The following is a 144,179-nucleotide window of genomic DNA, read 5'->3' as shown; positions in this document are numbered from 1 at the left end:
AAACCCTTGTGCTTCTGCAATACTATTTATTTTGCTGTGTTAGCCTAAAGACACAACAACTTTAATATTCTATTCTAAGTTAATGACATTGGATCAAATAGTTTTACCTTGAGTATTGCTGTAAAAAAAATGCGACAAAGCTTTTGGTTTTGTACCGGTCAGGACACTTCGCAAGAAAACTAGTGTAAGGGGGAAAGCAATTTATACTGTATGAGAAGAGAATGTTGATTGGTAGGCAAGTGAAATTTGATTGGTGGAGGTTTTACAATGGAGAATGTGCCAGTTAACATTGACGGTCAAACATTATTTGAAATTTAAACCAGGCAGCTTGACCCTGGGGAATCAGTCAGCGAATGGCTTCACTTATTTTGTTCAGCTGAAACAATTGCAATGTGTGTACATATTCCTTCTGTCTGCAAAGAGCAGGGCCTTGTCTGTTAATATATGTAGCTTCCAGTACATGCAAATGTACCATACTGCGAGCCTGATTGACAATCTTAAATTGGTCATCAGAGTAAATTTTAGCACACTGAAGATTAGGTCTAGTTCGAACAAATGTTGCCCATTCGCCGAATTACATCCACTGTTGGAGACTGTGCTTTGAGTAATGCAAGCACGGGCTGGTTGGGTATAGTATGTACCTTGCTCATTGTGAACAGCAGCTGGGATATACTGTTTGACACGATCCGCTCGTCTTTGGGATGTATGGCCTGCATATCTAGCATCACATGGACATTGAAATTCATTTACCAAATAACCCATTTGCGTGACAGGTAAAATGTCTTTTTGGTTTGATAAGACCATAAGACATAGGAGCAGAATTAGGCCATTCGGCCCACCGAGTCTGCTCCGCCATTCAATCATGGCTGATATTTTCTCATCCCCATTCTTCTGCTTTTTCCCCATAACCCCTGATCCCCTTATTAATCAAGAACCTATCTATCTCTGTCTTAAAGACACTCAGTGAATTGGCCTTCACAGCCTTCTGCGGCAAAGAGTTCCACAGATTCACCATCCTCTGGCTGATGACAGCATCCTGTTGTGATGAATCCGGTTAGTGACAAATACCACTTGTGTTGCTACTGCATAGTAGCAGAGTGAAACAGTTAGCTTCACCTGTTGCTCAAATTTTTACCTTAGAATCCATAGAATCCCTACAGTGCAGAGGAGGCCATTTGGCACCTCAAGTCTGCACTTGAACCCGGGTGCCTGGTGGCTGTGAGACAGCAGTACTAACCACTGTGCCACAGAAAGACCTTTAGATATATAGTACACAAATTTCTGAAAATGACAGGACAACTTAAGAAAGCTGATTAAAAAAACACGTGGGGCGAGATTCTCCGACCCCCCCCGCTGGGTCGGTGAATCGCCGGGGGCTGGCGTGAATCCCGCCCCCGCTGGTTGTTGAATTCTCCACCACCGGATATTCGGCGGTGGCGGGAATCGCGCCGCGCCGGTTGGCGGGCCACTCCCCGCGATTCTCCGGCCCGGATGGGCCGAAGTCCCGCCACTAGAATGCCTGTCCCGCCGGCGTAGATTAAACCACCTACCTTACTGGCGGGACAAGGCGGCGCGGGCGGGCTCCCGGGTTCTGGGGGGGGCGCGGGGTGATCTGGCCCTGGGGGATGCCCCCACGGTTGCCTGGCCCGCGATCAGGGCCCACCGATCCGCGGGCGGGCCTGTGCCGTGGGGGCACTCTTTCCCTTCCGCCTTCGCCACGGTCTCCACCATGGCGGAGGCGGAAGAGACTCCCTCCACTGCGCATGCGCGGGAATGCCGTCAGTGCCCGCTGACGCTCCCGCGCATGCGCCGCCCGGAAATGTCATTTCTGCGCCAGCTGGCGGGGCACCAAAGGCCTTTTCCGCCAGCTGGCGGGGCGGAAATTCGTCCGGCGCCGACCTAGCCCCTTAAGGTTGGGGCTCGGCCCCCAAAGATGCGGAGCATTCCGCACCTTTGGGGCGGCGCGATGCCCGACTGATTTGCGCCGTTTTGGGCGGCAGTCAGCGGACATCGCGCCGTTTCCGGAGAATTTCACCCGTGGTATCCATGACTCCAGGAGAGGAATAGAGTTCAAACCAAGTGAGTTATGCCAAACATTTATTAATCACTGGTGAGGCCTACATTGTCGTATTTTGTTCTGGGAATCATGCTTGGGGAAGGATGTCAAGGCCTTGGAGAAGATGCAGAATAAAATGGAGGAGAATGGTACCAGGGATGCAGGATTTAAGTTAAGTGAAGAGACTGGAGAAGATGTGAGCGTTTTCTTGAAAACAGAGAAGGTTGAGAGGAGATTTGATCGAGGTGTTCAAAATCATAAATTATGTTTGATAGAGTAAATGAAGAGAAACTGTTTCTGGTGGTCGGTAACCAGAGAATGCAGATTTATGGTTATTGACAAAAGAACCAGAGGTGATATTAGGGGATATATTTTTGCACAGTGTGAGTTGTGCTGAACTGGGGCGCATTGTCTGAAAGCATGGCGGAAGCTTCCAAATAGGAATTGGGTAAATACTGAAGTGAAAAATTTGCGGGATTCTGGGGAAAGAGCAGGGGAATGGGATTGATTGGAAAGCTCCACCAAAGAGCTGGCACCAATGCAATGGGCCAAATGTCCTCCTGCTGTTCTGTATCATTCTCGGACCTTCCCCCAAAGCCACAAACAATCACATCCTCAGATTTTAATTTTGATGGTTGGATGTATGTATAACTTTGCACTAAATATCACAATTAAAGCATTTTAAACTTAATAAAAACTTTCATGATGCATAAAAATTCAGTTTGTTTAATTATTTTCCTGACAGAGAACATTTTGATACCGAAGAAAAACATATTCTGCCAGTGCACGCTAGAGCAATAGTATTAGTTTATATATACTGTAACCACCTGCAGAGAAGGATTGGGAAACCTCAGAAGTTACATTTTTAAATTAATTCATAGTGTGTGGGCATCGCCGGCTGGGACAGCATTTAATGCTCATCCCTAATTGCCCTTGAGAAGGTGATGGTAGGTCTCCTATTTGAACTGCCGCAGTCATGTGGCGAAGACACTTCACCAGTTAGGTAGCGACTTCCAAGGTTTCCACACAGTGAAGATGAAGAAACTGCGATATATTTCCAGGTCTAGATAATGGGCGCACGCAACCTCGTGTCATCAGGACGAGGCAGGTGAATCACGCGAGAGGCCTCTCACACGATTCGTGGTGCTTGAGAAGTCTCGTGAGATTCCACGAACCATGCAAGACTTCACGATGGCTCATTTAAATATGCACTCGCTGGATTCTTCGGGGGCCAGGGTTCACCAGCTTCACCTGGGAGACCTTGCCAGGGTGCCCTGAAGTAAAAAAAAAGGCATATACATTTTGAACAATGGCAAAAACATAAAGTTCCCTCACAGGATTCAGCTGCAGCATTGCAAATTAAATTCAAGGAGTGACTGGAACATGGGATGAATAATGTACATCGGCTTGCATTGTTCAGTCTTGCTTGTAGACCTGAATATTTTCCTGCCACATTTGTGACATTATTGAACTCTGCCCACAATTTTTGGTGTCCAAACCTAAACTTGCAATGATTTCCAAAACAGTTGTCTCCAGACACTCAGAAGTGTGGGTCTTTAGCTGAATAAAACAAAGAAATTGCTCGACAACTTCAAAATCACTGGTCACATATCTTGGGCGTCATTCTCCGACCCCCCGCCGGGTCGGAGAATGGCCGTTGGCCGCCGTGAATCCCGCCCCCGCCCCCGCCGAAGTCTCCGGTACCGGAGATTGGGCGGGGGCGGGAATCGGGCCGCGCCGGGATCCCCCGCTCAATTCTCCGGCCCGGATGGGCCGAAGTCCCGCCCAGAAATTGCCTGTCCCGCCGGCGTAAATCAAAGCTGGTATTTACCGGCGGGACCAGGCGGCGTGGGCGGGCTCCGGGGTCCTGGGGGGGGCGCGGGGCGATCTGACCCCGGGGGGTGCCCCCACGGTGGCCTGGCCCGCGATCGGGGCCCACCGAACCGCGGGCGGGCCTGTGCCGTGGGGGCACTCTTTCCCTTCCACCTCCGCCACGGCCTCCACCATGGCGGAGGCGGAAGAGACTCTCCCCACTGCGCATGCGCCGGGAAACTGACAGCGACCGCTGACGCTCCCGCGCATGCGCCGGGAAACTGACAGCGGCCGCTGACGCTCCCGCGCATGCGCCGCATTTCCACGCCAGCTGGCGGGGCAACAAACGCCATTTCCGCCAGCTGGCGGGGCGGAAATCCCTCCGGCGTCGGCCTAGCCCCTCAACGTTGGGGCTAGGCCACCAAAGATGCGGAGCATTCCGCACCTTTGGGCCGGCGCGATGCCCGTCTGATTGGCGCCGTCTTTGGCGCCAGTCGGCGGACATTGCGCCGTTGGGGGAGAATTTCGCCCCTGAAAACTAATATTAATTGGTCCACATGATTGACATCTGGCATTGAGCCAACTATTATGGAATAGTATTTGGCATCTTTGACTTCATTGGTGAATTGGTTCCTGAGCTGCTCTGCCATTATAGTGATTAAGTGCTTTGCGCTAAAAGGTTGTTCTTCCCTGAGCCACAATATTGATAAATTTTCAAATGCTCTTTGAGAAGCTCGTCAAATTCACTGAGATATTCAAGGCAGGCTAAAAAATTGAATGGGGATGAGAAAAATATCAGCCATGATTGAATGGCGGAGCAGACCCGATGGGCCGAGTGGCCTAATTCTGTTCCTATGTTTTATGGGCTTATGGTCTTATGCCCTCATTAGCGATGGCCCCAAAGAAGACAGCAGTTTGACTGAGGCAACAACACATCTCAGCACTTTCCTCCAATAAGAACACTCCTTTTGAAACTGAGCCAAATGTGCAGAATCAATTCTTCCAGATAGTTTATATCTTTCGAAGAATGCACACATAGCTTTAATATGAGCTTTGGGAGTTTCATGATTAGCAAGATCTCTTCCAACATTTTTCCAGTTTGCGTACCATCGACAAATGTTTGTTTCCCTTTACTGGGGCCAGGGAATCATTTGCAAACATTACAGTAGACTGTCTCAGAGATTTCTGGAAAAAATAATCAACCAGTTTCTAATTCCCATCATCCCATTTCTCTTCACCCTCAGAAAATGGAACTTATGAAAACTTCGAATCTACTTTTGGCCTCCAACCTCAATCTCTTTTCTCAAATTTTCTGTATTACCTATGTTTGCTGGTTTATTTAGTTTCTAATATTCTATAATACCCAGTGGAGCAGATTTTGGCCATAAGGCGGTGTCTTCAGGGTAGATTTCTTCCCTCGGGCAGGATTCTCCCCTACCCGGCGGTGCGGGGGGTCCCGGCGGGATGGAGTGGCGAGAACCACTCCGGCGTCGAGCCTCCCAAAGGTGTGGATTTCTCCGCACCTTTAGGGGCCAAGCCCTCACCTTTAGGGGCTAGGCCCGCGCTGGAGGTCCCGCCAGCTGGCGTGGAAGGCCTCTGGCGCCACGCCAGTCGGGGCTGAAGGGACTCCGCTGGCCGGCGGAAGTCCATGCATGCGCGGGAGCATCAGCAGCTGCTGACGTCATCCCCGCGCATGCACAGTGGGGGGTCACCTCTTCGTCGGCCATCGCGGAGGCTATGGCCGACGGAGGGGAAAGAGTGCCCCCACGGCACAGGCCCCCCCACGGATCGGTGGGCCCCGATCGTGGGCCAGGCCACCGTGGGGGTATCCCCCGGGACCAGGTTGCCCCGCGCCCACCCCCCCCAGGACCCCGGAGCACGCTCGCGCCGCCTGGTCTCGCCGGTAAGGGAGGTGGTTTAATTCACGCAGGCGGGACCGGCACTACAGCAGCGGGACTTCGGCCCATTGCGGGTTGGAGCATCACAGGGCGGGGCCCACCGATCGGTGCAGCGCGATTCCCGCCCCTGCCGAATCTCCGACCCGGCGGGGAGTCGGAGAATCCCGCCCGACGATTTCAATAGAAGAACCAACAATACCTTGTAGTTCCATTGCCATTTCAGAGTCCGCTTCTGGTTCAACGGTTTCAGGCAATGTGTTATCTCTGGGCCATCAGATAATTCAACCATACTTTTACATGGATGAGGATGAAGGTGTTGTTTGTGCACTATTCAATATTTCAAACTTTTAAAAGTAAAATGACAAAATGTATTTTTGCCCAGCTTCGTCCTCTTGCCTCACCTTCAATTTTCTGTGTTTTTGACTGCCAGATCGATGGTGTCTGTCACTTCGTATTACTGAAGAAACTGGGGCAAAATTCTCTGCAAACAGCGCGATGTCCGCCGACTGGTGCCCAAAACGGCGCAAATCAGACGGGCATCGCGCCGCCACAAAGGTGCGGAATGCTCCGCATCTTGGGGGCCGAGCCCCAACCTTGAGGGGCTAGGTCAGCGCCGGACGAATTTCCGCCCCGCCAGCTGGCGGAAAAGGTCTTTGCTGCCCCGCCAGCTGGCGCGGAAATGACATCTCCGGGCGGCGCATGCGCGGGAGCGTCAGCGGCCACTGACAGCTTCCCACGCATGCGCAGTGGAGGGAGTCTCTTCCGCCTCCGCCATGGTGAAGACCGTGGCGGAGGCGGAAGGGAAAGAGTGCCCTCACGGCACAGGCCCGCCTGCGGATCGGTGGGCCCCGATCGCGGGCCAGGCCACCGTGGGGGCACCCCCCGGGGCCAGATCGCCCCGCGCCCCCCCCAGGACCCCGGAGCCCGCCCGCGCCGCCTTGTCCCACCGGTAAGGTAGGTGGTTTAATTTACGCCGGCGGGACAGGCATTTTAGCAGCGGGACTTTGGCCCATCCGGGCCGGAGAATCGGGCAGGGGGGCCCGCCAACCGGCGCGGCGCGATTCCCGCCCCCGCCGAATCTCCGGTGCCGGAGACTTCGGCATCCGGCGGGGGCGGGATTCACGCCAATTCAGTCGCCGGGAGTAGCAAGTACCCTGCACCAACAACTTTAGAGCTGGGGGTATTGTAGAACATAAAAGGAAAACAGGCTGAGCTCAAGTTTCCCTTGTTTTGGGGAGAAAGGAAACAAGGTAGTGCTAAAAATATGTGGTACTTTGTGCTCACGCAAATCCTTCCATCGTGAAAAATGGTAGGAGAGTTTGGTGCTGTTTGATGAGAATATTATATAATCTTTATTGTCACAATTAGGCTTACATTAACACTGCAATGAAGTTACTGTGGAAAGCCCCCAGTCGCCACATTCTGGCACCTGTTCGGGTACACGGAGGGAGAATTCAGAATGTCCAAATTACCTAACTGCACATCTTTCGGGACTTGGGGGAGGAAACCGGAGCACCCGGAGGAAACCCACACAGACACCGGGAGAACGTGCAGACTCGACACAGACAGTGACCCAAGTGGGAATCGAACCTGGGACCCTGGACCGGTGAAGTAACAGTGCTAACCACTGTGCTACCGTGCTGCCCACGATAAGAGAAATGGATGGACCTTACATGCAGAGAGATTCCACTATGCTGTTCAAGCAAACACGACAGTAGCAGATATAAAAGTCCCAACTTTCCTGAGCATAATGAAAGGTTGGGGGGAGAGAATTAAATCTGCTGAGGAGTCTTGTCTCGCTGGAAAAGCCAGGCACGAAAACCTTAAAATGTAAAAGTGCAAATATTGCTGGGCCACGATTCACCAAAACCTTTAGTCATCGCTGACCCTTTGTCAAAGCTAATTCTGCGTTGTCGTTGTTCAGGCAACATCCTGGTGAATCACCTATACACCCTCTCTATTACAATCACATCTTCCCTATAGTGTGGTGACCAGAACTGAACAAAGTTCTCCAGTCGTGGCTTAATCAAATTCCTGTGTAGCTCCAACATAACCTCCCTGTTCTTATAATCTATGCCACGACTGAGAAAGGCAAGTATCCTGTATGTCTTCTTACCTACCCTATTCACCTCTCCTGCCACCTTCAGCGATGTGTGGATAAGCACCCCAAGATCTCTCTTCCTCTGAGCTTCCGAGTGTTCTGCCAGTCAGTGAGTACTCCCTTGTCATGTTACTCCTTCCAAAGTGCATCAACTCACATTTTTCAGTGTTAAATTCCATCTACCACTGCTCTGCCCATCTGTCAAATCCATCTATATCCTCCTGTAACCTAAAACCTTCATCTTCACTGTCAACCACCCAGCCAATCTTCGTGTCACTTGGAAACTTATTTATCCTTCCCCCCCCCCCCCCACACACATTTTCTTCTTTATCTTTCATATGTATTGCAAACAATAAGGGACTCCGCACTGATCCCTGTGGTATGCCACTGGACACCAGCCTCCAGTCACACAAACAGGCTTCTCCCACCACCATCTGTGTCCTATCACTACGCCAATTTTGGATCCACCTTCCAACGTTACCCTGGATCCCATGTGCTTTTACCTTCTTTATCAGTCTCCCATGTGGGACCTTGTCAAAGGCTTTGTTGAAATTCATATAAAGCACATCAATCTACCCTCATCTACAAACCTTGTCACATCCTCATGTCAATCAAATTTGTGAGGCATAGCCTCCCTCCGACAAAGCCGTGCTGACTCTCCCTGATCAAATGTTGCCTCTCCAAATGGAGATTGATTCAGTACGTCAGAATTTTCCCCAATAGTTTCCCTACCAGTAATGTGAGACTCACTGGTCTACCACTGTTTGTCAGTCTTACACCCTCTCCAAATTCTTTACAGATATTGAATTGTATGGATGGTATTTTGGACCCCGCAGAACTGGTCTGAATGGTGCTGCTGGTAGGCTGCGCAGCCAGATGCCGGAGACGTCAGCAGCAGCAGCATCTGCAGAAGTGGCGGCCCATGTTCCAGATCCTGCCCCACACCGTGAGGATGTGGCCAGCAATAAGGGCAGGGTAAGACCCAGAGGGGGAGGACCACGACGGCCCAAGGTGTACAGGTATCGATGGCCGTTCGAGCAGATGACAGACAGCATGTGTCGCGGCATGCTCTGCAGACTTGGCACCACCTGAGGAGGACCCCCGCTTTCTGTGGCCATCAAGGTCACCGCTGTCATAATATACATCTATGTATACAATGGAGTGCAGACAGGCAGTGATTGACACACAGGATGACCAGTAAGCACACTGAACAGAGCAGCCAATCACCAGACAGGACACAACCACTATAAAGCCAGAGGGCACCAGTTTTCCCGCTCTCTCGGGAACCAGCCTCTGAGACAGTCAGAGTTAGTGAGCTGGCCAGTGCAAACACCATGTGGTAGCTAGTAAGTCTGGTTAGGCTAGTATCAGGTCTCCAGTCAAGTCAGCATAGTGTCAACCCACAGTTGGACATGTATAATAGTTTAGATGTTAAATAAAATCGTATTGCATCTCATCAAGTGTTGGAGGTCTGTCTCTCACTACACTGCATCAAGTGCAGTCCACATCGACCCAGCCTACCCAACACATCATGGTACCAGTGAGTGATGCTGAAAATTGACGGACCTACCATGAGTGAATCAGTGTTGACCAACAAACAGACGGACCTACCTTGAGTGAATCAACGTTGACCAGCAAACAGCCATCCGGTGACATGGAAAACGTCCGCCCTCCTCCGCAGCTCCGCATCGCCGGCAACCTCGGTGCAAATTGGAAGATCTTCAAACAAAAGTTCCAACTCTATCTAGAAGCCACCGACCTCGAGGCCGCATCGGACGCCAGGAAGATCGCACTATTCCTCTCCACAGCCGGGGACCACGCCATCCACATCGACAACTCCCTTACATTTGCTGAAGGCGAAGACAAGACAAAATTTAAAACAGTCCTACTGAAGTTCGACAACCACTGCGACATTGAGGTGAATGAGAGCTTTGAATGGTACGTTTCCCAGCAGAGGCTTCAGGGAAAGGATGAACCTTTTCAATCCTTTATGACCCATCTCTGCATCCTGGCGCAGTCATGTAACTATGTCAAGATCCGGGATCAGATCGTTTTCGGGGTCCACTCCGATTCCCTTCGCCAATAGCTCCTGAAAGTCAAGCAGCTCACTTTCACCATCGCCATTGAAACGCCCGTTCTCCACGAACATGCTAACAATCGGTGCTCCCACATCAGGGTGGCAGAAATGGCAAAGCTAACCTCCCACGAGGCGGAACGGGTGCAGGCCATCGCACAAATGCAGGGCCTAAGTATCGATGAGAGTGGCCATTCCGTGCGCTTTTCCCGGGCCCCTGCGCATGCGCGCCACGACCGAGGGGGCGGCGAGACCGCCGACCAGACTGCGCAAGTGCGTACGTCGTTCGACCACACTGCGCAAGTGCGTACGTCGTTCGACCCCATTCCCCGCCCCGGCACGGACCCCCCCATCCTCCTCCCCGGCACGGACCCCAACCTCCTCCCCGACACGGACCCCAACCTCCTCCCCGGCACGGACCCCCCCCCCTCCCCGGCACGGACCCCCACATCCCCCTCCCCGGCACGGACCCCAACCTCCTCCCCGGCACGGTCCCCCCCCCATCCCCGTCCCCGGCACGGGCCCCCTCCCATCCCCCTCCCCGGCACGGACCCTAACCTCCTCCCCGGCACGGACCCCAACCTCCTCCCCGGCACGGACCGCCCCATCCTCCTCCCCGGCACGGACCCCCCATCCTCCTCCCCGGCACGGAGCCCAACCTCCTCCCGGCACGGACCTCCCCCCCATCCCCCTCCCCGGCACGGACCCCCCATCCCCCTCCCTGGCACGGACCCCCCCCCCATCCCCCTCCCTGGCACGGACCCCCCCCCCCAACCTCCTCCCCGGCACGGACCGCCCCATCCTCCTCCCCGGCACGGACCCCCCCATCCTCCTCCCCGGCACGGACCCCCCCATCCTCCTCCCCGGCACGGACCCCAACCTCCTCCCCGGCACGGACCTCCCCCCCCCCATCCCCCTCCCCGGCACGGACACCCCCCCCATCCCCCTCCCCGGCACGGACCCCCCCATCCCCCTCCCCGGCACGGACCCCCCATCCCCCTCCCGACACGGACCTCCCCATCCCCCTCCCCATCCCCCTCCCCGGCACGGACCCCCCATCCCCCTCCCCGGCACGGACACCCCCCCATCCCCCTCCCCGGCACGGACCCCCCATCCCCCTCCCGACACGGACCTCCCCATCCCCCTCCTCGGCACGGACCCCCCCCATCCTCCTCCCCGACACGGACCCCCATCCCCCTCCCTGGCACGGATCCCCCTCCCTGGCACGGACCCCCCCCCATCCCCCTCCCCGGCACGGACCCCAGCCTCCTCCCCGGCACGGACACCCCATCCTCCTCCCCGGCACGGACCCCCCCCATCCCCCTCCCCGGCACAGGTTCACGCCGATGAAAAGGAGGTTTGATTTACGTCGACGTGAACGGGTCATCACGTCGACGGGACTTCGGCCCATCCGGAAGGGAGAATATAGGCAGGCCCAAAATCCGCTGCCTTGTGCAGACCCGTGCCATTCTCCGACGTCAGCGGCGCCATTAACACCCCGCCGACTTTTCTCCCTCCGGAGACTTCGGCAACCGGCGGGGGCGGGATTCACGGCGGCCAACGGCCATTCTCCGGGTCGGAGAATGACACCCCAGATCTCCAAATCCGATGTCGACACCATCCGCGTCAGACCAAGCATTCTTCCACCGGCCTGCCAGCTCCTTGACTACAATGGCAATGCCATAGCTGCCAGTGGCTCATGCCAACTCGGAGTTTCCAATAAGTCATTTAAAGCGACAGTGCAATTTGAGATCGTGGGACCTGACAGAGCATCCCAGCTCGATGCTCGGGCCTGCAAACTCCTGAACTTGGTTCAGCGAGTCCTCACCATGTCATCCTCACAGGCGACGGCCTCACCTGATGAGAACTTCCAAGCTGAAATTGGTGACATCATCACGCTGTACCACAACATGTTCGATGGAATGGGCACACTCCCATACTGATAAAAGATCCTACTCTAATCAAACGCCACCCCTGTGATCCACGCACCACGCCGGGTGCCGGCACCCCTCAAGGACCGCCTCAAGCAGCAGTTACAGGACCTCCAGGACCAGGGCATCATATCAAAGGTCAGAGAACCCACGGACTGGGTCAGCTCCATGGTCTGCGTCAAGAAGCCGTCAGGGGAGCTTCGAATCTGCATTGACCCCAAGGATTTAAACCGCAACATCATGAGGGAACATTACCCGATACCAAAACGAGAGGAGGTGACCAGCGAGATGGCTCATGCCAAACTCTTTACGAAGCTGGACGCCTCCAAGGGGTTCTGGCAAATACAGCTGGATGCATCCAGTCGCAAGCTGTGCACGTTCAACACCCCGTTCGGTCGCTACTGCTACAACTGGATGCCCTTTGGCATCATCTCTGCATCAGAGGTATTTCACCGCATCATGGAACAGATGATGGAGAGTTTCGAGGGGGTGCGCGTGTATGTTGACGATGTCATAATCTGGTCCACAACACCTCAAGAACACATCGATCGCCTCAAGCAGGTATTCCACAGAATCCATGAGCATGGCCTCCGACTCAACAAAGCCAAGTGCTCATTCGGTCAACCAGAAATCAAATTTATTGGTGACCACATCTCGCAGCAGGGCGTGCGGCCAGATGCTGACAAGGTCTCGGCGATCAACGCCATGAAGACCCCAGAGGACAAGAAGGTGGTCCTCCGCTTTCTAGGGATGGTCAACTTCCTCGGGAAGTTCATTCCCAACATGGCGGCACACACCACAGCCCTCCGCCACCTCGTCAAAAAGTCGACGGAATTCCAGTGGCTGCCCGCTCAGGAGAACGAATGGCGTGAGCTGAGGGCAAAACTCACCACAGCCCCGGTTCTGGCATTCGTCGACCCTACCAAAGAGACCAAAATATCCACTGACGCGATCCAGGATGGTATTGGGGTGGTGCTCCTCCAACGGGATGACTCCTCCTCATGGGCCCCAGTTGCATATGCCTCCAGAGCCATGACGCCGACTGAGCAACGGTACGCTCAGATCGAGAAGGAATGCCTGGGCCTCCTAACGGGAATCGACAAATTTCACGACTATGTGTATGGCCTCCCAAAATTCACGGTTGAGACGGATCACAGGCCACGAGTCCACATAATCCAGAAGGATTTGAATGACATGACGCCTCAGTTACAACGAATCCTTCTCAAGCTACGCCGTTATGACTTTGAACTTGTCTACACGCCAGGCAAAGAACTAATTGTTGCAGATGCCCTTTCCAGGTCTATCGCCACACCGTGTGAACAAACTGACTTTGTCGGACAAATAGATGCGCAGGTGCAATTGTGTGCCTCCAACCTTCCGGCCACTGATGAGAGGGTCATCCAAATTCGTGAGGAAACGGCCAAGGATCCTCTGCTACAGCGTGTGATGCAGCACCTCATGAATGGCTGGCAGAAGGGACAGTGTCGCCAGTTTTACAACGTCAAGGATGACCTGACGGTGGGGGATTCCATCCTCATGAAGATCGATCGGATTGTGATTCCGCAGAGCATGCGAGCTATGGTGCTCGGCCAACTCCATGAGGGTCACCTGGGGGTCGAGAAATGTCGACGCAGAGCTCTAGAGGCAGTCTATTGGCCGGGCATCAGCCAGGACACTGCCAACACGGTCCTCAACTGCCCCACATGTCAGAAATTTCAGCCAGCTCAACCCAAAGAAACTCTGCAGCAACATGAGAGAGTGACCTCCCCATGGTCCAAAGTCGGCGTCGACCTTTTCCACGCCAAGGGCGTGACTATGTTCTCCAATTACCCTGAAGTGGTGAAACTGTCCGACCTCACGTCGAAGGCGGTGATTAAAGCATGCAAAGAAACGTTTGCCAGGCATGGGATACCGCTCACGGTGATGAGTGACAACAGTCCCTGTTTTTACAGCCAGGAATGGTCTGATTTTGCCCGCCTATACAACTTTCGTCACGTAACCTCCAGCCCCCACTACACGCAGCCAAACGGGAAGGCTGAAAAAGGGGTCTATATCATCAAGAGATTACTATGCAAGGCTGCAGACTCAGGCTCCGACTTCAACTTGGCGCTGCTGGCATACAGAGTATCCCCGCTGTCCACTGGGTTGTCTCCCGCGCAGATGCTCATGAATCGCACTCTGTGAACCACGGTTCCAGCCATCCATGTTCCAGACCGTGACCACCTCACGGTCATACAAAAGATGCAGCAGTCTTGGGCCCAACAGAAATCAGCATATGACGCTCATGCCACGGATCTCCCCGAGCTGGTCCCAACTGATTGTGTTCGTGTGCAGTTGCCTGACGGCGGCTGGTCCGCTACAGCTGTGGTGGTCAAGCAAGTGGCCACGAGATCGTTCCTTGTCCACATGGCTGATGGCTCCTTCCTACGATGCAACAGACGGGCGCTGCGCAGAGTTCCACACCCGCCACCTAACCATGATGTCCCGCCTCACACAATGCATCCTCCGGACGTGCCCTACCATGAGGCCACCGATCTACCAGCAATGCTGCCGACCTCTGCGACCACCGCATGGGCGGCGGTCCCGCCTATCCAAGAGCAGGTGGCCTCTGATCCACCCTTGAGGCGGTCAACCAGAATTCGTCACCCGCCGCAGAGACTAAACATATAGACTGAACTTTTGCACAACTGTGTTACCTTGTCGTTTTGACCTCTGTAAATATAGTTGTTTCCATTTCATCTGCCCTATATCTGCACTAGCGACACCTTCCTGTGTACATAAGGTAATTTTAGCACATTCTGTATATAGTCATGCACATATACACATCCACACGCACTTGCACCTTGATATTTATTATCTCAACATACACAATACAGAACAAAAAAAAAGAGGGGGAGATGTCATAATATGCATCTATGTATACAATGGCGTGCAGACAGGCAGTGATTCACACACAGGATGACCAATAAGCACACAGAACAGAGCAGCTAATCACCAGACAGGACACGACCACTATAAAGCCAGAGGGCATCAGTTTTCCCGCTCTCTCGGGACCCAGCCTCTGGGACAGTCAGAGTTAGTGAGCTGGCCAGTGCAAACACCATGTGGTAGCTAGTAAGTCTGGTTAGGCTAGTATCAGGTCTCCAGTCAAGTCAGCATAGTGTCAACCCACAGTTGAACATGTATAATAGTTTAGATGTTAACTAAAATCATGTTGCATCTTATCAAGTGTTGGAGGTCTGTCTCTCGCTACACTGCATCAAGTGCAGTCCACATCGACCCAGCCTACCCAACACATCAACCGCAGTAATGAACGTATATGCCTCAGGATCTTTCCAGGGTTCGAGCGGGTACTTGTGTGCGATCTAGCAGGCCACAACCCACAGATACATCCGACATGTCACAGGATGTTGGGTTGGATTCTCCGACCTCCCGCTGGGTCGTAGAATCCTCGGGGAATGGCGTGAATCCCGCCCCGCTGCTCCGGCGCCGTCCGCCATATTCCCTGGCCGGCGGAAAATCCTGCCGATGGGAATAGTGCCACATGCCTTGCAGAATCGCGAGAATCAGCGTGACACGATGGCCCTGGGGTCACTTCAGATCTCCAGCCCAGATGGGCCGAAGTCCCGCCGACGTGACCATAGGTCACGCCGGCGTAAATTAAACATGTCATGCTGGCTGAGGCCGGCGAGGGAGGAGGCAGGGGTCGGCGTGGAACGGCCGCCGGAGTGGAGACGGCACGGCTGTAGCTGGGGGGGGAGGGGTTGGGGGGGCGTGGGTGCCGGTGATCGGGTCGGTGCCAGGGTTGGGGAGGGGGGGGCGGTTGGGGTGGGGAGGGGATGGGGAGTGCTGGGGATCGGAGTGGCGGGGATGTGGCGTGCCGTGGTTTGGGGGTGCCTGGGATGGGGGTGCCGGGGATGGGGGGTGATGGGAAGTGCCGGAGATGGGAAGTGCCGGGGATGGGAGTGCCGGGGATGGGAGTGCCGGGGATGGGAGTGCCGGGGATGGGAGTGCCGGGGATGGGAGTGCCAGGGATGGGGGGGGATTGCCTGGCCTGGTGCCAGCTGGCAACAATGGCGACCATGCAGCCCATGGCACCTGGCTGCAGAGGGGTGTATGGGCAATGATGACATGTCTTCTACCCCCAGCCCCCCCACGCCCTGCAGAACATTATGTCTGTTACAAGCTGCCATTGTTGTGGTAGGTTTGCATTCTTAACGCTTTGAAAGACAAATAGGGAGGTGGAGCTGTTGTCTAGCTGGGCAAGATTAGCTGCTCAGGATGATCGTGCAGTATTTGTGACAAATGTGGGCATCACCCAGCGATGTTGGCTGCCGTGGCGGGAGCCGCCCTTCTTCATGTTGCCCTATGGGAGTTGGAGCAGGAGCGTGCCAGGGAGGCGGCGGAGGCTGCTGCAGAGGAGCGTGCCGCAGAGGGACAGGTGGCAGCCGCCCAGGCTGGAGAGCCGCCCACCCGACAGGATGAGGAGGAGGAGGAGGTGGTGCCACGGCGACAGAGGTGCCCAATGAGGCTCCGTGTGTACCGGTGCCGCTCGTTGTACCAGGATTTCACGGACCGTGCATGCAGGTGGAGACTCAGGACGAGCCGAGAGACCGTCGCCCATATCTGCCACCTGATGGTACACCTGGCACTGCATGGGACTGGGGGAGGACACCTTCTCCCCGTGGCCATCAAGGTTATGGTGGCCCTGAACTTCTACGTGACGGGGTCGTTCCAGTCGCCGAGTCGGGACCTGTCCTGCATCTCCCAGGCATCGGTGCACAGGTGCATCCGTGCAGTGACTGACGCCCGGTACGACATCGCGGAGCGCTATATTCAGTTCCCTGCGGACCGCGCCCACCAGGGTGCCCCAGCAGCGGGATTCGCAGCCATGGCCAGGATTCCCATGGTGCAGGGGGCGATTGATGGGATGCACGTCGCCATGCGGCCACTAGCGGATAACAGGGCGGTGTTCACGAACAGGAAGGGGCCTACTCCATGAACGTGCAGGTGGTCTGTGACCACCAGATGAGGATCATGCACGTCTGCGCCCGATACCCGGGCAGTGTGCATGACTCGTTCATATTGGCACAAGCGTTCAGCCCGCGATGTTGGAGGGAACCCCCCCCCCGGCCGCGCGGCTGGTTGCTGAGTGACAAGGGTTACCCGTTGCGGTCATGGCTGATGACGCCTATACAGAGGCCACAGATTGATGCGGAGAACCGCTACAACAATGCCCATGCAGCGACCAGGGGTGTGGTTGAGAGGTGCTTTGGGCTGCTGAAGATGCACTTCAGGTGTCTGGACCGCTCTGGAGGGTCCCTCCACTACTCGTCGGAGAGGGTCGGCACATCATTGTGGTCTGCTGCGTCCTGCACAACATAGCCCAGCAGAGGGGCGATGTACTGGAGGCAGAGGAGGGGGGGAGGGAGGAGCAACACGACAAAGGGCAGGCCTCCCCAGATGAGGAGGATGGGGGCAATGTACAGGACAGATGGGCTGGACATGGAGGGGAGGCTGTCCATTATTACCGGTTGGGCCCGCGGGCACGGGACGGGTTGAGAGCCGCACGGTTCACAGACTAGGGGGGGTGGAAATCGCCGAGTATGGGCACGACAGCACAGAACGGCACCAGCCCACCAGCCTCACCCTGCCCACCACCAACCACCCTCACCCCAACCACCCTCACCCACCCACCACCAACTACCCTCACCCCACCCACCACCAACCACCCTCACCCCGCCCACCACCAACCACCCTCACCTCGCCCACCACCAACCACCCTCACCCCGCCCACCACCAACCACCCTCACCCCACCCACCACCAACCACCCACACCCCACCAACCACCCTCACCCCACCCACCACCAACCACCCTCACCCCGCCCACCACCAACTACCCTCACCCCGCCCACCACCAACCACCCTCACCCCACCCACCACCAACCACCCTCACCCCACCCACCACCAACCACCCTCACCCCACCCACCACCAACCACCCTCACCCCGCCCACCACCAACCACCCTCACCCTGCCCACCACCAACCACCCTCACCCACCCACCACCAACCACCCTCACCCCACCCACCACCAACCACCCTCACCCCACCCACCACCAACCACCCTCACCCCAACCACCCTCACCCCACCCACCACCAACCACCCTCACCCCGCCCACCACCAACCACCCTCGCCCCGCCCACCACCAACCACCCTCACCCCACCAACCACCAACCACCCTCACCCCGCCCACCACCAACCACCCTCACCCCACCCACCACCAACCACCCTCACCCCACCCACCACCAACCACCCTCACCCCACCCACCACCAACCACCCTCACCCCACCCACCACCAACCACCCTCACCCCACCCACCACCAACCACCCTCACTCCACCCACCGCCAACCACCCTCACCCCACCCACCACCCTCATCCCACCAACCACCCTCACCCTGCCCACCACCAACCACCCTCATCCCACCCACCACCAACCACCCTCACCCACCACCAACCACCCTCACCCCACCCACCACCAACCACCCTCACCCCAGCCACCACCAACTACCCTCACCCTACTCACCACCAACCACCCTCACCCCGCCCACCACCCTCACCCCACCCACCACCAACCACCCTCACCCCACCCACCACCATCACCCCACCAACCACACTCACCCCACCCACCACCAACCACCCTCACCCCACCCACCACCAACCACCCTCACCCCACCCACCACCGCATCACCCGCATGCACACCACCCCTCCATTGCTCATCCACCTGCGGCACAACGGGCCGGGCTCACACGGTCGCTGGTGGAAGCGTGTCTATTGCAGGCCATGGAGGATGATGACAACCCACTCTGCGATGAGCTCTGGGCTCTACATCGTTGGACAATGTCTGACCCATGGCCACAGTACCACCCTCCACCCGGACCATCCCTACATGCGTCCGTGACACTGCAGCGCACGGTCCCATCGTCTGCCCGGGGGGAGGTGGCGAGGTTGACCCGGGGAGGGGGGGGGGGCACACTCACTTGAGCTCGACGCCCTATCACCCCTCACACATACACTGGCGATCACCTCACATCCCACCCCTGCACGCATCGGACAGAGCACAGAGGCAGCTTCTGTAGGTGTGAAAGTGATTTTAATAACAAACAGTTCATACACGTGCCCTAGCCCCAGAACTAATCTGTGCCCTGCACCCGTGCCAACTTACTCAGTGTCTAATTGTTTGGCCTTACGGGCCCTATGACTACGTCTAGGTGGTTCCCCAGACGGTGCAGCAGAACTGGAGATGGACTCCTGTGATTCCTGCCTTGTGACTAAGGACCCCTTTGGCAGCCGTTTCCTGGGGCGGCCCGGCCTAGATGGGCCAGGCTGCGGCTCGGGCGACTGGGGTGGCGAGTTGCCAGCCTGTTCTGCCCGTTGCCCACCAGATGCACCTGGGATAGAAGGGGGGGAGTCCGAGGTGCTGCGGTGTTCCGGGACCTCCCCTGCAGGGGAACCTGGAATGGGCCTCAGCACCTCCTCCTCCCTCTTGGTGCCTGATGGCCCCCGGGCCTCTCCATGGGTCGGGGGTGCGAACGGATCCAGCACCCAAGGCACCCCCGGCACCTGGCGCTGCCAGTCCTGGAGGCCGGCCCTGGTACCGACCAGGGTCTGCAGGTTTGCAGCCATGGAGCTCAGGGAATTGGCCATCCCTGTCTGTGTCTGGGCGATGCCGGCCAGCACCTGGGCAATGGCACCGATGCCCTCAGCGATGGCCTGCTGAGACTGCGCCATGGTGTTGAGTGCCTCTGCGATCTGCAGCTGACTCTGGCTCATGGCTGCCTGTGAGAGGGCAGCCATGTCCTTGGCCACGGACGACGCCTGCACGGAAAGCCCCAGGCCTCGCATACTGCGACCCATGTCTGACACCGTCGCACCCATTGCCTCCACCATGGACGCCACCCGTGCGGTGTCGGTCTGGGTGGCACGCATGTCCAGCACCACTCTCTGCTCCTGGACGCGGGTGGACTCCTCCACCTGCAGCTGCTGCAAGCCGGCCGTCACCCCTGTCCCTGGGTCCGTGACTGCATCGGGTCTATGGGTGGGTCTGGTAACTCCAGGAACCCGGGACCCGTCTGGGCGGCAGATGGTTGCTGGGGCCGGGCTGCCCTCCGACCGTCCGGCCCCTCGGCTGCTCCTACCTCCACCTGCTGTACCGGTACGGCTGTGTTGTGCGCACCAGTTAGTGTACCAGAAGCCTCATCGCTAAAGTGCCCAACCGAGGTGAGTGTCTCTGCGATGGTGGAGGGTGTAGGAGATAGCAGAGGCGTAATGTCGAGGTCCTCATTGGACCCGAAGTCCGGGGTCCCCTGGGGTGGTGTTTCCTGTCCGTCCGTCCCCTGTGTATCAGTGTCTTGGGTGGGTGTGTCCTGTGTGTGGGTGTCCTGGGTGGGTGTGTCCTGTGTGTCAGTGTCCTGGGCCGACTGGGACGGGGGCCTGTTGGTGTAGCTGCCCTCCCCATCACTGGGTGTGGCCCTAAGGCGTTGCCGCACTGGCACTAGTTGGGGGCGGTGTACGCCTGACGGCCTGGGTCTATCCCTGTCTTGTGCGCACCCTGGCACTGGGTGGGGGTGTCATACGCCTGGCGGCCCGGGTCTATCCGTAGATCACGGGCGCCCTGGCACGTCCTGATGGCGAGCCGGCATCCTCAGGGTGGGTCGGCGTTTCGTCCTGCAATACACAATACAGCATGCATGGTTCGACACACAAGGGGGGATGGGGGAATGGGGTGATGGTTGGAAGGTGATGGGGGAAGGGGGGTGGGGGATTCGGGGCAGGCAGTGGGGTGTCTCACTTGGTGCTGGATCCCCGACCTCTGCATCTGCAAACTCCCATTTCTCGGGTCCACCTGCAAGGTGCAGGGCCCTCTCTTCATGTACGGTGAGGGAGCGCAAGTCAGGTGGACCCCCTCCGGTCCTCCCACGCTCCCGATTGTTATGGGTGAGCTTTTCATGTGTGTGTGTGTGAGGGGGGCGGGGGGGTGACAGAGGGAAACAGTGTTAGGCAGACATATACTTGCAGACCATCGATTGTGTGTATGTTGGCATCGGTTCACAGCCCATCCTGCCAATGCAGCCATGTCAGTCTCAGCTAGGGCTGTGCCGCCCATTCTGGGAGGGGAGGGGGGAGAACTCACCCTGGCTGCCCTGACTAGGTCATTGACCTTCTTGTGGCACCGGCTGCCTGTCCTGGCTGTTACGGCCATGGCGCTGATTTCCCTCTGCCACCTCCCTCCACAGGCGCCGACTGAGGTTAGGTGCGACCCTGCGGCCGTGCCCGGGGTACAGGGCCTCCCTCCTCTGCTCCACTGCGTCATGGAGCGCCTCGATGTCCCCCTCTTGGGACCTCAGCGCTGTGCGGCGGGCGGCCATTTTGCCGAGTCTCTGGCGGTGGTGTCTTTTGTGCTGCGACGCCGCACAGCATCAATGATGGCGCACATGTCTGTGACGGGTGACGTCGTTGCAATTGACGTCACGCCGCTGCTAGCCCCTTCCGGGTCGGAGGTTTCCGGATCTTCCGGTTGGCCCGATGCTGGAGTGGTTCGCGCCGTTCTTAGCGCCGGCGTTGGGACATTCTGCCGATTGCGGGAGAATCCCGCCGGTTAGCTTTTGGCTGCTGTTGAGTAAAGAGTCAAGAGTTCTGCTCCTTTCCCAAACACCTTTATTTTCCTTGAACACACTTTATACAAAACTCTATCACCACACACCACAAGTGCCACCTGCAATCCCTTTACATATCAGTGTCAATTATTGGATACTTAACATCAATTTGACATGTGTTTGGAATGTCTCTAAACCCATTCGTAACAGTCTCCTCTTCTTGGAGAAAAAAAATAATTTGATAAATATTGGTTTCCCCCGAAAAAACAAAATTACAAGAAACTCAAAACACACTCAATTTCCCTCCTGCTCCCTTTTTATTAAAATTCATATTAGGAAGGAAAAGAAAGTCACAGAAACAGGCGTCCTTCATTAATAATATTCAAACGTTTCTGCGAATTAGCCTCTCTCTTCGTAAAACAATTGGATACTTGACAGCTACTGTCGACTCATTTAATTTTTGCTATCTCCCCTTTGCCCAACATCTGCTTCAAACTGGTGATGTCTGTCCTTAACCTTTTCTCATTCACACTATTTGTAGAGTGCACATTTTCCCACAGGGATTAATTGTCAATGTGACACTCAATGGGTATGTTACCCAAACCCCCTAATCCCAAAATGTCTGTCAATATCTACGATATATAAAAGGCCATATCCACCGCCTCTACAAGGCTTAACGTCTCAGCGGCCAAAGTGCTTTTGACCACTCTCCTTATTTTTGTTGTCCCCCAAAAGGAAAATTACAAAACCTCCTGCGCTTGAAACTCCATCACATAAATTTGTATAGGACACATCACTCTAAATTATGAGTTTCAAGTGCCTAAGGTCACCTAAACCTGGAACCTCAAAACACATTCCTGCATTGTTAGCTTGATCAAAGCTTTAATTGCTCTCATTATGTCTTCTGCTTTAGGATCATTTCTAAGTTTTCTTCAACTTCCTTTGCCACAAGCCTGGTCTTTGCCTTATAAGTTCCATCCAGAAGATCCTTTTCCGTGCAAATCCATGTGGGCTAGAGCTCTTCGTCCCCTATCTGGTACTTCCGTGTCTACCCCAAATTCACTCCAACTATGCAGTTCTTGCTGTTTGGCATCTTTGATAACTTTCTCATCTAATTTATTGGAGGCCATCAAAATCTCACGCGCATGTGGGCTTCTACTCCTAGTAGCATTCGTAGTCTTACCCATGTTCCGAGACCTTGACAAACTACATCCCCTATCCCGCCTGGTATCTCGTTCTATAGTGCTACTGCTTGATCTTTCCCTCCTGCTGTGGGATGTCCTTTCAATAGTTCCCGACCTTTTCCTGTGAACCTGTTCACTATCCGATTTACTATCTGAACTGGCACTGTGTTTCTGTGCCCTCCATTTTTGAATTTTGTGTTCCCAATCCATTGTCTTGACACCCTCCCCTGTATGTGTACATTCAACCAGTGTTTATACTTTCCAGTGGCCTTCCCTGCTCTACTAAAAACAGTTGCATCCTTCCATTGACTAGACCCTTCAGGCAAAGTGTGTCACTTTTCTACCAGCTTTCGGGAAAATGGCCTGTTCTAATTTATCGGAAGTATTGTGTTCCTCTACAGAAACTCTGTCTATATCAGTTAACTGGTCCTCATAGTTCTGTAATACGTGCGCACCAGATGACCCTGGTTCCTCATCATGTTCATCTGCTCTGCCTAAATTTAAAAGTTTATAATCTGTACCCATTATCCCTAATAGTCTGATTGCCATGTTGCAAAACAATTGTTGTGCCATCTATGCCCATGATCTTCCCTGGGCATTTCCATTCATTACAATTGTCCCTCTTATAGTATACCATGTGTCCTTGCTGAAAAATGGTATTTGTTGACATTTCATTATGCCTTAAAGCTCGGCAAATTCTTTCAGAGACTTCTGCTTCCAAAGAAGCTTTTCTACTGCTATGTAATGCATTTAAATGCTCAGCAAAGGCAGAGCTAATTGTAGTCCCTTCCCAAGCTGAAGGCTGGTCATCTAAAATGGGTGGAATTTTAGGATTTCTACCGAACACTAATTGATAGGGACTACAGCCCCCAACCATCTGCAACAAATTCTTTCCATGTACCGCCCATGAATAAGGCTGAATTTAACTTGCAATTTGGTCGGTCTGCCAAAATTTTCCAGAACATGTCATCTATTGCCGCATGGTTTCTTTCACACCCACCATTACCAAATGGGCTCTCCACAGCTGTATTCATAACTGTGATATTCACGTTTTCACACACATCCCTAAACTCATCTGTTCTTTGCAAACACTACGACTTTTGGTTATCTTGGGGAACAATGCACGGAACATTACAACAGGATGGCGAGATCGTACGGTTAGATACAGGTTATGAGAGTATGGAAGGACATTGGGACCTGGAAATTATGAGGACATTATGTTACAAATTTTCCTCTGTCGTCTGTAAGGAATTTTGCCGGTAGGCCCATTCCTGCCCCTATCTATTTTTCCATGATATGATCCAGGATTACTCTCTTTTGTTTACTACGTACAATCGTTGATTAACTAAATCTGGTCGTTAAATCGACAAAATGTGAAATAAATATATTGTTAACTTTATCCCAAATCTTAAGGTCCATGGCCACAATGTCATTAAAATCCCTGGCCAAAGGTAGGGTTAACTATTGGTCGTGCTGGTGTCCTTCTGTACTTCCTACAAACCTCACAGCGATCACTAACCTGTTCGATGACCTTAGTATAGTCTTCTTCCCTTATCCCTGCATCCTTGAATAGATTTTTCAGCCTCCGAGGAGACAGATGTGCAAATTGCCTGTGCAGTTTCAATACAACAAGCTTTTTATCAGCTAAAGTCCCAATTCCAGCTGCCAATAACACATCCTTAACTGCACCTGAAATATTATTTGTCAGTAATGGAATACAATAATGTCCCGACTGTGTAAATTGTAAGTCCACCATCTTTCAAAAACTGTTACCTTATCCTGTTCCATATCCAGGTTCATGTGTGCTTTCTTCATCAGCGGTCTGCTCAGATACAAAGATATCTCACTTGATACAACATCTGTACTAATGAAATGATTCACTCCGGCAATATTGCAAGGGATCACCACTCTTTTCAGCGACTTCAGGGTATTATCGTCCCCAAACTGTGGAAATTGCTTAACCTTGTTATGATTTTCAGCATTCAAAGTAAAATGGTAACATTTTAACCAGTCAATTCCACACACAGTAGATGTGCAACCACTGTCCAATACAGCACAATTGAAGGTCTCTGCAAATAACACTCTCATTACCGGAGTAAAACTGCTCATTAATAGGACAATGCCTTCTTTCTGGTCATTATCTTTTTCCTCTTCCGACTCTCCCATGACATGTGTAGCTTCAAACACTCTTATAACGTGTTGGTTAGTGGTAAGCATAATGATATTGAGAGTCACACCGAAAACATCGATTTGTCAGACCTCAGACATTTCTGGGGCTCATTTTCCTATTACCATTCTCCATGTTCCTCCTCCTGTTATAGGTTTTAAATGGGTTTCTGTCCTCATAATTTCCAGGTCCCAATGTCCTTCCATACTCTCATAACCTGTATCTAACCGTACGATCTCGCCATCCTGTTGTAATGTTCCGTGCATTGTTCTCCAAAATAGCCAAAAGTCATAGTGTTTACAAAGAACATTAAGCTATGTATTTAAAACAAAGCTAGTTTATTTTACACTACTTTAGATGGTTCGCACACTCTACTGAGTAATAGCTAACAAAATAATAGCATTGAATCGATGTTACAGCAATTTATTATTTCTCTAATACAACCAACATTCTAACTCAACCTCACGCTATCCTTCTCCATCAGCTTCTCCCAGAATGCTTAGAGACGCAGCCTTTTCTAGAACTCCTTAGTAATGCCATCTAGTATTGATATCCATGAACATCATCTTGTTAACACTTTACTCTCATTAGATTTTACATATCATTACACCTGACACTATATCTTCCACAGTCTGCTTTATTGCTGACTGACCCATTTGTGTCATAAGAGCCATCGGAATTGAATGTTTCCCCAGTAACTTTTTTTAAGACCTCTATCATCTGATCGAATAAGGTATCATTATCTGCAAACTTAACTCCTGCCAAAACCAGGAGCCGATACATATATTGGTCCAGTAACTTAAATGCCAACATGGACTGTGGAAATTCCAAACGGTGTTTGTGCAGTCTTTTGTATAGTCTGGTAAATTCCATTATGTAGTCTTCAATAGAGATATCCTCTGTTTTCCGAAATCTATCAAATTTTGACCAGGCTTCATACACACTTAATAAGTCATCCTTTTGATAAATCTTACCCATAAAACGCAAGAGTCTCCAGACCTTCTGAGTCTAACTGTTCCAATTCAGAAAACACTTTGCTTCGGATTTTACTCTCGTAAGGTAGAGAACGAGCCAATGCCATACCTTGTTTCCTCTTTCCCAAGGCCTTAGTCTACATAACAACTGCACTTCTCCATTGGTCGTACGGTCCCCTTTCAGAAAATAATGGCAGATAGTCATATCCTGACATCTTTATTCTAGGTTCAGCTATATTTCTTTTTCTCACTCACTCCTTGGTTGATGCAGAATTTTTCTTTTCTTCTGGAAAAGTTGTACCTTCCAACCCTTTACTTTTGCAGAGCAACTATCCTCTGCTACCACAGCCTCTGGCTGCTGTTGAGTAAAGAGTCAAGAGTTCTGCTCCCTTCGCAAGCACCTTTATTTTCCTTCAACACTACAAAACTCAATCACCACACACCACAAGTGCCCCCTGCAAACTCTTTACATGTCAGTGTCAATTATTGGATACTTATTTCTTTTATAAATTTAGAATAGCCAATTATTTTTTCTCCAATTAAGGGGCAATTTAGCATGGCCAATCCAACTAACCTGTACATTTTTGGGTTGTGGGGGTGAAACCCACGCAGACATGGGGAGAATGTGCAAACTCCACACGGACAGTGAGCCAGGACCGGGATTCGAACCCGGGTCCTCAGCACCGCAGTCCCAGTGCTAACCACTGCGCCACATGCCACCCTTATTGGATACTTAACATCAATTTGACATGTAATTGGAATGTCTCTTAACCCATTCCTAACTACGGATGCTCTGTTTGCCCGGGCAAAAAACTATGTCAACTTTGACATGGATCAGAAATATGCCTGGCCAGCAGGATTCTCCGCCATCGCCGGGATGCCCCAGATCCAGGAGCTGATAGACTGCTCCCAAGTCGCCTTGCACACACCAGGCTAGCTCGGAGTGCCCTATGTTAACAGGAAGGGGTTCCTGTTCTCTGAATATCCAGCTAGTGTGCGACTACCACATGTAGATCATGCACATGTGTGCATGCTTCCCAGGGAGTGTGCATGACAGCTACATCCTGGGGCAGTCAGACATCCACAGCCTCTTTGAGGACCTCCCTAGGATGGCCGTTTGGCTCTTGTGGGATAAGGGTTACCCGCTGAGGACCTGGCTAATGATGCAAGTACAGAGGCTGGAGACCGATGCGGAGACCCGATACCCAAGGCCCATGTGGCCACCTGGCTGCCATTGAACGGTGCATCGGACTGCTCAAAATGCGATTCTGATGGCACAACCGCTCCGGTGGAGGTTGCCTCCTTTGTGGTGGTCTCCTCCACAAAAGCAGTGGGGAGACGTGCTGGAGGTGGGGGATGAGGAACATGTGGCCACCTCCAAGCTGCAGGAGAAGGAGGACAAGGACGAGGATGATGAAGAGGCGCCAGGCAGCAGGGGCTGGAGGACGATCCCGGGGAGGAACAGGAGAACCAGCCTGAGTCTGCAGGACAGGTTGTAGCGGCGAGGGTCTGGCATGCCCTGAGGCCCTCGTACTCGCCCGCTTCACACTTCAGATAGGACGTGGCATGGTCCTTCATCACTACCGCCCCCCCCCCCACTCTCCCAGTGGTGCTGCCCCACTCTCCCCACCACCTCTCCATGCCCTCTCAGTGATCCGCGACATGCTTAGCCTTCCTTGCTCTATCTCTATGTCTAGGTGTGTCCCCAGGATGAGCATCAGAGTTGGAGGCAGACAGATGATTACCATGTCCCATGGCTTTCAATGCCCCTGGCGGGATTCCCCTGGGGCCAGAAGGCCCCGTTGCATTTGTCGGCAGCAAAAGCACAGCCATGCCACCCTGTTGTGTGTGCTGACTATGGGATGCGGCGTCGTCAGGGGGTGGAACTCGGGGCAGCTTGTGGCCACCATCCCCACTCCATGAGACGGGTCAGGGTTGGCACCCAGTGCATCCTCCTCCCGGTCGGTGCCCATAGGGCCCTGGGGTTCAGCTTGGGATGAAGGGGTCGTTGGTTTGAGCCCAGACTGCCCCAGCATCATCTGGCTCTGCCAGCCCTGGCAGCTCCCCGAGTCTGCACCATGGTGTCGAAACCCTCGGCGATGCTCCTCAGCAATTGCAACATGCTCTGCAGTGCCTCGGCAATGTCCACCTGTGACTAGGACAAGGTCTGCAGTGCCTGATCCATTTCCATCTGAGACTGGGACATATCCCGCAGCACCTCATCCAGGTCAGCTTGGTGCTGGTTCACGTCCCCCAGTGAGTCGGACAATCTGCCGAGACCCTCAGCCATGGCCATCACCAACTGCACCACGCCTTGGACACCTTCACCAATGCTGCTGATGTTGATCTGGCTCTCCACTGCCGTTGTTATCTGTATGTGTGGTTCACCGTGGTTTGGCGGTGGGGGGGGGGGGGGGAGGTTGGTGAATGAAGGGTCGGGGGTGTGCTGCTCGCATGGCGGGGGGGGGGGGGGGGGGGGGGGAGGGGGGGAGGAGGTTGGGGGCAACGCACCTGCCCTGCCTGTTGTAGTTTGTTGACCTTATTGTGGCTCTGGAGGCTAGTCCGCCTGGTCATGCACCTGAGCTGTCGGCCGCTGCCACTTCATCTCTCCTGTCCTCGACCGCATCTAGCAGCCTCGGGAGGTCCGAGTCTCCAAACCTTGGGGCCGGGAGTCTCCATGTCACGGCTGCGAGCTGAATGCGGTCGGCTGTGTAAGTGCTTTTTAAGTGCTGCTCAGCCTTGTTAGCCGGAGGCTGGTGATCGTGGTCCTGGCGAATTGGCTGGCGAGACTTCATTTGCGCGTGAAGCCCGTGGAGCCTCGTTAAGTGGAACAATTGTATTGTGTTGCTGGCCTCGCCAGGCTGAGCACCGCGGCAGTTCCCGCTCGGTATCACATTTCTGCTACCAGCCTTTCCAGAGAATCATGCCCTTAGTCCCTTCTTTGGTCCATGGGGCGTTTCTCAATGGACTAACCCACACTTAAAATTATTTTCATCACTGGGGAGCTGAACTCTGTCCAGACTAGCTCCTCAGAGATCAGGACACCGATCTCTAAATGGACTTGAGGGTCACCCCCCCCCCCCCCCAAACGTGGGGGGGGGGGGGGGCAGCACGGATAGCACAGTGGTTTGCACAATTGCTTCATAGCTCCAAGTTCCCAGGTTCGATTCCGGCCTGGGTCACTGTCTGTGTGGAGTCTGCACATCCTCCCTGTGTGTGCGTGGGTTTCCTCCGGGTGCTCCGGTTTCCTCCCACAGTCTAAAGATGTGCAGGTTAGGTGGATTGGCCATGATAAATTGCCCTTAGTGTCCAAAATTGCCCTTAGTGTTGGGTGGGGTTACTGGGTTGTGGGATGGGGTGGGGGTGGGGTGCTCTTTCCAAGAGCAGGTGTGGACTCGATGGGCCGACTGGCCTCCTTCTGCACTGTGGATTCTATGGGAACTACCCATACCCCCCACAGGTGATGATAACCCGCCATGGGGTTGCTGAGGCCTTCCCGCACCTTCTTTCAGGTCCCACCATTCCTGGACCCCCAATCTTACTCTTTACAGTCCCTTTACAGCTGCCCTGCACCCTCCCACCCTTCATAACCCCACTTCCACCCTCCGTTTCATGGCCATGAACCTTGGCAGTACCACCCTGGCAGTCGGGCACCCTGACATTACCACTTTGGCACCCTGGAGGTGCTCCTGCCAGCTTTGCAGTGCCACCTGGGTATTTTGACAGTGCCAGGTTGGCAATGCCAAGGTCCCACAATCCAAAGATGTGCGGTTCGGTGGATTGACCATGCCAAATTGCCCCTAGATGGGGTTTAGGGGGTAGGGTGGGGGTTTGGGCCGAGAGGGTTGGTGAAGACTTGATGGGCTGAATGGCCTCCTTCTGCACTGTGGGGATTTTCAGAGCCTGATAGATACTGAGGATGAACACACCTAAGCTGGTTTTAAATCTACTTAGGCATACGAGGCTTGGTGCTGCCTATTGTGGGCGGGATCCTGATCGCAAATTCTCGTGAGGTCTGAGTAGGGCTTGCGAGGCAGACTGTGTCGGGAAGCCAGCAGGAGGCCTCTCCCCGCATCTACTGGCTGTATCACACTCCCTTTCGGATGCAATGCGGCCCGTAGATCGGGCCCTCTATTATTAATTTTACACATGTTCTAACCCCCACAAGGGGGGAGAAACCCTTATTAATCTAACCCTGTGGGACTCGTGGAAGTAAGAGCACCTGGGTAGAGGGCGGAGGCCAACCACCTGGGCTCGTTAGGTGTAGAATAAAAGCAGGCCCAACTCAAGTTCTGGACCTATCCTCCCAGCGAGGTCTGCACTGTAAATGAGATGCTATGTTGAGCATGAATGCGTAAATAAATACATCTTCGTTCATGAGAGCTTCCTTATGAGTAATTATAAACTCTCAGTGAATTGTCCAAATATCTGCTTCTCTATTACCTGCTGACTATTTGGTGGTCTATAATACACTCCGAGCAGTGTGTGACTGCTCCATACCCACAAAGACTCATTAGAAGACCCTTCACGATATCGTCCCTCCTTACTGCAATAACAGACTCCTTAATTAATAATGCAACACCACCTCTTCTTTGACGCCCACCCCTGTCCTGCCTGACACTCTGTGTCCCCTCCCTCTGCTGAACTAGTTTAAATCCCTCCCAACAGCACTGGCAAACCCACCCGCAAGGTTGGTCCCATTGTGATTCAGGTGCAGAACGTCCCTCTTGTAAATGTCCCACCTTCTCCAGAAATGAACCCAGCAATTTAAACCTCTCCCTCCTGCACCAAACCTTGAGCCACACATTCATCTGCCCTATTCTTCTATTTTTGTACACTTGACAGCAGGAGTAATCCAGAGATTACAACCTTTGGGGCCTTGCCCTTTAGTCTACAGCCCAGCTCCCTAAATTCTTGATACAAAGCCTCATCCCTCATTCTACCCATATCCTTGGTACCAATGTGTACCGCGACCTCTGTCTTATCAGTCACCCCTTCAGGATGCCCTGCAGCCTCTCAGTGACATGCCTGCCCCTGGCACCAGGGAGACAGCACACCATCCTAGAGTCACGTCTGCTGCCGCAGAAACGCCTATCTGTTCCTCTATGGGCATCATGATAGCACAGTGGTTAACACTGTTGCTTCACAACTCCAGGGTCCCAGGTTCGATTCCCAGCTTGGGTCACTGCCTGTGTGGAGTCTGCACGTTCTCCCAGTGTCTGCGTGGGTTTCCTCCGGGTGCTCCAGTTTCTCCTACAAGTCCCGAAAAACGTGCTGTTAGGTAATTTGGACATTCTGAATTCTCCCTCTGTGTACCCGAACAGGCGCCGGAATGTGGCGACTAGGGGCTTTTCACAGTAACTTCATTGTAGTGTTAATGTAAGTCTACTTGTGACAATAAAGATTATTATAACAAACAAATCTTCTAACGAACAAATCTCCTAATGTGATCGCTCGTTATAAATCCTGGAAGTCTCTCCCTAACCTACACTGCGTGGGCTGCAGCAGTTCAAGGAAGTTCACCACCACCTTTTCAAGGGCAATAAGGACTGTGGAATACATATTGGCCTAGCCAGCAATACCCACATCGTGTGAATTTATTTTTTATAAAACTAGGGAATCAAAGGGTATCGTGGGTTGGCAGGATCGTGAAGGTATGGCCACAATCACATCAGCCAGGATCTTACTGAGTGATGGAGCAGACTTAGGGAGCTGAATGGCCTACCTTTGCTGCTAATTTGTAAGTTTGTATGCTCCTTGGGGATTTCATCTGAAAGCACTGTAATAATTTTCACATGTATGTTGATAACATCCAGCTCTACATCACCACCACCTCTCTTGACTCATCTATGTTTTAAAATTGCTGGTCTGACATCCATGAGCGCAAGTTCCCTCCAATTAAACATTCGGAAGGCTGAAGCTGTTGTTTCTGGTCCCCATGCCAAGCTCTGTTCCCTAGCTACCAATTCCATCCTTCCCCCCAGCAACAATCTGAGCTTAAGCCAGTCTGTCCACAACCCTGGTGTCACATTGACCCTGAGATGAGCTTCCATATTTATTTTCATAACCATAACTATATATCATAACTGCTACTCAAGATGGTGCTGCAGTGTGGCGACTCTCAGCGAGCTCTCTCACACAGATCCTCTTCTTACATCTCCTGTAACCGTACTAATCTCTTAAAACTTAATTGTAACATTAACACTATCACTAACCTTTACCTTGTATTGCCCTATTACATATTTTCTTTTCATGTACTAATTGATCTGTTTGAGCTGCTCGCAGAAAAATACATTTCACTGTACCTCGGTACACATGAGAATAAACAAATCCAATCCAATTTTCATGCCACAGGGAGACCACCTATTGTTACCTCCACAACATCACCCAAACTTTGTCCCTGTCTCAGCTTAACCTGTGCTGAACACTTGTTACTTTTACACTCGACTATTCCAACTGGTTGGTCTCCCACATTCTGTCTACTTGAGATCATCCAAAACTCTGCGACCCGTATCTTAAGACACATGGGACTGGATTCTCCATTTCAGCGGCTAAGTACCGGCTGAAACGGAGAATTCCCGGACGTTTTACGATGCCAAAATCGCCGCCGGGCCCTCATTGATGCCGGGACCGGTGAGGGGCTAGCAACGGTGCCAGGTAAAACTCCCGGCTCCCGCACCAGAAACGGCTGGAGAATGGCCGGGTCTGTGGCCGCGCATGTGCACGGCGCCGGCCATGCGCGGACCCGACCTGTCAAATACCGCCCCACAGCCCACCCCCTGACCATCCCGCACCAGTCCCCCCAGCCCTCGCGGAAGGCCCCGTGGCCAGCGGCACATCTCTTTACTGACTATGGCAAATCAGGACCCAGTCCGTGGCCGTCACGCCGGGTTCCCGATCGTTCAGACCACATGTCAACCGCGCGGTCGGGAACTCGGCCCATCGGAGCGGAGCTTTGGGGGAGGGCCTCCAATGACACGCCAATGCCATTCCATCGGCGTGTGCCGCGGGACGCGATGACGCCATTTTGGATTTGGGCACCGGAAGGGATTCTCCGCACGATCACCGATTACAATGTCGGTGTCAGGCAACGGAGAATCCCACCCACGGTCTAGTTCTCCATCACCACTGTGCTCTCTGAGCTGCTGGCTATTTGTCAAGCAACATCTTGATTTTAAAATTCTCATCCTTGTTTTCAATTCCTACCATGGCCCACCCGTCCCTATCTCTGCAACCTCCTCCAGCCACCGAGCCCTCCGAGAGACATGCGCTCCTCTAATTCTGGCATCTTATGCATCCTCCAATTTTAATTGTGCCACTATTTGGTGGCTCTGCCTTCAGTTTCCTAGGTCCAGAGCTGTGGTGTGGATACCCTGCCCTACACCTCTACACTCACGTTGCTTTCCTCCATTCAGACACTCCTTAAAGCTTACCTCTGTCACCAAACATTTGGTCATCTCATCTACTGGGCCAAATTCTTTCCTTGGTGCTGAGGCACATTTCAGTGAGCGAATGGTCACGTTTCATTTCTTTCGGGAAAAAATTAGATTTCTCCCACATTCACCACCCTATGCCATGTGTCTCCAATCTTTTGGAAGGTCGGGAATGCCTTGAGTGCAAAATGCACACCTGTCTACCCTGAGGTAAAATGGGGAACAAAAATCGGATTTCCGACTGCTTACCATTTTCATGCGGGGTTTTGGAAGAGTATTATAACAATAATCTTTATTGTCACAAGTAGGTTTACACTGCAATGAAGTTCCTGTCTCAAGCCCCTAGTCACTACATTCCGGCGCCTGTTCGGGTTCACAGAGGAAGAATTCAGAATGTCCAAATTACCTAACAGCACGTCTTTTGGGACTAATGGGAGGAAACCGGAGCACCTGGAGGAAACGCACGCAGACGCAGGGAGAACGTGCAGACTCCGCACAGACAGTGACCCAGCCGGGAATCGAACCTGGGACCCTGGCGCTGTGAAGCCACAGTGCTAACCACTATGCTACCGTACTGCCCCTAAAAGCACTAAAAAGCATCAAAAGCACAGCTCAGTGATGGTCCATGAAGAAAATGCTGAAGAGTCTGGAGCATTCCGTAAGGTAAGTGTGAAGTGTTTCCATATCTTCAGACATCATTAGACACCGCATTGTGATACTGTAGCACAATCAATCACTCACGAGGCGAGAAGAGATAAAGTCAATCGATGGCTTTATTACGCAGACTTGTTCCCCAGCAGCTCGGTTACAGAATGCGGCTGCTGGGAGAACCCGTGTTCTTATACTCCGCCTTACTGGGTGGAGCCAGCAGGCGGCAGATCCAATCCGGATCCAGAGCCTGTCAACCAATAGCCTCTCGGCATCACTGGGTACCGTACTACCCCTAATACATACCACCTAATACATACCACATTCACCCCTTTTTAGAAAAGAACCCGAAGGGGTGGTGGGTTGCATGGTGGTAGGGGTTTACAAGGTCGGTCCTGGGATTCCATTAACACAGTGGCATGCAACGATATCAACTGTTAACTATTTACAATGCCGCTTTTACTGGGCCACTGAATTATTTGCAGATCTTGCTTTTTCACGCAGATTCGATGAGTCGAGTGGGTGCCCTGGTCATCCTTTCCGATCAGCTCAGCCCCGGTGGTGGTGCAGGCGCTGGCTCGGGCACTGTCGTCTCTGGGAGCGTTGCGATGTTTGTTCCTGTTTCACTACTCCCGGGCGGGCACGGGAGGAGGACCGATCCACCCGGGAAGGGGGCAGCTGTGGGGTGCGCCGGCGGGAGGGAGGGGGTGATTAGTGTTGGGGGGGGGGTGTGGGGAGCTCCGGCGGGCGCCAGGTCCCGCAGGGAGACCGTGTCCTGTCGGCCGTCGGGGTACGTCACGTAGGCGTATTGAGGTTTTGCATGGGTAAGATGAAACCTCTCGACCAACTGGTCCGATTTGTGCGCCCGCACATGCTTTTGGAGCAAGCTGCCAGCCAGGTTGGAAGTGATGTTCCAGAGGAGGACATCCTGGGGAAGACAAGGAGGCGCTCGTGAGGCGTTTGCTTAGTTGTGGTACACAGCAGCGACCGGATGGAGTGGAGGGCATCCGGGAGGACTTCCTGCCAGCGGGAGACTGGAAGATTCCCGGACCGTAGGGCCAGTAGGACGGTCTTCCAGCCTGTTCCGTTCTCCCTCTCTACCTGACCTTTCCCCCGAGGGTTGTAACTGGTCGTCCTGCTCGAGGCGATGCCCTTGCTGAGCAGGAATTGACGCAGTTTGTCGCTCATGAAGGAGGACCCCCTATCACTATGGACGTAGGCGGGGAAACCGAACAGTGTAAAGATGGTGCAGAGGGCTTTAATAACTGTGGCCGCGGTCATGTCGGGGCAGGGGATGGCGTAAGGGAAACGGGAGTATTCATCCACCACGTTTAGGAAGTATGTGTTGTGATTGGTGGAGGGCAGTGGGCCTCTGAAGTCCAGACTGAGGCTTTCAAAGGGACGGGAAGCCTTTATCAGGTGCGCTTTATCTGGCCTGAAAAAGTGCGGCTTGCACTCTGCGCAGATTTGGCAGTTCCTGGTGGCTGTTCGGACCTCCTCGATGGAGTAGGGGACTAGACGGACTTCACAAAGTGGTAGAACCGAGTGACCCCCGGGTGGCAGAGGTCCTCGTGGAGGGCTTGGAGACGGTCCACTTGTGCGTTGGCACATGTGCCGCAGGATAGGGCATCGGACGGCTCGCTAAGCTTTCCGGGACGATACAAGATCTCATAATTATATGTGGAGTGTTCGATCCACCACCGCAAGATCTTGTCGTTCTTGATCTTGCCCCGCTGTGCATTATCGAACATAAAGACTACCGACCGTTGGTCAGTGAGGAGAGTGAATCTCCTACCGGCCAGGTAATGCCTCCAAAGCCGCACAGCTTCTACTATGGACTCAGCTTCCTTTTCCACTGAGGGGTGGCGGATCTCTGAAGCGTGGAGGGTCCGGGAGAAAAAGGCCACGGGCCTGCCCGCTTGGTTGAGGGTGGCCGCCAGAGCTACGTCGGATGCGTCGCTCTCGACGTGGAAGGGGAGGGACTCATCGATTGCGTGCATCGTGGCCTTTGCGATATCCGCTTTGATGTGGCTGAAGGCCTGGCGGGCCTCTGTCTACAGGGGGAAGGTAGTGGACTGAATTAGCGGGCGGGCCTTGTCCGCGTAGTTGGGGTCCCACTGGGCGTAATAAGAGAAAAAGCCCAGGCAGCGTTTCAGGGCTTTGTAACCGTGAAGGAGGGGTAACTCCATAAGGGGGCGCATGCGTTCAGGGTCAGGGCCTATCACTCCATTACGCACTACGTAGCCAAGGATGGCTAGACGGTCGGTGCTAAACACACATTTTCCCCTGTTGTAGGTGAGGTTCAGGGCGTTAGCGGTCTGGAGGAAATTGCGGAGGTTGGCGTTATGGTCGTGGCCGCAGATGGTGACGTTGTCGAGATACGGGAACGTGGCCCGCAAACCATGCTGGTCAACCATTCGGTCCATCTCCCGTTGGAAGACCGAGACTCCGTTAGTGACGCCGAATGGAACCCTTAAAAAGTGGTAGAGCCGCCCGTCTGCTTCAAAAGCAGTGTACTTGCGGTCGCTCGGGTGGATGGGGAGCTGGTGATATGCGGACTTAAGGTCCACGGTGGAAAAGACCTTGTACTGTGCAATCCGATTGACCATGTCGGATATGCGGGGGAGAGGGTACGCATCTAACTGTGTGTACCTATTGATGGTTTCACTATAGTCTACAACCATCCTCTGCTTCTCCCCGGTCTTTATGACGACCACCTGAGCTCTCCAGGGGCTATTGCTGGCCTGGATTATGCCTTCCTTCAGCAGCCGCTGGACTTCTGACCGGATAAATGTTCAGTCCTGGGCGCTGTACCGTCTGCTCCTAGTGGCGACGGGTTTGCAATCCGGGGTGAGGTTCGCTAACAAGGAAGGCGGTTCAACCTTGAGGGTCGAGAGGCTGCAGATAGTAAGTGGGGGTATAGGGCCGCCGAATTGGAACGCCAAACTCTGACGGTTACATTGAAAATCTAACCCTAGGAGAGTGGGAGCGCAGAGGTGGGGAAGGACATACAGTCGGTAATTCTTAAACTTTCTTCCCTGCACTGTTAGGTTCGCGATGCAGAACCCTTTGATTTCTACGGAATGGGATCCCGCTGCCAGAAAAATCTTTTGGGTACTCGGGTGAATTGAAAGAAAACAGCGGCTTACCATATCCGGATGGATAAAACTTTCCGTGCTCCCAGAGTCGATCAGGCATGGCGTTTCATACCCGTTAACCAGCACCGTTGTCATTGCCGTTTGGAGCGTCCGGGGCCGCAACTGGTCCAGGGTCACCAAAGCCAATTGCGGTTGCTGCATCGGGGTGTTTTCTTCAGACCCCATGGGGCCATCCATGCTGGGGTCCTCGGCTGTCAGCCAAGATGGCGGCGTCCAAGGATCGCACGCGGTCGGGGGCGGACAAAATGGCTGCGCCCATGGGTCGCACGTGGCCGGGGGGTCACAAGATGGCGGCGTCCATCTCCCCCGCATGGAGTCCGGGACCTAAAATGGCGACGCCCGTTGACCGCACATGGATTGTTGGGGGGGTTGAGTCTGTGGTCCCAGTTCTCCCCCGGAGATTGCGGCGACCCCTCAGGACTGGCACACTGCTGAATACTGCCCCTTTTTACCGCAACTTTTACAGATAGCCGAGCGGGCCGGGCAGCGCTGCCGGGGGTGTTTTGACTGCCCGCAAAAATAGCAGCGGGGCCCCCCGGGTGGTCTGGTGCAGCGGGGGGATGGGGGGTGCCGGGGAGTCGGTCGCGGCGGGAGTCCACGGAGCCCAAGGGGCTGCCGTGCGGTCGGGGGCGTAAGCGCGGGCGTTCTGTGAGGCCACATCGAGGGAGGCTGCAAGGGCCTGTGCTCCATGAGCCCCAGTGAGTCTCTTTCCAGCAGTCACTGGTGAATTTGGGATGAGGTCATACCTGCTACAAAAGCATCCCTGATTAGGAGTTCCGTATGTTCGTTAGCCGTCACCGGTGGGCAGTTGCAGCTTCTTCCCAATATTAGCAGCGCGCTGTAGAACTCGTCCAGCGATTCTCTGGGGATTTGCCATCTCATCGCGAGTTGGTGGCGTGCGTAGGCCTGGTTTACGGGCCCAATGTAGATCCCTCTCAGCATGGTGAGCGCCGTCGGGAAATCCTCCGCATCTTCGATGAGCGTGTAGATCTCCGGACTCACCCTGGAATGCAGGAACTGCATTTTCTGGTCTTCTGTAGGTCTGCCGGGGGCCGTTCGGAGATATCCCTCAAAACACGCTAGCCAGTGTTTAAAAGTGGCCGCTGAGTTTGCTGCGTGGGAGCTGATTCGCAGACACTCCGGGCGATCCGGAGCTCCATAGTCTTTTAAAGTGTGCGTAATAAATTGTAGCACAATCAATCACTCACGAGGCGAGAAAAGATAAAGTCAATCGATAGCTTTATTACGCAGACTTGTTCCCCAGCAGCTCGGTTACAGAGTGCGGCTGCTGGGAGAACCCGGGTTCTTATACTCCGCCTTACTGGGTGGAGCCAGCAGGCGGCAGATCCAATCCGGATCCAGAGTCTGTCAACCAATAGCCTCTCGGCATCACTGGGTACCGTACTACCCCTAATACATACCACCACAGATACAAATGTATTTTGAATGCTGCAGTTCATCATTGGATTCTGTTCTTTAAAGGTAACTTGACTCTTACATTGACTAGCTTTGTGTATTTGTTCGCATGTATTGCAGTGCTTTCCCAATGGAGCATGCAGTGAAAAATGTCCCATCAGCCTGTCATGTCATCTTTTCTACAGTGCAATTTGTTTTCTGGTAGTGAAGATGGCATTTGGTGTGGTTTACCTGTCTCTGCCTGATTTTAAAAATCCACTTGAAAATAATCTGACCACCCTCACATTTGACAGGCACTCTGCTGCTTTATAACTGAAGTGAACTCCTTCTGTTTTTTCCTTCCGAGAGAGAAGCCTATTGCTGTACACCTTTGGTGACTAAGGTCAAGTGCTAATGGGTACATTTTAATAAACATTTTATTGAGGTTTTTTTGGGGGCATTGTAACAGTAACAATATAAACAATGTACAAAAAAATATAAACATTGTGCAAATACCACCTCCCTCCCCCACATACCACCTCTCTCCCCCACAGGTCCCACCATTAATTAACCCCTTAATCTACACTAACCTAAACCCCTCCCCCCCCCCCCCACCCTCCCGCTGACGATTAGTTATCTGCGAGGAACTTGACGAATGGTTGCCACCTCCGAGCGAACCCTAACAGTGACCCTCTCAAGGCGAACTTAATTTTCTCCAGGCAGAGAAAGCCAGCTATGTCTGATAGCCAGGTCTCCGACTTTGGGGTTCTTGCGTCCCTCCATGCTAGTAATATCTGCCTCCGGGCTACCAGGGAAGCAAAGGCCAGAATGTCTGCCTCTTTCTCCTCCTGGATTCCCGGATCCTGCGACATCCCGAAAATCGCCACCTCTGGACTCAATGCCACCCTTGTATTTAATACCTTGGACATGATGTCCGCAAACCCCTGCTAAATCCCCTCAGTTTTGGACATGCCCAGAACATGTGGACATGGTTCGCTGGTCCTCCCGCACATTTTTCGCACCTATCCTCCACCCCAAAGAATCTGCTCATCCGGGCCACTGTCATGTGAGCCCGGTGAATGCCCTTGAATTGAATCAGGTTGGGTCTGGCACAAGTTGCGGTCGCGTTGACTCTACTCAACTTGTCCGCCGAAAGGCCCTCCTCTATCTCTCCCCCCCAGCTCCTCCTCCCACTTTCGCTTCAGCTCCTCTGTCTGCATCTCCTCTAATCCCATAAGCTCCTTATGAATGTCAGAAATGCTCTCCTCTCCTGTCCTTCCTCTGGAAACTACCCTGTCCTGAATCCCCCTTAGCGGCAGGAGTGGGAAGGTTGACACCCGTCTACGCAGAAAGTCCCGCACCTGCAGATATCGAAATTTGTTTCCCCCGCCAATGCAAACTTCTCCTCCAGCTCCCTCATACTTGGAAAGCTCCCTTCAATAAACAAGTCCCCCATCCTCTCAATCCCTGCTCTCCGCCAAATTCGGAACCCTCATCCATCCTCCCCGGGGCAAACTAGTGATTATCGCAAATTGGGGACTAGACCGATGCTCCCCCTGCTCCCACATGTCTCCTCCATTGCCCCCAGACTCTCAAGGCCGCCATCACCATGGGGCTGGTTGAGTACCGTGCCGGCGGGAACGGCAGAGGCGCGGTTACCAATGCTCCCAAACTTGTGCACATGCAAAAATCCCCGTGCCAACCCCTCCCCCACCAGCTACTTCCTAATCATGGCTATGTTAGCCATCCAGTAATAATTGCTAATGTTCGGCAGCGCCAGTCCTCCCTCTCCCCAACTCCGCTCCAGCATTCCCCTCCTCACTTGCCCCCCCATACGAAGCCCGCTATAACTTTATTGACCAGCTTAAAAAAGGACCACGGAATGAAGATGGGGAGACATTGAAATACAAACAGGAATCTTGGGAGGACCGTCATTTTCACCGTTTGGACTCTACCAGCCAGACAACGGAAGTGCATCCCATCTCCGGAAATCATCTTTCATCTGATCCATCAACCGGGCCAAGTTCAATTTATGTAGCCGGTCCCAATCCCGCGCCACTTGGATACCTAGGTACCTGAAACTGCCCCCTACCACCCTGAACGGCAATTCCCCCAGTTGCCTCTCCTGACCCCTCGCCTGGACCACAAACATCTCGCTCTGCCCCATATTAAGCTTATACCCCAAAAAACGGCCAAATTCCCTTAAAATTCCCATGAATTCTTCCATCCCCTCAGTTGGATCTGAAACATACAGTAGCAGGTCATCCGCATACAGCGAGACTCTGTGCTCCAACCCCCCCCCACACACCCCCACCACCCCCCCCCCAGGACCAGCCCTTTCCTGCCCCTTGAAGCCTTCAGAGCAATTGCCAGCGGCTCTATAGCCAGCGCAAACAGCAGTGGGGAGAGGGGGCATCCCTATCTCATCCCCCAATGCAGTCTAAAATAGTCCGAAGTCGTCCTGTTCGTCCATATACTTGCCACAGGAGCCTGGTACAACAACCTGACCCAGTCAATAAAGCCCCTCCCAAATCCGAACCGCCCGAGAGCCTCCCATAAATAATCCCACCCAACCCGGTCAAAAGCTTTTTCCGCATCCATCGCAACCACAACCTCCACCTCCCTACTTTCTGGGGGGCATCATGATCACATTTAACAGCCTTTCTACATTGGCCACCAGCTGCCTGCCCTTAACGGCAGGCAGCCTGATCCTCCACAATGACATTCAGTACACAAATCCTCGATCCTGGAGGATAATATTTTGGCCAGCTGTTTGGCGTCTACGTTCAACAGGGAAATCGCCTGTAAGACCCACATAGCTCTGGGTTCTTGTCCCATTTCAGGATAAGCGAAATCGAGGCCTGTGACATAGTCTGGGGCAGAACTCCCCCCTTTCCTTTGCCTCATTAAACACCTTCATCAGCACCGGTCCCAATATCCCGGAGAACTTTTTATAGAACTCCGCTGGGTACCCGTCCGGTCCCGGGGCCTTACCCGACTGCATGGCCTTAAAGCCCTCCACTATCTCTTCCAACCCGATCGGGGCTCCCACCCCTTCTACCAGCTCCCCGTCCACCTTCGGGAAAGTCAGCCCCTCCAGGAAGTGCCTCATCCCCTCCGGCCCCGCTGGGGGTTCCGACCTGTACAACCTGCTGTCAAAATCCCGAAACGCCTTACTCACCCCTGCCGAGTTCCCAACTAAGTTCCCATCCCCGTCAATAACTGTCAGCCAAGATGGCGGCGTCCATGGATCGCACGCGGTCGGAGGGAAACAAAATGGCCGTGCCCATGGGTCGCACGTGGCCGGGGGGGGGTCACAAGATGGCGGCGCCCATCCCCCCCGCATGGAGCCCGGGACCCAAAATGGCTGCCTCCCTCTTTCTGAGCTGCTGTGCAAGCAGCTTGCTGGCTTTCTCACCATGCTCGTATATCGCCCCCTCGCCTTTCTGAGCTGTTCCCCTGCCCTCCCTGTGGCTCACAAGCCGAACTCCGCCTGTAGCCTCTGCCGTTCCCTTAAAACCCCTATCTCTGGAGTCTCCGCGTACCTCCTGTCGACTTGTAAAATCTCTTTCACCAGTCGGTCCGTCTCTGCCCAATCCGTCCTGTCCCTGTGAGCCCGGATCGAGATCAGCTCTCCTCTCACCACTGCCTTCAGCGCTTCCCAGCCCACCACTGCTGAGACCTCCCCCGTATCATTTACCTGCAGGTAATTTTGTATGCATTTCCTCAGCCTCTCACACACCGCTTCGTCCGCCAAGAGCCCGACATCTAACCTCCATTGCGGGCGCTGATGTGCTAATGGGTTTTAACACAATAAGTATTGCATTTATCTGAAAATGTATGACAGGTTCAAAACATTCTAATAACAGATTGTTTCTTTGATGTGGTTTCTGATTTGTTCAGACAAGCTAAATGGATTACAGGTATTAAAAGTTTTTTTTATCACATGGCTGACTGTTTTTTCTCAGTATCAATGATATGTATGTTTTATTAGACGATGAAAGGAATGTGAAGTGTTTGATATTGCAAGGAATCTGAGGATTGTGATTGTCGAGGGAGCCTAGGACCTCTTTCTGTTGGCTGAGAAGCGGTGGGGGAAACCCGAGTCACATTTGGAAACCAATGTAATAATAATAATCATCATAATAATAAATCATCATCATCATCGCTTCTGTCACAAGTAGGCTTCAATTAAGTTACTAGTTGCCACATTCCGGCACCTGTTCGGGGAGGCCAGTACGGGAATTGAACCTGCGCTGCTGCCTTGTTCTGCATTACAACCAGCTGTTTAGCCCATTGTGCTAAACCAGCCCCATGTAGAAAATAGATTTCATCCCCTCCATGTTGGACGTTGTGACGTTTATCATCAGAAATGGACAGCAAATGGGTAGGCGTTGTTTCCTTTCCTGGAAATGGATTTCTGACTGTAAACTAAGTGATCCCTTCTTTATTTTAATCTTTACTATAGATAGCTTTGTGTCAGTGTTCTGCAGGCATGGCCTGCTGCTGTAAAAGAGATGGTGAAAGAGCCACTGCCTTCTGGAAAAGGGGAAATAAAATTGGAGCAGGAAAAGGAAAATAAAACTTAATAAATTGTCAATTTTTCTTTTATAAGGCACCAAATGGGTGATTGTCCGTGTATGGAGTTTGCACATTCCCCTCGTGTCTGCCTGTGTTTCCTGCGAGTGCTCCGGTTTCCTCCCACAGTCCAAAAAAGTGCAAGCAAGGTGAATTGGCCATTTTAAATTGCCCCTTAGTGTCCAAAAAATGTTAGGTGGGGTTATGGGGCGGGGGGGTGGGTGGGGTGCTGTTTTGGGAGTCGGTGTAGACTCGATGGGCTGAATGGCCTCCTTCTGCACTGTAAGGATTCTGTGATTCTATGGAAAACAGAAGCACAGATATGGTTTTTGAGGTGTGGGATTATTACTCTACAGATATTAATCTACAGGTTTAGACTGTTTTTTCTTCCCTTGTTAATGAGAGATGTGTCTTATTTAAGACGGGGGAGAAAATAAATACAAACAGCAGACCACGAATTTTGCTGCAAGATCAAAAACTAAAGGCTGGCCTTCCAGCTTGGTGCTTCCAAATCAAGAACAATTTGCCTCTTTGTCTAAGGACATTACTTTAGACCCTGGTGTAAATAGTGTTTATTTTCTTTGTGGGTGGGATTGTAGACATTTTTTCAAGTAAGATCACACTTAGGGCATCAAAAGAACATTTTTAGGTGGCCCATCAACATAAGACACAGGCGTCCCGGCGCAGTGAGCCAGGAACAGCCAATTGCCTTCAGGGGTTTTGGCCGGCAAGCAGAACCGGAGTCCGTCCAGGAGCGGCAGTGGGGAGAAGCGAGACACACCACCGCTGCGAGATGAAGGAAAATTGGAGTACGAGTTAACCATGTCAAAACCTGGTAGAGGCTGTGGTGTGTGTGTGTGAGAGAGAGAGAGCAATCTTGGCTGATTGCCTGGCAACAGGTTGCCAACCCTTCCAGTTTGGCTGGAGAACAGCATAAGGCGCGAGAGGACTAAAGAGCTGTCAAATTATTATGTTTCAAATTACATTTTTTTTTTGAACTCTGCAAATAAAAAGAAAGTGAGAGCTGTTTCTAACATGGAAATAATGAGTGATTGCAAACAGCTGACCTTTATTTCCTGTGCTTACCAGCAGTCAAAACTTTTTTTTTCTTTTTTATTGCATAGTTTATAAGAGTATATTTTTAAGATCCCACTGGCAGTTGGCAGATCTAAGTTATTAAAATAAGAGTTAAATGTAAGTGAAAACAGTTAATTAGCAGTTACTAAAATAGAAAGATCCAGATTTGTGCATGCATAGAAAATGTTCATTGATGTTCAAAGAAACTATCCTTTGTTATTTTGAGAGGAGATTGTTTTCAATAAAATCATCAGAACTTTTATTGTCAAATATACAATATGTGATAGTGTTGATACCTGTTAGTTTGAGGGATTTTTAAAAAATGTTGAAACAATTAAAAATAACACACTGATTTCAGCCAGGCCTGTGCTCAGAACACTACCATTAGCCCAAGCATTTCCTCGATTATGGAGTCTTCCTGGATTCCTGCCCCTGGTCACGATCATGCTGACAGTAAGAGTAAGACTAGGCTTGACTGAGAGATCCTCCACAATCAAATAACTGGCCTGTGGTCACTGGCAAGGCTCACACAAGAATGATGGTTATTAACTTGAGGTTTCAGGGGTCCAGCATTCAATCTACGCCTTCAGGAGAAGAAGGCAAGGGGAGGAAATACGGAGGGGATTTAAAAAAATAAAAAATAATCGTCAAGTTGTCTCATGGACTAAATACCCAGAAAAGGAGGGTAAAGAATACCTCACACTCACCTACAGTGAGGTAAGTGGACCTTATTGTTCCAGGATCATCTAAATTTCAGTAAACTCTGCCTACCATGAACACCTTAAATTGGGGGCTGACCCAGGGCATCACAGTGGCTCAGTGGGTTAGCCCTGCAGCCTCACGGCGCCGAGGTCCCAGGTTCGATCCTGGCTCTGGGTCACTGTCTGTGTGGAGTTTGCACATTCTCCCCATGTTTGCATGGGTTTCGCCCCCACAACCCAAAGATGTGCAGGGTAGGTGGATTGGCCATGCTAAATTGCCCCTTAATTGGAAAAAATGAACTGGGTACTCTTAAATTTAAAAAAAAAAATTGGGGGCTGACCCATCGGAGGGTTCCTCCTCCTCAGAAGTTAAACCCTTTTTCTCTTCTTACCTTCAAACAGTTCCACAATTTTAATCACTTCCCATCATTCTAACTTCTGCTTGGTGTCTATTCATCTATCCCCACTGCCATTTGTTGTAAATGGCATACTAATATGGAAACTTCAGAACAACCTGTTGGGGATCATTTTCAAAGTTGTTAACTGGGCGTTAATCTCGTGGAGGAAATCACTCACTTTTTACAAAATCCACCATCCACCCAATTTTCATTCAATTCATTTCGATGAGACAAAGCTCAGGTAGATTCGGTGAGGGGGTGATGACCGAGGCAACAAAATTGAAAATTAAACCCCTTTTAGTGACTGAAGGGCATTACACAATTATAGAATGCCCCTAATGTGGAAAAACATCCCAACGTGCCTCACAGAAATGTAGCAGCAAACAACAAGTGCTGATCCAAAGGAAGTATCTTAAACTTGGCAAAAGAGGTGAGCTGCATGGTTGGTCTTAAAGGAGGAAAGGGAAGTGAGGAGGCCAATATGTTTAGAGGGGAAATGGCAGCGCATGGAGTTATAGGCAGCTGATAGAACTGCAGCAAATAGTGGGACAAAGGAAGAAGAGTATGCAAAAGAAACCAGAGATCGAGAAATGATGGGTTTGGTGCAGAGTAAGGCTGAAGGAGGTTACAGGAAGTGAGAAGTATATGACCTTGGAGAAATTTAAACATGAGGTTGATAATTTTCAGTTCAAATTATCGGGGAGCCAGAAGCCGATGCTCTTGCATGCATTTGGATATGGCAGCAGAGTTTTGAACAAGTAACATTGATTAAAATAGAAGGTTAGCAATAAAATATTTTATTCATTTACGGGATGTGGGTGTCACTGGTAAGGCCAGCATTTACTGCCCATCCCTAGTTGCCATTCAGAAGTTGGTGGTGAGTTGTCTTCTTGAACTGATGCAGTCCTTAAGGTGCAGGTACACCCACAGTGCTGTTAGGGAGGGCATTCCAGCATTTTGCCCCAGCGACAGTGAAGGAGCGGCGATGGAAAAATGTTTCCAAGTCAGGATGGTGAGTGACTTGGAGGGGAACCTCCAACTGGTGAGGTTCCCAGGTATCTGCTGCTCTTGTCCTTCTAGATGGTAGTGGCCGTGGTTTGGAAGGTGTTGTCTAAGGGACCTTGGTGAGTTACTGCAGTGTATCTTCTAGATGGTACACACGGCTGCCACTGTTCAGCGGTGGTGGAGGGTTTGAATGTTTGTGGAAGGAGGAGCAATCAAGCAGGCTGCTTTGTCCTGGATGGTGTTGAGCTTCTTGTGTGTTGTTGGAGCTGCAATCATCCAGGCAAGTGGAGAGTATTCCATTACACTCCTGACTTCTGCCTTGTAGATGGCGGACAGGCTTTGGGGGGGTCAGGAAGTGAATTACTTGCCCTAGGATTCCTGGCCTTTGACATGCGCTGGTAGCCACAGTATTAATATGGCTAGTCCAGTTCAGTTTCTGATCAATGGTAACTCCCAAGATGTTGATTGTGGGCGATTCAGCGAAAGGAATGCCATTGAATGTCAAGGGACGATGGTTAGATTCTCTCTTGCAGGAGATGTTCATTGCCTGGCATTTGTGTGGTGTGAATGTAACTTGCCACTTGTCAGCCCAAGCCTGGATATATTGTCCAGGTCTTACTGCATTTGGACATGGACTGCTTCATTATCTGAGGAGTCGTGAATTGTGCTGAACATTGTGCAGTCATCCGCTATCCGCAAACATCCCCACTTCTGACCTTATGCTGGAGGGAAGGTCATTGATGGAGCATCTGAAGATGGTTGTGCCTAGGACACTGCCCTGAGGAACCCCTGCAGTGATGTCCTGGAGCTGAGATTATTGACCTACAACCACCACAACCATCTTCCTTTGAGCCAGGTATGACTCTAACCAATATTGAAGTTGGTGGGTCTGAAGTGACAAAGTTGTGTGTGAAGATCTCACATTTGTAGGACTCATAAAAACCATTTAGTTTTAAATCATCACAACCCTTAAAATTTCTTTAATATTGTTGTCTCTCTCTTTCCTTCCTCCCCCCACCCCTCTCCACCCCAACCACTTTCAAGCTCCCTGTAGTGGCATAATATGGGCTTGGAGCTCAGTTAAATATTCAATTAGGGCCAATCACAAGTTCCAATAAGATCAACCCTGCTCCAAGTTGCCAAGTGTGATGTTCCACTCCAGAGAGTTTTTTTGGTGATTGTGGGATTTTTTCTCCCTCTTAGAACAGATGACAATGCTCAGCATCGTATATTCAAGTCAAAGTAAGTCTGCTATTTTTAGCGAGAATAGGTACAAGTGGAAAGCATGGAAACATCAATTTAATCATCTCTAACTTTTCATTCGGAAAAGAAAATATACCCTTCAAATATAATTTTTCAGCTGAAGAGTTTCATTATTTGCTTTGGAATTTTTTCTTACAAATTCAACTTTCTTCTTTATGACTTGGTTAAGACTTGACAATTCTGCGGACGGGCTAATGCTTCGGCGAGGTACTTTGATTGACAACTGTGGTTTGTAGCATTGATTTGGTACTGAGAAAACATATTTGTATTTGGTAATTTGCTTTACCAAAATAAACAGCTTGCAATTTGTAATGCATGGAAATCTTTTGAGGTTAGTAACAATGCCATTGTGGGTCTTTGACAGTGGGTGTTACAGTGACTTTGTGGGTGTTACAGTCATTTCCAAATGTAAGTGTCTCACGCTGGACCACTGAAGTTAGTGATTTGTCAAATTCTAACCTTCCTGATTTTTTTTTTTTAAAACTTCTTGCCAGCATTATGTTAAATGCTGTGTATTGGATTTCAGTGTTTAGCTCCTAAGCGATAGAGAAAACATTGTTACGTTACCCCGGGCAATTGCACAGTCAATTCCAGCCCCACATGCCCCAGAGTCACAACACAAGAGAATTAATCAATAATTCTTTAGTCTTTGGCTCTTGGCTGCCCAATAACTACAATCACCAGGTTTGTAATTTGAAACACAATTACTGTTCATTCATATCAAGAACTATCATGAAATATGCAGTAAACACAACTGGATAACAACAAGCGAACCCAACTACCCACTTTTATTGTCCCACCCTCTGCTGACACACACAAGGCAGACAAACACAGAGGGGGAGGGGGGGGGGAAGGGGTAAAAATAATAAGGATGACGGTCAAAAAAGAGTCTTTGCTTCAAATAGTGGTTCTTTAGCACACTTTCCTCATAGCGTGCTTGTAAATCAGTCTTTCTTACAGCCACAGACTTATTGGAGAGAGAGTTAGCTGGTTCTTTCTGGAGAGAATTAGCAACAGCTTCCTGGACTTTGTCTGCATAGCCTTTAATAGATAGAGTCATCCTCTCTGCCAGTTCTGAAAAATAAATGGAGACGAGAGTGAGTGGTTCTTCTCTCTAAGCTGTTAGAAGTCAAACTGAAACCAAGAGAACCTTGTGACTCTGAAAACTTTCCAGTGGTATCAGATCCAATCACCACCTGTTACCGGCACAGCCTTTTCGGCCAATTCATTGCCTATCAGCCAAATCAATCAAAGCAAGTCTCTGCCAATATCTGTCTTTGGGGTTGGACAGTTCACACTTCCGGTGTGAACCAGCACAGACTAACACAGTGATCTCTCCTGCTGCTGAAATTCTCTTCTTGAATTAAAGGCACAGGCCACTGCATTCTTCTGCTTGAATTAAAGATTCAGGCTGCTTTAAAGACAAATGTCCATGAATCTTCCATGGTCAAAAATTGAATAGATAGGAAATAAACAGGAAGGACCCTTACATGGTGTTAAGTGGAGACTGTGGTGCTCACCTCCTTCCTCCCTCTTGGGAGGTCATGGAACCTGGTTCTCATTTTTAAAGAACAATAGTAAGTCACGCCAGCGTGACGTCATGCCTGCTGGTTTAATGAGGGCTGAAGATGTGACGTTAAGCCCAATAAGTAAATGATAATGTACTCAAATTCATGCTAATCAGGTTCATGCCTATTCTGGGACTGAACCTAATCGTGCCAGCAAGGAGGGTGCAATCTCGCTGGTGTAAATCTAATTTTTGGTTTCTCGCGATTTCTAGCATCCACACAGGATTTGCGCCCATGGCTTGTGGACCCGCTAAATCACAGCAACAGACTAAACTGACTTGGCTCACTGCCAAAATGGTTATAATTTGCATTACTGCACATTCTACGTACCAACCGAATTAGATGGTACAGCGGGCGGGACTCTCTGTCCCTCTAGCCGGCCAATGGGATTTCCCATTGTGGGCAGCCCCATGCAGTCAGGAAATCCCCGGGCTTGCGTGCGCTGACGACGCAACAGAGAATCTAGACAGCAGAGTATCCAGCCCAGCATGTCTGCAAAAACAATGGGCTGGATTCTCCGATAATGGGGCTAAGTGGTGACGCCGTTGTGAAAACCGTGGCGTTTCACAACGCCGTCATCGGGCTCCCAGGTGCGGCTATTCAACGGCCCACAAGGAGCCAGCACGGGTGCAACATGAAGCACCCGAGGGAGCAACCGTCTGACACTGTTGCTGTTTGTGTTTGTCCCCCCCCCCGCCCCCGAGGAGAGGTCCGCGCATAACCACCGGGAGCTGGAGAAAACCGGAGGGGGACCACTAGACCTGCATCCCCTCCCCGTGCCTGAGCAGAGGGCACTGGACATTGTTGGCGGACCGGAGAAGCGGGAGGTTGCCGATGCGGAGGTCGGAGGCGCACCACCAAGTGAGAACCCCTTGCCTGTATGCGGCCCCACATGACACACGTGTGCCCACCCCCAATCCCTCACCCCACCCCACCCCCTCACCACATTGCGCTTCACCCAGTCTGCCTGTCTAACCATACATGCTGCCTTGCAAGACGAGCCAGCGATGGCCCCGGCCCATCTGGCACCCCCCGCCCCCAGACAGTGCCAAGGCCGGTGCCCCCCAGGGACCCAAGCACTGACGGGGAGGGCAGCCGTAACAACAGCCCTCCGCCCGAGACGAGCCAGGACACCGCGACCCAGGAGACGGAAACACAGGGGACAGACACACAACGACACAGGGGACCTTTGGGATCTTTAGTGAGGAGGCTCCTGGGACACATACTGGCACGCACCACACAGCCGCTCCGGCTCAGCAGGTGGAGGTGGGAGCAGCCGAGGGGCCGGACTATCGGAGTGCAGACTGGCCCCAGCAAACAGCTGCCGCCCAGACGGGTCACGGTTTCCTGGAATACCCACTCCCACTCATTGATCAGCTGCAGTCAGCGACCCAGGGACCAGAGAAGGGGATGAAGGCCAGCTTCCAGCACCTGCAGACACACGTGGAGGAGTCCAACCGCCTGCAGGAGCAGGGAGTTGTGCCGGTATGCATGCCACCCAGGCCGGAACCGCACGGGTGGCATCTGCGGTGGAGGCAATGGGGCCGAAGGTGTCGGATATGGGTCAGGTTACGCCATGCCTGGGGCTATCTGTGCAGGCGGGGGCCGTGGCCCAGGACATGGCTGCCCACTCACAGGCAGCCTTGTGCCAGAGCCAGCTGCAGATTGCAGCGGTGCTCCTCAGTGTGACCCAGTCCCAGCAGGCCATGGCTTAAAGAGCACTGGCGCCATTGCCCAGGTGATGGCCGGCATCGCACAGGCCCAGACAGGGGTGGCCCCCTCCCTGTGATCCATGGCCGCTAACGTTCAGACCCTGGTCGATACCAGAGCGGGCCTCCAGGACTGGCGGCGCCAGGTGTCGGGGGGACCTCGGGGGATGTCTCCGCTCGCACCCCCGTCCCATGGAGAAGTTGGGGGGGCCATCAGAGCTGATTCTCCGGCCGATCGAGTTTCGCGATTTTGGAGTGGAGCTGCCGAGAATCCAGCCCAATGTCCTCAGAGGAGGTGAATGAACCATCTTTCCTATTCCATTTGCACAATGTCCAGATACTGGGTGGCGACAATCCATCAAATCTAATCACTTGAACAATGGAACATTGGCTAAGGGGAGGAATTCCCAGAAATGACCTAATCAAGATACAATTGGAATACACAATCATGCTAAAATTACTGGTCAGTTGGAGATTATGGTCACGTGACATGCTTTCTCAGCAGAATTTAGGCCAACCAGTTGAGAAGCTGAGATCGTTCTTCCACGGGCTCTTGCTCGCTCTCTCTAGCATCCAAATTGCAAGCTTTTGGCTCTGTCTGTTCTTGTTTGACTTTCTCTCTCCATATGCAACAAACAGACATTTTAAAGAAGTAGAGAACTCTTTTCTCCTCCTCCCTTCCCCCCTCCCCCACTCCCCCGGCCTGGTTGTAACAGCTGCTTTCAGCATTGTGGGAATCTGTAGCCCTATTAGGTAGGGTATCAGGAGGAATCCCATCACTTTTAACTGTCATGATGCTGAAAGACAATGAAGGTTCCTACAGATTGGAGAGTAAAGGGAAGTAGAGAGAAAATAGAAAACTATAGACCAGTGAGCCCAACGTTGGTAGTAGGGACGTTGTTAGAGTTTTTCGAAAGGGAAATCATTATTTAGAAATCTACTAGAAGTCTTTGAAGAGATAACTAGTAGAGTTCACCTGGGAGAACGGTGGCTGACAAGGTCTCACGTATCAGATTACGGCTTGTGTCATTAGATGGATAGAAAACTGGTTAGCAGGCAGGAAGCAAAAAGTTGGAATAAATGAGTTTTTTCCAATTGGCAGGCAATGACTAGTGGTGTACCTCAGGGATCTGTGCTAGGACCCCAACTGTTCACATTATATATTATTGATTTGGACAAGGCAACTAAATGTATTAGCAGATGATATAAAGTTGGGTGGGTGGGTGAGCTGTGAGGAGGATGCAGAGATAGTTCAGCGGGATTTGGAGAGGCTGTGAATGAACTTATGCATGGCGGATGCAGTGTAATGTGGATAAATGTCAGATTATCCACTTTGGTAACAAAAATAGGGAGGCAGATTATTATTTGAATGAGCATAAATTAAGAGAGGTGGATACTCAGCGAGACCTTGGTGTCCTCGGGCATCAGTCACTAAAAGTAAGCTGCAGGTACAGCAGACAGTAAAGAAGGCAAATGGTATGTTGGCCTTCATGAGAGGATTTGAGTACAAGAATAGGGATGCTTTACTGCAATTGTATAGGGTATTGGTGAGGCCACACCTGGAGTACTGTGTGCAGTTTTGCTCTCCTTATCTGAGCAAGGATGTTCTTGCTATGGAGAGAGTGCAGCGAAAATTTACCAGACTGATTCCTGGGATGGCAGGACTGTCATATGAGTAGAGACTAAGTCGATTAGGATTATATTTATTGGAGTTTAGAAGAGTGAGGGGGGATCTCATAGATACTTATAAAATTCTAACAGGATTAGACAAAGTAGATTCAGAAAGAATGTTCCCAATAGTAGGGAGTCCAGAACTCAGGGTCATAGTTTGAGAATAAGGGATAAACCTTCTAGGACTGAGGTGAGGAGGAATTTCTTCACCCAAAGAATGGTGAATCTGTGGAATTAACTACCACCAAAAGTAGTTGAGACCAAAATATTGTGTTAGGAGTTAGATATAGCTCTTGGGCTAAAGGGATCAAGGGATATGGGGGATGGGGGGAAAGAGAAGGCTGGATCAGGGTATTGGAACTTGATGATTACCCATGATGATAATGAATGGTGGAACGGCTCGAAGGGCCAAAATGACCCTTTCTACACAAGTCACCAAACTACAAGCTGTGATTTCCTTTTAACTTTTATGGTCTGAAATTTGACCAACCTATTCTTCTCCACTATCTAAACTGTATGTGTGTATACACACATGCAAATGTTAGTGCATATTTTATTATTTTACGTAGGTCAGTTTAAGTAAAAGGAAGCTAACCTCTTCCCAAGTCAAGAAAACCTGTCCGATTTGTTCCTTCATGATCATAGCGCACAAGTAGTGTTATGGGCCAGGGCTTAGAAACACCAAAGTGTATCATGAAGCCCATCTGATTGGCAACCTTTATGTTGAATTTGGCTAGGGTGAGCACATGAGCTTCAATTCAGGTGTGATTTATCAGTCTTTCTTAATGAGTTCCCCCTAAACAAAATCCAATAAACTAAAAAAAAAATTTTCAAAGGCGTGGCCCACCACTCTTTATTCTCACTTAAATGCGACTGGCTTTCCCCGAGATTCGGATCCCTTCTCACCAGCAGATTTATCTCCTTCCAGAAAGCAAACTATATTTTTTAAGTTACCAAAGCAGGTAGCTATAATCAATCAATGTGTTTTTTTTACTGGAGCAACTCTTTAAAATGAAAACATAGAAAGACAGGGAAAAAAAAACACTTCTTTCTCCTTCTGAGTCCACAGCAGTCAAACTGAAAATAAAACTAAAAAAGACTCACAGCCACAGCCCAGTTCCACCCACAAAATGACATCACTGAAGCCTGTGATAAGACAAAACCCTTTCTTAAAGGGACACTCACATGACAGTAGTTACTGAACTGGCAAATATATATTTTTCAAACAAACACGTGTTGTAGTCAAACAAGGCTTTTGGCAGGTGAGATCCTGTAGCCCTATCAGAGAGAGTGTATGAGGAGGAATCCCTGGGGCAGGCTGGGAATGCCATTTAACATGCTCCCGGTGTTGGCTGTGGAATAGGAGAGCATGTGGAAGACTGGTTTCACCCTCCTGTCCTCGTATCTTTTATCCTCTCTCCAGTCAGGAATGATAGCCCCAAAGTCTAAGCAGTATATTTGATCATAGTAAGATGTCTTACAGCACCAGATTAAAGTCCAACAGGTTTGTTTTGAATCACTGCTTTCGGAGCACTGCTCCTTTCTCAGGTGAATCACCCGAGGAAGGAGCAGTGCTCTGAAAGCGAGTGATTCGAAACAAACCTGTTGGACTTTAACCTGTTTTAAGACTTCTTACTGTGCCCACCCCAGTCCAATGCCGGCATCTCCACATCATGTTTGATCATAGAGAAGGGTTGGATCATAGTGCATCCTGATTTTGCTGCACTCCCGTGATCTCTATTTATGCAAGTAGATAGTGATCAGAATTGGAAAGTCTGGCTGAATTTTTCCCCTCCTTCACCAAAAAGCAGTGCAGGATGCTACCTATCCCAAAACAATGAACCACTGGGCTGTAGATAACTCAATTCTTCAAAGAGGAAATGTCAAATGTTTTCATGAAAGTTTTTTATAACACTAATTGTCTATTAGGGACAGAACACAGTCTTGCTGGCAATGTATGACTGGACTTATTTCTCTTCTGAGAAAGTCCTCATAATAAAGAGTGAAACTGTTAGAGACACGAGTATGAGAGCACAAGCGCACTTGTGGTGAAACAGGCGATAAGTAGCCAACTCGCATTTTAAGATTTATGTCATTTTCAATGTTACCTTCCTTAAGGTCAAATTCCATTTATATTACCATGTGTATTAAGAGTTCAGGATAAAATTCATTCTAAAGTTAACCCTTCGTATAACCCTTCGTATACGTCTTTCTTCCTTGTTGTGCAAACAATGACTGTTCCCTTCCTGGCAAAATGAAATTTAGCGATAGAGGTGGTACAACCAATGATCAGAAAGGCCTTGGAACATAGGCTGTGACACAAAAGGAAGAAAGCACTGCTTCAGTTGTATTGAGCCTTGGTCAGACCCCCATTTGGAGTACTAGATCAGTTCAAGGCACGACTCTTCTGAAGGACATGCAAGGGGTGTAGTTCAGAATGATACAAGTGTGACAAATGCAGTATTTTAGATAAATTGACAAATGTTTACAATCCAATATAAGGGTTACGAGTGTGCTTGACTGCAGTAGTCAGGTTTTTAAAAAGAATCTTGTTCTGCAATAGCAGAAAGCTTTTAGGAGCCAGAGGTGAAATTGACCATTGTGGAAGCCTGGGCTAATGCATTATTGTTTGACTCGGGGAAAGCAAGCGCCATTGGGATGTATGTTTTTCTTTTCTAGTTTTCTGTGCAATTACTCCTGGAGCGAAGTATTCTTTCTGCACACTCCTTTAAAATTAAATAGTGGGGTTTCAGTCCAGTATCCTAGCCACTGTTGGGGCTGGTTATAATGGAGTCAATAGAGAAGATCCAGCACCAATGGGTGGAATCCTGAAATCAGAGCGAGACCGCACTGCAGGAAAAAAACAGTACTTCTTTTTTCACAAAATAGTAGAAACATGGAACTCTTTTCCCCTCAAAATACTAAATGCTGGGATAATTGGAAATTTCAAGTATGAGATTGATATATTTTTGATTTTTGATTGGTAAGGATATCACTGATATGGGTGAAAGACAGGTAAATGGGATTGGAGTACAGTAATGACCTTCCTGTTTTAATTCATGGGAAGTGGACATCGCTGGCATTTAATGTGCATCCCTGATTGAACTGATTTGATTTGATTTATTGTCATGTACCGAAGTACAGTGAAAAGGATTTTTCTGCGGCTGAGGGAACGTACATAGTAGACAAAAAGAATAATCAACAGAGTTCATTGACAAATGGTACATCGACAGACAGTGTTTGGATACAGTGCGGAACAAGGGGCCAAACAAAGCAAATACATGAGTAAGAGCAGCACAGGGCACCATGAATAGTGTTCTTACAGGGAACAGATCAGTCCGAGTCGTCGTTGAGGAGTCTGGTAGCTGTGAGGAAGAAGCTGTTCCTATGTCTGGATGTGCGGATCTTCAGACCTCTGTACCTTCTGCCAGATGGAAGGGTCTCACTGGGCCATTTCAGATAACCACCTTGATGTGGACCTGGAGTCATATATGGACCAGACCTCCAGGCCAGGATAGCAGATTTCCTTCCTGGAAATCTTTCCTGTTGCAGATTTCCTTTCCTGGACATTATTGAACCAGATGGATTTTTACGATAAATCGACAATTCTAATCACATCTCAATTCAGATTTTTATTGAATTCAAATTTCACCATCTGCCATGATGGGATTTGAACCTTGCTCCCCAAAACATTGCCCTAGGTCTCTTGATTACAAGTTCAGTGACAATAAAACCACTGGATCCCCGTTCCGATTCCTAGAATAATGAATGTCGTGATATCATGGTTGTGTTGTAATTCACCGACTGACCACTTGGAATCTCGTTAGTATACAAGTGAATGTTAGAGTCAGGTGACCTCAGACTGACCAGGGAGCTGGGACAGAGGTTGCTTGCGCATGTTGATATGGTTATTCATCTGTTGTTTTATATATATTTGACCCACAGTTAATGTTAATAAATCATTTATAGTTTTAGCTACAAGTGTTGTAATGTTCTTTTCAGATGGCCTGATTTATATTACATGGTATCAGAAATCGGGTGGTATTAAACACTGAGAAAAAATGGCCTGCCACGAGGTCCACAGAGATTTGAAGACTGCAAGAATGAACTAGATGGAGTTGTTGAAGCCACCAATGAATCTCAGATTTCATGGTAATGTGGACAGCAACTGGCGTGTGTTTAAACAACAATTTAATCTGTTTCTTACTGCAGTAAATTTAGGAGATCGATCAGATTTGCAAAAGGTAGCGATGTTCATTGAAGTGTTGGGTACTCTGACACACAGACAAACCAACACGGTTGCGTATGGTACAACGCAGTTTTATTTCATTGAACGATAAACATAGTAAACTCTGGTATTCAGCACTGGTGAACCTCTGAGTGGCTGGCAATGAGTTCTGTGCCCTGAGCTCTCTCCTGCTCGAGTGCCCAGGAAGTGTCGTGTTCCCTGCTTTGTACTGTGTATGCTCTTGTCAGTGATTGGCTGTCGTGTTGTGTGTGTTGATTGGTCCGTTGATCTGTCCATCATTGTGTGTATGTGCTATGATGTCCACCTGAATATCATGACATCCCCTTTTTTTTTTTAAACAGGATTATGTACCTACGTGGTTATAAATAGAGATGTGTACTGAGTGTAGCTAAATGTGTGTGTGTGTGTGCGCAATATTTACAGCATGTACATGGGGTTTAACTTTGACAAGGGGCGATGTCGTGTGTGACATAACAACGAGGTTGTACCATGAACGGGGAAACATTGAATGATAAAGCAAATTCCTGTAACGATAAGAACATAAAACATATTAACAAAGTGGTTGCATGAGTTCAGTGTATAAACAGTCTCATAAGTCCAGTCTAGTAGGTGGGCGACGAATTCGGGTTGACCGCCTCAAGGGTAGGTCTGGAATCACCAGCTGAGGAACGGGCCTGGCCACGGGCGAAGACGGAAGGTGCATGGTGGCAGGCAGCTCCACAAAGTCGATATCAGGAACAACAGGAGGGCACGGTGTCGGTGTAAGGTCTCGTAGCGAGCGTGGAAGTAGGCGAAGAGCCCGGCGATTGCGCCGACGAACGGATCCATCAGGCATGCGAACCAGGAATGAGCGGGGAACCACGCGTCGGAGAACTTCGGCAGGTGCTGACCAACCATCTTCTGGTAGGTGGATGCGGACGTCGTCTCCAGGGGCCAGGGCGGGAAGACCAGTTGCCAGTGTGTCATATGACCTCTTCTGGCGACCGCGCTGCAGTTGCATCCTGTGCAGTACCGGAGCATGGTCGATCGTGGGCGCCAGGATGGAAGGCACAGTAGTCCTGAGGGAGTGACCCATCAGCAGCTGGGCTGGAGAGAGACCAGTGGCTAGTGGGGCCGAGCGATAGGCCAGCAGGGCGAGGCAGAAATCCGATCCAGCAGCAGCAGACTTAGAGGAGCCGGTTGACAATGTGAACGCCCTTCTCCGCCTTTCCGTTGGACTGGGGGTGCAGAGGGATAGACGTCACGTGTGTGTGAAGCCATACGAGGCAGCAAACGATGACCATTCCTGGCTGGCGAAACAGGGCACATTGTCCGACATGACCGTCATCAGAATGCCGTGGCGAGTGAAGATGTCTTTGCAGGCCCTTATGACAGCGGACGACGTCACATCGTGTAGGCGTATGACCTCTGGGTAGTTGGAGAAGTAGTCAACGACGATGATATAGTCCCTGCTGAGCGCGTGAAAGAGGTCCACACCCACCTTCGCCCATGGGGACGTCACCAGCTCATGGGGCAGAAGCGTTTCAGGAGGTTGCGCCGGCTGAAACCTTTGGCAGGTTGGGCAGTTGAGCACCATATTGGCAATATCGTCACTGATGCCCGGCCAGTATACAGTCTCTCGGGCCCTCCTCCTTTTAAAAATATTTTTTTTATTAAGGTTTTTTAACAACACAATTTTTCCCCAGACAAACAGTAAACCGCCCCCCCCCCCGCGCCCCGCCGTAACAAAATAACGCAAAATCTCCCTGAGCAAGATATATACATGGCAAGATGGTATATTTACATAGCTTTATACACTGGCTCTTGGCCGCACGTACCGTTTCCCCCCACCTTCCATGCTATCTCCCGCTCGTCCATCCCCCACCCCCCACCCACCAGGGTTTCTGCTGCTACTGATCGACCTTCTTCTAACGCTCCGCGAGATATTCTAGGAACGGTTGCCACCACCTGTAAAACCCCTGTGCAGACCCTCTCAAAGCAAACTTAATTCTCTCCAATTTTATGAACCCCGCCATGTCGTTAATCCAGGCCTCCAGGCTAGGGGGCTTCACCTCCTTCCACAATAGCAAGACCCTTCGCCGGGCTACTAGGGACGCAAAGGCCAGAATTCCAGCCTCTTTCACTCCCGGCTCATCCACTCCTCCAAATATTGCTAGTCCCCATCCTTCGTGTAGTTGGTCGAGAACCAGCTTGTGCATGCTATGCGGAATCACAATCCGGTCCAGCTTCAGAAGGACACCATCAATGACGGCCAAGTCGTCTCGGACATTGTAGAACTGCGGGCACTGCCCTTTGAGCCACCCTCCCGTCATGTGGCGCATCACACGTTGTAGAAGGGGGTCGGCCGCAGTCTCTCTGCGAATGCGGGCCAGACTGGAGTCGTCAGCTGGCAGATTTGCCGATGTGAAGGCCATCTGCGCCTCGACCTCACATACGAACCCCTCCGAATCTGGCGGCGTGCTCACTGCTCTCGATAGGGCATCCGCAATGATAAGATCCTTCCCTGGGGTGTAGACCAGTTGGAAGTCATACCTCCTGAGTTTAAGTAGGATGCGCTGGAGGCAAGGGGTCATCTCGTTCAGGTCCTTGTTTATTATGCTGACCAGGGGGCGGTGGTCAGTTTCGACAGTGAACCGGGGAAGACCATATACGTAATCATGGAACTTGTCTAAACCGGTTAGCAAGCCCAGGCACTCCTTTCGATCTGCACGTAGCGCTGCTCTGTGGGGGTCATGGCCTGCGAGGCATAGGCGACCAGAGCCCATGACGCAGTGTCATCCCGCTGTAGGAGTACCGCCCCAATGCCGACTGGCTGGCATCAGTCGAGATTTTAGTGGCATGAGAAGTGTCGATAAACGCCAGTACCGGTGCAGTGGTGAGCTTGAGTTTGAGCTCCTCCCATTCCTGCTGGTGTGTGTGCTGCCATTGGAACTCAGTGGACTTTTTGACGAGGTGGCGCAGAGCTGTCGTGTGGGAGGCAAGGTTGGGAATGAACTTCCCCAGGAAGTTGACCATGCCTAGGAAGCGTAGTACTGCTTTCTTGTCGGCCGGCTGCGGCATGGCTGTGATGGCGCTCACCTTGTCTGCATCCGGACGGACCGCTGACCGGGAAATGTGGTCCCCCAGGAACTTCAGCTCATTTTGGCCGAAAGAACACTTGGCTCGGTTGAGGCGCAGGCAGTTTTCACGTATGCGTGCAAAGACGCGTTGGAGACGATATATGTGCTCCTGTGGCGTGGTGGACCAGATGATGACATCGTCCACGTAGACGCACACCCCTTCGATGCCTTCCATCATCTGCTCCATGATCCTATGAAAGATCTTGGATGCCGAGATGCCAAATGGCATTCGGTTGTAGCAGAACCTGCCGAAAGGGGTGTTGAAAGTGCACAGCTTTTGGGTGGACGGATCTAGTTGGATCTGCCAAAAGCCTTGAGGCATCCAGTTTGGTAAATATTTTCGCCTGGGCCATTTCACTCGTGATCTCTTCCCGTTTGGGTATGGGGTAATGTTCCCTCAGAGTATTGTTATTGAGGTCTTTTGGGTCAATACAGATCCGGAGCTCGCCGGAGGGCTTCTTGACACACACCATGGAGCTGACCCACGGCGTGGGCTCCGTGACCCTGGATAGGATCACTTGGTCCTGGAGATCCTGCAGCTGCTGCTTGAGGCGGTCTTTGAGTGGCGCAGGGACCCTGTGAGGTGCATGAATGGCCGGGGTGGCGTCTGGTTTGAGCTGAATTCAATAGGTGTATGGCAGTGTTCCCATGCCCTCGAATGCCTCCTGGTTGTGGGCGAGGAGCGATTGGAGCTGTGCGTTAAACTCTGCATCTGGGAAGTCAGACGTTCCGCCTGGAGAGAGAGAGAGAGAGTGGACTCGTTGCACGAGGTGGAGAGCCTTGCATGCCTGTGCGCCTAGAAGGGAATCCTTAGATGAGCCGACTATCTCGAATGAGAGTGTGGCCGTGTGTGTGTTGTGCGTCACCTGGAGCTGGCAGGATCCCATAGCCGGGATAACGTTCCCATTGTAGTCGACCATCTTGCACTGGGCCGAATTGGTGGTCTGACCTTCATGGCGTAGAAGGCTGACCATGCTATGTGGTTGGCGGAGGCACCAGTGTCCAGGCGGAAAGTCATCGGCGATCGGTTGACTGTCAGGGTGGCACACCATTCATCACCCGGATTGATAGTGTTAACTCGGTTCCCATCAATGACCGCAACACGGAAGGCGTCTCGGTCATCTGTGTCACCGGTCTGGATGTCGTCTGGGCAAGATTCGTAATGGGGAGGCTGAATGGTCCGCACGTCCCTGCGAGGTTGTCGGAATTGTGGAAGATTGACAGGTTGAGCTGCTCGACAGTAAGCAGCGTAGTGGCCCACCTTGCCACAGCGTAGGCATTGTCGGGTTCTTGCGGGACATTGCCGCTTTAAATGTGCAGCTCCACAGTTGCCACACGTCGTGACGTCATGATGTTCGTTGCGCCACTGCGCATGCGCAGTTTGGTCTTGCGTCGGGCACGCCTGCGCATCACGTCCCTCAGTGTTGCCGTAGGGTTTGGCGCGCACAAACGCGGGAGGCCCCGAAAAGCGCGCGAAATGGCCGACGTCGTCCGGGCCGCGGGGAACTCGATCGCCTGGACCCGTACGGCCTCGTGGGGCACCTGGCTCGCCGATCAGGCCGCCGCACCGATTCGGTCGCCTGAAATTGTGCATAGCGGCTAGTTGCGTTATCGTGCAGGACACAGGCTTCGATTGCGGAGGCTAAGGTGAGGCCTATTATTTTTAAAAGCTAGGGTGCCTGAGGCGACCCCAAAAACGATCTGGTCCCGAATCATGGAGTCTGAAGTGGTGTCGTAACTGCAGGACTGCGCGAGGATGCGGAGATGGGTATGGACTGACTGAAAGAGCTCATCCTTACCTTGCAGGCGCTGCTGGAAGACATATCTCTCGAAGCTTTCGTTGACCTCGACGTTGAAGTGTTGGTCGAGCTTGAGAAGGACCGTCTCGTATTTTGATTTGTCCTCGCCTTTCGTGAACACCGGGGAGTTGTAGATATCGATGGCGTGCTGCCCTGCGGTGGTGAGGAGGATGGTGATCTTTCTGGTGTCCGAGGTGCTCCCTCTTTCGTTGGCTTCCAGAAAGAGCTGGAAGCGCTGCTTGAATAGCTTCCAATTTACGCCGAGGTTCCCAGCGACTTGCAGCGCCATGTTGACGGTGACCATGGCACAGGATGGCAGATTTGTGGGTAGGTATTAATTCACTTCTGGTACCATGAAGTGTTGGGTACTCTGACACACAGACGAACCAACACGGTTGCGAATGGTACAACGCAGTTTTATTTCATTGAACTATAAACATAGTAAACTCTGGTATTCAGCACATGGTGAACCTCTGAGTGGCTGGCAATGAGGTCTGTGCCCTGAGCTCTCTCCTGCTCGAGTGCCCAGGAAGTGTCGTGTTCCCTGCTTTTTACTGTGTATGCTCTTGTCCGTGATTGGCTGTCGTGTTGTAACAGCGGCAGGGCCCAAAGCATATGCTGTGTTTAGTATATTTAAATTTGCAAACGATAAAAAATTAACAAAGTAATTTGAAGATTTGATGACCATTGCACCCCCAGAAAGAATTACATTTATGAACGATAGGTGTTCAGATCACGTTCACAGAAGGCACAAGAGCCATAAATTATTTCATCACTGATTTAAAGTTCAAAGTTAAAACCTGTAATTTTTCTGCGTTGGAATCATCCATGATTCGGGACCAATTGTTTGGTGTGAATCAAAATAAGCTGAGGGAACGGGAGCTGTCCTTGGAACAAGCAGTTAAGATTTGTCAGGCTCACAAGCTAGCAGCCCGGCATTCTAAAATGTTTCTCAGTAATGGCGGCGTCTTCTTGGAGGAAAGCACTCCAGTTGCTGCCCTTTTTCCGAAAAGGTGGGAAACGGTCAACAAAAGGTGGGAAAGTACCTGCAGCTCCTCGCACACCAACAAACAGGTTAAAGATCAGGATGAAGTATTTGTGTGTAAAAGATGTGGGGCGGGACTCCCCGTCGGGTCGGAGAATCGCCGGGGGGGGGGGGGGGGGGGGGGGGGGGGGGGGTGAATCCAGCCGCTCCGACGCCGGCTGCCGAATTCCCCAGCGCCTGTTTTCAGGCAGGGATCACGCCGCGCCGGTCGGGGGCCGTTGGCAGCGGCCCGTCCAGCAATTCTCTGGGCCCCGATGGGCCGAGCGGCCACTTGTTTTCGGGCAATCCATCCCGGTAGGACCTGGCTTGTTGGCAGTCTGGCGGGGTCCTCGGGGAATCCGGCCGCGGGGGGGGGCCACGGTGGCCAGGCCCGTAATCGGGGCCCACCGTGGGGGCACTCTTTCTCTCTGCGCCGGCCTCTGTAAGGCTCCGCCATGGCCTGTGCGGTGAAGAAACCGCCTGCGCATGCACAGGAAACATGCGCTGGCAGTCCTGCGCATGCGCCAACTCGCGCCAGCCAACGGCAGCCCTTCGGCGCGAGTTGGCGCGGCACCAACTCCTCCAGCGCTGGCCTGGCCCCCGAAAGTGCGGAAGATTCCGCATCATCCGGGCGGACCCCCCCCCCCAGAGTCATTCGTGCCGTTCTTGGCTCCGGTATGGGCCGCCCTGCCAATTACAGGAGAATCCCGCCCATGGTCAAAGGCACAAATTAAGGCAGTGTCCAGCGTTTGGCACGTTTTGTTCTAGATGCAAAGGAAAACAAGACTTTGCTCAGAATTGTTACTATAAGCTCAACCCTAGATCCGTCAGCACAGTGGAAGATGCATGGGCGGGATTCTCTCAGCCCGGGGCCGGGCCGGAGAATCCCCGCGACCGGCGAGAATCGCACCACCCGGCGCCGGGCCGATTCTCCGCAGAGCAGAGAATCGGTGCCACTGGCGCAGTCAGCGCCGCGCCAGTCAGGGACCTCTCTATGTGCCCCCCCCACCGATTTTCGGCCCAGGATGGGCCGAGCAGCCTTCGCAATAAACCCGATCTTGGCGTGGAAGGGTCCGGGCGTGGCCTGTGGGGGGGGGGGTGGATCGACCCGGGGGGGGGGGGTGGTGAAGGGGGTGGGGGGCCTTCGATGTAGCCTGGCCTGCGATCAGGGCCCACCAATCAGCGGGCCGGCCTCTCTGGCTGGGGACTTCGTTTCCTCCGCGCCGGCCCCTGTAGTCCTGTGCCATGTTATGTCGGGGCCGGCGCGGAGAAGGGAGTGCACCTTGGCGCCGGTGCCACTGCGCATGTGCCTGTTGGTGCCAGTGCCACTGCGCATGCGCGGACCCCACGGTGCTCAGTTCACGCCAGGATCAGCAGCTGGAGAGGCGTGGGCCGCTCCAGCGCCGTGCTGGCCCCCTGTAGGGGCCAGAATTGCTGATCCTGAGGCCTTGTTGACGTCATCGAGAAACGCGATGGCGTTTCTGACAGCGTCAACACTTAGCCTCAAGATCAGAGAATCCCGTCCACAATCTCCAGTGATGAAACATCATTGTTTGTTGGAGTAATAAGAGAGAAGAAGAATTTTTTGGAGGCATCATAAAATTCTCTAGCACTTAAATGCAAACTGATGCTCCATTTAAAATAAACGCGATTGATGAGGATTGACTAGCTGCTACCAGTCATCCAATTGAAGTTAGACACTGGTGCAAAAGCCAATTTAATCAGCATGACTGATCTAAAAATTCAGCCGATTAGGCAAAATCACAAAATATCTCTGAGAGATTATAATGGTTCAAGCATTAAATGTCATGGTGCTTATGACCCGAGAGTGGTGTTGAAGAACACAATTTATTCCATCCCATTCTGTATTGTATCCAAGGGCTTGGATTAATTATTAGGTGATCAGTCCTGTGAAGAATTAGGTCCAGTGCAGTTGGTATATAGCATCCACAAAGGATTGGATCAACACTCCCAACGATTCTGAGAACATTCTCAGCAATTTCAGCAATGTGTTCACAGGTATAGGTGCAGTACCATTCACCTACAAGATACAACTGAAAGAGGATGCAAAACCGGTGATACTGGCAACAGGAAGAGTACTTGCACCTTTTCCGGATCACTTCAAAAAGGGGCTATATAGACTGACAAAATTAAATGTAATCAGAAAGATAGAAGAACCTACTAATTGGGTAAATTCCATGGTACGTGTTAAGAAAAAAAGAATGGCGATATCATATCTGTATTGCTCCCAAAAACCTTAATGAGAAAAGAGAACATTACCAAATACCAAAGCATGAGGAAATCACATCTGAGATGGCTGGTGCACAATTCTTTACGAAACTTAATGCATCAAGGTTTCTGGCAGCTAAAGCGAGAGAGGAACAAAGTACAAAGTACTGCACTTTTAATGTGCCATTTATTTGTGTGCTTTGTTAACGTACATGCACCATGGAGCTAGGTTGTGTTGCAAAGATTTGCATTATGAATCCCGCTTCACAATTTAATGTAACAATAGATGTAAATAAGTGACAGCTTGCAAGTGTGTACCCCACTGGAGTAGGACCACACCTGGTAAACAAGAAAAAAGCTGGGAGGTTGTTTGAATGTTTAGATGGAGTGCCTGCAGACATTCTGAGAAAACACTTTGTGATGTGTATACGTGGGCAGCGACTTGGTAAAGAAAACAGTTTTGGGAGCCTTACCCTATCAGCTTCCTTCAGCTGTGAAGCTTCTTTCACCAACCTCTCCTACACAGATTGCTCTTCAGTGCCAAAGATGACAACCTGTTTTTTTTCTCCCCCTTGCCATACTGCCAGGTACACAAGTACTGCTCTGCCATTTATGTCGATAGGGAATGTGCGGGTGGGGGTCAGGGGGGCAATGATCTGCTCTATTCAGGAATCTTTCATTACAGTTCCCTTCCCTGAAATTGAGGGGAGAATTCTCAAACTGAAATAGAAGCTGCAGCACTTTTATCAGTTGTGGAACTTGTGCGAACATTCCTGTAAGCCGGTCTGCCAAGTGGGAAAGAGCATGTAACCAATAGTTACAAATCCCAAATATCCATATATAAAGTACAACCAGCAGAATCAGACACATCGCACCATGTACCCCTTCTACTGAATGCAAACTGGAGTTTACAGCCAGTAAAAGTATCTATATTATTAGCCACAACTTGCATGAAATACATTTATTTACTTGAACATTACACAGAGGAGAGAAAAATCCTAACCTATTCACAGCTTTGGGAAGTGGTTCGTTCCATGATGAAGATTTGCTGTAAACTGAAGTCCCGATAAGCATCTTGTACAGCTCAGTCCAGAGCACGCATGATGAGCAGAATGACAAAGTTGGAAGTAGACACAGCACATTTTCAAAATGGAGATGTGCATTATGGGCTAGATTTTACAAAAATGTAAGCAGTCTCACCACTAGGACCAAATGTGGGTTCAGCAGGAACAGACTGCAGGCCGCTGGGGCCAATTTTGTTGGCAGCAGCCAATTAAGGCCAGGACCATTGGACATTATTTGAAATAATTGGCCACCTGCCACCCCATAGCTGGGAAAATGCCGTGGCAACAAGAAGATGGCGGACTTCCCTCCTGATGCATTCTGCTGCCATTTTACCAGCCTTCTCTCCTCCTAAAATTTCAGCCTACATAAATTTGGTGTACCTTTTGTTTTAATTGTCTGAGGAAGTAGGATTCAGGACAGTTTTAGTGCTGGAGGATGTAATCGAGTGGGGGGCGGTTACCATATAGCTGATGCCAGTCCATACATCAAGTCCCAATTCATGGAGATTTTCATGGTCAGTAACCACATCTTCAGTGCTCATCCTGAATCAATATCAGAGCAACACTATTCCAAAGCAGAATGGAAACCTCAGAACCCCCTACTCAGTCCCTTCGAAAATTGATTACATTTCATTATCAAGATTTGGGGCTCTTGAAGCAGCTGAAGATGGTTGTGCCTAGGACACTACCCTGAGGAACTCCTGTAGTGATGTCCTGGAGCTGAGATGATTGACTTCCAACCACCATAACCATGTTCCTTTGTGCCAGGTATGACTCCAACCAGTGGAGAGTTTTCACCCTGATTCCCATTGACTGCAGTTTATCTAGAGCTCTTTGATGCCATACTCGGTCAAATGCTGCCTTGATATCGAGGGCAGTCACTCTCACCTCATCTCTGGCATTCAGCTCTTTTGTCCATGTTTGAACCAAGGCTGTAATGAGGACAGGAGCTGAGTGACCCTGATGAGCAGGTTATTGCTGACTGAGTGTTGCTTGATAGCACTGTTGATGACTCCTTCCATCACTTGGAGAGTAGACTGATAGGGCGGTAATTGGCTGGGTTGGATTTGTCCTGTTTCTTGTGCATAGGACACACCTGGGCAATTTCCACATTGCCGGGTAGATGCCAGTTTTGTAGCTGTACTGAAACAGCTTGGCTAGGGGTGCAGCAAGTTCTGAGCACAAGCCTTCAGTACTATTGCCGGAATATTGTCAGGGCCCATAGCCTTTGCAGCATCCAGTGCCTTCAGCCGTTTCTTGATATCACGCTGAGTGAATTGTGTTGGCTGAAAACTGACATCTGTGATGCTAGGGACCTCCGGAGAAGGCCAAGATGGATCACCCACCCGGCACTTCCGGCTGAAGATTATTGTAAATGCCTCTGCCTTGTCTTTTGCACATATGTGCAGGGTTCCTCCATCACTGAGGATGGGGATATTTGTGAAGCCTCATCCTCCGTGAGTTATTTAATTTCCACTACCATTCATGGCTGGATGTGATAAGACTGTGGAGCTTAGATCTGTTGCGTTTGTTGTGGAATTGCTTCGTTCTGTCTATTATTTGCTGCTAATGCTGTTTGGCACACAAGTTGTCCTGTGTCGTAGCTTCACCAGGTTGACACTTCAGTTTTTGGAATGCCTGATGTATATTGTGCGTCCAATATTTGGGGAAGCCCTGTCCAAAATGAAGTATTTTAAACCAAATATGATTGATCAGGAAATGAAATGAAAATAGTTTATTGTCACAAATCGGCTTCAAATGAAGTTAGCGAGTGGTGGTTTAAATGTGTGCGACAGGATTTGAATTCTAAATCAGTTGGCATAAACATTGAGGGATTGGGTACATGCTGAAATTTCATACACTATCTCTCATAAATGTGTGCATTTCAGGATGTCCACAATGGCTTCCTCTCCACTTCAGAATAATGTGAACAAAATGGTTCAAACTATACTTGCTCATAACAGATGGGGACAGGGTAGGGAAATAACACTGATGTCCATGATAAGTGAATTTGTAGATATCTGGCCATCCATGTGAAAATATCACATTTTTGTTTTGTTAATGACCTTGATGATAACTTTATGGAACAATTAAATATTCTGATTTTTTAAAATATCCATTCTCTGGAAGTGACCATCACTGGCAAGGCTTGGAGAAGGCGGTGGTGGATCTCTGATTTGAAGATTCAAATGAACGGCTTGCTAGGCCAGTTAAGAAGTTTCCATCCTGAAAGAACTTTAATGAACCATTTGGGTTTTTTGACAATCCAATAACTTCCGAGTCACGTTTATGTTTTTAAATTTCCACATTTTTATCTCAAATTAAAGTAAAATTCTCACGCTGCCACAGAGGGATTTAATCTTGTGCTTTCTGAATTAGTAGTCCAGGCATCTGAAGGACATTCTCACTGGGCAAAAAACCAAACTCCAATTAACCGATTGAAAAATAAATAATCAGAATTAAATTTGTGTCGGAAGCTTCATTCCCTTCAGTGGGCGGCTGAATGCTCTGGAGGTGATGTGGGTCTCGCCTACTGGATGAAAATGAACCCGCATTCCCTCCTTTTGGAAGGCTTACTGAACCACAAGGCAATTAGGCAGTGGAAGGGGCAGGTGCAGGTCTTTCCCTGGAGTCACGAGCCTGGGGGCAGAGCTCCTACCTCTTGAGAGATCCCAATCAGAGGCCAGCAGCTCTTTTGCTCAGCAGTGCCACAGGACAGATGGTGGCTGCTGTGGGTAAAACACTCACTGGAGGCCCAGAAGGGTAGAAGATATAAAAAGATGGAGGAGGATTTGCAGCAGGGTAGTGGGGTAGTTGTTAGTGCCCACCCCCAGTCCCATGGGCCCGGTCCAATAATCAGGCACTTTGCGTCCTTCAAGGAGGGACCACGCCTTGTCATCACCAGGAAATGACAAGCAGCACGCAGAAATTTGATTGTCATTCATGTCACATGATGACTGGCCCACCTGCAGCTGGAATAATCCCAGTGGTGTCAGCAAAAATAGGAAGGCATATTATTATTTGAATGGGTGTAAATTGAGGGAGGAGGATACTCAGCGAGACATTGGTGTCCTCGTGAATCAGTCGCTGAAAGTAAGCGTGCAGGTAGAGCATTCAGAAAGGAAGGCAAATGGCATGTTGGCCTTCACAGTGAAAGGATTTGAGTATAGGAATAGAGATGTTTTACTGCAATTTTATAGGGCATTGGTGAGGCCACACCTGGAATATTGTGTGCAGTTTTGGTGTCCTTATCTGAGGAAGGATGTTCTAGCTATGGACGGAGTGAAGTAAACGTTTACCAGATTGATTCTTGGGATGGCCTGACTGTCATATGAAATGAGACTAAATTGGTTTGGATTATATTCATTGGAGTTTAGAAGAGTGAGAGGGGATCTCATGGAAACTTATAAAATTCTAGCAGAAAGTAGCTTCAGAAAGAATGTCCCCCCCCCCCCCCCCCCCCCCCCCCCCCCAAATTGGGGAGTCCAGAACTAGGGGTCATAGTTTGAGCATAAGGGGCAAACCTTTGAGGAGAAATGTTTTAACCCAGAGAGTGGGGAATCTGTGGAATTTGCTACCACAGAAAGTAGTTGAGGTCAAAACATTGAGTAATTTCATGAAGGAATTAGATATAGCCCTTGGTTGGGGCTAACGGGATCAAGGGATATGGGGGGGGGGGGGTGCGGAATACTGGATCAGGGTATTGAACTTGATGATCAGCCAAGATCATAATGAATGGCGGAGCAGGCTCGAAGGGCCGAATGGCCTCCTCCGGCTTCTATTTTCGATGTAAATCCAAGTGCCTGGTGTTAAAGATAACGGCAAAAGTGGCTCTCGGTTTGCCTTCCCCTTTAGAGTTTTAGACACCTTAATACGTAAATACCTCTGGCCTGTAATGAAAATGCAATGGGTTGTTTGACATCCTTCAGTATGATAAATTAAATGTCTGACTAACGTTCACAAATATTAAAAGTTTAACCATCGGTTTAAAGGGATTAATCATATTTTGTACAGTATTTTCACATTATATCATAATATAGATACAAAAAAAACAGAATATATTGTGGAAGCGGAGTTCAGCTGACTATAACATTTTTTCAGCCTGATTGTATTAAAAATGTGAAGTATTATAGTCACTGCCAGCACTAATCCCACTCCAATTCAAATTGCACAAGACAGTACTGAGCTATAATTTGCAGATAATAGACAGTCTCCCACACTACATGTACATTTTATGATTAATATAACATCATCACCTTCACCAAGAGATTACTGGGAGTCAAAGTGGAACTAAACCTTGGCGGAATCTCCTGGAAGCTACAGTTGGGCCTATTTCATACCTTGTTACTGCATCACACTTCTAATATCGTCATTTTACCACACAGAGTTCTCTGGGGTCACTTTTGTTTGAAAAACATTTTTCTATCACAAGGAAAGATGGGCGAAACAAGCACTCCAAACGAAAGTCCTTTTTTTGGCATTTTACAAATTAGGAACAATTCCACGATTTACCTGTGCTGCAAATGGAAAGGGTAACAGGTTGCTAAGCAACCAGAGGCACAGCTGCTGCCACTTAATGCTGTATTTCTTTCTTGCCGTGACTGCTGATTAAGATACAGTCTCTGCTATTGGGTAAGTAATTTATAACATGGTGCGGTGACTTTCTAAACAACGTTTACTTTCCTTAATTTTCTGCAATTCAAATGAAGAGATTTTGGGGAGTTAAGGACAGTAGAAAGCACTCTATTTTGTGCAAAGTACCTCAGGTACAATCTCAGATCAGCACCCTCTGATTCTCCAATCTGACATTATTCATGTGTGGTTTCTTTGATTGATAAATTCGATTTAGACAAATTGGAAGAAAAGGTTTGCATTTATATAGTGCCTTCCCTGACCTCAGGCTGTCCCAAATGCTTCACATTCAACAGGGTACTTTTGAAGAGTAATTACTGTTGCATTAAAGGGAACACAGCAACCAATTTATGGATGTAAGTTTCCATAAACAGTGATGAGAGAAATTACCAAATAATCTGTTTTAATGATATTGGCTGAGGGATTAATGTTGGTCAAGACACCAGGACAAATCTTCTAATCTTGAGTGAAAAGTGGCACGGGATGCTTTTCATCAACCCTTAGATAAGGGAACCAAAACTATACACAATTCAGTCTAACCAAGGTTCTACACAATTGAAGCAAGACATCCTTACTCCTGTACTCACATCCTTTTACGATAATTGTCAACATACCATTTTCCTTCGCAAAGAATAACTCAGATCAGAATAGAGGAAACTTTCATCCTCTCAGTTCAGGCAGTGTCTGGACATAGGTTCCAGTGATGAAAAGATATTTGGGAGATTTCCTGTTCCCAGCAACCAGTTCTGTCCATGGGCAGCTGCATGTTGGAAATTTATGCCATGCAGGTTGGAAAATTATCCCCAGGTGTTTAAACTACCAACTAAGTGTCTTGTAATTAGGTCCTTATTCCTATTTATCAGAGTAAAGGCCACACTAATGATCAGCTGTAAGGTGGCGCTCTGAACAAAAACATGGGGACAGATTGTTCACCCCGTGGATCACCACATTCTATATTCTCAATGGATCAGAATTATGTTTCAGTTCGTTGGTAACATGGAAGATGCGGTGAGGGGCTAGATTGTAACAATTTGACATTATCAGTAAAATTGCAATCTATTTTCACCATAAATGTTCATATTTCCATGGCTAACCTGTTTGATGAAGATAATGCCCCTTTAACGCACTGACAAAAAATGAGCATTTTTGCCATCAGGGGTCAAGGAGGGGTGGCGGGTTTACAACATCCGAAACTCAGTAGAGTTCCATTTTCCCAAAGCTAATTGATGCAAAGTAAATAAGGACACCCCCCTTCTCACATAAGCATTTGGTTCTCATCTCCCCCTTGCCCGATGTATGTTATCCTGAAGGGGATGTAGTCTGGTCACTGCTCATTGTCTTCATTCTCTCCCTCGGGAGAATAAATCAAGTTGAAAAACCTCATATGGAGATATTGGTATAATAGACTGTATGTCGTAATGACTGGAAGTCATTGTTCTTCTGTGAGTGTGGGGATGTGCTTCGAAGAGGGCTGGATCTTTGCCTTGGACTTAAATAATGATAACGCTGGCTCTGTAATATTTTATGGCCTAGCCAATTTTTTAAAACTTCCAAACATTTTTATAAATGCAAGCATCCCACTTTTTATCTCAATAAAAAAAGATTATATTCCCAAGATCCAAAAAGTACGTCATGCTGTCACAAATCTTGGTGAACTATTTTTAAAAAAAAATATATTTTATTAAAGTTTACAAACACAGTTTTTTCCCTTACAAATCAAAGAAATAAAAATACAAATAACATGATAACTGCAATATAACATTGTGTAACTAACATGGTAAACTAACTAAATAACACAAAGTAATACTCCCCCCCCCCGCCCCCTCTCCCCCTCCAAAAACCCAAACAATTTACCCCCCCCCCCCCTCCCCCTGGGTTGCTGCTGCTGGTCATCTATCTTCCTTCTAACGTTCCGCTAGGTAGTCGAGGAACGGTTGCCACCGCCTGGTGAACCCTTGAGCCGATCCTCTCAGCGCAAACTTAATCTGCTCCAGTTTTATGAACCCCGCCATATCGTTTATCCAGGCCTCCAGTCCGGGGCATTTCACTTCCTTCCACATGAGTAAAATCCTACGCCGGGCTACTAGGGACGCAAAGGCCACGACATCGGCCTCTTTCGCCTCCTGCACTCCCGGCTCATCCGCAATTCCAAATAAAGCTAACCCCCAGCCTGGCTTGACCCGGACCTTCACCACCTTCGAGATCACTCCCGTCACTCCCCTCCAATACCCCTCCAGTGCCGGACATAACCAAAACATATGTGTGTGGTTCGCCGGGCTTCCCACACACCTCCCACACTTGGCCTCCATTCCGAAGAACCTGCTCAGGCTAAGCCTGGCACACGAGGAAGAGGAATTTACCCTACTTAGGGCATCAGCCCACAAACCCTCCTCAATCTCCTCCCCGAGCTCTTCTTCCCATTTTCCCTTCAGTTCGCCCACCAGCTCCTCCCCCTCTTCTCTCATCTCCCGGTATATCTCTGCCACTTTGCCCTCCCCGACCCACACCCCAGAAAGCACCCTGTCCTGGATCCCTTGTATCGGGAGCAGCGGAAATTCCCTCACCAGTTGTTTCGTGAACGCTCTCACCTGCATATATTTAAAGAAATTTCCCCGGGGCAGCTTATACTTTTCCTCAAGCGCTCCCAAGCTCGCAAACGTCCAGTCTATAAATAAATCTCCCACTCTCCTGATTCCTACCCGGTGCCAGCTCTGGAATCCTCCATCCAGCCTCCCTGGGGCAAACCTATGGTTGTTCCTGATCGGGGACCACACCGAGGCTCCCAGCACACCCCTCTGTCGCCTCCATTGCCCCCAGATACTTAATGTTGCCGCCACCACTGGGTTTGTGGTAAATTCTTTTGGTGAGAGCGGTAGTGGCGCCGTCACCAGCGCTTTTAAACTCGTCCCTTTACAGGACTTCATCTTCAATCTTTTCCACGCCGCTCCCTCTCCCTCTATCATCCATTTACGAATCATCGCCACATTGGCGGCCCAGTAGTAGTCGCCCAAATTCGGCAACGCCAGTCCCCCTCTGTCTCTACTACGTTGTAGGAATCCCCTCCTTTCCCTCGGGACCTTCCCTGCCCACACGAAGCTCGTGATGCTCCTATCTATTTTTTTAAAAAAGGCCTTAGTGATCAGTATAGGGAGACATTGGAACACAAATAGGAACCTCGGGAGGACCATCATCTTAATTGCCTGCACTCTGCCCGCCAGTGACAGCGGCTGCATGTCCCACCTTTTGAAATCTTCTTCCATTTGTTCCACCAGTCATGTCAGATTAAGTCTGTGTAAGGTTCCCCAGTTCCTGGCTATCTGAATCCCCAGGTATCGGAAGTTTCTTTCCACTCTCCTTAGCGGTAGGCCACCTGTCCCTCTACTCTGGTCCCCAGGGTGTATCACAAAAAGCTCACTCTTTCCCATGTTAAGCCTATATCCCGAGAAATCTCCAAACTCCCTCGATATCTGCATGACCTCTGTCATCCCCCCCACTGGGTCCGTCACATACAGCAGTAAGTCATCCGCGTAGAGTGACACTCGGTGTTCCTCTCCCCCTCTAATCATCCCTCTCCATTTTCTGGAGTCTCTCAGCGCTATGGCCAGTGGTTCAATTGCCAACGCGAACAGTAAAGGGGTTCAACGGGCATCCCTGTCTTCCCCTGTATAGTCGAAAATACTCCGACCTTTGCCGACATGTGACCACACTTGCCGTTGGGGCCCCATAGAGGAGTTTAACCCAGCTGACAAACCCGTACCCGAACCCGAACCTCCTCAGCACCTCCCATAGATACTCCCACTCCACCCTATCAAATGCCTTCTCTGCATCCATTGCCGCCACTATCTCTGCCTCCCCCTCTACTGGGGGCATCATTATCACCCCTAATAGCCGTCGCACGTTGACATTTAGTTGTCTCCCCTTTACGAACCCTGTCTGGTCTTCGTGCACCACCCATGGGACAGAATCCTCTATCCTCGTTGCCAGCACCTTTGCTAGCAACTTGGCGTCCACATTTAGCAGTGAGATAGGCCTATAGGACCCGCACTGCAGCGGATCTTTATCCCGCATCAAGATTAGTGATATCATCGCCTCCGACATTGTCGGGGATAGGGTCCCCGCTTCTCTGGTCTTGTTAAAGGTCCTTACCAGCAGCGGGGCCAACAAGTCCACATATTTTCTGTAAAATTCCACGGGGAACGCATCTGGTCCCGGGGCCTTCCCTGCCTGCATGTTCCCCAGCCCCTTGGTAACCTCGTCCACCCCAATCGGCGCCCCCAGGCCTTCCACCTCCTGCTCCTCCACCCTCGGGAACCTTAATTGGTCCAAAAACTGCCGCATCTCCTCTTTTCCCTCCGGGGGTTGGGACCTATACAGTCTCTCGTAAAAGGTCTTAAACACCTCATTTATCTTCCCTGCTCTCCGCACCGTAGCTCCCTTTTCATCCCTAATTCCCCCTATCTCCCTCGCCGCTGTCCTCTTTCGCAGCTGATGGCCCAACAGGTGACTCGCCTTTTCCCCATATTCATATCTCATCCCCTGTGCCTTCCTCCACTGTGCCTCCGCCCTCCTTGTGGTCAACAGGTCGAACTCCGTCTGGAGTCGTCGCCTCTCCCTGTATAGTCCTTCCTCCGGGGCCTCCGCGTATTCTTTATCTACCCTCAAAATCTCCCCCAGTAGTCTTTCCCTTTCCTTGGCCTCTATTTTCCCCTTGTGGGCCCTGATGGAGATCAGCTCTCCTCTGACCACCGCCTTTAATGCTTCCCATACTACTCCCACTCAGACCTCCCCATCGTCATTGGCCTCCAGGTATCTTTCGATACATCCCCGCACCCTTCCGCAGACTCCCTCATCCGCCAGTAATCCCACATCCAGTCGCCAGAGTGAACGCTGCTCCCTCTCCTCTCCTAGTTCCAGGTCCACCCAGTGTGGGGCATGATCTGAAACAGCTATGGCTGAATACTCAGTTCCTTCCACCCTCGAGATCAGTGACCTTCCCAAAACAAAGAAATCTATCCGGGAATACACCTTGTGAACATGGGAGAAGAAGGAGAACTCTTTGGCCTTCGGCCTAACAAATCGCCATGGATCCACTCCCCCCATTTGGTCCATAAACCCCCTAAGCACCTTGGCCGCTGCCGGCCTTCTTCCGGTCCTAGATCTAGATCTATCTAACCCTCGGTCCAGCACGGTGTTGAAGTCCCCCCCCATTATCAGGTTTCCTACCTCCAGGTCCGGGATACGTCCCAGCATCCGCTTCATAAATCCCGCATCATCCCAATTCGGGGCATATACGTTAACCAACACGACCTCCATTCCCTCCAGTCTGCCACTCACCATCACATATCTGCCTCCGCTGTCTGCTACAATGTTCCCAGCTTCGAATGACACCCGTTTCCCCACCAGTATGGCCACCCCTCTGTTCTTTGCATCCAGCCCTGAGTGGAGACACACCTGTCCCACCCATCCTTTCCTTAACCTAACTTGGTCCGCCACCTTCAGGTGCGTCTCCTGAAGCATAGCCACGTCTGCCCTCAGTCCTTTCAAGTGCGCGAACACTCGGGCCCTTTTAATCGGCCCATTTAGGCCTCTCACGTTCCACGTGATCAGCCGAACTGGGGGGCTACCTGCCCCCTTCCCATGTCGACTAGCCATCACCCTCTCTAGGCCAGTCCCACGTCCCGGTTCCGTGCACCCACCCGTTCCCCAGGCGACGCATTCCAGCCCCGACCACCCTTTCTTTTACCAGTTCCTCTTTGATTTCTGCAGCAGCAACCCAGTTATCCTCTGCCCCCCCCCCCCCCCCCCCAGCTAGATCCCCATCTAGCATGATTGCTCCCCCAATATTGCTTCCGAAAGTCAGCTGACTTCAACTGACCCCGGCTTCTCCCGCTCTCTCCTTGACCCCCCCCCCCCCGTGTGGGGAACTCCCATCTGCCTTGCGCCTATCTTCCCGCCATCATCTTCTGGCGCGGGAACAAGAACAGTAAGCCCCGTGTTCTCTATAGTTGTCCCTCCCCTCGTGGCGCAGCTCCCTCTGCCGCCCCACTCCCATTCCCCATCCCCCGCCTATGTCTCTTCTTCCCCCCCACCGGCGCCCACATTTCTTAGTGTCCCCCCTCCCCAATTTACATCTCTATATACATCGGCATTGTCATTTCCCCTCTAACATCAGTCCCTCAGTTCTGATCCAGTTTCTCATTTTTAATGAAGGTCCATGCTTCTTCCGCCGTTTCGAAGTAGTGATGCCTCTCCTGGTGCGTGACCCACAGTCGCGCCGGCTGCAGCATCCCGAACTTCACCTTCTTCTTGTGTAGCACCTCCTTGGCTCGATTAAAACTCGCCCTTCTTCTCGCCACCTCCGCACTCCAATCCTGGTACACCCGTACCACCGCATTCTCCCATCTACTACTTCGTACCTTTTTGGCTCATCTCAGAACCACCTCTCGGTCATTGAAGCAATGAAATCGCACGATCGTCGCTCTAGGTGGTTCTCCCGCCTTTGGTCTCCTCGCAGGGACCCGATGCGCCCCTTCCACTTCCAAGGGGCCCGAGGGGGCCTCAGCTCCCATTAGCGAGCGTAGCATCGTGCTCACGTAAGCCCCGCCGTCCGCTCCTTCCACTCCCTCGGGGAGACCCAGGATCCGAAGATTCTTTCTCCGTGATCTGTCTTCTAGGGCCTCAATCCTTTCAATGCACTTTTTGTGGAGCGCCTCGTGCGTCTGCGTTTTGACCGCCAGGCCCAGGATCTCGTCTTCGTTGTCCGTCACCTTCTGCTCCACCTCGCGGAGCTCCATCTCCTGGGTCTTTTGTGCCTCCTTAAGCCCCTCAATTGCCTGTAGCATCGGGGCCAGCACCTCCTTCTTAAGCAGCTCCACACACCGTCTCAAAAATTCGTCTTGGTCCGGCCCCCATGTCGCCTGGGCTCTCTCCGCCGCCATCTTGCTCCTTTTTTCTTCTGCCCCTGTCCTCGAGGATTCTACGCGATCTGGCTGCCGCCGCCGATATTTTTCTTTTTCGTTGGGGGGGACTCCCTGTTGTCTCACCCCACACTGGGTTTCGTCCCGAAAAAATTCCCGGTTGGGGCTCTTAAAAGAGCCCAAAGGTCCGTTCGAGCTGGAGCCGCCGAAACGTGCGGCTTAGCTGGTCATCGCCGCAACCGGAAGTCAATCTTGGTGAACTATTAATGACCTAAGTTGTTAAGGACTTTCAAACACCTTTTCTTCTGTTCAGTTTCTTCCCCTGTGACCTGAAGAAATTAGTGCAGGTTTCCTGGGGTCCAGGGAAACAAGTGGAATGTGTGGAGAGCACTCTGGGAACAACACTGCACACTTTTTGAGCAAATCTTTGGGTTACTGGGTGAAAACCTGCTCATATGCCACCATTGGGGGGCACATCTTTCTTTCTATTCTCTGAACAGAAAAGGCTTACATTCAATTTCATCAATACTCTCTAGTTATGGAATCATTCATTTGTGTGCATGTCAGTGCCTGCTATCCAAGGAGCAACCATGATGCTTTAATCCTTGATGGCGACAAAATCAGGGGCGGCGCCGCTTTCGCGATGCTCCATAAGCCGCAAGCCATATCAACGGCCTCAGGCCATTGCCTGAGACCCGCCCCGCGTTGCTCTGTCCCCGACCGGCCATGCTGCCGACGATGTGGGTCTCCCATGGTCTCACCAGTTGGAAACTCAGCGTGGCGGCTGCGGACTCAGTCCAGCACCGCCACAGTCGGCGGAGGGCCGATCCGCGGGCAGAGGGGCCTATTATTCAGGGCTGGGGGCATTGCGGGGGAGGGGGGGGGGCGGACCGGGGCGCGTGAGCCGGCCGAAGGGGGGAACTATTTTTGCGGTCCGGGTCCGCGGGCTGCGTCCACCATGAAGCACGATGCCGCCACGGACCTGGCAATGCTCTGGGCCTGGGAACTGGGAGCTCTACACTGCCTGGCTGCTAGCTTTCCGTTTTCATGCCGGCGTGGGGACTTTGTCTCCCAAATGGAAAATCCAGCCCTAGGTTAATTGTTTTCCTTTTAGAAGTAATTTCTGTGTTGTGGACATTACGTGTGTAGCTGTGGCTTTCTTTTTTAATAATTTTGCAGGAAGACATACCACTGGCAAAACCAGCATTTATTGCTCATCGCTAATTGCCCTGGAGGAGGTGGTGGTGAGCAGCCTTCTTGAATCTCTGCAGCCCACCTGGTGCAGCTATAACAAGAGTTCTGTTTAAAAGGAGCTGCAGGATTTTGACTCAGTAACAGTGATGGAACAGCGATATGGTTCCAAATCAGATTGGTTTGTGGCTTGGATGGGGAGTGGTGGTGCTCCCATGCATCTGCTTCAACTCATCTAGTTGATACGCAGGTTTGGAAGGTACTGTCAAAGGAGCTTTGGGGAGCTGCTGCAGTGTATCTTATAGACTGCTGCTACTTTTGTCGATGGTGGAGGGAGTGAATGTTTAAGGTGTTCGATGTAGTGTTGATCAAGGGAGCTGAAGTGTGGCAATTCCTGCAGCTTGTGGGTGTTACTGATGACAAAGGGGGGGATGTCGTTCCAGCGGTGGGACTGATCCTGACAATATGGAGCTGGAAATGCTGAATCGGAGGACTGTCATCGGGATGGTGTCGGAGTCCTCAGGAGAGATTCCCCAGATCCGCAATTAAGTGTTCCCGCTTGCTGGAAAAGAAGGGTAATTCTCGCTGGCTCTAGGAGCAACCCTGACGTGCCATGTTATGGCACTTGAATTTATTTTTTTAACCTAAATCGGGTTTTCCGTGTCATTCCATGGAACACTCGGACCTGCACTGAAACTGTCAAGGGCAGGACCTAATCTCTCTGATAGGCCCCGCACCTTCGAGATTGGAGCACTTTTTTAAAGGGTGCTCCGATCTCAAACGTTTCCCCGGATTGCTGGCAGAGCACCTCCCCACTCTAATCGCTGGCATGGACCCCTCTCCCAGAATGCCCTTTCAGACCCCCCAGGGTCCTCATTCAGCACACCCTCAGTTCCCCACCCTTCAGTCCCACCTCAGTACCCCATTTCAGCCCCCCCACCCCAATCCCCCTTCCATGCCCCGCCCCTTGGCAGTGCCAACCTGGCACCTTTCAATCCGAGGGATGGGAAGGTAGTATGTAACCTATCAACAAGTGTTTCCAAGGTGCCAAGGGGGTTCTTCATGGGAGGTGAGGGTTAGGGGGGCTTGTGCTGGGCTGCAAGGGCTCAGGACGGGGATCTTTCCTGGAATAGGACTCATAGGGCGGCACGGTGGCACAGTGGTTAGCACAGTTGCTTCACAGAGCCAGGCTCGCAGGTTCGATTCCCGGCTTGGGTCACTGTCTGTGCGGAGTTCTGCACGTTCTCCCAGTGTCTGCGTGGGTTTCCTCCGGGTGCTCCGGTTTCCTTCCACAAGCCCAGAAAGATGTGCTGTTAGGTAATTTGGACATTCTGAATTCTCCCTCTGTGTACCCGAACAGGCGCCGGAATGTGGTGACTGGGGGCTTTTCACCGTAACTTCATTGCAGTGTTAATGTAAGCCTACTTGTGACAATAAAGATTATTATTATTATGATAACACTTTAAACAAGTAACATGCTTTGCAGTCACTTTGGAATGGTAGCAGTTTGAAAAAATGCTTTGAAGTGGCTTGTTTTCGGACCCCACTGTTATTTTGTCTCTCCCAAGCGGGTACTGATGAAAATATTCAGAAGTAAAAACAACAAGCAGGCACTCTTTCTCAATCTGAGAGTAATGTCATTCAGTTTGCATTCCTGTCCTGGGAGCAAATGCGACAGTTTGTCTTTGAGCATTACAGTTGCCCCAAGACCTGTCTCACTGGCATCACCCTGCATGGTGACTTCATTATTGATATCTTAATACTTCAGCACTGGCGCTGTCGGCATCAGTGGTTTGATTTTGGTGAACGCTGCTTCTTGTTCTGTTCCCAACACCACTGCAGATCCTTGGCAGTGAGCTCGGGTTAAGGTTCACGCACCAATGACAAATTAGACAAAGATTTTGCAAAATATTTCACGAATCGAACAAACCATTGCAATATTTTCACATCTGTTGTTCACTGCACCATGGCTACAACTCTCTCCCTGTCAGGATACAGGCCAAGACCTCCTGCTGACAGTATGCAACCTATGTACTTGACTTCATGCATCATCCAATGCAATGGGTGAAATTCTCCGTTTGGGTGACTAAGTGTTGACAATGGGACTGAATTGCATGGGGTTCACGTTCCCATTGGGGGCACTATTTGGAAAGTGAGTCAGGGCATGCTAATGGCCCAGCTCTCTCCCCCATGAACCTAGAACAATTTTCATTCCTGGACTCTAGATCATGGCTGGAGGAAAGGCTGGACACCCTCTTCCCCAGGTGGGCAGGAAGCTACTGTCCGCAGTCGTTAACCAGGCCTGGGTGAAGGTTGCCGAGGTGTTCAGCGCTGTGAGCCTCACCAGGCAGACTGGCATGCAGTGCTGCAAGTAGATGATATTCTCCAGGGAGATAGCCAAACTCTTTAAACATATCTTTGTACACCTCTAGGATCTGCTCAGCGGTCAATGGTTTTAGTGTGCTGTAACACATTGTAAATCTCTATTGGCAGATAAAGGGTTAGCTGTCCAAGCTTTAATCTTCCTCCAGCTGAAATGTATGGTTGTTGCATTCCATCTAGGGTCTGGAACTCCAGGGGCGTCATTCTCCGACCCCCCGCCGGGTCGGAGAATCGCCGGGGGCTGCCGTGAATCCCGCCCCCGCCGGTTGCCGAAGTCTCCGGTGCCGGAGATTGGGCGGGGGCGGGAATCGCGCTGCGCCGGTTGGCGGCCCCCCCCCCGCTCGATTCTCCGGCCCGGATGGGCCGAAGTCCCGCCGATAAATTGCCTGTCCCGCCGGCGTAAATTAAAGTACCTATTTACCGGCGGGACAAGGCGGCGTGGGCGGGCTCTGGGGTCCTGGGGGGGGGGGCATGGGGCGATCTGACCCCAGGGAGTGCCCCCATGGTGGCCTGGCCCGCGATCGGGGCCCACCGATCCATGGGCGGGCCTGTGCCGTGGGTGCACTCTTTCCCTTCCGACTCCGCCATGGTCTCCACCATGGCAGAGGTGGAAGAGACTCCCTCCACTGCGCATGCGCGGGAAACTGTCAGCGGCCGCTGACGCTCCCGCGCATGCGCCGCCCCGATATGTCATTTCCGCGCCAGCTGGCGGGGCAACAAAGGCCGTTTCCGCCAGCTGGCGGGGCGGAAATCCCTCCGGCGTCGGCCTAGCCCCTCAATGTTGGGGCTCCGCCCCCAAAGATGCGGAGCATTCCGCACCTTTGGGGCGGCACGATGCCCGTCTGATTGGCGCTGTTTTGGGCGCCAGTCGGCGGACATCGCGCCGTTTGGGGAGAATTTCGCCCCAGATCTTCATTCTTTCCATTGCATTGGAACTTATTTGTCCTCTCAGTCTGAGTATCGTGACATCATATAACCTCATCCTTAATTTCAAGGGCTTCATTTTGGATTGCTATGTTGAGTCACTTTGCACAGATCTGTGAAGATGCTGATGTTGCATGTCACACCCGTGTCTATCTGACACACCTGTGTCTATCTGACACACCTGTGTCTATCTGACACACCTGTGTCTATCTGACACACCTAGTTCACTTGATACTTTCCTTCCACAGTCATCAATCGAACAGTCACAAACCATTTATCACCTCTTGACTTGACAGAACCAACCTGTTGTATGGCGTACAGTGATTCGTCAGAGTGATAGATCTTCATTGGCCATCTGTATAGGCTCGTTTTGCTTCTCTCTAGCCAAATAATTGTGTGCAAATGAGTCGGCTTCTTGACATCAAAACACTGCTTTCTTCACGCTGGACAATCCTTCTTTTCCTTTGTACAATGTCCTCCACATTGCTGTCACCCTGCCTTTTGTCCGTGATTGTTCTGCTGCTTTGGTCTGGAATGTTTCCCGGCATGGGGATGGGCTATAACTGCTGGCCTAACCAGCGACGCCCACATCTAGTAAATGAATAAAAAAATATATATCTCCTAGTTTATTCTGCCATACATATGACCTTTTAGAACCTCTGCATTTTGGAATGCATCAATTGCTTTCTTGAGAGTAGGTTATTACTCTCAGTAGACTTGCTGTCATTGCCTAGGTCTAAGACATTCTTAGGTCTCAGACAATTCTACCTTCAATAAGATCATCTTTCCGTTGTCTCAATTCACATGATTCTGCAAACTGTGTTACTGCAGTCATTACTGATCAATTGACTCTTTTTCACCTTGAGCCCCAGTGTTCTACACAAACCACTTCAAAGTTTCATTCACTTGGGGAAAAAAAGCATGCCTTCAAAGCTTGCAAAATTTCTGCAATCTGTTTTTTCTGTTCTTCAGGTAGATTTCGGGTGGAATACGCTCTGTAGCATTCTGTTCCCAGCAGTGTTAAAAGTGTTACTACTCATATAGGCTCTGGTTTGTTAATTAAATCTGTTGCAATCTCATAGTTTTGCGACTGCAAGTGAAAGTATTGTCAGTTCTGCCACATATATCCTTTCATTTTGACATGAGCCGGGAGCGCAAAATATACACTCATTTTTGCCTCTCCTGCTGTTTTATTTGCAGCCTTCAGCTTGTGTTAGCTATTCCTTTTCTGTGTTTCATTTTCTGCAGCTTTTAGTTGGTTGGAACATTTCTCTGTTCCTTTTTCACTGACTTTGGCTTCTCTTACAGCTTTTCAATACTCAAACTTAGCTCCACTCCTGACACCATGTTACAAGTTCAAAGTCTACAGTATAATATCTTTATTGAACTGACTGTAAGATGGCTGCCTGCAAGGTGTCCCTCGTGACAGAGATCGCATGACTACAGCAAGCTAGATAGCACATGTCGTAGCGATTGGACTTCAAAACCCAAACAAGACTCGCAGCCTCATGGTAATATTAAAACTGCCAACCTGTCTCCTGAGAGTAGGTTGGTCACCCTCACCCATTCCCGCTGTTCAACCCCTCCCCCAAAGCCATGTCCTACCTCCCTTAAAACCGTAAGTGGATAGCTGGAAGATAGGTTAGGATAGGAATTCAGAGTTTTATCACTTTAGCCCTGTTTTTAAATTCTCCCCCCACCCCAAGCCCCCACCAGCCCCAGTCCAGGTTACCCTGGATGATATAATAGCGTGTTCCTGAGCACGTTTAATAATAAATACAATCAGATGAAACAGCTTGTTAAAATAAAGGTAGAATCTCAGAGAATACTCGGAGCTCTTTGAAGCTATTTTTTTTGTAGGCAGTGAAGTACACTGTCCCGCAGCCAATCCATCCAGAATTTGATCTTAACCATTTTAACAGCTATGGTGATAGTGCCCTTCCCCAGCACTTGTTGCCTTCATTTGAGATGATTAGGCTGATTGTGACACTCAAAATTTAATCTGGTTTGGCATTCATCCTCCTCTAATGCCTGTGCCAAGTGCAAAAACCCACTGGTCAAAACAACAGCAGTGCCAGCATCAAGACAGGAAAAATTTGCCAAAATATGTTTTCAATCCTGTGGCCTCAAGCAGAACCAAATGCAATATTAATCTCTGTCCTCAGGGCTTGCTGCATTGAGTTCACGGAGAGCTGAGAGAGAGGGCGGGCAGGAAGAAATATCAACACTTACTTTTTATCCATTATTGCTCTGCTGCTTATGATAGTGCCTGGGCAGATAAGACTGCAATGTTTGCGTTGGTACAGATTCCTTTTTGAAAACTGTGGATATGAAAGGAATGTGCTGTCTCGGAACCTGTATCTCAAGTTTATCAATGAGGGGCCAGCAGAAAGAAGATGACAGTTAAATTCTGGCTATAAAATTGATGAAATGCCGAAGTGCTAATAGTCTTTGTGACCGGGTGCTGCAGCTTCTCGCCGTGGAAGGGAGGGACTGGTATTCGAGGACTGATAACAGAGCTTTTGTAGTAGGGCAGAGAACAAGCCAAAGATACATTCCAGTCACGGGGGAAAAAACCCGGCAAAGTAACTAAGAAGAGGTAAGAAAAATACAAGTGATAAACGAGCAGAGAAGTGAAATTTAAAAAAAATGAAATATAAGCAGTCAACTGAGTCTCGACTATCTGCTGAAATGCAGATGTTCCCAGATGCTTGTTGGTAATTAATGTGTACGTTCAAGGTGGAAGAGTTGCAGAAACAAATCTGACACTGTTTCAATGTGAGTCATGATGTGGAGATGCCGGCGTTGGACTGGGGTGAGCACACTAAGAAGTCTTGCAACACCAGGTTAAAGTCCAACAGGTTTGTTTGGAGACAGGGCGCGATTCTCCACTCTCGCGCCGAAGTGCCCACGCCGTCGTGAACGCCGTCGAGGTTCACGATGGTGCGAAACGGCCCCGATCCCGACCGATTCAGGGCCCGAAAATGGGCTAGGATCGGGGCCGCGAGAAACTCGGGGGGGGCGTGTCGCGAAGGCCGCGTCGTCACCACGCGACGCCCGAATGATGTGGCGCTGCGTCATAAATGGCGTGATCCGCGCACAGAGGAGAAGAGAGGAGGAGAAGAGAGGAGATGGCTGAGCCCCGAAGAGCCGCACCGAGGTTCCAGGATACGGACCTGGACACCCTGGTGGATGAGGTCGAGCAGAGAAGGGACACCCTCTGCCCAAGACGTGGGCATCGCCAGCTATCCAGCGCGGTGAGGCGCGGTTGACGTGAGGTTGGCACCACAAACAGTGCTGTGGGGCAGACCCCCCGGACGGGGGAGCAGTGTCGCAAGAAGCTGCACAACCTCACCCGGGCTGCCAGGGTAAGTGCCATGAGGGTGACCCCCCCCCCCCCCCACCGGCACGGGGTGGGGGGGGAAGTGGGGGGGGGGGTTGGGAGTGTTGGGGGATTGGGCATCAGGGGTGGTGTTGGGGGGGTGTCGGGGGGGGTTGGGAGTGTTGGGGGGGGGGGGGATTGGGGCATCAGGGGCGGTGGTGGGGGGGGGGGTCAGGGGGGGTTGGGAGTGTTGGGGGGATTGGGGCATCAGGGGCGGTGGTGGGGGGGGCATCAGGGACGGTGGTGCGGGGGGTCAGGTGGGGTTGGGAGTGTTGGGGGGGATTGGGGCATCAGGGGCGGTGGTGGGGGGTTGGGGGGGTCATGGTGCCCAACTATCTACTCGATCCACATGAGCCCCGGGACCCCCCTGGAGCGAACCCATGGCGTGCTGTCTCCTGAACCAGCAACAATGTAGTCTATATCTGCATGCCCTGATGATACCCGCCTAATAGTGATGCTTTATCCAACCCCCCCCCCCCCCCCCAGGACAAGACAGCGCATAACCAGCGTGAGCGCATGAGAACCGGAGGGGGTTCTCCAGTCCTGGACCCCCTAACCGTTCACGAGCAGAGGGCCCTGGGCATCGCTGGGGGATCCGCCACCCGGGAGGTCGCGCCATGCCAGGTCGGAGGCGCAGAAGCAAGTGAGAGAACCCTGCATGTCCTCCCCACCCCCAACCCGTCATCGCCCCCCTCACACTCTGGCCATTGCACCCCCGATCCCATCCCCCCTCACACTCTGGCCACTGCACCCCCGATCCCATCCCCCCCTCACACTCTGGCCACTGGACCCCAGATCCCATCCCCCCTCACACTCTGGCCACTGCCCCCCCGATCCCATCCCCCCCTCACACTCTGGCCACTGCACCCCCGATCCCATCCCCCCTCACACTCTGGCCACTGCACCCTCGATCCCATCTCCCCTCACACTCTGGCCATTGCACCCCCGCTCCCCTCCCCCCTCATACTGTGCGCCCACCACCACCATTCACCTGGGCTACCGTGTCTAACGAACCCCGAATCTTTATGTTCCCCAGGGCCACCCGCCGAACGTCCAGGGACGTCTTGCCCAGGAAACAGCGGAACATCGGCAACCGCAACTGCACCCAGGGACGCACGCCAGAGGTTGGCAGTCGGTCGGACAGGAGGGCAGAACTCTCAGTCTGGGACGCAGCACCGGGACGCTCAGACCACCGAGACAGACATTAGTGAGGGGCACAGGGTGGACAGTAATGCCGAAGCCCACATCACGGCCACACACCCGCTGGATTCACCTGGAGGTCAAGACGACATGGCCTGCATGGAGCTTGCGCCGGGCCATGAGGGGGACTAGTACACACCAGACTTCCTGACGGATGATGACCTCGAGCTTGCGGCACTGCTGTCTCCCACACCATTCACCATCACAGAGACACTCACCTCGGTTGGGCATATAAGTGAGGAGGCTCCCGGGTCACTGTCTGGTGCGCACCACACAGCCGATCCAGTACAGCAGGTGGAGTTTGGAACAGCCGAGGGGCTGGACGGTCAGAGGGCAGCCCAGGCCCAGCAACCAGCTGCCACCCAGACGGTTCCCGGGTTCCTGGATGTAATTGATCCACCCGGACAACCGATGCATGTGGACACCCAGGGACTGAATAACGGGATGAGGGCCATCTTCCAGGACCTGCACACGCAGTTGGAGGAGTCAATCCGTGTCCAGGAGCAGGGAGTGGTGCCGCTCATCGCAGCCACCCAGGCCAACACCACACGGGTGGCGTCCGCGGTGGAGGCAATGGGTGAAAGGGTTTCGGCCATGGGTCAGGTTCTGCAAGGCGTTGGGCTTCACGTGCACGTGTCATCCATGGCCCAGGAGAGGGCTGCCCTCTCACAGGCAGCCATCTCACAGAGCCAACACGACATTGCCGCCACTCTCAGGGCCCTGGCTGAGTCTCACCATGCCATGGCCCGGTCCCAGCAAGCGATGGCACAGTCCCAGCAGTCGGTCGCGGAGAGCATTGACCGCCTGGCGCACGTGATGGATGGCGTCGCGCATTCACAGGTTGCGATCGCACAGTCCTTGGCAGGAATGTGGCACTCCCTGGGCTCCATCTCGGCGAACATTCGGATCGTGGTCGATACCGCTGCAGACCTCCAGGACTGGCAGCACCAGGTGTCGGTGGTGCGACGGGGCATGTCTCCGGGCGCGTCTCCGTCCCACAGTGAGGCCCAGGGGCCACCAGGCTCCCTGAGGGAGGAGGAGGTTCTGGGGCCCGTCCCGGGAGCTCCATCAAGGGACGTCCCGGTACACTTGGCCTCCCCCCGTTCCGTCCCTGGCACTCTGGTGGGGAGCGGGCAGGTCAGGGTGGCACCACGCCATCCAGCACGCCCACCGAGCAGCCTGGCCCATCGATGCCAGGCCGCCCCAGGAAACGTGTGCCGACGGGGAGCCATGTCGAAGGACGTGATTCTCAGCAGTCCGCCTCCACTCCTGCTGTACCATCTGGGAACACACCTAGACGTAGTAAGGCAAAGACGTTAGGCACGTAGGAAGTTGGCACGGGTGCAGGGCACAGTCTAGTTGTAGTGGGTTGGGCACCTATGTTAACCACACAAATAAACTCACTGTTGAATTTGACTTGTAAGACTGTGTGCTGTGTCCGGTGCCAGGGGGCTCGTGAGGGTGCCCGATTGGCGTAGTGGTATACGAGCCGTTCAATGTCTGTTCCGGATGTGCTGACCCTTTCCCCCCTACCTCCCATAATCGGACACCGTTGTCCTCGGTACACCGACACCAGCCACCCCACGGGCATGTGGTGAAATATCCGTCACGAAGGCTGTGACCACCGAGTGCATGGTTCAGCTATAGCCATGAGTCAGACCTCGGCTGGCGAATCTGAGCACACAACTCATCGCAGAGCGGGCTGTCATCATTCAACATGGCACTGATCACACCCGCTTACACAATCATCACTGTTGTGCAATCCCGTAGTGCCGCAGTGGTAAGGTAATGTGGAATTGTTGCCGTGAACGCGGTGCGGGGGTGCGGGGGGGGGGGGGGGGGGTGGGGGGGGGGGGGGGGGCTGGTGTGTGGTGCCCGTGTACAGGAGTGACGGTGCAAGTAGCAGTGTTCAGCGAATCCCACCCCCACAGTGCGTGAACCGTGCGGCCACCAACGCGTCGCATGCCCGCTGTCCCCGGCGGTGCCGTCGCGCAGCCTCCTGGACGTAACGAGCTGCCGGGCAGTGTCTGCGTCCTGCGCCCCTCCCCCCACCCTGATGCGCGCCATCATCCTCATCCTACGCATCCTCCTCTTCCCCATCCCCCTCGTTTGCGTTGGCTCCGGTGCCGTCGGGTCCTCCCTCCGGCTCCTCCAACAGGTCATCTCCCCTCTGCATGGCAATGTTGTGCAGCGCACAGCAGACCGCAACCCTGCGACCGGCCCTGTCGGGTTGGTACTGCAGGGCCCCTCCTGATCGGTCCAGCCATCTGAAGCGCATCTTCAGCAGCCCGAAGTACCGCTCCACCACACCCCTGGTTGCTGCATGGGCCTCGTTGTATAGGCTCTCCGCGTTGGTGTGAGGCCTCCGTATTGGTGTCAGCAGCCATGACCTCAACGGATAGCCCTTGTCGCCCAGCAACCAGCCCCTCAGCCAGGGAGGGGGGCATCCATCAAACATTGCGGGGATGAATGACTGTGCCAGAATGTAGGCGTCATGCACACTGCCGAGGTACTTTGCACACACGTGCATGATCTTCATGTGGGGGTCGCACACCACCTGAATGTTCATGGAGTACGCGCCCTTTCTGTTCATGTACACTTCCCTGTTGTCTGCAGGTAGGCGCATGGGGACGTGCACACCATCGATGACACCCTGGACCATCGGTATCCCGGCTACCTTAGCGAATCCATGTGCCCGTGCTTCCTGCTGTGCTCGGTCCTCGGGCAATTGAATGTACCTGTCCGCGATGGCGTACAGGGCGTCCGTGACGGCCCTGATGCACCTGTGGACCGATGCCTGTGATATCGCGGATAGGTCCCCGCTCGGCGCCTGGAAGGAACCGGTCGCATAAAAGTTTAGGGCCACCGTCACCTTGACAGAGACTGGTATCGCGTGTCCTCCTCCCATTCCACGTGGTGCGAGGTGCGCCACGAGCTGGCATATATGTGCGACCGTCTCCTTGCTGAACCGTAGTCTCCTCCTGCATGTGATGTCCGGTAGGGCGTCGAACGACATTGCTGGATGCCTGTGGCGCCCTGGCACCACCATCAGTGGATCCTCCTCCTCCACCTGCTCCTCCTCCTCCTGCTCCCCCCCAAGCACTTCCTCTGCATTCCTCGCCATCTGGCGGTCAATGTTCCCCTCGGCATCCCCCTGTATATTCGGGTCCTCAGTGCCTGCGGCCTGCGCGGCGACGACGGGCCACTCCGCGGCCATCCCCTCTGCTGCACCGGCGATCGCTGCATCTGCAGCCACTGTGGGCCGTCCGACTCTACACTGCCGGATGGCAAACTCCAGAGCTGCGGCTCCAACCACGGCAGTGAACATTGCTGTCTGGTTGGCATACATGGGGGACAGAAAAACAACAGGTTCCACACCTCGCCAGCCGGGTTGCATGGGAACCCTGTGTGTCCCGGTGGCCTGGTCGCGCTGCAGACACGCAGCCAGCCTAACACCTGGTCACTGTCTACGTCCAACGGTCAGTTCACATAGTACTTCTCACTAGTGTGCCACTCGCCTGTGCCCATCAGCCACACGCAACCAGCGGCCGTGTCCTCGTCACCGTCCTGCCATATCAGGGCGGCTGACATGTGGCATCCACGGATGGACGATACCATCCACACTCTCCCTCACCGCCCCCCCGCCCCCCCCCAACCTGCACACTCTCCCACACACACCCTTTGGCCTCAGCCTTCTCAGGGAAGCCGACCCGGTCTCCGGGCACTGTGCTACAGTCCGCTCACCTCCTCCCTGCTCAGCGTCAGCCAGCACGACTGGCTGACGACTTTAAATAGCAGGTGTGAACGGCGACGGCGTGAACTAGGGTCACGCCGTCAGGACTTCGGCCCATCCGGCCCTGAGAATAGTGGGGGTGGCGGAGAATCGCCATTTTGGGTGTCTCGGGCGATTCTCCGGCATGCGCAGCGCGGAACTCGACGGGGCCGTTCTCGCCGCTTGGGAGAATCGTGGGAGGGCGTCGGACCGGCGTCGCGGGAAAATTTGGCGACCCAGGCGATTCTCCCAACCGGCGTGGGAGCGGAGAATCATGCCCACTAGCTTTCGGAGCGCAGCTCCTTCATCAGGCGTTGGTGTCTACTCACTCATGCTGCCCAGTGTAGGTTGTTGACCACTGAAGGCCATGTCATAATATACATCTATGTATACAATGGAGTGCAGACAGGCAGTGATTGACACACAGGATGATCAGTAAGCACACAGAACAGAGCAGCTAATCACCAGACAGGACACAACCACTATAAAGCCAGAGGGCACCAGTTTTCCCGCTCTCTCGGGACCCAGCCTCTGAGACAGTCAGAGTTAGTGAGCTGGCCAGTGCAAACACCATGTGGTAGCTAATAAGTCTGGTTAGGCTAGTATCAGGTCTCCAGTCAAGTCAGCATAGTGTCAACCCACAGTTGAACATGTATAATAGTTTAGATGTCAAATAAAAACGTGTTGCATCTCATCAAGTGTTGGAGGTCTGTCTCTCACTACAGTGCATCAAGTGCAGTCCACATCGACCCAGCCTACACAACACATCATGGTACCAGTGAGTGATGCTGAAAATTGACGGACCTACCTTGACTGAATCAGCGTTGACCAGCAAACAGACGGACCTACCTTGACTGAATCAGTGTTGACCAGCAAACAGCCATCCGGTGACATGGACAACGTCCGCCCTCCTCCGCGGCTCCGCATTGTGACAACCTCGGTGCAAATTGGAAGATCTTCAAATAAGAGTTCCAACTCTATCTAGAAGCCACCGACCTCGAGGCCGCATCGGACGCCAGGAAGATCGCACTATTCCTCTCCACAGCCGGGGACCACGCCATCCACATCTACAACTCCCTTACATTCGCTATGACTCGACCACTGATTCCATGATCCGGGATCAAATCCTTTTCGGGGTCCACTCCGATTCCCTTCGCCAGCAGCTCCTGAAAGCCAAGCAGCTCACCCTCACCATCGCCATTGAAACGCCCGTTCTCCACGAACATGCGAACAATCGGTACCCCCACATCAGGGCGGCAGAAACGGCAAAGCTAATCTCCCACGAGGCGGAACGGGTGCAGGCCATCGCACAAATTCAGGGCCTAAGTATCGACGAGAGAGGCTATTCCGTGCGCTTTTCCCGGGCCCCTGTGCATGCGCGCCACGACCGAGGGGACGGCGAGACCGATGACCAGACTGCGCAGGTGTGTACGTCGTTCGACCGCACTAGCGATGGCGCACGGAACACGCTGACGTTGGCATCATGACGTGTCCGAATTGTGGCTCCGCCCATTTAAAGCGGTAATGTCTGGCAAAATCATGACGGTGTCTACAGTGTGGCAAGCTTGGCCACTACGCAGCCCTTTGCAGATCTGCTCCACTGCCCAGCATCCAGCGATCCCAGCCGTGGCGCAGAAGCGCCCGTTCAATACAGCAGGCCATGCCAGACTCCGACAGCCCAACAGATCCTGATGCTGCGTGCCTCAAATCTCCATACCGGGTGGGCATCATTTCGAAGCATGCGCTGCCTTCCTCCAAGACAGCGAAGCACCTCCTGAACCTTAGCGTGGATCCCGATGACGAGTGGTGTGCTGTCCTCACAGTCAGCAAGGCTCCCATCTGGTTCAAACTGGACACCGGCGCATTGGCGAACCTCATCTCCAAATTCGATCTCGACACCACCCGCGTCAGACCAAGCATTCTTCCACCGGCCTGCCAGCTCCTTGACTACAATGGCAATGCCTTAGCTGCCAGTGGCTCATGTCAACTCGGAGTTTCCAAAAAGTCATTTAAAGCGACACTGCGATTTGAGATCGTGGGACCTGACAGAGCATCCCTGCTCGGTGCTCGGGCCTGCAAACTCCTGAACTTGGTTCAGCGAGTCCACACCATGTCATTCTCACAGGCAACGGCCTCGGATCGACCGTGGATATCTAAGGAAATAAGGGAGAGTATCAAATTGAAGGAAAAAACATACAAAGTAGCCAAGATCAGTGGGAGACTAGAGGACTGGGAAATCTTTAGGGGGCAACAGAAAGCTACTAAAAAAGCTATAAAGAAGAGTAAGATAGATTATGAGAGTAAACTTGCTCAGAATATAAAAACAGATAGTAAAAGTTTCTACAAATACATAAAACAAAAAAGAGTGGCTAAGGTAAATATTGGTCCTTTAGAGGATGAGAAGGGAGATTTAATAATGGGAGATGAGGAAATGGCTGAGGAACTGAACAGGTTTTTTGGGTCGGTCTTCACAGTGGAAGACACAAACAACATGCCAGTGACTGATGGAAATGAGGCTATGACAGGTGAGGACCTTGAGAGGATTGATATCACCAAGGAGGTAGTGATGGGCAAGCTAATGGGGCTAAAGGTAGACAAGTCTCCTGGCCCTGATGGAATGCATCCCAGAGTGCTAAAAGAGATGGCTAGGGAAATTGCAAATGCACTAGTGATAATTTACCAAAATTCACTAGACTCTGGGGTGGTCCCGGCGGATTGGAAATTAGCAAACGTGACACCACTGTTTAAAAAAGGAGGTAGGCAGAAAGTGGGTAATTATAGGCCAGTGAGCTTAACTTCGGTAGTAGGGAAGATGCTGGAATCTACCATCAAGGAAGAAATAGCGAGGCATCTGGATGGAAATTGTCCCATTGGACAGACGCAGCATGGCTTCATAAAGGGCAGGTCGTGCCTAACTAATTTAGTGGAATTTTTTGAGGACATTAACAGTGCGGTAGATAATGGGGAGCCAATGGATGTGGTATATCTGGATTTCCAGAAAGCCTTTGACAAGGTGCCACACAAAAGGTTGTTGCATAAGATAAAGATGCATGGCATTAAGGGTAAAGTAGTAGCATGGATAGAGGATTGGTTAATGAATAGAAAGCAAAGAGTGGGGATTAATGGGTGTTTCTCTGGTTGGCAATCAGTAGCTAGTGGTGTCCCTCAGGGATCAGTGTTGGGCCCACAACTGTTCACAATTTACATAGATGATTTGGAGTTGGGGACCAAGGGCAATGTGTCCAAGTTTGCAGACGACACTAAGATAAGTGGTAAAGCAAAAAGTGCAGAGGATACTGGAAGTCTGCAGAGGGATTTGGATAGTCTAAGTGAATGGGCTAGGGTCTGGCAGATGGAATACAATGTTGACAAATGTGAGGTTATCCATTTTGGTAGGAATAACAGCAAAAGGGATTATTATTTAAATAATAAAATATTAAAACATGCTGCTGTGCAGAGAGACCTGGGTGTGCTAGTGCATGAGTCGCAGAAAGTTGGTTTTCAGATGCAACAGGTGATTAAGAAGGCAAATGGAATTTTGTCCTTCATTGCTAGAGGGATAGAGTTTAAGACTAGGGAGGTTATGCTGCAATTGTATAAGGTGTTAGTGAGGCCACACCTGGAGTATTGTGTTCAGTTTTGGTCTCCTTACTTGAGAAAGGACGTACTGGCACTGGAGGGTGTGCAGAGGAGATTCGCTAGGTTAATCCCAGAGCTGAAGGGGTTGGATTACGAGGAGAGGTTGAGTAGACTGGGACTGTACTCGTTGGAATTTAGAAGGATGAGGGGGGATCTTATAGAAACATATAAGATTATGAAGGGAATCGATAGGATAGATGCGGGCAGGTTGTTTCCACTGGCGGGTGAAAGCAGAACTAGGGGGCATAGCCTCAAAATAAGGGGAAGTAGATTTAGGACTGAGTTTAGGAGGAACTTCTTCACCCAAAGGGTTGTGAATCTATGGAATTCCTTGCCCAGTGAAGCAGTAGAGGCTCCTTCATTAAATGTTTTTAAGATAAAGACAGATAGTTTTTTGAACAATAAAGGGATTAAGGGTTATGGTGTTCGGGCCGGAAAGTAGAGCTGCGTCCACAAAAGATCAGCCATGATCTCATTGAATGGTGGAGCAGGCTCGAGGGACCAGATGGCCTACTCCTGCCCCTACTTCTTATGTTCTTATGTTATGTTCTCACCTGATGAGAACTTCCAGGCTGAAATTAATGACATCATCATGCAGTACCACAGCATGTTCGATGGAATGGGCACACCCATACCTATACAAAATCCTGCTCAAACCAAACGCCACCCCTGTGATCCACGCACCAGATCGGGTGCCGGCACCCCACAAGGACCGCCTCAAGCAGCAGTTACAGGACCTCCAGGACCAAGGCATCATATCAAAGGTCACAGAACCCACAGACTGGGTCAGCTCCATGGTCTGCGTCAAGAAGCCGTCAGGGGAGCTTCGAATCTGCATCAACCCCAAGGATTTAAACCGCAACATCATGAGGGAACATTACCCGATACCAAAACGAGAGGAGGTGACCAGCGAGATGGCTCATGCCAAACTCTTTACGAAGCTGGACGCCTCCAAGGGGTTCTGGCAAATACATCTGGATGCATCCAGTCACAACCTGTGCACATTCAATACCCCGTTCAGTCGCTACTGCTACAACCAGATGCCTTTTGGCATCATCTCTGCCTCAGAGGTATTTCACCGCATCATAGAACAGATGATGGAGGGTTTCAAGGGGGTGCACGTGTATGTTGACGATGTCATAATCTGGTCCACAACTCCTCAAGAACACTTCGATCGCCTCAAGCAGGTATTCCACAGAATCCATGAGCATGGCCTCCGACTCAACAGAGCCTGGTGCTCGTGCGGTCAATCAGAAATCAAATTCCTTGGTGACCACATCTCACAGCAAGGCATGCGGCCAGATGCTGACAATGTCTCAGCGATCAACGCCATGAAGACCCCAGCGGACAAGAAGGCGGTCCTCCGCTTTCTAGGGATGGTCAACTTCCTCGGGAAGTTCATTCCCAACATGGCGGCACACACCACAGCCCACCGCCACCTCGTCAAAAAGACAACGGAATTCCAGTGGCTGCCCGCTCATGAGAATGAATGGCGTGAGCTGTGGGCAAAACCTACCACAGCCCCGGTTCTGGCATTCTTCGACACTACCAAAGAGACCAAAATATCCACTGACGCGATCCAGGACGGTATTGGGGTGGTGCTCCTCCAACGGGATGACTCCTCCTCATGGGCCCCAGTTGCATATGCCTCCAGAGCCATGACGCCTACTGAGCAACGGTACGCTCAGATTGAGAAGGAATGCCTGGGCCTCCTAACGGGCATTGACAAGTTTCACGACTATGTGTATGGCCTCCCAAAATTCACGGTTGAGACGGACCAGAGGCCACTAGTCCACATAATCCAGAAGGATTTGAATGACATGACGCCTCAGTTACAACGAATCCTTCTCAAGCTACGCCGCTATGACTTTGAACTTGTCTACACGCCAGGCAAAGAACTCATTGTTGCAGATGCCCTTTCCAGGTCTATCACCACACCGTGTGAACAAACTGACTTTGTCTGACAAATCGATGCGCAGGTGCAATTTTGTACCTCTAACCTTCTGGCCACTGATGAGAGGGTCATCCAAATTCATGAGGAAATGGCCAAGGATCCTCTGCTGCAGCATGTGATGCAGCACCTCATGAATGGCTGGCAGAAGGGACAGTGACCCCAGTTTTACAACATCAAGGACGACCTGACGGTGGTGGACGGCACCCTCATGAAGCTCAATAGGATTGTGATTCCGCAGAGCATGTGAGCTATGGTGCTCGGCCAACTCCATGAGGATCACCTGGGGGTCGAGAAATCTCAACGCAGAGCTCGAGAGGCAGTCTATTGGCCGAGCATCAGCCAGGATGTTGCCAAAACGGTCCTCAACTGAAATGAAAATGAAAATCGCTTATTGTCACAAGTAGGCTTCAAATGAAGTTACTGTGAAAAGCCCCTAGTCGCCACATTCCGGCGCCTGTTTGGGGAGGCTGGTACGGGACTTGAACTGTGCTGCTGGCCTGCCTTGGTCTGCTTTCAAAGCCAGCGATTTAGCCCTGTGCTAAACCAGCACCTGGTTGGATTGAGCTAAACCAGCTCAACCCAAAGAAACTCTGCAGCAACATGAGATAGTGACCTCCCCATGGTCCAAAGTCGGTGTCGACCTTTTCCACGCTAAGGGGCGTGACTATGTCCTCCTGGTCGACTACTTCTCCAATTACACAGAAGTGGTGAAACTGTCCGACCTCACGTCGAAGGCGGTGATTAAAGCATGCAAAGAGAAGTTTGCCAGGCATGGGATACCGCTCACGGTGATGAGTGACAACGGTCCCTGTTTTTACAGCCAGGAATGGTCTGATTTTGCCTGCCTATACAACTTTCATCATGTAACCTACAGCCCCCACTACCCGCAGTCAAACGGGAAGGCCGAAAAAGGGGTCCATATCGTCAAGAGATTACTATGCAAGGCTGCAGACTCAGGCTCCGACTTCAACTTGGCGCTGCTGGCATACAGAGCATCCCCGCTGTCCACTGGGTTGTCTCCCGCGCAGATGCTCATGAATCGCACTCTGTGAACCACGGTTCCAGCCATCCATGTTCCAGACCTTGACCACCTCACGGTCATACAAAAGATGCAGCAGTCTCGGGCCCAACAGAAATCGGCATACGACGCTCATGCCACGGATCTCCCCGAGCTGGTCCCAATTGATCGTGTTCGTGTGCAGTTGCCTGACGGCGGCTGGTCCGCTACAGCTGTGGTGGTCAAGCAAGTGGCCCCGAGATCGTTCCTCGTCGGCATGGCTGATGGCTCCTTCCTACGACGCAAGAGACAGGCGCTGCGCAGAGTTCCACGCCCGCCACCTAACAATGATGTCCCGCCTCACACAATGCTTCCTCCGGACGTGCCCTACCATGAGGCCACCGATCTACCAGCAATCCTGCCGACCTCTGCGACCACCGCATTGGCGGCGGTCCCGCCTATCCAAGTGCAGGCGGCCCTTGATCCACCCTTGAGGCGGTCAACCAGAATTCGTCACCCGCCGCAGAGACTAAACTTATAGACTGAACTTTTGCACAACTGTGTTACCTTATCGTTTTGACCTCTATAAATATTGATTTTTACCGTTTCATCTGCCCCATATCTGCACTAGCGACACCTTCCTGTGTACATAAGATCATTTTAGCACATTCTGTATATAGTCACGCACATATACACATCCACACGCACATGCACCTTAATATTTATTATCTCAACACACACAATACAAAAAAAGGGGGGGGAAATGTCATAATATACATCTATGTATATAATGGAGTGCAGAGAGGCAGTGATTAGTGGGCAGTGATTAGACAGGCAGCACTTAGTGTTGGGTGGAGGTGTTGACCTTGGGTAGGGTGCTCTTTCCAAGAGCCGGTGCAGACTCGATGGGCCGAATGGTCTCCTTCTGCACTGTAAATTCTATGATAATCTATGATAATCTATGATTGACACACAGGATGACCAGTAAGCACACAGAACAGAGCAGCCAATCACCAGTCAGGACACGACCACTATAAAGCCAGAGGGCACCAGTTTTCCCACTCTCTCTCGGGACCCAGCCTCTGAGACAGTCAGAGTTAGTGAGCTGGCCAGTGCAAACACCATGTGGTAGCTAGTAAGTCTGGTTAGGCTAGTATCAGGTCTCCAGTCAAGTGTCTCAGCATAGTGTCAACCCACAGTTGAACATGTATAATAGTTTAGATGTTAAATAACATCATGTTGCATCTTATCAAGTGTTGGAGGTCTGTCGCTCGCTACACTGCATCAAGTGCAGTCCACATCGACCCAGCCTACCCAACACATCAGGCCAGTCCTCCTGGTCACACAACCCGAGCTCACAGCAGCCACCACCCCTTCCAAGGCAGCACTGGTTGCACCATGGCTAACCCTCCCAGACCCTCGGGGGAACAGAACATCCCTCCTGGCCTCCATGGTGTCTAGTAGCCTCCTGAGGTCAGCATCCCCAAATCTTGGAGCTGGTCTCTTCAACGCCATTGTTGCGAGCTGGCTGGGGCTGGCTGAGCAAGTGAAGCTTAATTGCTGCTCAACCTTGTTGGCGGGGGCGCTGGCGAGCGCCCTGCCGGCGAATCAGCTGGTGAGCCTTCATTTGCGGCGAAAAGCCCGTCTGGCCTTGTTAAGTGGACCAATTAACGTTGCACAGCGTTGCTGGCCTCGCTGGGCCGAGCACCAGGAAGCTCGCAGCAATTCCCGCACACTACCACACTCAGAACATTTTCCAGAGAATTGCGCTCTATCGGTTCAATCTTCTACTCTTGATACTAAAAAATAAAGGCGGCCATCTGACAGTTGCGTCACGCCTGACTTGGGACTGGGTAATAAATCTCGCGTGAGGCCTCTCTTGGCCTTGCAAACTTGCATTTTTAAGTATGCAGTTAGGCACACTTAAATATGTCTCTGCTCATCTAACCAGCACCCGGGATCAAATTTCCTCACCGAGGAGACCCCAGCCAGGTGCACTGGTCTCCACAAATGGGGACCAGGCAAGACAGCACTTGGGGGGGGGGTCTCCCAGGCGATTGGAGGCCACCGGGTCATCAGCCTATGGGTAGGGTGGCACCTTGTCACTACCAGCCTGGCACCCTGCAGTGCCACTGGCAGGGTATGTTGGGGCAGTGGGAGGGTTCCGGCGGCCACGTTGAGGGATTGTGAGATCGGGTGGAACGGAGCTCCTCAGTGCAGGAAATTAGGGGATTTTCACAGTAACTTAATTGCAATGTTAATGTAAGCCTACCTGTGACATGAATAAAGATTATCATTATTTATATATTTATTGAAGCCACACAGAGGCCTGAAAAAAAATAACAGCATCCTGTTCAATAGTGGGGTCACCTCGCTAAACCTTGCTAAACCTGCCCACAACGGGACTCTGTCTTTTTCCCGTTAAATCACGTCCAAAATCTAGGCCGTCAAATGGCCCGTGGACAAGATGATAAACTGAGGTCCCATCTGCATATTTAATTGGATGTAAAATATTCCATGGCATTATTTTGAAGAAGAGCAGGGTAGTTCTCCCCAAAATAGTGCCATGGAATCTTTTACATTCAATTAAATGGGTAGATGGAGCCTCAGTTTATCATCTTGTCCACTGACCGTTTGACATCCGAGATTTTATCTGTGGATTCAAGCTCCGCTTCAAAAGGTAAGGGCACTTCAGTGCAGTGCTATGGGAGTGCTTCCGGGTCAGAGGTGGTTTCCCACAATGCAATGCTAAACTGAGGTTCTGGTCTTGATTTCATATCCACCATTTCAATCTTCTTCCTCAATGAAAGGCTCTATGTCATATTTGTGAGATCTTGGAAGTCACACTCGTCTATTTATGGAGTGCAATTCCTCTCCTGGTGAGCGGACAATTAGGCTTTACTATCGAGCTGAAGTGTCAAGGAGAGAAAAAAAACATCTGAGGACCAGTCATGCAGTTATATTTCTCCTTCCCTTCCCCCAAATTCGATTACAGGCATCTTTAGCACGGGTTTTGCAGCCAGCAAAGAAATCTACACCAGAATGTGCCAAATTTGCAGCTCCTCTCTGCTTCCCGCGGCAAGCAAATCATTCTTGCTAACAGATCGGCATTGACAGCCATCAGCAAACATGTTACCTGCTGTAGCGCACAAAGACTCCATGAGACGAAAAGAGTGAAGTCGATGAGGCTTTATTAAGCGTGTCTGTTCCCCAGCAGCCCGATAGTAAGCTGGCCTGCGGGGGAAGGCACCGGCTTCTTGTACTTCGCCTTCAGGGCGGAGTATGAGGTCAACGGCCAACCAGGACCCGGGATCTGTCAGCCAATGACATTAGGGCTTCCAGTCCCACATGACCCCCAATACATACTACCACATTCACCCCTTGTCAAAAATGAACCCGGCGGGGTGATGCTTCGTATGGTGGTAAGGGTTTACAGGGCTGGTCCTGGGAGGATAGAACAGTTACATGGTAGTACAGTATTGGACAGTATCGTCCTGTTACAACTATTTACAGAGGGTATAGGAAAATCAAAATGTTCATTGAACAGTCCATCTTTGTTTTACATCGACGCCACGAGTCGGTCGGGCGGTCTGGTCGTCCGTGTCGATCGCCTCGGCCCCCGCGGTGGTGGTGGTGCTTGTACCAGCGTTGTCGCCTCCGGGAGCCGCACGGTTTCAGCTGTCGGTGCAAAGGGGAGGGGGACTGATCCTCCTGGGAAGGGGGCGGTCGCGGGGTGCGGCGGTGGCAGGAAGGGGGGCGGTTGGGTTGATGGTGTCGGGGGGGGTGTGCGTGGTGCCGGCGGGCGCCAGATCCCGCAGGGAGACCGTGTCCTGTCGGCCGTCGGGGTACTCCACGTAGGCGTACTGGGGGTTTGCGTGGAGGAGGTGAACCTTTTCGACCAACGGGTCCGCCTTATGTGCCCGCACATGCTTTCGGAGCAGGATGGGTCCTGGGGCCGCCAGCCAGGTTGGCAGCGACGTTCCAGAGGAGGACCTCCTAGGGAAGACAAGGAGACGCTCGTGCGGCGTTTGATTAGTGCTTGTACATAATAACGACCGGATGGAATGGAGAGCGTCCGGGAGGACCTCCTGCCACCGTGAAACTGGGAGATCCCTGGACCGTAGGGCCAGTAGGACGGCCTTCCAGACCGTGCCGTTCTCCCTTTCTACTTGCCTGTTCCCCCGGGGGTTGTAGCTGGTCGTCCTGCTTGAGGCTATGCCCTTGCTGAGCAGGAACTGGCGCAGCTCGTCACTCATGAAAGAGGACCCCCTGTCGCTGTGGACGTATGCGGGGTAACCGAACAGCGTGAAGATGCTGTTCAGGGCTTTAATGACTGTGGCCGCGGTCATGTCGGAGCAGGGAATGGCAAAAGGGAAGCGGGAGTATTCGTCCACTACATTAAGGAAATATGCGTTGCGGTCGGTGGAGGGGAGGGGCCCTTTGAAATCGAGACTGAGGCGTTCAAAGGGGCGGGAAGCCTTAATCAGGTGCGCTCCATCTGGCCTGAAAAAATGGTGCTTGCATTCCGCGCAGATGTGGCAGTCCCTTGTGACTGTACGGACCTCTTCTAAAGAGTATGGGAGATTGCGGGACTTGATGAAGTGGTAAAACCGAGTGACCCCCGGGTGGCAGAGGTCCTCGTGGAGGGTTTGGAGGCGGTTAATTTGTGCATTGGCACATGTGCCGCGGGATAGGGCATCGGACGCCTCGTTCAGCTTTCCGGGCCGGTACAAGATCTCATAGTTAAAGGTGGAGAGCTCGATCCTCCACCTTAAGATCTTGCCATTTTTAATCTTGCCCCGCTGTGCATTATCGAACATGAAGGCTACCGACCGTTGGTCAGTGAGGAGAGTGAATCTCCTGCCGGCCAGGTAATGCCTCCAATGTCGCACAGCTTCCACTATGGCTTGGGCTTCCTTTTCCACTGAGGAGTGGCGGATTTCTGAGGCGTGGAGGGTTCGGGAGAAAAAGGCCACGGGTCTGCCTGCTTGGTTAAGGGTAGCCGCTAGAGCTACGTCGGAGGCGTCGCTCTCGACCTGGAAGGGGAGGGACTCGTCGATGGCGCGCATCGTGGCCTTTGCGATGTCCGCTTTGATGCGGCTGAAGGCCTGGCAAGCCTCTGTCGACAGAGGGAAGGTCGTGGTCTGTATTAGGGGGCGGGCCTTGTCTGCGTACTGGGGGACCCACTGGGCGTAGTACGAAAAGAACCCCAGGCAGCGTTTCAGGGCTTTTGGGCAGTGCGGGAGGGGAAATTCCATGAGTGCGCGCATACGTTCGGGGTCGGGGCCTATTATCCCATTGCGCACTATGTAGCCCAGAATGGCTAGCCGATCGGTGCTAAAAACGCACTTGTCCTCGTTGTACGTGAGGTTCAAGGCTTTGGCGGTCTGGAGGAATTTTTGGAGGTTGGCGTCGTGGTCCTGCTGATCGTGGCCGCAGATGGTTACATTGTCGAGGTACGGGAACGTGGCCCGTAATCCATGTTGATCAACCATTCGGTCCATCTCCCGTTGGAAGACCGAGACCCCGTTTGTGACGCCAAAAGGGACCCGTAGGAAATGGTATAATCGCCCGTCTGCCTCGAAGGCTGTGTACTTGCGGTCACTTGGGCGGATGGGGAGCTGATGGTAGGCAGACTTGAGGTCCACGCTGGAGAAGACTTTATACTGGGCAATCCGATTGACCATGTCGGATATGCGGGGGAGAGGGTACGCGTCTAGTTGTGTGTACCTGTTGATGGTCTGGCTATAGTCAATGACCATCCTTTGTTTCTCCCCTGTCTTCACTACTACCACCTGCGCTCTCCAGGGACTATTGCTGGCCTGGATTATGCCCTCCTTTAGTAGCCGCTGGACTTCGGACCGAATGAAGGTCCGGTCCTGGGCGCTGTACCGTCTGCTCCTAGTGGCGACGGGTTTGCAATCCGGGGTGAGGTTCACAAACAAGGACGGGGGTTGCACCTTGAGGGTAGCGAGGCCGCAGATAGTGAGTGGGGGTATGGGGCCGCTGAATTTAAACGTAAGGCTCTGTAGGTTACATTGGAAGTCTATTCCCAGCAAGGTGGGGGCACAGAGTTGGGGAAGGACGTTAAGTTTGTAGTTTTTGAATTCCCTCCCCTGTACCGTTAGGGTGACTATGCAGAATCCCTGGATCTGTACGGAGTGGGATCCTGCAGCTAGGCAAATCTTTTGTGCGCTGGGGTAGGTAGTTAAGGAACAGCGTCTTACCGTGTCGGGGTGTATAAAACTTTCCGTGCTCCCGGAGTCGACTAGGCATGGCGTCTCGTGGCCGTTAATTAGGACCGTTGTCGTCGTCGTCTGGAGAGTCCGGGGCCGAGCCTGATCGAGCGTAACCGAAGCGAGCCGTGGTTGAGTAGTGGGGTGTGGTCCGTTGTTGCCGTCCAAGATGGCGTCGGGGATGGACAAAATGGCTGCCCCCATACATCGCACGTGGCTGGGGGGTCACAAGATGGCGTCGGGGGTGGACAAAATGGCTGCCCCCATGCGTCGTACAGGTCGGGGGCGATCCAAGATGGCGGCGCCCCTCCTCCCCTCGTGGTGGTCGGGACCCAAAATGGCGGCGTCTGCGGGTCGCACATGGTGTGCTGGGGGATCTGGGGAGCGCTAGGACCGCGCGGAGTTCCTTCACTGCGAGCGCCAGGGCCGCGGGCGCTAGGACCGCGCGGAGCTCCCTCTCTGCGAGCGCCAGGGCCGCGGGCGCTAGGACCGCGCGGAGCTCCCTCGCCGGGGACAGCGGTGGTCGGGGCCCAGGTAAGTTGCGCCGGCGGGTCAGGCGTGGGGCGCGGGACGGGGGTGAGGGCCCAGGTCGGCGGCGCCGGCGGGACAGTCGTGGGGCCGCGAGCACAAGGAGCGCAAGGAGCGCGAGGAGCTCCCTCACCGGGGACAGCGGCGGTCGGGGCCCAGGTAAGTTGCGCCGGCGGGTCAGGCGTGGGGCGCAGGACGGGGGTGAGGGCCCAGGTCGGCGGCGCCGGCGGGACAGGCGTGGGGCGCGGGGTGAGGGCCCAGGTCGGCGGCGCCGGCGGGACAGGCGTGGGGCGCGGGACAGGGGTGAGGGCCCAGGTCGGCGGGTCAGGCGTGGGGCGCGGGACGGGGGTGAGGGCCCAGGTCGGCGGCGCCGGCGGGACAGGCGTGGGGCGGCGAGCGCTAGGACCGCGCGGAGCTCCCTCACCGGGGACAGCGGTGGTCGGGGCCCAAGTCGGCGGAGCCGGCGGGTCAGGCGTGGAGCGCGGGAGGGGGGTGAGGGTGGCGTTCGGGACGCGAAAGACCCATTCCTCTCCGTGGAGAGTGTTGGCCGGCACCCAAATCGGGAGCGCCGGCGGCGGGTCGTACATGGACTGCGGGGAGGGGGGTTGGGGAGCGTAGGCGGCGTGCAGGGCTCCCAGTTCTCCCGGGGCCGCGGTGGTCGGGACCCAGAGCGGCTGCGCCTGCCGGTCGCACATGGCGTGCTGGGGGGGTTGGGAGGCATAGACTGCCTGTAGGGCTCCCTCTGGCCCCGGGACGGCGGCGACCTCACGGGATCGGCACACCACCGCATAGTGGCCCTTTTTCCCGCAGCTATTGCAGATGGCTGCGCGGGCCGGACAGCGTTGTCGGGGGTGGTTCGCCTGGCCGCAGAAATAACAGCGGGCGCCCCCGGTGCGACTCGGCGTTTGGGCCGCGCAAGCCTGTGGGGTGTCCGGGGGGGGGGGGGGTTTGCCGCGATGGGTACGTACGGGGCCCAATGGCCTGCCGCGCGGTCGGGGCCGTAGGCGCGGGTAGCGCGGCGTAGAACTCGTCCATCGATTCTTCGGGAGCTTGCCGTCTCGTCGCGAGCTGGTAGCGAGCGTAGATTTGGTTAACTGGGCGGACATAGAGACTTTTCAGTGCTGCGAACGCCGTCTGGAAATCGTCAGTGTCTTCAATGAGGGTGAAAATCTCCGTGCTCACCCTCGAGTGCAGGACCTGCAGTTTTTGTTCGTCTGAGACCCGGCCAGTGGTCGGTCTGAGGTAGGCCTCGAAGCAAGTCTGCCAGTGTTTGAAGGCTGCTGCCGCATTCACTGCGTGGGGGCTGATCCTCAGGCATTCTGGAATGATCCTGAGCTCCATAGTCCTTTTTAGGCACGCTTAATAAATTGTAGCGCACAAAGACTCCATGAGACGAAAAGAGTGAAGTCGATGAGGCTTTATTAAGCGTGTCTGTTCCCCAGCAGCCCGATAGTAAACTGGCCTGCGGGGGAAGGCACCGGCTTCTTATACTTCGCCTTCAGGGCGGAGTATGAGGTCAACGGCCAACCAGGACCCGGGATCTGTCAGCCAATGACATTAGGGCTTCCAGTCCCACATGACCCCCAATACATACTACCACACCTGCATCATGGAAGGAGGCAGGCCACTGAAAAAGAACAACAACATTTATATAATGTGCCCAAGGCACATCACACAGTTACAAAGGGGAAAAAATTGAGTGCCGTGCCAAAGGAGTAGTGAGCAAAATCTTGTCCAAGAGATACGTTGTAGGGAAGGTTATAAAGGAGGGGAGGGCAAAGCAAAGGTAATGGCAGGAATTCCAGAGTAGGTCGACGGTCAATATACATGAGAGCGGAGTCAGAGGAACATTGAGTTCAAGGAGGAGTTGCAGCAAGTTAAATGGTTACCTCGGGAATGGCCATGGTGGGATTTAAACATGCGGGATTTCTAATCCTAAATTTGAAGATTGGGAGTTCCAGGAGATCTCTGGAAGTCAGGCAAAGAGAAAGACGAGTGGAATTTGTTGGGCAATGCAATGCAAGCAGCAGAGGTTAGGGTCAGCTGAAGTTTACAGAGGGTAGACGGGCACTAGACAGATATCATTGGAGTAGTTAAGTCTGAAAGTGAGGATGATATGATGAAGTGTTACAGTTGCAGATGGACTGAGGGAGCTGGGATTATCGAAGTGAAAATAGGTACTTGTTGTAGTGGGAGGATATACAATTGAAAGATCACTAAGGATTGAATAGGTATAAATTGGGACAAAATAGGAGATGGTGATATTCCGGCCGGATGAAGGTGGGTAAATCCCTGATCAATTTTAACTGTACCCATCAGGGTTCTGACTGACGGAGTTAAAATTGACCCCTCTTGTTTTGTTTAAATTGCGCACTTTCACAGGCTGTTATGTGTTATATTTTATTGTGATGTGGAGATGCCGGCGTTGGACTGGGGTGAGTCTTACAACTCCAGGTTAAAGTCCAACAGGTTTGTTTCAAACACTAGCTTTTGGAGCACTGCTCCTTCCTCAGGTGAATGAAGAGGTATGTTCCAGAAACATTTATATAGACAAATTCAAAGATACAAGACAATGCTTAGAATGCGAGCATTTGCAGGTAATTAAGTCTTTACAGATCCAGAGATAGTTTATCGTACACATGTTATTATACGTATTAATCAAGCATTAATTCATTCAATATTTTTTTTTAAAAAAATATATTTTATTCAAATTTTTTGGCCAAACATAACAATACAAAGTTTTTCCCTTTTAACAACAATAAAGCAATATAAATAACAGTGGCCAGTTTTTAACAAATAAATAATATATAAACAAAAAAACTAAATGGCAACTGCCTTATCAAAAATAATTACTCTCCAAAAATACAATTCAACAGTCCAATATACATTACCTAATACAAATATCTATACATATACAGAGACATCCCTGAGAACCCGCCCGGGTCCTCCCCCTCCCCCCCCCCTCCCCCCTGGGTTGCTGCTGTTCCTTCCCATTCCCTCTATCGTTCTGTGAGGTAGTCAATGAACGGTTGCCACCGCCTGGTGAGCCCTTGAGCCGAACCCCTTAATGCGAACTTTATCCGTTCTAGCTTTATGAACCCTACCATGTCATTTATCCAGGTCTTCACGCCCGGGGGTTTGGCTTCCTTCCACATAAGCAATAACCTACGCCGGGCTGCTAGGGACGCAAAGGCCAAAACATCAGCCTCTTTTGCCTCCTGCACTCCCGGCTCTTCTGCAACCCCGAATATAGCCAACCCCCAGCTTGGCTCGACCCGGACCCCCACCACCTTCGAAAGCACCTTCGCCACCCCCACACAGAACCCCTGTAGTGCCGGACATGACCAGAACATGTGGGTGTGGTTCGCTGGGCTTCTCGAGCATCTCCCACACCTATCCTCTACGCCGAAAAATTTACTGAGCCATGCTCCAGTCATATGCGCCCTGTGTAGAACCTTGAATTGTATCAGGCTTAGCCTGGCACACGAGGACGACGAGTTTACCCTACGTAGGGCATCAGCCCACAGCCCCTCCTCAATCTCTTCCCCCAGCTCTTTGTCCCATTTCCCTTTCAGCTCATCTACCATGATCTCCCCCTCGTCCCTCATTTCCCTGTATATATCCGACACCCTACCATCCCCCACCCATGTCTCTGAGATCACTCTATCCTGCACCTCCTGCGTCGGGAGCTGCGGGAATTCCCTCACCTGTTGCCTCGCAAAAGCCCTCAGTTGCATGTACTGAAACGCATTCCCTTGAGGCAACCCATATTTTTCCGTCAGCGCTCCCAGACTCGCAAACGTCCCATCTACGAACAGATCTCTCAGTTGTACTACCCCAGCTCTTTGCCATGCTCCAAATCCCCCATCCATTCTCCCCGGAACAAACCTATGGTTATTTCTTATCGGGGACCGCACCGAGGCTCCCGTCCTTCCCCTATGCCGTCTCCACTGCCCCCAAATTTTTAATGTTGCCACCACCACTGGGCTTGTGGTGTATTTCTTCGGGGAGAACGGCAACGGCGCTGTCACCATTGCTTGTAGGCTGGTCCCCTTGCAGGACGCCATCTCCAATCTCTTCCACGCTGCTCCCTCCCCTTCTCCCATCCACTTACACACCATTGAGATATTGGCGGCCCAGTAGTAATCACTTAGGCTCGGTAGTGCCAGCCCCCCCCCCTATCCCTACTACGCTGCAAGAACCCTCTCCTCACTCTCGGGGTCTTCACGGCCCACACAAAACTCATAACACCTTTCTCAATTCTCTTGAAAAAAGCCTTCGTGACCATCACCGGGAGGCACTGAAACACAAAGAGGAATCTCGGGAGGACTACCATTTTAACCGCCTGCACCCTTCCTGCCAGTGACAGGGACACCATGTCCCATCTCTTGAACTCCTCCTCCATCTGTTCCACCAATCGTGTTAAATTAAGCCGGTGTAAGGTTCCCCAATTCCTGGCTATCTGAATCCCTAAGTACCAGAAATCTCTTGTTACCTTCCTCAGCGGTAAATCATCTATTCCCCTGCTCTGCTCCCCCGGATGCACCACAAACAACTCACTTTTCCCCATGTTCAATTTGTACCCCGAAAAATCCCCAAACTCCCTAAGTATCCGCATTATCTCTGGCATCCCCTCCACCGGGTCCGCAACATTCGGGCAGCACGGTAGCATTGTGGATAGCACAAATGCTTCACAGCTCCAGGGTCCCAGGTTCGATTCCGGCTTGGGTCACTGTCTGTGCGGAGTCTGCACATCCTCCCCGTGTGTGCGTGCGTTTCCTCCGGGTGCTCCGGTTTCCTCCCACAGTCCAAAGATGTGCGGGTTAGGTGGATTGGCCATGCTAAATTGCCCATAGTGTCCAAAATTGCCCTTTGTGTAGGGTGGGGTTACTGGGTTATGGGGATAGGGTGGAGGTGTGGATCTTGGGTAGGGTGCTCTTTCCAAGAGCCGGTGCAGACTCGATGGGCCGAATGGCCTCCTTCTGCACTGTAAATTCTATGATAATCTATGATACAGCAATAAATCATCTGCATACAAAGATATCCCTAAGCACTCCCTTCCACTTCCTGGAACCCCTCAGTGCTATGGCCAGGGGCTCAATCGCCAATGCAAACAGTAACGGGGACAGGGGACACCCCTGCCTCGTCCCTCTATGAAGACGGAATTAATCAGACCTCTGTCTATTCGTGACCACACTCGCCACCGAGGCCCTATACAGCAGCTGTACCCATCCGATATACCCTTCTCCAAAACCAAATCTCCTCAGCACCTCCCAAGATAATCCCACTCCACTCTGTCGAATGCTTTCTCGGCATCCGTCGCCACCACTATCTCCGCCTCCCCCTCTGGCGGGGGCATCATCATTACCCCTAGCAACCTCCGTATGTTCGTGTTCAGCTGTCTCCCCTTCACGAACCCGGTTTGGTCCTCATGGACCACCCCCGGGACACAGTCCTCTATCCTCGTCGCCATCACCTTGGCCAGAATCTTAGCATCTACATTTAAAAGGGAAATGGGCCTGTAGGACCCGCATTGCAGCGGGTCTTTTTCCTTCTTTAAAAGGAGCGATATCGTTGCCTCCAACATAGTCGAGGGCAGCTGCCCCCTTTCCCTAGCCTCATTAAAATTTCTCGTCAAAAGCGGGGCCAGCAAGTCCATATACTTCCTATAAAATTCCACCGGGAATCCGTCTGGTCCCGGGGCCTTCTCCGCCTGCATGCTCCCAATCCCTTTTACCACCTCCTCCATCTCAATCTGTGCTCCCAGTCCCGCCCTCTCCTGCTCCTCCACCTTAGGGAATTCCAGCTGATCCAAGAAACACATCATTCTCTCCTTCCCTTCCGGGGGCTGAGCTTTATATAACCTTTCATAAAATGCCTTGAACACCCCATTCACTCTCTCCGCTCCCCGTTCCATCTCTCCCTCCTCATCTCTCACCCCCCCCTATCTCCCTCGCTGCTCCCCTCTTCCTCAGTTGGTGGGTCAGTAACCGACTCGCCTTCTCTCCATATTCATACTGTACACCCTGTGCCCTCCTCCATTGTGCCTCTGCATTACCCGTGGTCAACAGGTCAAATTCTACGTGTAACCTTTGTCTTTCCCTGTACAGTCCCTAATCCGGTGCCTCCGCATATTGCCTGTCCACCCTCAAAAGTTATTTCAGCAACCGCTCCCTTTCCTTACCCTCCTGCTTTCCTTTATGTGCCCTGATGGATATCAGTTCCCCTCTAACCACTGCCTTCAACGCCTCCCAGACCACTCCCACCTGAACCTCCCCATTGTCATTAAGCTCCAAGTACCTTTCAATACACCCCCTCACCCTTAAACATACCCCCTCATCACCCAATAATCCCATATCCATTCTCCAGAGTTGGTGCTGTTCTTTTTCCTCTCCTACCTCCAGGTCCACCCAATGTGGAGCGTGGTCTGAGATAGCTATGGCCGTATATTCCGTCCCTGTCACCTTCGGAATCAGTGCCCTTCCCAAAACAAAAAAGTCTATCCGTGAGTATACTTTGTGGACATAAGAGAAAAACGAGAACTCCTTACTCCTAGGCCTGCTAAATCTCCAGGGGTCTACTCCTCCCATCTGCTCCATGAAGTCCTTGAGGACCCTAGCCGCTGCCGGCCTCCTCCCGGTCCTGGACCTCGATCTGTCCAGCCCTAGGTCCAGCACCGTATTAAAGTCTCCCCCCATTACCAACTTTCCCGCCTTCAGGTCCGGGATACGTCCCAACATACGCCTCATAAAATTTGCATCATCCCAGTTCGGGGCATATACGTTCACTAGAACCACCACCTCCCCTTGCAATTTGCCACTCACCATCACGTATCTACCCCCACTATCCGCCACTATGGTCTTTGCCTCAAACAGTACCCGTTTCCCCACCAAAATAGCCACCCCCCTGTTCTTCGCATCTAAACCCAAATGAAACACCTGCCCCACCCATCCTTTACGTAGTCTGACCTGGTCTGTCAGTTTCAGATGCGTCTCCTGCAACATAACCACATCTGCCTTTAATTTCTTTAGGTGTGCGAGTACCCGCGCCCTTTTAATTGGCCCGTTCAGCCCTCTCACGTTCCACGTGATCAGCCGGGTTGGGGGGCTCTTTACCCCCCCCCCCCACTTGTCGACTAGCCATCCCCTTTTTTAACCCAGCTCCTCACCCGGTTCCCACGTACCCGTATATCCCCCCGACGGCGCCCTCCCGCCTCGACCGCCTCACCCCATACCAGCTCCCCCTTCTTCCCAGCAGCAGCAACCCAGCTAACCCCCCCCCTCCGCTAGATCCCTTTCTAGCGTAGTTGCACCCCCCATGTTGCTCCCAGAAGTCAGCAAACTCTGACTGACCTCGGCTTCCCCCCTTGTCCTCGGCCCCCACTGTGCGAGGCCCCCTCCTTCCTGCGTCCCTGTTCCCGCCATATTTACCATAGCGCGGGAACAAAGCCCGCGTTTCCCACTTGGCCCCGTCCCTAATGACCGGCGCCCACAGTTCCTCATCCTCCTCCCCCCCTCCCCCACACTAAATGTCCACGCCTCTTCTGCCGTCTCAAAGTAGTGGTGCTTCCCTTGGTGTGTGACCCACAGTCTTGCCGGTTGCAACATTCCGAATTTGACCTTCTTTTTGTGAAGCACCGCCTTAGCCCTATTAAAACTTGCCCTCCTTCTCGCCACCTCCGCACTCCAATCCTGGTATACGCGGATCACCGCGTTCTCCCACCTACAGCTCCGAGTTTTCTTCGCCCATCTGAGGACCATCTCTCTGTCATTATAGCGGAGAAACCTCACCACTATAGCTCGAGGTATTTCTCCAGCCCTCGGTCTTCACGCCATAACTCGATAAGCTCCCTCCACCTCCAAAGGGCCCGCCGGGGCCTCCGATCCCATTAGCGAGTGAAGCATCGTGCTCACATATGTCCCGACGTCCGCCCCTTCTGCGCCTTCGGGAAGACCCAGAACCCTTAAATTCTTCCTCCTCGAATTATTCTCCAGCACACACCTTTTGTGCTGTGCCTCGTGCATCTCTGTCTTCACCACCAGGCCCTGTATTTTGTCTTCATTTTCAGCAGCCTTTGCCTTCATGACCCGAAGATCCTGCTCCTGGGTCTTTTGCTCCTCCTTTAGCCCTTCAATCGCCTGTAATATCGGGGCCAGCAGCTCCTTCTTCATCTCCTTTTTCAGTTCTTCCACACAGCGCCGCAGGAACTCTTGTTGGTCCGGGCCCCATACCAAACGGCTACCTTCCGACGCCATCTTGCTTTGAGCTTGCCTTCCTTGCCGCTGCTCTAGAGGATCCTCCGCAATCCGGCCGCTTTCCTCTCCTTTTTCCACACGTGTCCGGGGGGATTCCCTTCTGGTTTACCGCACAGTGTTTTTAGCCGTTAAAACTGCCGCTGGGGCTCCTATTAAGAGCCCAAAAGTCCATTCCACCGGGAGCTGCCGAAACGTGCGACTCAGCTGGTCATCGCCGCACCCGGAAGTCAATTCATTCAATATTTTTTTAAATCTTGGGACTTGTTACTAAAACAATGAGCGGCTTGTGAGAAGAATGTTGAGAAAATAAAACAGGCTTATGTTTTATTTCTCAGTTAACAGATCCCTGTGCCATCCGGGCTCACTTTACATTGGGGTTATTGACAGGGGAGCTGATGGAGGTGACGTGTGTTTATATGCTGAAGGTTGACCCTTCAACAACATAAACAGTTCCTTCTCCTCACTCAGCTCCTGATTCATGAGTCGTGATGCAAAGTTACACATTCTCACATTTGTCCAGGACAGGCACAGACAGATCGATCAACTCATAAATAATTATTTTTAAATCTTACATTTTCAAAATGAAATGGTAACTTGTTCATTTATTTTCTTTAAGGGGTCTTTATCCTCATAACGTCATGGAGCAAAATAAATTAGTAGGGTTAGATGTATTTTCCTGTGAAGTAAAATAATCCACTCGTCCTCAATGAAAGAACAATTTTTATTCTTTGATAACTTATGACTGGCAATTTTGTGAATATCCTCTTCTTGCTGGAAGCTAGACTCACAAGGAGCTTTGCCTGGAGATAGCATTACAATATTAGAGCCTAGCTATGCTATTCTGCATTCCCTGTGAGTGTGGTACCCCTGAAGAATAGTGAATAGTGAAATCAGCCATTTATGACCACTAAAAAACCCTCATCCAAGCATTTATTTTCTCCAGATGTGACAATGCTCTTCTGGCCAGCCGCCACCCTTTCACCTTCCAGAAATCAGAGTTGATCCAAAATTCTGCCTATATCCTAATTTGTATCAAGTCCCGTTCACCCAGCAACCTTGGGCGAAATTCTCCCGAAACGGCGCGATGTCCGCCGACTGGCGCGCAAAACGGCGCCAATCAGACGGGCATCGCACCGCCCCAAAGGTGCGGAATGCTCCGCATCTTTGGGGGCCGAGCCCCAACATTGAGGGGCTAGGCCGACGCCGGAGGAATTTCCGCCCCGCCAGCTGGCGGAAACGGCCTTTGTTGCCCCGTCAGCTGGCGCGGAAATGACACCCCCGGGCGGTGCATGCGCGGGAGCGTCAGCGGCCGCTGACAGTTTCCCACGCATGCGCAGTGGAGGGAGTCTCTTCCGCCTCCGCCATGGTGGAGACTGGCGGAGGCAGAAGGGAAAGAGTGCCCCCACGGCACAGGCCCGCCCGCGGATCGGTGGGACCCGATCGTGGGCCAGGCCACCGTGGGGGCACCCCCTGGGGCCAGATCGCCCCGCGCCCCCCCCCCAGGACCCCGAGCCCGCCCACACCGCCTTGTCCCGCCGTTCAAAAGGTGGTTTAATCCACGCCGGCGGGACAGGCATTTTATTGGCGGGACTTCGGCCCATCCGGGCCGGAGAATCGAGCGGGGGGGCCCGCCAACCGGCGCGGCCCGATTCCCGCCCCCGCCGAATATCCGGTGCCGGAGACTTCGGCAACCGGCGGGGGTGGGATTCACGGCAGCCCCCGGTGATTCTCCAACCCGGCGGGGGGGTCGGAGAATGACGCCCCCTGTGTTCGCTCATCTGCATTGGCCCCAATCCAACAAAACGTAGATTTTAGAATTTCCTCCTTGAGCTCCAATCTCTCCATTGTCTTAAATTTTACCTATGTATCCAACATTCTTCAGCCCGCCACATTCCAGAAATCTTCATTCTTCTGTAATTTTGTCTTCTTGTGCGTCCCTGATTTACACCACTGGCCCATTGGTGGCTGGGCACCTTCAGCTGCCTCTGCCCTAAGCTCTGTAATTCCTTTCCAAAATTGCTCTTCCTCGCTATATTTCTCTTCTTCTTTTGGACATTCATCGAAACCCACGTCTTTCACCAAACTTCAGGTCACCTGTTCTGGTAAACTTTGTAGCGCACAATGACTTACGAGAGAGACGAGTAGTGATGAAGTCGATGAGGCTATTATTAAGCGAGACTTGTCCCCAGCAGTTCAGCAACAGAATGAAGCGGCGGGGAGAAGCTCGGGTTCTTATACTCCGCCTTCAGGGCGGAGCCAGGAGTCAACAGCCAACCAGGACCCGGGATCTGTCAGCCAATAGCATCACGGCTTCACAGTCCCACATGACCCCTAATACATACCACCACAAACTTTATGTGGATTGGTGTCAAATTGTGTTTGATAACAGTTCCATGAAGCACCTTGGAATGCTATTACAAGGTTAAAGATGCAAATTATTGTCACTTTTCTGAATATGCCATGCTATGTATCTTGAAAAGGCTTGTGCGAGATCTTCAGGCTGCCCACGTGGCGGGAATTGCCAGTCCCACCGAAGGCGCACCCCCACGCCACGGGTTTCCCGGCAGTGTGTGGTGGATTAAATGGAATATCCCATTGACAGCGGTTGGGTCTAGAAGATCCCGCCATCGGCCAATGGTAGACTGCCTCCCACCACCAAGAAACACAGCGCAACAATCTCGCCCATTGGATGCATATTTTCCCATTGATAATGAAGGATGAAAAATCACTGGCCATATGCCCAGGGACATCTGATACATGCTATCAAAGGACAAAGCAGCCATACATACAGGAAAACCAGTCTGGTTAATTCCATACTTTAAGAATTTCATAGAATTTACAGTGCAGAAGGAGGCCATTCAACCCATCGAGTCCGCACTGGCCCTTGGAAAGAGAACCCCACCCCACCCAAGCCCATGCCCCCACCCTATCCCCATAACCGAGTAACCCCAACTAACATTTTGGACACTAAGGGGCAATCCACCTAGCCTGTACATCTTTGGACTATGGGAGGAAACCGGAGCAGCCGGAGGAAACCCACGCAGACACGAAAGAAAGCGCAAACTTCACACAGTCATCTGAGGCTGGTATCGAATCCGGATCCCTGGAGGTAGCAGTGCTAGCCACTGTGCCACCGTGCCACCCGTGCAAGGTATCATTCACTTCAATCCTCAACCATTCCTGCACTTTGATTTTTTTTTCTCTTCCCAGCTCCATGTTAAGTTTGCAGGATAGAGGCATGGAAAATAGAAGCAGGAGTAGGCCATTCAATCCTTCGATGCTGCTCTGCCATTCACTATGACCATGGCCGATCCTCTGTCTCAACCATACTCCCGTGTTCTGCCCATACCCCTGGACATATTTAGAGTCTAGAAATCCACCTGTTTCCTTTCTAAATATATTCAATGATTTGGCCTCCACAATCTTCTGTGGTAGAGAATCCCACAGGTTCACCACCCTCTGAGTGAAGCCATTTCTCCACATCTCAGTCCTAAATGGTCTACCCTGTATCCTTAGACTGTGATCCCTTGTTCTGGACCCCCCCCCCCCCCCCCCCCGCCCCACCGCCCCACAGCCAGAGGAAACATCACCCTGCATTCAGTCTGTCTAGCCCTGTCAGAATTTTATACTTTTCAATTAGATCCCCTCTCATTCATTCCAAATTCCAATATATACAGACCCAGTCGACCCAACCTCTCCTCATCTGGCAATTGGCCATCCTAGGAATCAGACTTGTCAACCTTTGCAGCACTCCTTCTATGACAAGTATATATTTTCTTAGATAAGGAGACCAAAACTGCACTCAATAATACAGGCGTGGTCCCACCAAGGCCCAATACAGCTCCGGTAAGTCATCCTTGCCTCTGTACTCAACTGCTCTTGCAATAAAGGCCAACATACCATTTGCCTTTCTAACTGCTTGCAGAACCTACATGCTTGCTTCAACAGGTGTACAAGGACACCCAGGTCACCTTGTACAAAAACATTTCCAAATCTATCATCATTTAAATAATACTCTGCCATTCCGTTTCTCCATCCGAAGTTAATGTTGTTAATCACTGCACACCCTGCCCTTACAATTACTTACCCTCCCCTAGCAGCCCCCCCCCACCCCTTCCCCGCACCGCCACCCCCACCACTGAATTTTTCTTATGCTTTAAATCAACATCTGAACAGACCCACCTTCATGCTTCCTGAGCCCAAAAACTGGCATCCGCAGCTAACCCCTAGGAAACGGTCAAGTTGCCAGTTCCATTTGGCATAGGCAGCACCAGGAGCTCTGCCCAATTCAGGTACTATCCAAATTCCAGGGTGCAATGCCTTAAAGTACAGCAATTGAAAACAGTGAAAGAATATTCCAAGTGATCTTAATAAACAGGTTGATTATTTCCAAGTGCAGGGAGAAAATCCATTTCCCTAGTTTGCCGAATTTGGGAACTGATCCTGAATGTGAAAATCTCATGCTTTGGTGGATGCTGAATCAGAACAAAATGTGGTAAAGTTTTGATTTAGTATTTGCTGCAAGATTTTCCCAATACCCAGCCAGAAATTCCTGTTTACAAACAGAGTGGACAGTGTGGATTTTCAATGAATAAAAAGTCGATTGCAATTCTTTTAAAGCAGTTTATAAATGGCACAACACTCTTTAAAAAGTTACAAGGCACATTAACACTGATAAATGCCCTTCAATCGCTCGCTCTTAAGTGGGCAGTGGGAGTGACTGACTTCTCAGGCAACTCCCATTTCTGGAAAAGCCCATTCAGCAAGAACACACATTTAAAATAAATCACTTGCTCAGAATTCCTAGTTGTATCCCATCAAAATATCCATTATGTGGTCTATTATCTAAGACCAATCTAAGAAATTTGCCATGTGCTGACATCTTCAGGCCGATTTTTTAAAAGGATATATCACTGCTTATTTTCTTTATTCAGAACATCTTTGTCATTTTTGTTTAAATTTAAACCTAAAATTATTGAAAATGCCTGTGGTGAATTGTGGCCCCATTGTCCCGTCAGTCCTGCCTGGCTCCTCACTTAGTCACTTGAGAGACTTTCATGCTCCAAAAACCATTTCACATCAACCAGGCAATTTTCAACCTGGTCTTAACTTTTCCCCATTAAGTCGCAGAGGTGTTTAATTTCCTCTGGTCATGCACTGGTTAAAGCACTCAAATAAAATTACTTTGTGTGCTATTTGAGCACAGTTGTTAACTCGTGTATTTTAACGGCGGTGAAACATTGTGCGAGACAGTGCAAGGCAATGTTAAAATTACAGCACATCGTAGAACTATATCAGGATGCATCATTTCCCAGCAAGAAAGCATATGTGTGAAATTCTGCTACATTCTGCATGATCTTACAGCTGTATCTGACTCTGAAATGACAGTGTCACTCTGTTGTGAGCAGCACTCCAAAAGTAAATTTGAACAACCATTCTGAATCACACATTTTTGCAAATAAATGCTCGGAGTCTCCCTTCCCAGCAGCTTAAAACCCCTCAGCCATTCCCTTATGTGCAACTGGGGAAATTTTACTCTTTCCACAAGCCCTTGAATCCATATGCCCTGTTTTCACCGTGGTGCAAATTCACTGCCCCGTGACACCGGCAACACGGATTGCAATTGGGCAGAGAATCGGGCCTCTGGTTGAAATCGAGGGTTGCGCCGGGCGCCGAACCGACCGTTATGTTCTGGCGGTGGGATCAGGGTTTGAGCACTTGAGCCATCTGGGGGTGCCAATCGATGCAAATAGGTCCTAATGATCTATTTGCATCCACTTACCAAAGCCTCCGGACCCATGTGATTCTCCGGTCCTCTGGGCCGAGAATCACATGGGCAGGGATCACTACTGGTATTTATGGATGAGTAACGCAATGTTTATGAACATCAAGCACTGCAAAGAGAGTTAAATGCATTCCAATCGCCCTTTTCAGGCTTGAGTGATATTGAAATTCTGATCTGGAAATTGACATACTTAACATGAAGTGGTTGATGTTTGTAAACATTGTGGTTACAGCACTTCAGAGTTACTCATCCTTGGAGGGGGGTGACTGAAGCAAGCGTAACAGCTGTGTTTGTGTAAGCTGTCATTTACAGCCCACTAAGAGAAATCAATGAATGGCTTTCAGATAAAGGATCTGACGGGTTTAAACACAGGTCACTGCTTTTTTAGGAATGGACATGTAGTGCTTCCTTCATCTGAGCCAGCAGAGTGAGTGTTACAACAATAATTTTGTTCACTGCCCCAGTCTGGACTGCTCTCTAGCTTCCAAACAGGGGTCTCCTTTCTAGGGGGCTGAGGGGGAGGGCTTCCTTTATTGGGGGTCTCTGTGGGGATTGCTTCAGTTAGGGGGGCTCTTAGGGGTTTCCCTGTAGTTAGGTGGTCTCTGAGGGGGCTCCTTTTAGTTAAGGGGTCTCTGGGAGTGGTCCCTCTACTTAGGGAGTCTCTCGGTGGGTCCCACTACTCAGGAGATTGATGTAGTTTACATGGATCTCAGCAAAGCCTTTGACAAGGTCCCACACGGGAGAGTTATAAAGGAGGCAAATGAACATGTGTTACAGGGTAACGCGATAAGGTGGATTCGTGGTAGGAGACAGAGGTGATGACAGATAGCTGTTTTAGTGACTGGAAGCCAATAGGGGCGGCATGGTGGCGCATGGTTAGCACTGATGCCGACGGCGCTGAACCCAGGTTCGATCCCGGCCCTGGGTCACTGTCTGTGTGGGGTTTTCACATTCTCCCCGTGTCTGTGTGGGATTCTCCCCCAGAACCCCAAAATGTGCAGGTTAGGTGGATTGGCCACATTAAATTGCCCGCACGTAGCAAAGTGGTTAGCACTGTTGCTTCACAGCGCCAGGGTCCCAGGTTGGATTCCCGCTTGGGTCACTGTGTGTGCGGCGTCTGCACGTTCTCCCTGTGGGTTTACTCCGGGTGCTCCGGTTTCCTCCCACACATCCCAAAAGACGTGCTTGTTAGATGAATTGTACTTTCTGAATTCTCCTTCTGTGTACCCGGACAGGCGCCGGAGTGTGGCGACAAGTGAATTTTCACAGTAACTTCATTGCAGTGTTAATGTAAGCCTACTTGTGACAATAAGAAAGATTATTATTATTATTACATCCAGTACTGTATCACAGAGATGTGTGCTGGGTCGCTTATTATTCATCATTTATATAAATGACATAGATGAGGGGGGCAAGGCACAAAGACTGGCTAGGTGGTTAACAGTGAGGATGAGTGCCTTGGGTTACAGGGAGATATAGACAGGATGGTCAAATGGGCGGATAAGTGACAGATGGAATTTAACCCTGAAAAGAGTGGTGATACATTTTGGAAGGAATAACTTGACAAGGAATTATTCAATGAATGAACTGGGAAGTTCCAAGGAACAAAGGGACTGTGGTATGTTTGTCCATAGATCTCTGAAGGCAGAAGGGCAGATTAATAGGGTGGTGAAAAAGGGAAAGAACAAAGAAAAGTACAGCACAGGAACAGGCCCTTCGGCCCTCCAAGCCTGCACCGACCATGCTGCCCATCTAAACTAAAATCTTCTACACTTTCGGGGTCTGTATTCCTCTATTCCCATCTTATTCATGTATTTGTCAAGATGCCCTTAAACGTCACTATCGTCCCTGCTTCCACCACCTCCTCCGGTAGCGAGGTCCAGGCACCCACTACCCTCTGTGTAAAAAAACTTGCCTCGTACATCTCCTCTAAACCTATGCCCTCCGGTAATTGACCCCTCTACCCTGGGAATAAGTCTCTGACTATCCACTCTGTCTATGCCTCTTATAATCTTGTAGACCTCTATCAGGTCGCCCCTCAACCTCCTTTGTTCCAGTAAGAACAAACCAAGTTAATTCAACGTCTCCTCATAGCTAATGCCCTCCATACCAGGCAACATTGTGGTAAATCTCTTCTGCACCCTCTCTAAAGCCTCCACATCCTTCTGGTAGTGTGGCGACCAGAATTGAACACTATACTTCATGTGTGGCCTAACTAAGGTTCTATACAGCTGCAACATGACTTGCCAATTTTTATACTCAATGCCCCGGCCAATGAAGGCAAGCATGCCGTATGTCTTCTTGACTACCTTCTCCATCTGTGTTGCCCCTTTCAGTGACCTGTGGACCTGTGCACCAAGATCTCTCTGACTGTCAATACTCTTGTATACCATTCACTGTATATTCCCTACCTGTAATAGACCTTCCAAAATGCATTACCTCACATTTGTCCGGATTAAAATCCATCTGCCATCTCGCCGTCCAAGTCTCCAAACGATCTAAATCCTGTTGTATCGTCTGACAGTTTTCATCGCTATCCGCAATTCCACCAACCTTTGTCTCGTCCGCAAACTTACTAATCAGACCAGTTACATTTTGCTCCAAATCATTTATATATACTACAAACAGCAAAGGTCCCACCACTGATCCCTGTGGAACATCACTAGTCACAGCCCTCCAATCAGAAAAGCACCCTTCCATTGCTACTCTCTGCCTTCTATGAACTAGCCAGTGCTGTATCCATCTTGCCACCTCACCTCTGATCCTGTGTGACTTCACCTTTTATTGTCTGCCATGAGGGATCTTGTCAAAGGACTTACTGAATGAAATGAAGATTGTTTATTGTCACAAGTGGGCTTCAGAAATAAAGTTACTGTGAAAAGCCCCTAGTCGCCACATTCCGGCGCCTGTTCGGGGATGGCTGTTACGGGAATTGAACCGTGCTGCTGGCCTGCCTTGTTCTGCTTTCAAAGCCAGTGATTTATACCTGTGCTAAATCAGCCCCTCACTGAAGTCCATATAGACAACATCCACTGCCCTACCTGCATAAATCATCTTTGTGAACTTCTCGAAAAACTCGATCAAGTTAGTGAGACACAACTTCCCCTTCACAAAACCGTGCTGCCTCTTGCTAATACATCCATTGTTTCCAAATGGGAGTAGATCCTGTCTCGAAGAATTCTCTCCAGTAATTTCCCTACCACTGACGTAAGGCTCACCGGCCTGTACTTCCCTGGATTATGCTTGCTACCTTTCATAAATAAAGGACCAACACGGGGTATTCTCCAGTCCTCCGGGACATCACCTGAAGGCAGTGAGGATCCAAAGGTTTCTGTCAAAGCCTCAGCAATTTCCTCTCTTGCCTCCTTCAGTATTCTGGGGTAGATCCCATCCGGTCCTGGGGACTTATCCACCTTAATATTTTTCAAGACACCCAACACCTCGTCTTTTTGGATCTCAATGTGACCCAGGCTATCTACACACCCTTCTCCAGACTCAACATCCACCAATTCCTTCTCTTTGGTGAATGATGATGCAAAGTATTCATTTAGTACCTCGCCCATTTCCTCTGGCTCCACACATAGATTCCCTCCCCTGTCCTTCAGTCGGCCAACCCTTTCCCTGGCTACCCTCTTGCTTTTTATGTATGTGTAAAAAGCCTTGGGATTTCCCTCAACCCTCTTTGCCAGTGACGTTTTGTGACCCCTTTTAGCCCTCCTGACTCCTTGCTTAAGTTTCTTCCTACTTTCCTTATATTCCATACAGGCATCGTCTGTTCCCAGCCTTCTTGCCCTGACAAATGCCTCCTTTTTCTTTTTGACGAGGCCTACAATATCTCTTGTGATACAAGGATCCTGAAATTTGCCATATTTATCCTTCTTCCTCACAGGAACATGACGGTCCTGAATTCCTTTCAATTGACATTTGAAAGCCTCCCACATGTCAGATGTTGATTTACCCTCAAACATCCGCTCCAATCTAGGTTCTTCAGTTCCCGCCTAATATTGTTATAATTAGCCTTCCCCCAATTTAGCACATTCACCCTAGGACCACTCTTATCCTTGTCCACCTGCACTTTTAAACTTACTGAATTGTGGTCACTGCTCCCAAAATGCTCCCCTGCTGAAATTTCTACCACCTGGCCAGGCTCATTCCCCAATACCAGGTCCAGTACAGCCCCTTCCCTAGTTGGACTATCTACATATTGTTTTAAGAAGCCCTCCTGGATGCTCCATACCAACTCTGTCCCGTCCAAGCCCCTAGCACTAAATGAGCCCCTAAATATTGGGGAAGTTAAATTCTCCCATCACAACAACCCTGTTGCTTTTATTCCTTTCCAAAATCTGTCTACCTATCTGCTCCTTTATCTCCCGCTGGCTGTTGGGAGGCCTGTAATAAACCCCAACATTGTGACTGCACCCTTCTTATTTCTGATCTCTACCCATATAGCCTCACTGCCCTCTGAGGTGTCTTTCCTCAGTACAGCTGTGATATTCTCCCTAACCAGTAGCACGACTCCTCCATCCCTTTTACATCCTCACCTATCCCGCCTGAAACATCTAAATCCTGTAATGTTTAGCTGCCAATCCTGTCCTTCCCTCAACCAGGTCTCTGTAATGGCAACAACATGATAGTTCCAAGCACTGTGCTTGGAGTCCGAGGAGATAGGAGAGGTGCTAAATCAATATTTTTCGTCGGTTTTCACACAGGAAAAAGACAATGTTGTCAAGGAGAATACTGAGATTCAGGCTACTAGACTAGAAGGGCTTGAGGTTCATAAGGAGGAGGTGTTAGCAATTCTGGAAAGTGTGAAAATAGATAAGTCCCCTGGGCTGGATGGGATTTATCCTAAGATTCTCTGGGAAGCTAGGGAGGAAATTGCTGAGCCTTTGGCTTTGATCTTTAAGTCATCTTTGTCTACAGGAATAGTGCCAGAAGACTGGAGGATAGCAAATGTTGTCCCCTTGTTCAAGAAGGGGAGTAGAGACAACCCCGGTAACTATAGACCAGTGAGCCTTACGTCTGTTGTGGGCAAAATCTTGGAAAGGTTTATAAGAGATAGGATGTATAATCATCTGGAAAGGAATAATTTGATTAGAGACAGGCAACACGGTTTTGTGAAGGGTAGGTCATGCCTCACAAACCTGATTGAGTTCTTTGAGAAGGTGACCAAACAGGTGGATGAGGGTAAAACAGTTGATGTGGTGTATATGGATTTCAGTAAAGCGTTTGATAAGGACCCCCACGGTAGGCTACTGCAGAAAATACGGAGGCATTGGATTCAGGGTGATTTAGCAGTTTGGATCAGAAATTGGCGAGCTGGAAGAAGACAAAGGGTGGTGGTTGGTGGGAAATGTTCAGACTGGAGTCCAGTTACTAGAGGTGTACCACAAGGATTTGTTTTGGGGCCACTGCTGTTTGTCATTTTTATAAATGACCTGGAGGAGGGCGTAGAAGGATGGGTGAGTAAATTTACAGATGACACTGAAGTCGGTGGAGTTGTGGAGAGTGCAGAAGGATGTTACAAGTTACAGAGGGATATAGATAAGCTGCAGAGCTGGGCTGAGAGGTGGCAAATGGCGTTTAATGCAGAAAAGTGTGAGGTGATTCATTTTGGAAGGAATAACAGGAAGACAGAGTACTGGGCTAATGGTAAGATTCTTGGCAGTGTGGATGAGCAGAGAGATCTTGGTGTCCATGTACATAGATCCCTGAAAGTTGCCACCCAGGTTGAGAGGGTTGTTAAGAAGGCGTACGGTGTGTTAGCTTTTATTGGTAGAGGGATTGAGTTTCGGAGCCAAGATGTCATGTTGCAGCTGTACAAAACTCTGGTGCGGCCGCATTTGGAGTATTGCGTGCAATTCTGGTCGCCGCATTATAGGAAGGATGTGGAAGCATTGGAAAGGGTGCAGAGGAGATTTACCAGAATGTTGCCTGGTATGGAGGGAAGATCTTATGAGGAAAGGCTGAGGGACTTGAGGCTGTTTTCGTTAGAGAGAAGAAGGTTAAGAGGTGACTTAATTGAGGCATACAAGATGATCAGAGGATTGGGCAGGGTGGACAGTGAGAGCCTTTTTCCTCGGATGGTGATGTCTAGCATGAGGGGGCATACCTTTAAATTGAGGGGAGATAGAAATAAGACAGATGTCAGAGGTAAGTTCTTTACTCAGAGAGTAGTAAGGGCGTGGAATTCCCTGCCTGCAATGGTAGTGGACTTGCCAACACTAAGGGCATTCAAATGGTCATTGGATAGACATATGGACGATAAGGGAATAGTGTAGATGTGCTTTAGAGTGGTTTCACAGGTCGGCGCAACATCGAGGGCAAGAGGGCCTGTACTGCGCTGTAATGTTCGATGTTCTATGTTCTACTAATCCAAGCTCTAAGTTAATCTGCCTTACCTGTTATACTTCTTGCATTAAAACATATGCACTTCAGGCTTCTGGTGGAGGCGATGAGTGAGTGAGCCGCACATTCGGTGGCTCTCACTCCGGCGGGATTTGAGGACCTGGTTCCCCGGTTTTGCGGGACTGCGTAGCGCTGGAATGACAGCCACGGAGGTGCTGAGGAACGGGCAGACCTGCATGTAACCGTGGGAGAGCAGAAAGCAGTGAAAACGGGAGAGGAAATGACAAAGGCAAGGTGCAGGGGAAGCTGACCCGGGAGCACAGATGGCGGACCTATGGACCTCGGACCCGGCGATCCAGCAGGCACTGGAAAACATGCTGCAGGTGATAAAAAACTGTTTTGAGGTGTTGAAGCGGGATAACTTGGACCTACTTCAGAAGTCAGTGGATCAATTGAATCAGAGATTGGATGCCCAGGATGAAAAGGTTAAGGAGCTGAGGGAGGCGGTGGAGGAGCAGGCAGATGCGCAGACGATTGCTGCGCTAGAAGTCGATGGGTTGAAGGAGAGACAGAGAAGACTGCTGGACAGAGTAGAGCAGCTGGAAAATAGAGCCCGCAGACAAAATCTGAGGATCATTGGCCTCCCGGAGGGGCCTGGGGGAGCAGATGCCACAGCGTTTGTGGCTGATCTGTTGATGCAGCTGATGGGGGCTGACGCCTTTCCGCGACCGCCGGAGCTGGAGGGGGCACATAGAGTACAGGCGAGACAGGTGCGTCCGGGGGGTCCCCCCTTCCGATGGTGATTAGGTTCGACAGGTTTGTGGAGAAGGAGCGGGTGTTGCAGTGGGGAAAGAGCGCTAAGAGCAGCACGTGGAATAACACTGTTCTTTGCATTTAGCAGGACTTAAGCCAGGAGGTGGCCAGGCAGCGAGCAGCCTTTAAACAAGTTAAGGAGGTGACATTTAAAAAGCACATCTTCCCGGCTCGTCTTTGGGTCACACATCAGGGCCAACACCACTACTTCTCCGAGCTCGAAGAAGCGATGGACTTCGCGAGGGATCAGGGGCAGGTCCCGAAAAAAGGACCCACGGACGCAAGCTAGAGTCCGAGAGTTATCGTTTGGGGGGATGCCTACTGTGCCTGGACTGACGGTCGACTGTTTACTGCTTTAAAGGTACCATGTGTTGTATTTTTGGGCAACTTTTGCCTACGGGGAGTGCGGGGATTGATTTATTTATCTTGAGCAGGGACTGTGTAGGGGTGGTAAAGAATACGGAATACTCGGCAATCACTATTTCGGACCATCCCCCACATTGGGTGGACCTGCAGGTCGGGGGGGGCGAATTACCAACGGCCGCAATGGAGGTTAGACGTAGGATTGTTGTCGGAGGAGGGGATATGTGAGAGCCTGCGGAAGTGTATCCACCCATTACTCGGTGGGGAGATGGAGGATGGGGTATGGGTGGAAGCCCTGAAAATTACTTGCAGGTGACCCTGTGGGAGGCGCTGAAGGCAGTAGTGAGGGGGGAGCTGATCTCAATTCGGGCTGACAGGGTCAGGGCGGACAGAGCAGAAATGGACAGATTGGTTAGGGAAATTCACCGGATAGACGAGGAGCATGCGGGGGCCCCGGGGGAGGACCTACTCAGGGAGAGACGGAGATTGCAGGCGGAACTGGGGGTGCTATCCATGAGTTAGGTCGTGGAACAACTTAGGAAGGCGAAGGGAGTGGTGCATGGGCATGGGGAGAAGGCCAGCAGATTGCTAGCGCAGCAACTCAGGAAGAGGGAGGTGGCCAGGGAAATAAGTAGAGTGGTGGATGGGAAGGGGAGCAGAGTGGGGGACCCGTCAGGACTGAATATGGTATTTCGGGACTTTTATAGTAAGCTTTACACTTCAGAACCCCCGGAGGAGCCGGAGGAGATGAAACGGTTCCTGGACGGACTAACCTTCCCAAAAGTAGGCGGGGGAATAGTGGACGGGCTGGGGGCCCCGATTAGAGCGGAGGAGGTATTGGGAGGCCTAAAGGCCATGCAGTCGGGGAAAGCCCCGGGACCGGATGGATACCCAGTAGAGTTTTACAAAAAGTTCTCAGAGATAGTGGGACCGGTCCTGACTAGGGTTTTTAATGAGGCGAGGGACAGAGGGACCCTACCTCCGACGATGTCGCAAGCCACCATCTCGCTGATATTAAAGCGGGACAAGGACCCGAATTCCTGCGGGTCACACAGGCCAATCTCCCTGATCAATGTGGACGCCAAGCTCCTGGCCAAGGTCCTTGCGTTTAGAATTGAGGACTGCGTACCAGAGGTGATTGGGGACGATCAGACAGGGTTTGTGAAAGGTAGGCAGCTGACAGCCAACTTGAGAAGACTGCTTAATGTGATTATGATGCCCAGACGGGCAAGGAGGTGGAAATAGTGGTGGCAATGGACGCTGAGAAGGCCTTTGACCAGGTGGAGTGGGACTATTTGTGGGAGGTACTCGGACGGTTTGGGTTCGGGGAGGGACTGGTTAATTGGGTCAGACTATTGCACCAGGCCCCAAAAGCTAGAGTAAGGACAAACAGGATAATGTCAGATTACTTCAGACTATATCGCGGGGCCAGACAGGGGTGCCCACTCTCCCCGTTGCTGTTCGCGCTGGCCATAGAACTGTTGGCAATTGCGCTGAGAGCTGCAAAGGGGTGGAGGGAATGACTAGGGGGGTGGGGGGGGGGGGGTGGGTGGAGCACAGGGTCTCTCTCTATGCGGATGACCTGCTCCTGTACGTGTCGGACCCACTGGCCAGGATGGAAAATATACTGGAAACATTGAGGACGTTCGGCCGGTTTTCAGGGTACAAATTAAATATGGCCAAGAGTGAAATGTTTGTGGTGCAGGCAAGGGGCCAGGAGAATAGACTGAAGGAGCTGCCATTTAGGCTGGTGGAGAAAGGTTTCCGGTACTTGGGGATACAGGTGGCACGAGACTGGGGCAGGTTACATAAGTTAAATTTGACTAGGGTGGTGGAACAAATGAAGAATGAGTTTTGGAGATGGGATGCACTCCCGCTGTCACTTGCGGGGAGGGTGCAGACAGTAAAGATGACAATCCTCCCTAGATTTCTGTTCATCTTCCAGTGCCTCCCGATCTTTATCCCACTGTCCTTCTTCAAAAGGACTGGCAAAATCATCATGACCTTTGTCTGGGCGGGAAAATCCCCCCGGGTGAGGAAGGCAATGCTTGAAAGGAGCCGCAGCGAGGGGGGACTGGCATTGCCGAGTCTGATCAACTACTACTGGGCGGCTAACATAGCCATGATGAGGAAGTGGATGGTGGGTACGGGGTCTATCTGGGAGCGAGTGGAGGCGACTTCGTGCAGGGGCACCAGTTTGGCAGCCCTGGTCACGGCTCCCCTGCCGCTTGCGCCAGCCAGGTACTCCACCAGCCCGGTAGTGGGGGCGGCCCTGCGGATTTGGGGCCAGTGGAGAAAGCATGCAGGGGAGGTGGGTGCTTCGGTCTGGGCTCCAATTTGTGATAACCATCGATTCACCCCTGGGAACATGGATGGAGGGTTTCGAACATGGCGGCGGCGGGTGTGGGGAGGGTGGGCGATATGTTCCTGGAGGGGAGCTTTGCGAGTTTGAGGGGCTTAGAGGAGAAATTTGGGCTGGTAAGGGGAAATGACTTTAGGTACTTACAGGTGCAGGACTTTGTACGCAGACAGGTCCCATCCTTCCCACGCCTCCCGCCAATAGGGATCCAGGACAGAATAGTCTCTAGAGGCGAAGGAGGAGAGGGTAGAGTCTCGGATATTTACAAGGTGCTCATGAAGGGAGAAGAGTCCCAGAAGGAGGAACTGAAACTCAAATGGGAGAAGGAGCTCGGCGGGGAGATGGAGGACGGGCTGTGGGCGGAAGCCCTGAGTAGGGTAAACCCAACTGCAACATGTGCTAGGCTCAGCCTGATTCAGTTTAAGGTCATTCACCGGGCCCACATGACGGTGGCTCGGATGAGCAAATTCTTTGGGGTAGAGGACAAGTGCGCTAGATGCGCGGGAGGACCAGCGAACCACGTTCACATGTTTTGGGCATGTCCTAAGCTTAGGGGGTACTGGGAGGGATTTGCGGGGGGTCATGGCCCGGGTGCTGAAAACAAGGGTGGTGATGAGTCCAGAGGTGGCAATTTTGGGGGTTTTAGAAGACCTGGGAGTCCAGGGGGAGAAAGAGGCAAATGTTCTGGTCTTTGCTTCACTAATAGCCCGGCGGCGAATACTGCTGGCATGGAGGGACTCAAAACCCCCGAAGACCGAACTATGGCTTTCGGACATGTCAAGTTTTCTGGGTATGGAAAAAATTAAGTTCACCTTGAGGGGATTTGTATTGGGGTTCGCCCGAAGGTGGCAACCATTCATCGACTTCTTCGCGGGAGAGTGAACGTCAACAGAGGGGGGAGGGGGGGAGGGAGGGGGAAGGGGGGGGAGATTAGAGTAGAGTAGGAGGGATAAATAGGTGGGTAGTGTCCATGGGAGGGGAGTGGGCAGGTGAATTATGGTTTGGTTGAAGTGTTGGTTTTTCTTTGATGTTTGCATATTTCCGTAATCTGTAACTGTTTACAATGCCAAAAAATACCTCAATAAAATTGTTTGTTAAAAAAAAACATGTGCACTTCAGGCACCAGTTCTGCTGTTTTCAGCAACATCTCCCTGTCTGCTCTTCCTCAGAGCCATATTGGCCCTAATCCCTATGTCTCCCTCAATTTTTTCACCTTCTGAACTATTGCTCCAGTACCCACCCCCCTGCCATACTAATTTAAACCCTCCCGTGTGACACTAGCAAACCTCGCGGCCAGGATATATGCCTCTCCAGTTTAGATGCAACCCATCCTTCTTATACAGGTCACACCTGCCCCAGAAGACCTCCCAGTGGTCCAGATAACTGAAAATCTCCCTCCTGCACCAGCTGTTTAGCCACGTGTTTAGCTGCTCCATTTTCCTATTTCTAGCCTCACTGGCACGTGGCCCAGGGAGTAATCCCGAGATTACAACCCTTGCAGTCCTGTCTTTTAACTTTCTGCCTAGCTCGCTGAACTCCTGCTGCAGGACCTCATCCCCCTTCCTGCCTATGTCGGTAGTACCAATATGTACCACGACCTCTGCCTGTTTGCCCTCCCTCTTCAGGATGCCCACTACCCGTTCTGAGACATCCTGGACCTGGCACCAGGGAGGCAACATACCATCCTGGAGTCTCTTTCACATCCACAGAAGCGCCTATCTGTATCCCTGACTATAGAGTCCCCTATGTCTATTGCTCTTCTGCGCTTTGACCCTCCCTGCTGATCATCAGAGCCAGCCATGGTGCCACTGCTCTGGCTACTGCTGTTTTCCCCTGATAGGCTATCATCCCCGACAGTATCCAAAGGGGTATACCTGTTTAAGAGGGGGACAACCACAGAGGATTCCTGCACTGACTGCCTGCCCCTTCTGGTGGTCACCCATCTCTCTGCCTGCACCTTGGGTGTGACCACATTTATATACTGCTATCTATGACGCTTTCCGCCACTTGCATGCTCCTAAGTGCATCCATCTGCTGCTCCAACCAAACTGTGAGGAGCCCCAGTTGGGTGCACTTTCTGCAGATGAAGCTATCCGGGATGCTGCAAGCCTCCCGGACCGGCCACACCTCTCAGTCAGAGCACTGCACCCCTCTAATTGACATTACGTTAATTAATTAGTCAATTAAATTTAAAAATAATTTTTTTAAAAAGTTACTGTTAACTATGTTTCCTAGCACTAGATTTTTACTATAAATGTAAATGCTAAATACAGTATTCTCAGGTCTCTGGCTTAGATATCCCTTTACATTATGATTAAGTAATTATTTAATTATGTTTAATTAGTTTAACAATGTTAAATTTTTTAATTTAGTGCAGATTCCCTCCCAGCCAATCAGGTCACAGCTTTCCTGTGACGTCACTTTTCAGTCTCCCCCCCCCCCAAGTCAGATCACTTAGAATAGCAGAATATCTATCACTTACCTGTTCCCAAGCTGCTCCCCGGCTCGCTCTCGAAAATGAAGGCCGCTAGAACCTGGGGGTAAGATTGTATATCACCTACCTTCTCCGGGTGCTCCCTGGTTTTCTCCCTGCTTCCCGGAATGCACTCTGGATCTCTTCCTGCAGATTACCAGTTACAAAGCCAAACAAAGGAAACAGAACAAAAAGGAAAACAGCACCTCCTCCCACTCCGCGCTGAATTATCACACTGCCTAAATTACCAAGTTCCAATTCCCATTCTGGATGTCTTTCACTCACTCAGGATGTGGCTCCTTCACCTGCACAAAGCTTACTGAGTGCGCTTTCTGCCTGTCTTTTATACAGAACTCAGCTAAACAAGATGAGTTCTCTCAGTGAGCCAGAGAAGAGACAGCCAGAGTGAGACAGAACCAAGAGTGAGTTTGGGAATTTGAATCTAGGTGGGAATTGAATCAAAACAGTAAGGCAGCTCCTTTTAAATTTCAGGAGTTTAAACTAATTTAAATTAAGCTAGAATTTTGCAGTGTAGGTTAACAAGGGCTGCCCCACCCACTCACATAACTGGTTGGCAGTTAAGTGTCAGTCACTTAAATCTACCTTGATCGAAAAGCAGGTGGGGGAGGGGAGTCAACTCAGGACAATTTAAAAAGAGCAACTTGTAACTCACTCCCAGTGAGTTCTCCCAGTGAGCCAGAGAAGACACAGCCAGAGTGAGACAGCAAAGAGTGAGTTTGGAAATTTGAATCTAGGTGGGAATTCGAAGCTGGGTGGGGAGGAGGTGCTTATTATCCCTGGTAAGTGACGGGTAAGTAGTTTTTCTGTTTTCTTTTTCTTTTCATTGTTATATTTATTTATTTTTTCTTCGTTGTTTATTTGTTTATTTATTTATTTTTGGGGGGAAATTGTAATTGTTGAAGTTAACCGAAGGTTTAAGACATGGCAGGAGATCTCAGACCCGTGTCATGCTCCGCGTGTGTGATGTGGGAGCTCAGGGGCATGTCCACTGTCCCTGGCTCCTTCACGTGCAAGAGGTGTGTCCAGTTGCAGCTCCTGTTAGACCGCTTGACGGCTCTGGAGCTGCGGATGGACTCTCTTTGGAGCATCCGCGATGCTGAGGACGTCGTGGATAGCATGTTTAGCGAGTTGGTCACATCGCAGGTGAAAGGTACTGAGGGAGATAGAAAATGGGTGACCAAAAGACAGAGCAAGAGTAGGAAGGCAGTGCAGGTGACCCCTGCAGTCATCTCCCTGCAAAACAGATATACCGCTTTGGATACTGTTGAGGGAGATGGCTCACCAGGGGAAGGCAGCAGTAGCTAGGCTCATGGCACCATGGCTGGCTCTGCTGCGCAGCTGGGCAGGAAGAAGAATGGCAGGGCTTTAGTGATAGGGGACTCAATCGTAAGGGGAATAGACAGGCGGTTCTGCGGACGCAATCGAGACTCCAGGATGGTATGTTACCTCCCTGGTGCAAGGGTCAAGAATGTCTCGGAGCGGCTGCAGGACATTCTGGGGGGGTGGGGGGAGTGTGAACAGCCAGCTGTCGTGGTGCACATAGGCACCAACGATATAGGTAAAAAACAGGATGAGGTCCTACAAGCTGAATTCAGGGAGTTAGGAGTTAAACTAAAAAGTAGGACCTCAAAGGTAGTAATCTCAGGATTGCGACCAGTGCCACGAGCTAGTCAGAGTAGGAATGTCAGGATATATAGGATGAATACGTGGCTCGAGAGATGGTTCAAGAGGGAGGGATTCAAATTCCTGGGGCATTGGAACCAGTTCTGGGGGACATGGGACCGGTACAAACCGGACGGTCTGCACCTGGGCAGGACTGAAACCGATGTCCTGGGGGGGTGTTTGCTAGAGCTGTTGGGGAGAGTTTAAACTAATGTGGCAAGGGATGGGAACCGATGCAGGAAGTTGGAAGGTAGTAAAACAGGGACAGAAACAAAAGGCAGTAAGGGGGAAAGTGTAAGGCAGAGAAGCCATAGTCAAAAATCAAAAAGGGCGACAGTACAAGGTACAGTGACTGAGGGGAGCTCAGTGAATAGGACCAGGAATACTAAAAAGAATAAAACGGGAAGTGAAAACATTAATGGTAAGCGACGCGGCAGGTTGTTACATGAAGATATGGGTTCAACGACAAGGAAAATTAGGAGAAAAGTTAAGAGGAAATATAACTTAGGAGAGGTTACCGATCGAGGTCTTAAGATTCAGAACAGAGGTAAAAAAGCCAACATAAGTGTACTTTACCTGAATGCTTGTAGTATTCGGAATAAGGTAAATGAGTTGATGGCGCAAATCATCGTGAATGATTATGATTTAGTGGCCATTACTGAAACATGGTTAAAGGATGGTCACGACTGGGAGTTAAATATCCAAGGGTATAAAACTATTCGGAAGGACAGAGTGGATGGTAACGGAGGTGGTGTAGCTCTGTTATTTAAGGATGACATCCGGGTAATAGTAAGGGATGACATTGGTGCTATGGAGGATAAGGTTGAATCCATTCGGGTGGAAATCAGGAATAGTAAGGCGGAAAAGTCACTGATAGGAGTAGTCTATAGGCCACCAAATAGTAACATTATGATGGGGCAGGCAATAAACAAGAAATAACTGATGCATGTAGAAATGGTACAGCAGTTATCATGGGGGATTTTAATCTACATGTCGATTTGTTTAACCAGGTCAGTCAAGGCAGCCTTGAGGAGGAGTTTATAGAATGTATCCGCGATAGTTTCCTGGAACAGTATGTAATGGAACCTACGAGGGAACAAGCGGTCCTAGATCTGGTCCTGTGTAATGAGACAGGATTGATTCAGGATCTCATAGTTCAGGATCCTCTCGGAAGGTGCGATCACAATATGGTGGAATTTAAAAGACAGGTGGAGGGTGAGAAGGTAAAATCAAACACTAGTGTTTTGTGCTTAAACAAAGGAGATTACAATGGGATGAGAGAAGAACTAGCTAAGGTAGACTGGGAGCAAAGACTTTATGGAGAAACAGTTGAGTAACAGTGGAGAACCTTCCAAGCGATTTTTCACAGTGCTCAGCAAAGGCTTATACCAACAAAAAGGAAGGACGGAAAGAGGGAAAATCGACCGTGGATATCTAGGGAAATAAGGGAGAGTATCAAATTGAAGGAAAAAGCATACAAAGTAGCAAAGATTAGTGGGAGACTAGAGGACTGGGAAATATTTAGGGGGCAACAGAAAGCTACTAAAAAAGCTATAAAGAAGAGTAAGATAGATTATGAGAGGAAACTTGCTCAGAATATAAAAACAGACAGTAAAAGCGGAGTGCAGAGGCTGCTGGTGGGTGAGTATTGAAGTTTAAAATAACTTACCTTGCAGGAGCATCTCTTGGAGTTTCAGCGGGAGCGGAGTGCGGGGGCTGCTGGTGGGTGAGTATTTAAGTAAACACTTACCTGGTCCCGTTTCTGTTCCTCTTTGCTGCTGTTGTATTTTTTTTTAAAAATTATTTTTTAAGGCGAGAACAGGAAGTTCGACCCGCGAACTTATGGAAAGCGGCGTGCAGGGGTTGCCGGTAGGTGAGTATTTAGGTTTAAAATAACTTACCTTGCAGGGGCAATCACTTGGAGTTTCAGCGGGAGCGGAGTGCAGAGGCTGCTGGTGGGTGAGTATTGAAGTTTAAAATAACTTACCTTGCAGGAGCATCTCTTGGAGTTTCAGCGGGAGCAGAGTGCGGGGGCTGCTGGTGGGTGAGTATTTAAGTAAACACTTACCTGGTCCCGTTTCTGTTCCTCTTTGCTGCTGTTGTATTTGTTTTAAAAAAAATATTTTTTAAGGCGGGAACAGGAAGTTCGACCCGCGGACATCTGGGAAGTCCCTCACCAATAAATTCTGGTGGAGAGGAAACCCGAGACACTACACGTGTAGTGTCTCCCACCCGCCCTCCTCCTCTAACTTAATAATAAAACCCATTGGTGTGAGGTAAGTACCATATTGTATTATTATTATTATTTTTTTTTTAATTTAGTTGTTAGCCAGATCTTGGTTGAAAGTTAGAGGGATGGCAGGGAAGGGAGTGCAATGTTCCTCCTGCAGGATGTTTGAGGTGAGGGATGCCGTTAGTGTCCCTGCTGATTTTACCTGCAGGAAGTGCTGCCATCTCCAGCTCCTCCAAGACCGAGTTAGGGAACTGGAGCTGGAGTTGGAAGAACTGCGGATCATTCAGGAGGCAGAGGGGGCCATAGATAGCAGCTTCTGGGAATTAGTTACACCAAAGATTGGAGATAGATGGGTAACTGTAAGAGGGACTGGGAAGAAGCAGTCAGTGCAGGGATCCCCTGCGGTCGTTCCCCTGAGAAACAAGTATACCGCTTTGGATACTTGTGGGGGGGGGGACTTACCAGGGGTAAGCCATGGGGTACGGGCCTCTGGCACGGAGTCTGTCCCTGTTGCTCAGAAGGGAAGGGGGGAGAGGAGCAGAGCATTAGTAATTGGGGACTCGATAGTCAGGGGCACAGATAGGAGATTTTGTGGGAGCGTGAGAGACTCATGTTTGGTATGTTGCCTCCCAGGTGCAAGGGTACGTGATGTCTCGGATCGTGTTTTCCGGGTCCTTAAGGGGGAGGGGGAGCAGCCCCAAGTCGTGGTCCACATTGGCACTAACGACGTAGGTAGGAAAGGGGACAAGGATGTCAGGCAGGCTTTCAGGGAGCTAGGATGGAAGCTCAGAACGAGAACAAACAGAGTTGTTATCTCTGGGTTGTTGCCCGTGCCACGTGATAATGAGATGAGGAATAGGGAGAGAGAGCAATTAAACACGTGGCTACAGGGATGGTGCAGGCGGGAGGGATTCAGATTTCTGGATAACTGGGGCTCTTTCTGGGGAAGGTGGGACCTCTACAGACAGGATGGTCTACATCTGAACCTGAGGGGCACAAATATCCTGGGCGGGAGATTTGTTAGTGCTCTTTGGGGGGGTTTAAACTAATGCAGCAGGGGCATGGGAACCTGGATTGTAGTTTTAGGGTACGGGAGAATGAGAGTATAGAGGTCAGGAGCACAGATTTGACGTCGCAGGAGGGGGCCAGTGTTCAGGTAGGTGGTTTGAAGTGTGTCTACTTCAATGCCAGGCGTATATGAAATAAGGTAGGGGAACTGGCAGCATGGGTTGGTACCTGGGACTTCGATGTTGTGGCCATTTCGGAGACATGGATAGAGCAGGGACAGGAATGGATGTTGCAGGTTCCGGGGTTTAGGTGTTTTAGTAAGCTCAGAGAAGGAGGCAAAAGAGGGGGTGGTGTGGCGCTGCTAGTCAAGAGCAGTATTACGGTGGCGGAGAGGATGCTAGATGGGGACTCATCTTCCGAGGTAGTATGGGCTGAGGTTAGAAACAGGAAAGGAGAAGTCACCCTGTTGGGAGTTTTCTATAGGCCTCCAAATAGTTCTAGGGATGTAGAGGAAAGGATGGCGAGGATGATCCTGGATAAGAGCGAAAGTAACAGGGTAGTTATTATGGGAGACTTTAACTTTCCAAATATTGACTGGAAAAGATATAGTTCGAGTACATTAGATGGGTCGTTTTTTGTACAGTGTGTGCAGGAAGGTTTCCTGTCACAATATGTTGAGAGGCCAACAAGAGGCGAGGCCACGTTGGATTTGGTTTTGGGTAATGAACCTGGCCAGGTGTTGGATTTGGAGGTAGGAGAGCACTTTGGGGACAGTGACCACAATTCGGTGACGTTTACGTTAGTGATGGAAAGGGATAAGTATACACCGCAGGGCAAGAGTTATAGCTGGGGGAAGGGCAATTATGATGCCATTAGACGTGACTTGGGGGGGATAGGTTGGAGAAGTAGGCTGCAAGTGTTGGGCACACTGGATAAGTGGAGCTTGTTCAAGGATCAGCTACTGCGTGTTCTTGATAAGTACGTACCGGTCAGGCAGGGAGGAAGGCGGAAAGCGAGGGAACCGTGGTTTACCAAAGAAGTGGAATCTCTTGTTAAGAGGAAGAAGGAGGCCAATGTGAAGATGAGGTGTGAAGTTTCAGTTGGGGCGATGGATAGTTACAAGGTAGCGAGGAAGGATCTAAAGAGAGAGCTAAGACGAGCAAGGAGGGGACATGAGAAGTATTTGGCAGGTAGGATCAAGGAAAACCCAAAAGCTTTCTATAGGTATGTCAGGAATAAGCAAATGACTAGGGTAAGAGTAGGGCCAGTCAAGGACAGGGATGGGAAGTTGTGCGTGGAGTCTGAAGAGATAGGCGAGATACTAAATGAATATTTTTCGTCAGTATTCACTCAGGAAAAAGATAATGTTGTGTAGGAGAATGCTGAGACCCAGGCTATTAGAATAGATGGCATTGAGGTACGTAGGGAAGAGGTGTTGGCAATTCTGGACAGGCTGAAAATAGATAAGTCCCCGGGGCCTGATGGGATTTATCCTAGGATTCTCTGGGAGGCCAGGGAAGAGATTGCTGGACCTTTGGCTTTGATTTTTATGTCATCATTGGCGACAGGAATAGTGCCAGAGGACTGGAGGATAGCAAATGTAGTCCCTTTGTTCAAAAAGGGGAGCAGAGACAACCCCGGGAACTATAGACCGGTGAGCCTCACGTCTGTAGTGGGTAAAGTCTTGGAGGGGATTATAAGAGACAAGATTTATAATCATCTAGATAGGAATAATATGATCAGGGATAGTCAGCATGGCTTTGTGAAGGGTAGGTCATGCCTCACAAACCTTATCGAGTTCTTTGAGAAGGTGACTGAACAGGTAGGCGAGGGTAGAGCAGTTGATGTGGTGTATATGGATTTCAGTAAAGCGTTTGATAAGGTTCCCCACGGTAGGCTATTGCAGAAAATACAGAGGCTGGGGACTGAGGCTGATTTAGAGATGTGGATCAGAAATTGGCTAGCTGAAAGAAGACAGAGGGTGGTGGTTGATGGGAAATGTTCAGAATGGAGTTCAGTTACAAGTGGCGTACCACAAGGATCTGTTCTGGGGCCGTTGCTGTTTGTCATTTTTATCAATGACCTAGAGGAAGGCGCAGAAGGGTGGGTGAGTAAATTTGCAGACGATACTAAAGTCGGTGGTGTTGTCGACAGTGTGGAAGGATGTAGCAGGTTACAGAGGGACATAGATAAGCTGCAGAGCTGGGCTGAGAGGTGGCAAATGGAGTTCAATGTAGAGAAGTGTGAGGTGATTCACTTTGGAAGGAATAACAAGAATGCGGAATATTTGGCTAATGGTAAAGTTCTTGGAAGTGTGGATGAGCAGAGGGATCTAGGTGTCCATGTACATAGATCCCTGAAAGTTGCTACCCAGGTTGATAGGGTTGTGAAGAAGGCCTATGGAGTGTTGGCCTTTATTGGTAGAGGGATTGAGTTCCGGAGTCAGGAGGTCATGTTGCAACTGTACAAAACTCTGGTACGGCCGCATTTGGAGTATTGCGTACAGTTCTGGTCACCGCATTATAGGGGGGACGTGGAGGCTTTGGAGCGGGTGCAGAGGAGATTTACCAGGATGTTGCCTGGTATGGAGGGAAAATCTTATGAGGAAAGGCTGATGGACTTGAGGTTGTTTTCGTTGGAGAGAAGAAGGTTAAGAGGAGACTTAATAGAGGCATACAAAATGATCAGGGGGTTAGATAGGTTGGACAGTGAGAGCCTTCTCCTGCGGATGGAAATGGCTGGCACGAGGGGACATAGCTTTAAACTGAGGGGTAATAGATATAGGACTGAGGTCAGAGGTAGGCTCTTTACGCAAAGAGTGGTGAGGCCGTGGAATGCCCTACCTGCAACAGTAGTGAACTCGCCAACATTGAGGGCATTTAAAAGTTTATTGGATAAGCATATGGTTGATAATGGCATAGTGTAGGTTAGATGGTTTTTGTTTCAGTGCAACATCGTGGGCCGAAGGGCCTGTACTGCGCTGTATCGTTCTATGTTCTAAAAGTTTCGACAAATATATAAAACAAAAAAGAGTGGCTAAGGTAAATATTGGTCCTTTAGAGGATAGGAAGGGAGATTTAATAATGGCAGATGAGGAAATGGCTGAGGAACTGAACAGGTTTTTTGAGTCAGTCTTCACAGTGGAAGACACAAATAACATGCCAGTGACTGATGGAAATGAGGCTATAACAGGTGAGGACCTTGAGAGGATTGTTATCACTAAGGAGGTAGTGATGGGCAAGCTAATGGGGCTAAAGGTAGACAAGTCTCCTGGCCTTGATGGAATGCATCCCAGAGTGCTAAAAGAGATGGCTAGGAAAATTGCAAATGCACGAGTGATAATTTACCAAAATTCACTAGACTCTGGGGTGGTCCTGGTGGATTGGAAATGCGCAAACGTGACACCACTGTTTAAAAAAGGAGGTAGGCAGAAAGCGGGGAATTATAGGCCAATGAGCTTAACTTCGGTAGTAGGGAAGATGCTGGAATCTATCATCAAGGAAGAAACAGCGAGGCATCTGAATGGAAATTGTCCCATTGGGCAGACGCAGCATGGGTTCATAAAGGGCAGGTCGTGCCTAACTAATTTAGTGGAATTTAATGAGGATATTACCAGTGCGGTAGATAACTGGGAGCCAATGGATGTGGTATATCTGGATTTCCAGAAAACCTTTGACAAGATGCCACACAAAAAGTTGCTGTATGAGATAAAGATGCATGGCATTAAGGGGAAAGTAGTAGCATGGATAGAGGATTGGTTAATTAATAGAAAGCAAAGAGTGGGGATTAATGGGTGTTACTCTGGTTGGCAATCAGTAGCTAGTGGTGTCCCTCAGGGATCAGTGTTGGGCCCACAATTGTTCATAATTTACATAATTTGGAGCTGGGGACCAAGGGCAATGTGTCCAAGTTTGCAGACGACACTAAGATGAGTGGTAAAGCAAAAAAGTGCAGAGAATACTGGAAATCTGCAGGGGGATTTGGATAGGCTAAGTGAATAGGCTAGGGTCTGGCAGATGGAATACAATGTTGACAAATGTGAGGTTATCCATTTTGGTAGGAATAACAGCAACAGGGATTATTATTTAAATGATAAAATATTAAAACATGCTGCTGTGCAGAGAGACCTGGGTGTGCTAGTGCATGAGTCACAAAAAGTTGGTTTACAGGTGCAACAGGTGATTAAGAAGGCAAATGGAATTTTGCCCTTCATTGCTGGAGGGATGGAGTTTAAGACTAGGGAGGTTATGCTGCAATTGTATAAGGTGTTAGTGAGGCCACACCTGGAGTATTGTGTTCAGTTTTGGTCTCCTTACTTCAGAAAGGACGTACTGGCACTGGAGGGTGTGCAGAGGAGATTCATTAAGTTAATCCCAGAGCTGAAGGGGTTGGATTACGAGGAGAGATTGAGTAGACTGGCACTGTACTTGTTGGAATTTAGAAGGATGAGAGGGGATCTTATAGAAACATGTAAAATTATGAAGGGGATAGATAGGATAGATGCGGGCAGGTTGTTTCCACTGGCGGGTGAAAGCAGAACTAGGGGGCATAGCCTCAAAATAAGGGGAAGTAGATTTAGGACTGAGTTTAGGAGGAACTTCTTCACCCAAAGGGTTGTGAATCTTTGGAATTCCTTGCCTAGTAAAGCAGTTGAGGCTCCTTCATTAAATGTTTTTAAGATAAAGATAGATAGTTTTTTGAAGAATAAAGGGATTAAGGGTTATGGTGTTCGGGCCGGAAAGTGGAGCTGAATCCACAAAAGATCAGCCATGATCTCATTGAATGGCGGAGCAGGCTCGAGGGGCCAGATGGCCTACTCCTGCTCCTAGTTCTTCTGTTCTTATGTTCTTATGTTTCTTATGTTCTTATGAATCACACTACCCAAGCTTCAAACAGAAGAATACAATGTACACCCTTGTGCCACTAAACCGGCCTCAGATGACTGACAGATAGCTGCCTCTCAGCAATTATCATGGGGCAGCTTCAGCCAATCAGACATTGAGCTTGTCACTGACCTTTTAACTGAAAAACAGTTTTGAAGATTTTAATTCACCACTTACCTCTTAAATGACCACACTGCCCAAATTACCAAGTTCCAATTCCCACTCTGGCTGTGTCTCACTCACTCAGGCTGTGTCTCCTTCACCTGGCATGTGGCACACTTTCCTTTATCAATCGAGGCAAAGATTACAAAAGCTGTGATATCATGTTGGAGTTGTATCCAACTTTGGTGAGGCCACAGCTGGAGTACAGTGTGCAATTCTGGTCGCCACATTATAGGAAGGATGTGATTGCACTGGAGTGGGTGCAGAGGCAATTACCAGGATGTTGCCTGGGATGGCACATTTAAGTTATGAAGAAAGGTTGTGTAGACTTGGTTTGTTTTCGCTGAAACAGAGAAGACTGAGGGGGTGACCTGATAGAGGTGTAAAAGATTATGAGGGGCACGGACAGGGTGAATAGCGAGTAGCTGTTCCCTTAGTTGAAGGGTCAGTTATGAGGGGACACAAGTTCAAGGTGAGGGGCAGAGGTTTAAGGGGGATTTGAGGGAAACCTTTTTTACCCAGAGGGTAGTGATGTCTGGAATGCACTGCCTGGGAGAATGGTAGCGGCAGATAGCCTCACATCCTTTACAAAATACCTGATGAGCACTTGGCACATCATAATGTTCAAGGCTATGGGCCAAGTGCTGCTGGCAAATGGGATTAAGTAGATAAGTCAGGTGTTTTTCAAGCATCGGTGCAGACTCGATGGGCCGAAGAGCCTCTTGTGCACTGTCTTGTTCTGTGATTCACGGGGTTTCAGTGGGATCCCCCTATTCAAGGAGTGTTGGGGCGGGGTCACCCTATTCAGGTGGTCTCGGGGAGATCCCCCTAATCAGGGGGTCCCCCTATTCAGGCAGTCTTGGGTGGGTCCCCCTATTCAGGCAGTCTTGGGTGATTCCTCCTATTTAGGGGGTCTGATGGGGGGGTGGGGGGGTGGGGGGGGGGGGGGGGGGTGGGGGGGGGGGGGGGGGGTCCCCAAACGGAGAATCCAAGCACACATTTCTGTGGCGGATTATATGCCACATCATAAATAAATGTTATCATGTGTTTCCAAACAGAGACTACCTCTGAACAAATTGACAGGAAAATGATACCCCTTTAATTATGGTGAGGCAGTGCCGAAACCATGACAATAATTTAATTTGTACTAAACTATTCCACTATTTTGCGCTATTATCATATTTTCTCCACACTCTCTCTACAGGTCAGTATCCCTCCAAATTCCTTTAAAACAAGAGCTTTTGTAGGTGTTTGCTCGTTACTATAACACCGTGCAGGACCTCTTAGGTATTTAATAGCGTTTTTCTTGTCAACATGCACCAGAAGGCCTTCTTAGTGTGAAGCTGTCCTGCCTTTTTATTGCATCCTGTTCAGTGCCGTGACCTGCGGGCTGCCAACAGCTGAAGCTGTCGGGGTGGAGCTGGTGAGTATGCAGTTTGCCACCAGCCACAGGCAGCGACAATAAACCAAACAGCTCATTGCACACTGTCATCACTCTCAACAAGCCATTTCAGGATAAACACGTGCCTTTGATTTCAAGGTGAGAAGGCTCCTTGGGATTCTGGAATTCAAAGATGACTTTTATCTCCAAACAGGCCTAAACAGGATCATGCCCATGCCAGCATCACACTTCACTCCTTACTTGTTTTTTAATCTTAGATCTTGGATGCTACACTTACAGATGTATCCAGATAACAGGAAGCTATCGCGTTGCCATCTTTTGGATGTGGAGAGCAGAGGGAAGCGAGGGGGGGGGTGTGGGGGATCGAGGACAGCAGGGAAGAATCCAATTGCACAGTCGCAGACTGAACCTACTCTCTTATTTATCCAAAGTTTGCAAACGATAATCAGGATCACCCAGCCAAAAACAAGTGGACGCCACCCTCATCAAGAGAACAGCGATGCACATTTCTGGAGCAAAAAAGGAAGTTTTCCTCAAATGGAGCATTCTATGCTTTAATTGAAACTATTGGACAATTAATGCACTAAATTTAGCAACCCCTCTACCCTGCCCCATTTTGGATCTCAGCAGGTTGCAGGATTGAAGGCTGCATGTCTGTCCGCCGCAACAGACAGAATGCATTCCAAGCATTGCAATACTTTGCTGTTGCTGCAGCTGATCTGCAAGGAAGGTGAGGCTGTATAGGCCTGCGTCACTTAAAGTACACAAAAAGAATATCATTAAAGAATAACATTAACAAATGGCTTCCTTGCCGTGTATGTGCACATAAAAAATACTAAGCGACAGCAGTATTTCTTTAAAAGGAGAACTTTATTCATCCTCAGGTTGTCCCAGGTTGCTTGGCTTCAACTTTATGCATGATATTTCAAACTGTTTGGAGGTAAATTACACGTTAAATTTTGAAAGTTTTTTAAATAAAGGTGTGTTGGGACGACTGTATTGAAAGGTCAAATTTGTAAACCATCATGAGCCAGTATTGTTCTTGTCAAAAATAAAATTTAAAAATGGATACCTACAATTGCACTCTTTCATCTGCTCAGTGAGTGTTTCACTAGGAAGGTTCAACAAGGCCCAAGGGAGAATCATATATCAAATGAGACAGCCTCTGCTTGACAGTCAAACAGAAATGTATTAACCCCACTTGTACATAGTTTCCATTTTGATCATCCTTTTGGGAAAACTTGCGGGCTCTGTGCCACTGGGGCTATTGTGTTCTTCAGAATGAGAGAGTAAATAATCAAGACAATACTGCGCTGCATCATTAGGACAAGTGACCCACTGCAGTATTTCACTGTGCCTAAACATTTGGGTTGTTCGCATGCTATGAACAGCTCGCATTCTTCATGCTAGCCGCAACTGCAGCCAGCCCACACCCTGCAGTCCAAAGTTACACCTCCTCACACAGCAGGCCTCCTTCCAGACATAATACCTGCTGGGATGTCCATCAGTCCAGCAGAGAGGCCTGACGGAGGATGCCTCCTTTAAATCTGAAACACATGGACGAAACAGTCCATTTCCTGGTCATTACTAGTAATCAAATGGACTGGCAGCCCAGCACTATTGCAATGGGAGGGAAATTCATTGCTTCTTCTAACCTGCAGGCCCAATAAAGAAAACAAAATTGGAGGAAGAAGGTACTTAAATTGAACGGATTTCCTTGCAAAGAATTTTCTCACACACAGGACAAACTTGCTATCATTTATTTTATGGTGTTCCAAATGCCCGCTCAGTGTATTCATTTCAATTATAAAATAGACTAGTGTAAGCAGGGGAATCAGAATAGCAGAAAGAGGTAGTGGACTTTACATCCGCTTGTGCTAGTATTCTTGGTATGGCTGTCATCCTAAAATGTGTTAACAAATTAATGACTTTTTTTTGCTTGTTAAGGACTGCTAAGGTTTTGCTATGGGCTAATAATGAGAAACGCATGGAGAATTACATTGCATAGGGTCGGGGCTGGGGGTGGGGCAGACCTATTACTAAAAAGTGAGTCCTGATCTAATGATCAGAATTAATATTAAACATCTGACTGAAGGGCATAATTCTGACGTTTTGGCAAGGAATGAAGTGAATAGTAAGGGCACCGTTCCACCTCACAGCATGGGTGCAACAGGTATGATGGAGCATCGCACAGCATAGTAGGAGTTCAATGAGAATGCGAAGCAAAGGAGCAGCAAACCTCACCAGTCAAGAGGTCCATTGCATCAGACACAACAAACTGGTTATGATGAAGCTCGGACTTGGCTGGGAGGATGAAGTGTGCGACCTGATCCAGCAAGAATTGCAGGAATGATGACCATGTGCGCTGCATTACCAGTGGCAGTAAACTCCAATACTGCCCTCAATTGTTTTGTCACAAGAGTTTCTTCTTTGCAAAAAAAGGTGGCCAATCATTAGTGGAGTAGGACCAACAGGGTATCTTGCCTTTACCCCGCCCACTTTATGAGGTCAGTGTAATTATGATATTGACTTGGTATGGTTTACAGTGTTGTTGTGGTGCCCTCTTCAGGCAAGGGACAGAATTTGCTTTGGCACTGGGTCATGGTGCTGCAGCCGGGCTGGCAGTGCCATGTAAAGGTTCCATAAGACCAAACTTTTGTGTAAAGTTTTCACATATCTGTCTCGTCAAATACAACTCAAAATCTTACTTTCTCAAA

General features: G+C 50.9%; 2 long non-coding RNA genes across 2 annotated transcripts; one reads left to right on the top strand and one right to left on the bottom strand.

The window, feature by feature from the left end:
- Window positions 1-48,136: 48,136 nt before the first annotated feature.
- Window positions 48,137-70,411, bottom strand: LOC140411737 (uncharacterized). The gene is made up of 2 exons (XR_011940979.1): window positions 70,282-70,411; window positions 48,137-48,583 (listed from the first exon to the last, which is right to left on the bottom strand). It is a non-coding gene; the product is annotated as an uncharacterized lncRNA (long non-coding RNA).
- A 13,857-nt stretch (window positions 70,412-84,268) lies between these two features.
- LOC140411736 (uncharacterized) lies at window positions 84,269-141,793 on the top strand. Its single transcript, XR_011940978.1, has 3 exons — window positions 84,269-84,586; window positions 124,985-125,257; window positions 141,720-141,793. It is a non-coding gene; the product is annotated as an uncharacterized lncRNA (long non-coding RNA).
- Window positions 141,794-144,179: the final 2,386 nt, after the last annotated feature.

The sequence above is a fragment of the Scyliorhinus torazame genome, chromosome 4 (assembly GCF_047496885.1).
Source record: "Scyliorhinus torazame isolate Kashiwa2021f chromosome 4, sScyTor2.1, whole genome shotgun sequence".
Lineage (NCBI taxonomy): Eukaryota > Metazoa > Chordata > Chondrichthyes > Carcharhiniformes > Scyliorhinidae > Scyliorhinus > Scyliorhinus torazame.
Note: the sequence above shows the minus strand (reverse complement) of the source record. Positions and strands in the feature narration are given on the sequence as shown.